This window comes from Pinus tabuliformis, chromosome 9, assembly GCF_031772625.1.
Source record: "Pinus tabuliformis cultivar Carrire ecotype Pingquan chromosome 9, CPIR1, whole genome shotgun sequence".
NCBI classification, from domain to species: domain Eukaryota; kingdom Viridiplantae; phylum Streptophyta; class Pinopsida; order Pinales; family Pinaceae; genus Pinus; species Pinus tabuliformis.
The window spans coordinates 787,089,323-787,233,501 of record NC_142307.1 but is presented as its reverse complement, the minus strand read 5'-3'; the positions used below and the strand labels follow the sequence as shown (position 1 = coordinate 787,233,501).

General features: G+C 39.2%; 1 protein-coding gene across 2 annotated transcripts; it reads right to left on the bottom strand.

Annotated features, from left to right (window-relative positions):
- Positions 1 to 29,294: 29,294 nt before the first annotated feature.
- LOC149151094 (uncharacterized) lies at positions 29,295 to 105,168 on the bottom strand. 2 transcript variants are annotated; one of them, XM_089439309.1, is made up of 3 exons: positions 104,530 to 105,168; positions 103,687 to 104,433; positions 29,295 to 29,998 (listed from the first exon to the last, which is right to left on the bottom strand). In XM_089439309.1, the coding sequence occupies exons 1-3, from the start codon at positions 104,917 to 104,919 to the stop codon at positions 29,828 to 29,830; spliced, it is 1,308 nt and encodes a 435-aa protein (XP_089295435.1). In that variant the 5' UTR covers positions 104,920 to 105,168; the 3' UTR covers positions 29,295 to 29,827. The 2 variants fall into 2 exon arrangements, with proteins under 2 accessions (XP_089295435.1, XP_089295436.1); XM_089439310.1 differs by having other exon boundaries at positions 103,687 to 104,423; positions 104,530 to 104,784.
- Between the last annotated feature and the right edge of the window lie 39,011 nt (positions 105,169 to 144,179).

The following is a 144,179-nucleotide window of genomic DNA, read 5'->3' as shown; positions in this document are numbered from 1 at the left end:
GAAGATTCAGGTCTCCCAAAAGAATGTGGTTGTGAATCAGATTCAAAGACAGGATCGCTTCCAGGTAGTGGTGGAAATACCTTCCTCACTAACAGGTAGTGTTGAAATTTGGTAGCTCGGAAGGTATTTCCAAGTGAAAAAGCCTTGGGGGCTTTGTGGTTTTGAACTTGGGGTTTTAGACCCAAAGGAGTGAGCTTGAAACCCAAGAAAAAGAATCTAATAAATTTAATTTAATTTTGAGTCATGTAGGCTTAGGTCGACTAGCAAGGCCAAGGGACATGACCTTTGGGGTTTCACACCCCTTGGACTATTGATTTTCAGGATCTTGTAGTCTGATAATTACTTTCCAATCATTCCTTAGTTAATCCATCTTATCATTAAGCAACTATACCTAGAAAATCTCAACAGTAAATAATAATGACAGTACAATCATGAAGAGACAACCAAACACAAGAGACACAATTTTACCCAGGGAAAAACCCAACAACCTTTTCTTAGGAGAAATTGTTCAATTCAACAACAGATACAATCTAATTTTCTAGTCAAATTAGGTCAAACAAGACCAGCAACTAGCACAGGTCAAACTTGGTCAAATTGTCCAAAAATAGCCTCAATCAACCTGTGGTCAACTGCCCAGACATAGGCCAAATTTCGGCCTCCTACAGCTGCCCAAAAACCTCACCCTGTCACCCAAAAACTCGGCTGCCATAGAAGAATTTCTACCTCATAAAAATTTGGCTTCTTCCTAGACTCCTTTGCCAATGGGAGTTGAAGATTAGATGTTGATGATTCGAATTCCACTTCAAATGAGTTGGTCAAGTGCCAATACATAGTAGTTTAAGGGTGCCCCAAAAGGTGTGTCTCTTGGGCTAGGCTAACTTCAATAGTAGGAACTGACATGAATTTTGGAGGCAATTTCAAAATTCAAAAATTTAAATTTTCCCCTGTTCATTTTGAAGCCAACTTGAATCCAAATTTGATTTTTTCCTTCTTTTAATTTTGCGGGCTAATGTAATTGAAGAATTTCTGATTGCAACTACCAAAATTCAACACTCCCTCTTAGCCATGGAGGTATTCACTTTGACTTCTTCAAATGTTCTATGGTTGAAAATTTTCACCATCCCCAAAAAAGGTTGAATGAGCTCTACTATGTTGATGAATCCATCCACTTCATGTTCTATTCTAGAATCACGTGGAAAGCATCATGCAAAGGGATCTAGTCACCCACTAGTTGCATATCCTTTGCAAATGGATCTAGTCACCCTCTAGCCAAAACCCATGGCAATATGGTTAGAACCTTCTGATCGGGGTCAATAAGACTAGTCTGGGGTCACCAGCTCAACAAGTCATCACTTGGAGACATGTAAGGAACCCCCTGACCAATGGTGAAACCCTAGACCCATTTACCACTCCCACAAGTCGTCACACGTTATGGAATGGCAAAACACTTGCCTGATGCTATAAGGCACCCACTCAACCCACTAGCCAAATAGCCATTGGCAATATGATCAGCTAACCCCTGACTAGGGGAGAACTATGGGCCTTGATGCTATATGGGCCAATCTCCCAAGCCACATTACAAGACTCCCAGTCAATACCCTTGACATAGGGAGAATCTTTGCCCCTAGATGCTACATCATCAACACTCCCTTTAACCAACGGAAGCATTCTCAATCACTCCAAGCAAGTCCTTGAAGTATACAAACTTCATCCTGAGACAGAGGCTTTGTGAGAATGTTAGCAACTTGCTCATCTGTAGAAATGCATAGGAACCTCACTGCTCCCTTTGGTACCATGTGCTTCAACATGTCATCATTGTCGTCTCCAACATCTGATCAAGCAATCATGCACGCAGCTTCTGAAGCCACACTGCTTCACAACTCGTCAAACTCGCTGCAATATACTCAACCTTTGCAGTCCTTAGTGCAATAGATCATAGCAGAATCCAAATTGAATCATCATCCCGATGTGCTCTTCATATCTTCAACACTTTGCCCAATCTGAATATGTATATCCTTGTAGTTGTACTTCATCATTTGAGACGTACCATGTCGATACCTCAACACGTGTTGTGTCACATGCCTTGGTTCGACCATAAACTGACTGGCTTCCTTTACTGGATCCATCACCACAGTTGCTTTTCGGTCATCCTAACTAGGCGCTCCTTCTGACACTAAAACAAATCATGTTTTGGCAATCCTAGTTGCTCCCTCTTCCACTTAGCTTCTTCAAATTGGTAACCATGGGAGTAGGCATGGACTTGTTGTCCATCATCCCAAATCTCTAAAGAATTGTAACAATATATTTGTTGAGAAATCAATAGGCAAATAAAAGTGAAGATTTCTTACTTGATAATTACTTGTGAAATTGTTGTTGGCTTAATATTATTACATTTGTGTTCTTCCCTTCATCTAGAAATTACCAAAATGCAAAAATATGAAGAACACAAAGAACAAGAGACACATGATATAGGCTCCAAGCCAAGGCAAAAACCCCACAACGGGGAAAAACCAAAAGATCTCCTATTCTTATAGAATCAGATCAAAAATGAGATATACAATACCCAAGGTTGATACAAGAACCCAATTATTTTAGATCATCATGATAGAAGCCATCAATTTCAATCACAAGAGACAGCATCAATCTCAGCCACATCAATCTCAGTTCATATGTCACACATAACTTGTATTACTTTCAGATCATCATCCACAGAGAGTTCACATTATCACAAATTATCTCCCACAGAAAATCGCATTATCTTAGATTATCTTTTACAGAAAATCTTACATTATCTCAAATATATAGTCCAGGAAACTCGCATTCGTTCGCAGAAATATAGCCTCATAAAACTCACATTTCGTCACAAGAATATATCCTTTGAACTTCGCTTCTCACTTGCCTCAAAACGCATAACAAAAATTCACCGAAATTTGCTTGCCAAAGTGGAGGAGGATGTATGCCAATATATAGTTATTCTCATGTGTGAAAAGATACGTCTATTGAGTGAGTTGACTTGTCATCTAGGAGGGTCGACTTGCCTTCTTGAGGTGAATTGACCCAAAATTATATTTTGAAAATTCCTTTTCCTCCATCTTTACAAGAAGTCCAAATAGGACATTGACTCAATTACAAGACTTTGACTCAACAAATCAAAGAAGCATGAAGAACATGCTTGACTATGAAAAATAATAATAATATAAATTTTCTTTTTCTTCTTTTTGCTTTTACATAAAATACAAATTGATAGAACTACAAAGATAATTATGAAGATTGAACCTAGTTACACTTTTCAACACTCCCTCTTAACTAGGGAGCTATTCATAATCACACGAGGCACAAAGATACTCTCAAATTGAAATATTCTCATAAGAAGAGTTTGGATTGATAAGCCATCATCAAGCATCAACATCATAACCATCATTGTCAAATAGCAATATAGCAAGGTCTTGACTAACAAGCTCTAACTCCACTAGATTAGAGCGCAATGTTGGGAGGCATATATTTGGACACCACCACAACCGCCTCTCAAGGCACATACCCCATCTGGATGTTCACCAGGTATGTCCTTATAGGACTATTCTTATCTTGGATTCCCAATCCTCAAAGAATATCGACCCTCTTCGAATACTCTTTTCATGGATACCCAGCTCTATCCTCAAAGAGTATCGGTCCTCAGGACTACTCCTATCTTGGATTCTCAATCCTCAAGGAGTATTCTCCCTACCAGTGCTTTCACTAGACTAACAGTTGTTACTCCTTGACTAGTGCATGACAAATGGAGAATACGATGTCCACCATCACTCCCTCTCAACCAGGAAGGAGATCCTTACTCCCTCTCAACCAAGGAGACATAACCATAGGCTTTAAATTGTCTCATTTATTAGCTACTTGTTCTTCCACATAGTAGCTTGTAGGGCTTCTCGGCGCCCAATAGCATCACATCATATCGAACTTCGAGCTTCCTGGACCTTGACAATCTTCATGCAAGATTGTCATCAATTGGTTCATCTATCATCTTCAAGGAGCCAAACTTCTTCATAGTTGCTAGCACATGCCTTCTTCCTTACATGGCAGAATTTTTCCATTGTGCCTTTCCAAGTCATCATTAGTGTTGTCCACTCAATCCATGTGCTCCCAAATTGAACAGTTGTTGGTACAATATCATCGAACAAGCTATCTTAACTGTTATTTTTCCATCCTCTTCACATACTTTTGCAATATGTCCTTCCAAGGAGCCAAACCATATTCCATCATTATCATAGTTGCCAAATCACAATAGCCTCTAATCAAGGTGCGAGATTCCTCATGTCAAATTTTACTACTTGATCCCTCTGATGTCAATATTCCTTTGTATCGTCTATCTTCATATTGCAACAAAGTTTTCCTTCATGTTCTGCAGCTTTCAATCATCAATCAATATGTTCCTGGAACAAACTAATCAGTTGCAAGCTACATTTGATATCGTATTCATCAAGGTCTTTACAGCTCCCTCTTTCCATCTGAGGTAAGTGAACTTCTTATCCTTTAATTGACTTCCTTGATGTAAGCTTCAAACTGTTCTCTTCTTCTTCATGCTTTGCCACGTTCTTCCACTTCTTCTTTTTGCTAGTCAAGCTTTAGAAAGAACTTATCTTGACTTGCAACCTTTGTTAGAAGATCGTGAAAGAACAAAAAGGACAAGGCATAAAGATAACAAACAAGGAGATATAGAGTACTTATCTTTTGAGAAGGATTAGCTCCCTCTTAATCTAGGACCTATTCACCAACCTTGTCTCCATAACATCATGATGTCATTCCTGTCAAACTCAAGAGTTAGGTTCTTTTTACAGCAAAATAATTAGGGTTTCTGGTTCTAGGGTTTTCTAATCCAAATCTCAGCTAGGATTTACGAACCCTAGATCCTCCATAGTCACCAGGACTTGTAAGACTTCTACAAGTATGTTGCAAAATCCTAATGATAATATCGTCATGCCTTTAATCTATTTCTTGCTTACAAGACCTAGCCTTCATATCTGAAGAACTCCTATTCGCAATATATGTGTGTGTGTGTGTGTGTAAACCCCTTTTTCTATTTTAGGTGATCATTACCATGAACTAATGAACAATATAGGTCATAAATGCATACAAAAATTATACATACCTTTACCACCTTACCTGATCTCCACTATTGCCTTTGCTTCAAGGGATCATGCCTTTATTATACTGCTGCAACTAGATCCTCATATGGTCTTTCAGGAGTTTGAACAATGAACTCAAATCTTCGTCCTCCAAGCACAGAGGTGTTCTTCATTTTTAAGCTTCAGTATCAAATGGATCGGCTTCACGGATGTGGTTAGTCCTTACGTATAGGCAACAAGTTATGGGTAGTACAAATGCTTCATACATCTCTAATAAGTTTGCTCTTCATACTTATGCTTCTGAGATACGTTTTATAATTTCAGTGTCTTCCAAATGTTACAGGTCTATTCTTCAAGAGATTAGTCAAATTTTGTTGCATGGTTGACAAGCTTTTATTTTGTCCTTCTCTCATCAATTTTTATACGATCCTTGCTGCATCATAGTTCACAAAGTCTCGGTCCATTTGTGCCTCAGAGATGTGCTTCAAGTATTTCAGATTCTAGTGAGAGTTTTGGTTCCTTAAGCAAGTTGGTTTCATGGTGAAAAACGAAGTCTCATGGTTATTATACATACTTGTCACAATTGTCATGAGAACACTTCACAAACCATCAATAACAGCATATATAATTGCCATAGGTTACTGTCACATTTTTTTATATAAATCATTGTCTCACTATTTCATTGTCTTTGCAACATAGGAATCACTAACAGCAGTTCGAAGAGATATAGAATGTGAGCCATGTAGGGAAAGCGTGTCGCAAATGCAAGCCATAAAAAATTGTACGAGTCAGCCATAGAGACACGAGCCACATGTGAGCCACTGTTATAAGGTTCCACATACAAGTCACTGTGATGTGCCATAGAGATCACTATATTGTATCGATGTCATTTCTACATGTCATAGAGATTACTATATTGCGATGTCACATATAGTGATGATGACATGTATAGATGAGAGCCACTGTAAAATGCAAGTTACGAGCAAATGCGATCCTCAGAGATAAGCGAGCCACAAATCATGAGCATGTCTTCAATGTCTGATTTATAAGGAAGATCTACAAACCCTAGAACAAATCACCAATAATAAAATACGAGTCACAAATATTATAAGCACGAGCCTCAAAAAGTAGTGATGCCATAGTATATACACAATGCTACTATGATATGAATGATGCCACTGCTTTTGATATATTGTAGAGCGAGTCATAGAATCATATGAGCCACTATGTTGACGCAATCATTGATCCAAGCCACTATGATGAGTTGCGATCTCAGAGTATGAGCTCAGAGAGATATATACATATAGTGTGTCACAGAGAGGTGCAAGCCACCATAGAGAAGAGAGTATGCCACTGTATAAAACCACATACAATTTGAACCACTATGAATACAAGTTCCTATTAGAGATGTGAGACTCAAAGATGCAGGTCACTATGCGAATCTTAGAGTTGAATATGAGCCATAGGTAGGATGCGAGTTACAAGAATGATGTGAGTCATAAGAATTGTAATGTGAGCCATAGTAAGTCCTTTTAATTGAAGTGCAAACCTCAGACAATTAGTCTTCTTCAAAAATGCCAAAAAAATGTGATCATCAAACTACCATTGATTAACCTTAGCTCTGATACCATGTTCAGAAATAAATAGGCAGATAAAAGTGAAGATTTCTCTTAATTGATAATTACTTATGAAATTATTGTTGGCTTAATATTATTACATTTGTGTTCTTCCTTTCATCAAGCAATTACCAAAATGCAAAAATATGAAGATTACAGAGAACAAAAGACACAAGATATAGGCTCCACGCCAGGACAAAAACCCCACGAGGGCGAAAACCCAGAAAATCTCCTCTTCTTATAGAATCTGATAAAAAATGAGATATCCAAAACCCAAGACTAATACAAGAACCCAACCTTCAAGAAGCCAAGTCAAGCCCTCCAAATATTTCAAATCATCATGATAGAAGCCATCAGTGTCAGTGATAGGAGATAGCATCAATCTCAACCATATCAATCTTAGTTCATATGTCACACAAAACTTGTATTAATTTTAGATCATCACCCACAGAGAGCTCACATTATCACAAATTATCTCCCACAGAAAATTGCATCATCTCAAATTATCTTTTACAAGAAAGCTCACATTATCTCAAATATATAGTCCAAGAAACTCGCATGCTTTTGCAGACATATGGCCTCAAAAAACTCGCATTTCTTCCCAACAATATATCCTCTGAAATTCGCATCTCTCTTACCTCAAAATGCATCATAGAAAATCACCGAAATTTGCTTGCCAAAGTGGAAGAGAATGTATGCCAATATATAGTTATTCTCATGTGCAAAAAGACATGTCTATTGAGTGATTCGACTTGTCATCTAGGGGGGGCTAGGGGGGCCAACTTGGCTTCTTAAGGTGAATTGACCCAAAATTATATTTTGAAATTTTTTGTCCTCCATTACAAGAATTCCAAATAGGACTTTGACTCAATTACAAGACTTTGACTCAACGAATCCTAGAAGCATGAAGAACATGCTTGCCTTAGAAAAATAATAATAATATATTTTATTTTTCTTCTTTTCACTTTTACATAAAATACAAATTGATACAAGTACAAAGATAATTATGAAAATCGAACCTAGTTACACTTTTCAACATTATTTCCTTTGATCAAGGAAGATCTCACCTAGCTTCTGCTACACTTCTAGTTCCAAAAAGCAATGCATCAAATCTAGATCCTTCATCTCAAACTCAGAGGTCAACTCCCTCTGACACTGAAGCAAGGCTTCCTGTGGTAATCTCGACTTCTCCCTCTATCACAAAAGCAAATCCTCCTGCCACAGTCGCTTCCTTTGTCAAGTGACTCCTTCTACTCCCGTTAGAAGCAAGTCATAATAACAAGATCAACCAAGATTCATCAAATCTCCATCAATCCGAGAATACCATGCCCGAGGTTCGTACAAAGCTTTCTTTAGTCAGCAGACATGAGATTCCCTTTCATGTACCTCAAAACCCTAAGGTAGCTCTATGTACACTTCTTCCTCAATTACTACATCGAGGAAAGCGGTCTTTGCATCCATCTAATGTAACCTCCAACAAAAGCAGTAGAAATAATAGTTCTATCAGAGTGTATCTGACATCTGGAGCAAACGTCTTGTCATAGTCTTCCCCTCTTTCTAAGAGAACCGTCTTGCCATGAATCTCGCTTTGTACTTTTCTATGATGCCATTTGTTGCATACTTGATCTTGTAAAACATATTGAAAGTCATTATTTGACTTCTCCTCAGTCTCAACACAATTTCCTCCATCATGGCATCCTTCAAAATTGTTGGCCTGCTTGCTCCCTTGGAACTAGGAGCTCTTCCGATCATCTGGAATGGTTCTAGATGTCGGTACAATTTCTCCCTCTTGAACATAAATGACTCTAGCTGAGTTTATGCTCAATCCTGGGAGAGTTCTCTTACCACAGACTTTGCTTTGTTCTTCACAATGCTTCCATCTGCTGCCAGAGCCTTGGTAGCCTTCACCATGTACTTGCAAACCTCATTAGGAGGTAATGGAAGAACATATTATAACCAAGCAAAAGATACAAAGACAAGAGGTTGACCAAAAATAATGATAATCAAGAAATAAATATTTGAAGTACTTATCTTGGACATGATCTAGGGTTTTATCCAGAAACCCTAGGGCTTTCAAAAATACAACCTTCAAGATTTTTCTTAGGGTTTACAAACCCTAAGTCTACTAGCTCTTCCAAGAAGGGCTCGTATTTTAGCACAAGTGATATGACTTTTCTTGTTTTATATGGGAGAGCCTTCCACAACTCCCTCTGGCTCTAGAGTAACTTTCAATGTATTATGGCAAGACCTTAGCAACATATATCAGTCAATGCAAGTTTCAACAGCACATACAAGGCATCTCTTCACATACATGAGCAACAGATTTCAACTTGTTCTTAAAGTTGTCGAACTAGGCCAAAACACTTTTCCATTGTCTAAGAATAATCTTAGCCTTGTTACTCTATTTTCTAGAGTTTTGTTCAGCCCTATTACATCATGTTTCAATCATCATGTTCCAATTCGGTCAAACCACCCATATCAATCCAAGAAAATATATCTAGATTAATGATCCAATGAAGTCTCTGTAAGGCTTGTACTCTAACACTGTAAGGAAACAATGCTCTCCAACTACCATGTCAACAATGACATGAAAGTATGCTTCATGAAAGAAAAATTTCCTCATCAAAGAGGGAATATGGCCTTCCAATGTCTTCCATAAGAGAACTCGCTCCATAAATCAATCCTTAATAGATGTGTGAACAACAACCTAAAAGATTCTCTTTGCAAGTTTTCGAATCTTGAGAAGATTGTTTTACACCCTCCAATGGATATTTTCACAGTTTGGAAGAAAATTTTAAGAGTTATGTAGATGAGCAAGTGTCTCCATAAAATCCAAGTAGTCGTTACTTATCTTCAACAACAAAATTTATAATGATAGCTAGCTCGTTAGCAAAGATATAAATTACCAACAACAACAAAAAATCCCAGACCTAATGTTCCTAAAGTGCCAAGCTAGATGTTTTATAGCATGCTAACAATAACTCTATTCAACATTTCTAGATGATCTAGGTTCCTTCCTTTTCCTTGCAGGGTTCTCATGCTCCCTTTCTTGGATATGTCTACCTGTGTTGGGCAAAGGAATTTCATGTCTGACAATGGAAACAAAACTTTAACGAGCTCATGAAATCACATTCTCAATTCCCAAATTTGTATCCTGGCATAGGCATAGTGTAAAGGATTGGTGAATCCCAAAGTTGGGATGCATGATAATTTGGCAGTCATTGATACAAACCTTCCTTAACCTTGAGGATTCACAAACCAATTTGAATAGCCTCTTCAAACCAGACTTTTCTTTTCAAAGACATCATTTGCATTTTTTGTTCACCATTGCTATCCTTTTAAGGCAACTTGATCCTGTATTGCTAAGTGTTTGAGGCCTTTAGGTCTACGACCTAGTATGCCCAGCTTCCAAGGTCATTCGGCCTTGTTCAACCAGCACTGAGGTCAATCCTTAGGCCTCTCTATCCCCTATTGGCATTATGACACAGGTTTGGCTCGATTACATAAGTGTTGTCCTTGATAGCAACTCACTCAAATAGCAGATCATAGTTCAGGCTCTCAGGATGGTAGAAAATGGGATACCCGCAGGTTCCTTTTCACAAAGCCGCGGATATACGCAAGTGTACCAAACAAAAAGTGCGTACGTAAAGTACACGCACTTTCATGCAGAGAAAAGTGCGCACACGTGGGAAATCTTATGGTTGGTCCATCGTATTTAGTCCGACATTTTTGAACCTATGGCTTTAGTCCGTGGTTTTGTATCTAAAGTATTGAACCCGGGTATTGGGTCCCTAGTATTGGATCTCTATGGTTTTGGACCATGGTTTGAGTAAGGCTTAGACTATAAAAAGGAAAGGAGATCATTTGGCTTGGGGGGACTAATGCGTTTCTGAAATACTGGTGATCGGTTGATGAGTTATAGCTAGATCTGAATCAAGGAGGAACTTGAGCATTACAAGATGGTTAATATCTACTGATAGGTCGAGATCTCTTTGGCGCATGATTAGATCTATAAATCTGATAATCTAGGTCTGATTAAGAAAAGGGATAAATTATCTATACCCGCAGATCCGACACAGTGGAGGTTCATATACCCGTAGGTTCGACACAGCGGAGGCGCGGATATACGCGGGTGTGACACAGCACAGGCGCGTATTCCGCAGGATCGACAGAGCAGAGGCACGAATACCAGCAGGTTTGACATAGCGCATGTGTGTAGTCCGCAGGATCGACACAGCAGAGGCGCGGATACCCGCAGGTTCGACACAGTGGAGGCGCGGATACCCGCAGGTTTGACACAGCGGAGGCGAGGATACCCGCAGGTTAAGGAAGTGAATACTGCATATGTACGCAGATAGCGGACTTTTCTTAAAATATGTTTTAGCTGCTTTTGTTTATTACTGCAGTGTTCAGGGTTCTGAATTAGTGTCTGGTTACTGGTATTTTGTTCCGAGAAGTTATTGATTCAGTATTTGTACAAGGAAGTTGGTTGATTGCAGATCTATTTGATGTTTGATTGATATTCATGGATCCAGTCTGAAAATTTATGAAACGTGGTCCCTCGAAGACGAGAGAAGGTTGAAGCCTTTTGTAGGTCAGCACCTACGTATTAGTACCTCAGCTAGTACAAGAGCTAAGGGGGTGGTAGCTCCCTTCCAGTAGCAGTTGGAAAACGAGTGAAGGTTGGAGCATTCAGTAGGACGACACCTACGTACTAGTAAATGGATCGGCTAGTACAAGAGCTAAGGGGTTGTAGCTCCCTTCCAGGAGAGTCTGGAGAACGAGAGAAGGTTGTAGCCTTCTGCAAGTAGCAGCCTGTGTACTGGTATAAGACTGCACCAGTACAGAACTATTGTAAAAAGAAGTTTCTTATTAAAAGAAGATTGAGACGACTTGCAGCAGGTGGTTTTCACCCACATTGGGTTTCCACCTTACATCATGGTGTTCATGTGTGCTTCTTTTGTGTGATGATCTGTTCTATTTTACTGCTCCTGGTTACTATTCATATGGTTAGTAATGTTCTGATGCACTCATTAAGGATCAACTAACTGAATCATAAGTTTACTGGATATACGCTTGTTGCTTTACACACAGTTGCATATACATGCAGTTTGCCTTAACTGAAGTAGCGTATATGAATCTTAATATGGAAATTTAAAAGTTATATTGATTTGATAATACTGATTCACCCCCCCCCCCCCCCTCTCAGTATTATTTCCAACAATTGGTAGCAGAGCAGGTCCTTTGATAGTAGCTTGATCGCTTGAAGGAGATCCGTAGATCAATGGGAAAGAAGCTTAAGAAGAAAGTGCCTAAGAAGAAGAAGACATCTCAGAAGAGCTATGATAGTGGAAGAATCGATTGGGGAATATGTGGAAGAAGCACTTCAGATTCAGAATCACTTCAGAATGAAGATGAACAAGCAAAAGAACTATCAGGTATGCATTTGTTATTCTCTGGTGATACATTTATCCATCCATTTGAAGATGATGAAAGTGATAGCGAAACAACTGAATTTGCTCTTATGGGTGAGCAAGAAAGATATCAAATAAAGGCAGAATTTAAAAGGCTTACAGACAAAATTAGAGATCAACAAGATCTATTGAACAAAATGGAATGTGCCTTCAAAGAAGAAGCTACCAAACTAAAAGCTCAACTAGAGGAAGGAAACAAGGTAAGGAAGTTATTCAAGGATAAGGAAGATCAATGTCAAAAATTCCAGGATGAAGTGACATCATTAAGAAATGAAGTCAATGAAAGGAACACAACAATCAAGAAACTCAGAGATAGATCCAGTTACTATGAAAGTCTTGAAGCTACGATCCTCTCGCTGAAAGAAGATCTTGAAGAATCAAATAAGCAGAATAAAGAACTACTCCAAGCTCTTGAAAAGCAAGAAAACGAAGTTCTTGAACTAAGACATCAGTTGGAAGAAGGAAGAAAAGCTAGAGAAAACATGAAGAAGCAGTATCGTGAAAAGGAAGAGCAACATGAGGTTGAGGTAAATATTCTAAAAGACAACTTAGAAGAAAAGGATAAGCTCTTACGATTTCAAGATAGTACTAAGATCTTGGATGATATTCTTAGTAGTCAAAGGTCCTGTGCTATCAGAACTGGTCTTGGTTTTCATGAATATGTTGAAGATGAATCTAGTTCACAAAAGAAGACAAGGAACTCTAATGCACAATGTGAAATACTCAACAAGGAGATGAGAGGTCAATCCCATCAACAACCAAGGAAAGAAATTCTTCAAAGAAAATCTTTTACTCCTCCAATGAATAATGTTGAATGTTATGTATGTCATAATCTTGGACATGTTGCAGCCAGATGCAAAAGAAGAATGTTTCAAGACCATCACACAGAAAGATCACGTTCCAGGTACTTTAAGGGATATTGCTTTGCTTGCAATATGTTTGGTCATAGAGCTGTTGATTGCTATAGAAGGAACATGAAACATGTAAGATGTTATGCATGTAACAAGCTTGGACATACAGCAAAGGAATGCAGGAACAAAATACGGACACCATACCAAAAGGAGAAAACATCATCACACTTGAAGATATGGAAGAAGAAGGAAGTACAGTCATAAAGATGTGGCACAGCACAATATACAGACATAACAGACTCAGAGGGAGCTGAAAGTGTAAAACTTCAATGTCCTAAATCTCATATGCAAGTTTCATAAAGGGAAGTCGCGTATATACGCGAGTTAGTTACTGCACAGTTGCGTATATGTTAGTTTGAGGAAAAGCAGTAGGGTCAGGGTCTGATATGATTCAGTCCATTATTTGCTCTGTTTGATAATGGTTACAATCTGTTGATGATGTGTGGAAATATCTTGACACTTGTTTAAAAGTGTTTTGATCCTAAATTAATGATGATGATGCCTTAATACTTCTTGCTGATATATGCATGATCAGATCTGACAGTGAACAGATGGCACAGGTTCAGGGGGAGCATATGCCTTTAATAATGCATTGTTGGCATTATGGTTAGTAGTCCTTGGTAATGATGCTTATATGGCTAAATGATATATCTTGCTATGATCTCATATGATTCTTGGGGATACATAGTTGATGTTCAGATCAGATTTGTGGTTGATTCTCTGATGATGCATATATGGTGCTTACATGGTGATCTTCATAAGGATAAGGAGAAGTACAAAGCTTGAATACACATCTTCATTACTTGATGATGAGTCACTCATATGCTGCTATCGTCATATGCATAAAAATCATATAATACAGTTATGATGCAGAATTCCTATAGTTCTTGGCGCTCATGTGGATGTGGATTGTTGCTGTTGATGATATCAAGAAGTCTTGACAAATGATCTTGAGCTCAAGATACATATTGTCGGATACATGGATGATTACTCAAAGTTGCATTGTTGGAGACATGATGATGATGAGTTCTTACCTATATGATGATAGATTGATACTTACATATGTTGATTGATGCAGATGCTCCCAAGTGATGATACTTGGATCATGCAGATCTTGATGTTGATGAGATGGCTATGGTGTTTTTCACATATGATATAATGTGAATGATTCTATGCAGAATTCTGTTCAAAAGGATGAGTTGATGCAGACATACCCTGTTGATGACTTATACATTAATGATCATATACAGGTTGCAGTTCTAGATGCTGTTGTCAGATGATTATGGAGTAGATCATACATTGTGTATGATAGTTGCTGATGACTATCATGGTCTTATTTAGATGTTTGGTCTCTATTATAAATGTCATGTAAAGGTCATATCAAGACTCATGATGTAATAGTTTGTCTCTATCTATTGTAGTCATTTGATGAATCCCTTTTGGTCATATGATGTAATTTGTACCCCCACTATGCATGGGAAAGATGATGTAATATTTCAGTCATGTATAAACAATTGGTATCTGGTGTATCCCCACTTGGTTGGGTGGATGAGTCAATATTGGTATATCCCCACTTGGTTGGGAGATGGATGTATGTATGAGTCTTTTGTGATAGGAAGGTCATTTATGATAGAGTCATGTTCTTCTTGTAGAACATCTTTTTGCAGACCTTGCTTACAGTCAAGGGGAGCATGAACAACACGTTTCAGCAGAGCAGAGATTTCAACATGTACTCAGAGGGAGCATGGACAGATTGGTACAACTTGGCATATACAAAGGAGGAGCTCAATCAGAGATTTTAGCAGGTACTCAGGGGGAGTATGGATAGCGGAATGTTTATCAAGGAAAGAAAATATCTTGGTCCGCCCTTTGCCCTTGATGTCAAAGGGGGAGAGTGATTTGGTGTTGTTGCCATCAAGTCCAAAGGGGGAGATTGTTGGCATTATGATGCATGTGTTGTACTTGATGGCAACCCACTCGTAGAAGAACAACTCTCTTATATATAACTAGATGAATCTACAGAAGAGATATCAGATGTGACAGAATACATGAGATGCAGGACAGCTCAAGGAATCAGATGACAATTCTCAGTACGACAAGTTAGCTTTGCCATCAAGTCCAAAGGGGGAGATTGTTGGCATTATGACACAAGTTTGGCTCGATGACATAAGTGTTGTCCTTGATGGCAACTCACTCAAATAGCAGATCATAGTTCAGGCTCTCAGGATGGTAGAAAATGAGATACCCGCAGGTTCCTTTTCACAAAGCCGCGGATATACGCAGGTGTACCGAACAAAAAGTGCGTACGTAAAGTACACGCACTTTCATGCAGAGAAAAGCGCGCACACGTGGGAAATCTTATGGTTGGTCCATGGTATTTAGTCTGACATTTTTGAACCTATGGTTTTGGTCCGTGGTTTTGTATCTAAAGTATTGAACCCAGGTATTGGGTCCCTAATATTGGATCTCTATGGTTTTGGACCATGGTTTGAGTAAGGCTTAGACTATAAAAAGGAAAGGAGATCATTTGGCTTGGGGGGACTAATGCGTTGAATATCTTGAGAAGAGCAAAATCTGAAATACTGGTGATCGGTTGGTGAGTTATCGCTGGATCTGAATCAAGGAAGAACCTGAGCATTACAAGATGGTTAATATCTACGGATAGGTCGAGATCTCTTTGGCGCATGATTAGATCTATAAATATGATAATCTAGGTCTGATTAAGAAAAGGGATAAATTATCTATACCCGCAGATCCGATACAATGGAGGCGCGTATACCCGCAGGTTCGACACAGCGGAGGCGCGGATATACGCGGGTGTGACACAACGCAGGCGCGTATTCCGCAGGATCGACAGAGCAGAGGCGCGAATACCCGCAGGTTTGACACAGCGCATGTGCGTAGTCCGCAGGATCGACACAGTAGAGGCGCGGATACCCGTAGGTTCGACACAGTGGAGGCGCGGATACCCGCAGGTTCGACACAGCGGAGGCGCGGATACCCGCAGGTTAAGGAAGTGAATACTGCGTATGTACGCAGATTTCTATTGGTGAAGTAGCGGACTTTTCTTGAAATATGTTTTAGCTGCTTTTGTTTATTACTGCAGTGTTCAGGGTTCTGAATTGGTGTCTGGTTACTGGTACTGTGTTCTGAGAAGTTATTGATTCAGTATTTGTACAAGGAAGTTGGTTGATTGCAGATCTATTTGATGTTTGATTGATATTCATGGATCCAGTCTGAAAATTTATGAAATGTAGTCCCTGGAAGACGAGAGAAGGTTGAAGCCTTTTGTAGGTCAGCACCTACGTACTAGTACCTCAGCTAGTACAAGAGCTAAGGGGGTGGTAGCTCCCTTCCAGTAGCAGCTGGAAAACGAGTGAAGGTTGGAGCATTCAGTAGGCCGGCACCTACGTACTAGTAAATGGATCGGCTAGTACAAGAGCTAAGGGGGTTGTAGCTCCCTTCCAGGAGAGTCTGGAGAACGAGAGAAGGTTGTAGCCTTCTGCAGGTAGCAGCCTGTGTATTGGTATAAGACTGCACCAGTACAGAACTATTGTAAAAAGAAGTTTCTTATTAAAAGAAGATTGAGACGACTTGCAGCAGGTGGTTTTCACCCACATTGGGTTTCCACCTTACATCATGGTGTTCATATGTGCTTCTTGTGTGTGATGATCTATTCTATTTTACTACTCCTGGTTACTGTTCATATGGTTAGTAATGTTCTGATGCACTCATTAAGGATCAACTAACTGAATCATAAGTTCACTGGATATACGCTTGTTGCTTTACACACAGTTGCGTATACACGTGGTTTGCCTTAACTGAAGTAGCGTATATGAATCTTAATATGGAAATTGAAAAGTTATATTGATTTGATAATACTGATTCACCCCCCCCCCTCTCAGTGTTATTTCCAACATCCCCTTGTAGTCAAACTAAGACCTTCTTGGCCTTCTGTCACAGTCTTCAAAAATTCCATCCTTATTCGGCCTCTCTTTGTTTACCCACTGAGGCCTTTCGTTCCTCCTAAAGTTATCCCTAAGGTTGCCTAAGAAATTCTGCAGATGGCCTTACCAGGTCTCGTTGAGCCTTTGTGCCACTTTTCTTGGTCGCGGGTAAGGGCTACAAGCCTACCACAGACCTCATCCTATTCCTCTCCTCTACTGCAACAGAGTTGTGGCACAACCAGCCCTTCATTCACTACGGCCTGCATTTCTTCTTGGATATAGGCCTCTGAAACAAACTCGGTCATATTTCAAACTTGAATTCTTCAAGGCTGCTCTTTAACCTAGGCTCTAACGCCATGTTAATTTTTTAGGATCTTCTAGTCTAATAATTACTTTCCAACGATTTCTTAATTAATCCATCTTATCATTAAGCAATTATGCATAGCAAATATCAACAGTAAAACAATAATGACAGTAGGATCATGAAGAGAAAGCCAAACAAAAGAGAGACAAAATTTTACCTTGGGAAAACCCCAATTAGGGAAAAAACCAACAACCTTTTCTTAGGAGAAATTGTTCAATTCAACAAGAGATACACTCTAATTTTCCAGTCAAATTAGGTCAAACACGACTAGCAATTAGCACACGTCAAACTTGGTCAAATTATCCAAAAATAGCCTCAATCACCCTGCAATCAACTACCGAAACACAGGTCGAATTTCAGCCTCCTATTGCTACTTAAAAACCCTAGTCTGCTACCCAAAAACTTGACTGCCACAAAAGAATTTCTTCCTTAGAAAAACTCATCTTCTTCCTAGACTCCTTCGTACGTGTGAGCAAAAGATTAGATGATAATGATTCGAATTCCACTTCAAATGAGGAGGTCGAGTGCTAATATATAGTAGTTTAGGGGTGCCCCAAAAGGTGTTTCTCTTGGGTTGGGCCGACTTGACTTTTGGAGGCAATTTCAAAATTCAAAATTTAAATTTTCCCTCTTTTATTTTGAAGTCGGCATGAATCTAAATTTGAATTTTTACTTTTTTTAATTTTGTGGGCTAATGTATTGAAGAATACCGACCGCAGGTACCAAAATTCAATATGGACAAGTATAAATAGAATCCAGGAGAGGCTAAATCACATCAAGGCTGAAGGACATCACTAAGTGTGGAGAGCTAACGGAGGAGCCACAATCAGCTGGAAGAGAAGGTCAGTGGCTAGTAATTTTGTGGAGCAAATTCGTGGAAGGTTAAGTTTGTAGCAGTGAAGGTCGTGGGTCTGAGGTGGAGGGCCATAGGCTGGCCACAGGAGGTTCACAGGTTAGTTGTAGGGGTCGTGGGCAGCCAAAGGAGGGTCGCAGAGACTGCAGAAGTGTCACAAGCTTGTTACAAGTTGGTTGAATGCAATCAGAATGGGTCGAGCTCTATACTAAGTTTGCAGCAGTGGAACCAAGAATTGTTAGATGCCCAAGAGAGTAGGCAGCAAAATCTAAGTGCTACTGCAGCAAGGGAAAGGGTGTTGACTACATATGTTGATGGAGGCAAAGATCTAAGAGAGCAAAGCTAGTGCAAAAGAAGATTGCTAATGGTTCTTGCAAGCAAGAAAAACTAACAGCAAGGTAAAGAAGTTGACCTCAAAGGACAGCAGGTAAGCAAACTGATTTGTTAAGCGAAGAATTGTCTTAATATGTTTTTGTTCGGGCAGATGAGAGCATAAAGCAATTAGCCTCAGCTCTAGAATTTGGTCAAAGACTAACCTTGTATATTAAGCATTGTATTAGGGTTTGTAAAGGGCCATGATCCCTGGTACGAGAGCCCTATGGTTTTCTTATTAAAGAACTTATAAGGAACATGTTTTGGCAATAAATATTGTGTGATATAATGATTTCATTGTTGTTATATTCCATTGTGCGAAGTTGTTTAAAGTTGTTGGGTACTCCTAGTGTGTTTATATTCCTAGATAAGGCATAGACTAGAACTCGAGTGCGTGGATTTCGAACATATCACGGAGGTGAACTAAGTGATATTTGTACCACGGTTGGAAAAGAATCCCCTTTTAAACTAGAACTCGAGTGTGTGGATTTCGAACATATCATGGAGGCGAACTAAGTGATGTTTATGACACGGTTGGAAAAGAATCCCCTTTTAGTTTCGGCCATGGAGGACAGAGGACTAGAGGTTCGCTTCATAGGAGGTGAAGTAGTTGTTAGGCCAAAAGGAGTTGATCCCAGCAAGAGGTGAGTAATTGGGAGCAAGGAGAACAACCTATATCTGTTGAGAGGATAGTCAGTGAAGGGTTTTGTACATGAGAGTGATAGCCAAAGTGAGATTTGGCATAGGAGGATGGGACACCTAAACTACAGAACTCTTCCCATGTTACAAAGGATGGTCAAAGGTTTTCCGAAGATCAAGTTGGAGAAGGAGGGAGCGTGCAAAGGTTGTGCACTTAGCAAGCATGCCAAGGCGGTGTTTCCTCGGAGTGAGACTAGGTCCAAGGGGATATTGGACTTGACACATTCAGATAAGTGGTCCTATATCGGTGGAATCAATCATAGGGTCTAGCTACTTTGTGGCATTCATAGATCACTATTCCAGGAAGACTTGGATCTACTTCATGAAGACCAAGGGTGAGGTCTTCTGTTGAAATTAGCGAGAAAAGTGATTCCCTGATTTGTATTACCAAAGTCAAGTTCCTTTTTGTGCAAGGTCAAGTTCCTAAAATTTAAGAGTTTCCCTAAAAATTAGGAATGCATGAGGTAGTTAACTGATTTGTTGAAATTAAAAGTCAAGTTCTTGATTTTCTAATGTGAGTTAGTTTGGAAACTGAAAGAACAAGTGCAGTTAGCTTCGTATATTTTAGGAGGAACTAGTTAACAAGTTGTGTTAACTGTTGTTAACTAGAAAAGCAACAGTTCGACTTTCCAAACATAGAACTCACTAATTTTAACCATTCAAATTGCCTTTAAAAGGAGGAACAAAGGCACAAGTTTAATCATTGTTTTGGTGAGCATGAGTTGGTGAGACCAAACAATAGGAAGCACAGGGTTGTGCATGGAGTTTGTGACAGAAGGTGAACAAGCCTAGGAAAGGCTTGTTGGAATTGAAGAAGGACAAATCCCTTGGGTAAGGAAGCAGCAATCAGAATTCTTCCATAGGTTTCAAGCTTAGATTAAGCAAGAAAGATAAGTGTGTCTTTCAAATTGAAACAATTGTATTGTAAGAGATCCAATGTATTTTTATGAAAGCAGTTCACAAAAAGATAGAAAAGATAGATCAACGACTTAAAAATCATCCTCTTCGAGGGGGCAACCTCCTTTACATTACACAAATGAACAATTCTTAGATAATACAAATGACAAGACCTCCTTTCTATATATAGGAGTCTAAGGGGTCCCAATACAATCAGAGCCTACATAACAATAATATTGTAGGGGCACAACAATAACAATAATGGGCTTCTGTGGAGCATAATAATAACAACATGGGGACTATATGGGCACAATAATACAATAAGGGGTTACACTAGTAGTATAGGGACCTAACAGAAAAGTGATTCCTTGATTTGTGTTGTCAAAGTCAAGTTCCTTTTTGTGCAAGGTCGAGTTCCTAAAATTTAGGAGTTTCTCTAAAAATTAGGAGTGCATGAGGCAGTTAACTGATCTGTTGAAATTGAAAGTCAAGTTCTTGATTTTCTAGTGCGAGTTAGTTTGAAAACTGAAAGAACAAGTAGAGTTAGCTACCTGAATTTTAAGAGGAACTAGTTAACAAATTCCCAAAACAACAGTTCGACTTTCCAAACATAGAACTCACTAATTTTAACCATTCAAATTGCCTTTCAAAGGAGGAACGAAGGCACAAGTTTAATCATTGTTTTGGTGGGCACGAGTTGGTGAGACCAAACAATAGGAAACACAAGGTTATGCGTGGAGCTTGTGAGAGAAGGTGAACAAGCCGAGGAAAGGCTTGTTGGAATTGGATTAGGACGAATCCCTTGGGTTAGAAAGCGGCGATCAGAATTTTTGCATAGGTTTCAAGCTTAGATTAAGCAAGAAAGACCAGTGTGTCTTTCAGATTGAAACAATTGCATTGTAAGGGATCCAATGCTCAATTTTCTTCAATAAATTCTCAATAATCAAGCAGAGGGTTTTCCCAGTTGGGTTCCCTAGAAAAACAGTGTGTTTAATTGTGTGTGAATGTCTTTAATTATGTTCTATTCCACTGCAAATTTGAAGTAGAGAAATTTTGTGTTTTAGTGAAAAGAAACTAGTTTTCAGTTTTCAGATTGTTCACTATAACAGTGGCAGAATTTCAAGGAAATTCTACATGGTATCAGAGCTTGGATCAGAGTAAATTAGCACATCCTAACTGCAAAACACATCAAGGAAGATCTCTGAAGTGGCTGCAGACTTGAAGGACTCCAGCAAAGGTGAAAAGGAGCAAGGTTTGTGCCTTTTCTAGACTGTTTGGAGGGCTGAGTTGCATGGGCAGAAGGTTGAGACTATAGGAGGGTGATCTGGGTTGTTTTTGCACAACAACAGGAAGTGTTTTATCTTCTGTTTAGGTTGCAGAAATTTTGCGTAATTGCAGAGGTGAGGTAGCTCTTAGTTGGAGGGCCAAGAGGCCTAGAGAGGGTCTACACACTAGGCCGCATTCACAGAAAGTACAACGCAGGTGAACAGAGGGTGGTCTTCTCTTTGGTAACAGGTCTAAAACATCTGCTATGCCCTAGTTGCAGAACCATAGGCCTGTAGGTGTCTTTTGGAGGACCCAAAAAGGCTAAACAGGTGTTGGAAGTGATAGAAGGGTCAACAAGTTAGGGAGGACAGTTGGGAAAGAGAACTGCAGTCCTTTGGAGCAAATTTAGGGTTGTTGTTGTGCCTTAACCAGAGATCAAAAAAAAGTGCACTGTTGCCAAGGACAAAGGGAGTCAAAAAAAAGTGCAGTCTCCTTTTGTTGATGTGGTTCTGCTAGAGGATAGAGTCCAGGTTGGACAGAGATTTGCTTGGCATCTTAAGAGCAGTGAGGAGGGCTGCTAATAGGTGTCAAAAGGAGGCCTAAGTGCAGATCAAAGAAGGGCATTTGGTTTGCCAGGAGAGGCAGTTTTAGAGGCCCTAAGTACAGCTCTTGTGAAGGACTACAAGACTATTAGTGGGCAAGTTTTTAGAGAGCTCTCAAGGGAAGCGGTATGGCTTACTAGGGGTTGAGAGCAGATAACTATCTAGAGGGCACATCGAACTTCATAGCTTGGATAGTGTTGGAAGATAATGGGGTGGAAGAGTACATCAAGTAGGCGATAGCACCACCTCAAGACCCCGGGCCCCGGCAATTGGCCCAGCATAATAAGGACGATATCAAGGCAAAGAGGATCAGTCTAGAAGGGGTCAAAGATCATATAGTGCCTCACATCCATGAGAAGACAGCATATAAGATGCACAATACAATCCTGAAGTTGTATCAGAGTATTAGTGATACCAGGAAGCTTTCTCTTGAGGAGAAGTCGACGAGTATCTGGATGAGCAAGGATGAGCCCATTGTCCCATATTTGACAAGGTTCACTCAGGTACGAGATAAACTAGGCGGGGTAAGTGTGGTTGTATCTGATCATGATCTTGTGAGTTTTTCCTTACTTGGACTTCACAAGTCGTGGAAAGGGTTCCAAGAAGTTGTTAGTGGGAGAGAGAACTTCCCAAAGTGGAAAAGGTTTAAGACTGAATGCATACAGAAAGAGATCTGAAGAGGAACCATAGAAGGGAGATCAATTATGACAGAGGACAAGGAGAACTGTGCCCTGGCAGGCAAGGGTAGCAAGGCTAAGGGCAAGAAGGGCCAAGGAGAGGTTGGGTCCAATGAGAAGGGCAAGAAGAAGGATCTAAGTAAGATCAAGTGCTTCCATTGCCATGAGTTTGGACACTATGCTTCTAAGTGTCCTGGTAAGAAGAAGGGGGTCGAGAAGGATCATGTTGCTGCATCAGCGGAGGTAGATGACTTTTCTGCCCAGTTCAAGAAGGATTTCTCTTTGATGGCAAGCTCAACAGATAGCAATATGTGGTATATTGATTCAGGAGCTTCCTTCCACATGACCGAGAACAGGAAGAGTTTCAGCCACCTGAAGGAGGACATGCAGGTTCAGATTGAGCTAGGAGATGATGGTCAGTATGTAGCTAGAGGAGTTGGTACTGTCAACTTTCAAAGGGAGTCAGGTAATTCCCTTCATCTCAGAGATGTTCTTTATGTTCCAAGATTGAGGCAGAATCTTGTTTCGGTAGCCACCCTTGAGGACAAGGGATATGAATTATCTTCAACAAAGGTAAGGCTCACCTCCAACACTTAGCTTCTGGATGTAAGAAGCAGATAGGTGTGAGGGTGAAGAATCTCTACAAGTTGCAAGTAGAGACAAGGGCAGCCTTGAGCAGCAAGGCAAGTAGTGCACAGAGTAGAGAAGTGATGGTTGAGTGAAATCAGGATAGACCTTTCAAGATTGATCGTCGGCCAGTATCTCAGTTTTAAGTTAAGCTAGTTGGCAGTTGGGCTGACCAGCAGGATGAGGAGGAGGAGCAGAGCTCGCAAAGTATGGTGGGAAAGAACAGGTCTTCAAAGTAGGTTCCGCAAAAGAAAGAAAGGAAGCCTTCTAGTTCAGAGGGAGAAGTTGTAGCAACAGAGAACATGGTAGGGTTAGGGACAGATCAAGGTAGACGAGGTTCTTCCAGGAACACCTTCCTCATTAAGAGGGAGTGTTAAAATTAGCGAGAAAAGTGATTCCTTGATTTGTGCCTTAATTCAAGGAGTCAAAGTCAAGTTCCTTTTTGTGCATGGTCGAGTTCCTAAAATTCAGGGGCTTCCCTAAAAATTAGGAGTGCATGAGGCAGTTAACTAATGTGTTGAAATTGAAAGTCAAGTTCTTGATTTTCTAGTGTGAGTTAGTTTGGAAACTAAAAGAACAAGTGGAGTTAGCCTCCTAAATTTTAGGAGGAACTAGTTAACAAGTTGTGTTAACTGTTGTTAACTAGAAAAGCACCAGTTCGACTTTCCAAACATATAACTCACTAATTTTAATCATTCGAATTGCCTTTAAAAGGAGGAACGAAGGAAAAATTTTAATCATTGTTCTGGTGAGCACGAGTTGGTGGAAACCAAACAATAGGAAGCACAAGGTTGTGTGTGGGGCTTGTGAGAGAAGGTGAATAGGCCTAGGAAAGGCTTGTTGGAATTGGAGAAGGATGAATTCCTTGGGTAAGGAAGCAGAGATCAGAATTATTGCATAGGTTTCAAGCTTAGATTAAGCAGGAAAGACAAGTGTGTCTTTCAAATTGAAACAGTTGTATTGTAAGAGATCTAATGCTAAATTTTCTTCAATAAATTCTCAATAAGCAAGTAGAGGATTTTCCAGTTGGGTTCCCTAGAAAAAGAGTGTGTTTAATTGTGTGTGAATGTGCCTTTAATTCTGTTCTATTCCGTTGCAAATTTGTAGAGAAATTATGTGTTTTAGTGAAAAGAAACTAGTTTTCAGTTTTCAGATTGTTCACTATAACAATTGCAGAATGTCAAGGAAATTCTACATCTTCGGTTTGTTTCAAGAGTTCAAAGCTCTTGTGGAAAACTAGAACGGGAAGAAGATTAAGGTACTAAGATCTGATAATGGAGGCAAGTATACCTACAATGAGTTTTAGGATTTATGCAAGGAGGCAGGGATCAAGAAGGAATTCACAATGCCTTACAACCCTCGACAAAATGGAGTTGCCAAAAGGAAGAACAAGAGCATAGTGGGAGCAACGAAGGCAATGATCTATGGTCAAGACTTGCCTATGTTTTGTCAGAAAAAGCCTGCAATACAATTGTTAATTTGCCAAATAGAAGTCCTCACAAAATTGGAGGACAAGACTCATGAGGAGATGTTTGTGGGAGTGAGATCGAAGATGAGTCATCTGCACATCTTCAACAATCTGATTTATTTCCACATTCCTACAAGGAAGAGGACTAAGCTAGAGCCTACATCAGAAAAGGGCATTTTTGTTGGTTATAGTGAGGTCTCAAAGGCCTATAGGGTCTACATTCCAAGACAGAGGAGAGTCATCATTAATTGGGATGTCAAATTCAAGGAGGGTGGGACCTCTACAAGGTCTCATGATATTGAGCCAACAGGAGTAGAGGCTCAGGAGCAAGGGGCTCTCAAGGTTGAGCAGGGACCAGCAGCACCAGCAACAGGGATACAACCTATATATCTAGAGGAGGAGGGAGATGTTCCTTTGATCTCTACTAGGAGGAGGACGAGATGGGCCGAACAGACCTTGAGAGATGTTGAGGAGCATGTGGAGGCACCTAGCAACACTTTCAAGTAGAGTAGAGCACCAGGGAGATTTTCTGGTTATTTGGCCTTATCGAACAACATCAATGAGTTCAAGCCTTCCACTTTTGAGGAGGTTGTAGATGAGCAGGTCTAGAGAGATGCCATGGTGGAGGAGTATAGCTCCATCATTAAGAATGATGTGTGGGGCATAGTGCCAAGACCATAGGGAAAGTTTGTGGTCACTTCTCGATGACTTCAAGATCAAGCATGCAGTTGATGGCAATGTCAAGAAGTACAAAGTGAGGTTCATGGTGAGAGGGTCTCCTAGAAGGAGGGAATGGACTATCAAGAGACATTTGCTCCTGTCGCCAGATATGCATCTATTAGGGCAGTCATATCTATTACTTCAGAGATGAAGTGGAGGATACATTAGATGGATGTGAAGACTTCCTTCCTCAATGGGGTGATTGAGGAAAAGGTGTATATTGAGCACCCTCAAGGCTTTGAGGTGGATGGGAGAGTCTCATGTATGCAGGTTGGAGAAGGCGATGTCAAGAAGTGCGCAATGTCAAGAAGCGCACAACTCATGCATGGTTTGCCAGGATTGATGGATATCTTCTTAGTTTGGGCTTCAACAAGAGTGAAGCAGACTCCAATTTGTATTATGTACTTGTTGAGGGTGAACCGCTTATCTTGGTCCTCTTGTGGACAATCTCTTCTTGATGGGATCAGAGAAGCTTATAAGGATGTGCAAGGAGCACTTTGCTTCATAGTTTGAGATGGACATTGGCTTGATGCATTACTTTTTGTTATTGGAGGTATGGCAGCAACCAAGAGAGATTTTCCTAGGGCAGGGCAAGTATGCAGTTGAGATCCTGAAGAGATTTCAGATGGAGGATTGCAGGTCGATGTCTACACCTATGACCACCAACTTGAATAAGTTAAGTGCTTCTTAGGAAGAGTTGGTGGATCCTACATTATATAGGTAGTTGATTTGGTCCCTGATGTATTTGATTAACACTAGGTTGGATATTTGTTTTCCTATGAACACACTCAACCAATTCATGGTGGAGCTGAGACAAGTTCATTGGGGGCAGTGAAGCATGTGTTGAGATACTTGTGAGGTACAATGGACTTTGGATTGAAATATGTTGGAGTTGGTGGAGTAGAATTGCAAGGGTACACAGATTCTAATTGGGTTGGGAGTATTGTGGATAGAAAATTTGCATCTAAATGTTGTTTCCTCTTGGGATCATCCATGATCTCGTGGTGTAGCAGGACGTAGCAACCAATGGCACTTAGCTCAACATAGGCAAAGTACATGGCAGCGAGTCAGATGCATTCTGAAACCATATGGCTTCACAATATGGTCATAGGTTTATTTAGTCTTGATTTGGATCCCACTACAATTCATTGTGCTAATCAGAGTTGCACTAAGCTCTCTAAAAATCCTATGTTTCATGATATGTCCTAACATGTAGAATCAAATGTCACTTGCAGTATTGTGATATTGCGGTACATTTCCACAGAGGAATAGGTAGCATATATTATCACCAAGCCTCTAGTGAAAGGGAAGTTCATGTTTTACAGGGACAAGCTTGGGTTGGTGAAGAATCCCTTCCTTGCTAGGGGGAGTGTTGAACTTCATGGTAGCTTCAAACAACCTTCTACATGAGCTTGGTGTCTTAACATGTAGGAGATGGTTGATTGCCTCTTTAGCTACTTGCTTGGTGAAGTAAGTAATTTATGACTTCTTTCCTAAGTCTAACTTCGACAAAGTACAATAATTAAAGTCAATTAATTATTGTGGACTATTAAGCCAAAGTGTTAAGGCTAAATAATAAATTTATTCAAGTGATTAAGATATGATCTCAACCATTGATCTCCCGTGAAGCGAGATCTAATCTTGACCATCAATCACTTTACGGTTAGGGATTAGGCTTAATGAAGTTATAAAATAAGGCTAAGGGAGAGGTGAGGACACAACAAGTGGAAGAAACGATTTTCTCCAGAGTGAGAGGCTCAACTAGACTAAAGAGAATGAAGGAAGAGTGTAGGGAATTTCAGGAGTATTTCCAGGAGGCCGAGTTCCAAAAATCGAGAGGCAGAGTAGCTAAAGCACAGAGGAGGCCGAGTTCTGGAGAGGCTGATTTATCCAGTGGGCCAATTTTTCTTGAGTGCATAGGGGTCGTACAATGAGGAAAGGAGGGCCGATTTGCTAGTGGTGGAAGCTAAATTTCTCCAGCGCCGAATTCTTCTGGAGGCTGATTTTTCAGTGGGAAGAATTCCTTGGGCCCAGTTTTCCAATGGGGGCTAAGTTACAGGTTCTAGCAGTGCATTTTTCTGTGTAGTTTTCTTTGTGGGTCTAGGCCCATGTTCTCAAAGGATTTTAACAAAGGAAAATTGTTATGGGTGTATACTTACTGTTGTGATGTGATTGATCTATCTGATTTTTATTTTTCCGCTGCAAATATTTAATTTTAGAAGTTAAATATCAGTGATTTTATTTTCATTGCAATTCAGAATTTAATTTAATAATTTTCTGGGAATAAAAATTGTCGAGGTATAAATAAATCTGGACTGGTATTGGAAATTTAACATAATGCTGAATAGATTCAATAGCAAGTGACAGTGGGGGGTGAAAATCTATGATTGGGTCTTGAGTGAGGTGTACCCATCTGTGCTGACAAGTTTACTATGGATGCCATTCATGAATGTCAAGAAGTGTTCTTGGGTTTCCTCAAGGCGTTGTTTCCTTCAAAAAAAAAATTTAAAAAAAAAGGTCAAAATTAATATAAAATAAGAAATAGATATGTCCCACCATGCTGTTCTAGGGAAAGAAGATATTTTACTCTTAATTCTTGCAGAGTTTGGAAATTAAAATCAAGATAATTTTTGTATAAACAATTGTCTATTGTTTAAGAAATTTTGTCAAATATTGAAAGATAATTCTTAAGTATCCATATCTTATATGGGGAAACATAGCCCATCCATTTAACAGGCAAAAAAATTATTTAAATACCCACAAAAGGACAAAAAACTATTAAATTCTCACAAGCTCCATAGTGAAACAGGGTGTTGCACGATGCCTAAAATGCTGTGGGATGAAAGAATTTGTCATCTTTGTGATACTAAAAAGGTGGAGGATGAAATGCATTTTCTCTTAAAATATAATGTGTATGCCCATGTTATATTTCAATTTCAAAATATTTGTAACACTGTCAACCTTCCTAATGTTAACTAATCAAAACTATGGAGGAAAAAACTTCTCTCCAATCCTTTTGAGCATAAAAATAAGTTGCTAAAACAAACCAATTACTTCCTTGTCATTTTCTTGAGGTCCAATAGACCGAAGTTGATCATCATCAGCATCAGCAAAATTATCAATCTTATGAATGCCACTAGAAATTTTCAGTTTTTATTTAACTGCTGAACTGGCATGTTTGTCTACAACCATATAACCAGTTCACTACTCTGTAATATAAAAAATCGCCTTCCGCTTATTGAGTTCAAAATCATTTTTTTACTGTTCTTCAAGAAGTCCCACATAAGGCACAGGCATTCTGTCATAAAAAGCTACTAATGTAACAATCTTATTGTGCTTCCCCTAAGGGCAAATATTTAAACTACATCTCAATAAAGGATGTGAAGATAAAAGATATTAGAAAAACAACAACCATCGGGAAGTATAAACTCTCAAACTGAGGGTATTCAGAAAGAGATAAGTTTCTAACAATGAAAACGAAGACCAGACTATAGATATAGGAGATGAAGTAAAACAAAACAAAAAAAATAAAAGAGAGTTGTTTTATGAAAAAAGTAAAATGGACAGATGAACAAGATCAATAATCTTGGAGATGACAGATATTTATTTCCAAACATGTGAAAACTCTATTGTTTTTCATATAAAGAGTATCTTTGTGAAATAACTTCATATTTACATATTCCCTTCAGTTCAAATCTATATTTATTTTCAACAGAAAGAAAATGAAATATGGACATCGATGAAGATGAGCCAAACTGTAAAGCATACAATACATAGTGAATAAAATCTGCCATGTATGAACAAGGAGGTTCTAAAGTACAACACATGAAAATAGACTGTAACGCCATAGCCACTAGCTAAATTGGATATTTGTACAAAAACTCCTTCAGCCATACAGTTCCCAATATTCTCCTTACTCGACTCTAGACTAATTTGAACCTTTACTATGGTGGTGAATTTTTTTAATAGGTAGCTGATAATAACCATGAATAGACGGAGCCATCCAGTTTCAGCCAAAATTTTCCAATAACTACCCATAAAAACTCTGTAAGTGAAAACAGCAACCACCTTTCTAAATGAGCTATAGCATGAAAATTTAGTATTTAAAGTCGCTTCCAGGTGATACATTATACAAGTACAGATAATTCCAGTTCTTGAATAGAAAAGAAACTTATCTTGCAAAAGAAACTTATCTTGCTTATGTCCTGTTTATCTACCTATTCATCCTTTAGGCCCAAACTCCAGATCAGTTTAGATAATGCTTTGCGACCCCAATCAAAGTCATTTTGAAGAACAGAAATATCCGACTTACCATTACCAGAATTCAAGAGTTCTTCCTCATTACAGTTTAGTTCAGAGGAGGCAGCATGGTCTCCATTTTCAATTAACTGGGACAAATGCACAAAGATTTCAGAGTCACCTTAGTATCATTCTACCAGATCAACAAACATTCAAAGTTCAAACTAAGTTTCACCATCACACAATCCAGCTTTAAAAACAGTACATGTAGAATCTAATAACCAACTTGTTTTATACAGCAGAAAGAAAATGCCACGAGTCATATTATATAAAATTTCCTCATTTCTTAATGGGTGAACTATTTATATGCCAATTTAATATTGCTGATTTCATCATTAACCACTCCTCGTCAAACCTTTCAAGAGGTTTTTCAAATGTTAATACTCCACACAACCAAACCATTATGAAATAGATTTGAAGTAGGATATCATTCATCTAGCCACAACCATTTCAAAGTCGTGTCCTCAAGGCAATAATTCGTATCTTTAGAAACCATCTATTCAGTTTTTAACAAAATGGAGTATAAGCAAGACTTTCCCAGAAACCATGTTTAGAATAATCTTGTGATAGTGCTTTGATTTGGATTTGCAATAACTATGAACTCAACAATCCTTCAAATGCATTTCTAACTTTTTTTAATCAAATGCAATCTTAAAGTGCTGTAGAAGGCTAAAGACATAGTGAAAGGCAAGATGGCGAAACACCAACCACTATAAAATACTTTTGTGTCAAAATTTACCAAATCAGGTTTGTTGCTCTTTCCTAGTCATAGTTGCGGGGGAGCGCCCCCCCCCCCCCCGAACCCGCTCCCGAATCGCGCTCCGGGCGAGAGCGGCTCCGGAGCGCGCTCCCTAAAAAAAATTTGTGCTCCCTGCCCTGTTCGGGAGCGTTTCAGGGAGCGATCGCTCCGTCGCTCCAGGAGCGATTTTTAACGCCCGGGAGCAATTGGGGAGCGATCGCTCCCGGGCGTTAAAAATCGCTCCGGGAGCGTTTCGACGGGCACTGGGAGCGATCCAGCGGAAAAAATTTCCGCGGACGCCAAAAAAATAGCATTTTAAAAAAAAAAATTGGTTTTAAAAGGCCAATGGGCCTAAAAAAATTTCATTGTTACTTCATTGAGCAAGAGTTTGGAGCAAGAGCAAGAACAAAGGAGCGAGGAGCGGGAGCAAGCCTGCAGAGGTAAGTAGCTTAGTAATTTAGTTAGTTTAGTTAGTTAGGTAGTAATTTAGTTAGTTTAATTTAGTTTATTGAGTTTAAAAATCATGAATTTAAATTAAATTAATAAATTAAATTAATTAATCCCAATAAATTAAATTAATTTGCAGATTCTTGAATCAAAACCCTACAGACATCAAACACCATGGACCTAGCTATATTTCTGGGCATTTTCCTCTTCTTGGTCCCTTTTATGGTTATTATGGTGCTGGAGAGTAGGAAACGGAGGGGCCAAACTGAAGAGGGGGATGAAGAAGCTGGAGAAAGTCAAATTGGTGAAACCCCCGGTGAGGAGGAGCTGGAGGAGGGTGAACATGACCCTCAAAAAACTAAACAAGACCAAACTCCATTGTGGAAATATGTTAACAGGGTTGAAACAGGGAGAGGGGGTGGAACCACTAAATTTCATTGCCCCCATTGCAACACTGATTACACAGGTTCATACACCTGTGCTAGAAGACACCTCTGCGGGAAAAGGCCATGGGATGGAGACAAACAAATAGGAATCAAAACTTGTACAGCGGTGTCAGCAGCGGATAGAGCCAAATACATAAGGGAAGAGGAGGAAGCCCAATACAGATCAAAAAAATCAAGGGGTTTCTTTGAACCAAGCTCACAATCACAAAGAACTCCTTCAGCATCCTCCCAAGGCAGTGGATATGGAGGCACAAGGTCATCATCTTTAAGGCGTAGAACCATATCAGATTTCCTTGATGAGGGGTGTAGGAATGATGTGGATTCAAAGGTTTACAGGTTTCTCTATGCATGTGGGATACCATTCAATGTTCTTCGCTCACCTTATTGGCACGAAATGGTTTCTGCCATAAATGATGCCCCTAAAGGATACAAGAGCCCTGGGTATGACAAGGCAAGAACCGTTGGCCTTGATCATGAAAAAGCAAAAATATCACATTCTTTGAATAGAATGACAAGTTCTTGGACTGACCATGGGGTGTCCATTGTATCTGATGGATGGACAAATGTAAAAGGCGGGCCATTGATAAGTGTTCTTGCTGTGTCTGTTAGTGGTCCCATCTTTCTAGCTGCACATGATTACTCAGACAAGTTCAAGATCGCCATCAACATTGCAGAAGCATTACTTGAAACAATTGAGCATATTGGCCCATACAATGTCATCCAAGTCATCACTGATAATGCTCCTAATTGTAAGGCAGCAGGAGATATTATTGAGGATAAATACCCCAACATATTTTGGTCTGGATGTTTGGTTCACACATTGAACCTTCTGTTGCATGATATTGTCAAAAACAAAAATGAACAAAACCAATGGATTGGTGATTTGTACAAGAAAGGCAAACAAATGATAAAATTTATTACAAATCATAGCAATACCCATGGCCTTTTCCGCAGTCACTCGAGATTGGAGTTGTTGAAGATTGCGAAGACCAGATTTGGTAGCTATTACCTCACCTTCAAGCGCCTTTTGAAGGTAAGAGAGGCATTAGCTAGCATGGTATCAAGTCCACATTGGCAGGTATTAAAGGAAAGGGCTACAAATGTAGCTGACATGGCAGGTTTTGAAATGGTGGAGGAGGCCCCTCTTGATGGGCAGTTTTGGACAAGTGTGAGGCATGTATTGGATTTCACCAAGCCAATTTATCACATGATTCGGTTTGCAAATACAGACAAACCAGTGATTGGCGAGGTGTATGGGCAAATGGATACCATGTTGGGGGAAATTAAAGACATTGTTCATAATAGAGATCCCAACTTGTACAAACTGATTCATGATTGTGTGTGTGAACGGTGGAATAGGCTTAATCTTCCACTACATTGCTTGGCGTATATCCTTACGCCAAATACTACTCTACATCTTGGTTGGGCCAACCTGCAGCAGGGGATGGGGTTAGGACCAAACCCCATTTAGATCCAGAGGTAACTAAAGGATATTTGGAAGCATTAGAAAAGTTGGTACCTAACAGGGAGGAATGTGCCGTTGTGCGCTTTGAAATAGGCAGATAGTTCAGTGGCACTGGTTTGTATGGTAACTTCCATGCAATGGAGGATAGAGATAGATTTGATACTCTCACATGGTGGGAAACATATGGCGGGCATGGACTTTTGCCAAAATTGGCAAAAAAAGTTCTTTCACAGGTTGTAAATACTTCTTCTGCAGAGAGGTGTTGGAGCACCTACAGCTACATACATAATGTGAAAAGAAACAGACTCAATGAAAACTGAGCAGAAAGCTTGGTTTATGTGCACTACAACTTGAGGTTGTTGAGTCATTACTGTGATCGGGCTTATGAGGATCCCACATATAAAATTTGGGACAATCACCCAGAGGATGACAATTTGGAGGATGGCATTGTACATATTGAAGAACTGGAAGAGGAACTTGTAAGGGATGAAGATGAAGCAGCTGCAGCAGCCATGCCACCTCCACCTCCACCTCCACCATCCAGTAGCAGTGCTCGAGGTCCGAGTCTTGTTCCTTTGTTGTCGCCACCTCCATCTACACCCTCACGTGGAGGTTCTAGTTCTGGTCGTCGGTCTGTGCGGGAAACTCCTAGAAGACCACCACGACCTGCTTATACTCCTGGAGACTCTCGTGGCAAGGGCCACATGTAGATTCTGATTTACAGTTTACTTGTCTTTTTTAGTTTCTATTAGACTTTAGTTTTCATAACTATTGAGTTTTGAGTCCTTGACTCTTGACTTTTGACTCTTTCATATCATAATGATATTTTTTGTAAACAATATATCACTGTGACAATGAAAATTTGAAGTTTGAAGTTGGGCCTTGGCAATTATAACTCATTGGTAATGATGTGAATTATGAATATGATGCTTCGTGAAAGACTAAAGTTGTTTCATTTCATTTCATTATTCATGTTTCATTTTATAAATTTATAACATTTCATATCATGTTAACAGTTAGAAGTTAGGATTTAGAAATATCTTAGAATCTTAGATATTACTTCTTGTAATGGTTAAACTTAGCTTACAAGTACAACTTTGGTGATCAATGATGATAAATGTTATTGAATTTTCAATTTTGAAAGCTTGAAGTTGAAACTTTAAGATTGAATTTGATGAATCATGATTCATGAGACTCAATATGTTGCAGTTGTAATATGTATTTTACTAACTTGTGGACATGGTTGATGACGATTATAATTTCTAGATGATTGATGTGATATGGTTCAATGATCAATCTATGTTTTTTTATGTTTTTTATGTCTAATTCATCATTCTACATGTTTTTGTTGACATATATGTATCAAAAACTAAAAAATATAAAAAATATATATATATTTTTAAAAAATCGCTCCCGGATTCGCTCCCAAACCGGGAGCTTCTGAAAATGGTCACTCCCGCTCCCGTTTTCGCTCCCGCTCCCCGCTCCCGCTCCCGCTCCCAAGCAACATTGTTCCCAGTAGTTGCCATTTGACAATAGTTTCCTATTTCAGTTTCAACTTCTGAGCGAATCCCTAAGCTCATAGAGGACTTCTTCATCCAAGGCTTTTGGATGGCCAGTAAGTTCCATATTCTAGTAGCATTTTGTCACTTGTGTTGGTCATATAACTGATTACAGATTGTCAAAATTCCAGGGTAACCAGGCCCATTTCGATTTCCGAATATTTGCATTGTGGTTGTCTAATCATGTTATATATGAAGACATAGTGTATCAGTAGATGTAGAATGTTAATTGTGCTGATTGAGGGATACTCACACCAAATGGGAAGAACTCTTGTTCTTAACTTTTTAAGTAATGCATAACGGTACTCTCTGCTGTTGCATAGGAGGTTATTTCCTTTGTGCTATCCTTTTGGTAACAAATCTAAGGATCTTGAATAATCTCTGCTCATTGTTCTGTTTCCACAATATTGTAGTGCCAGAACCTGGAAAGAATGAGTAAGAAAGGGAAGGTAACAGGAAACAGTCCAATGCATATCGTAGTGCCAGAACCTTAACCTTTTAAGTAATGCATATCAGTATATCCGCTGCTGTTGCATAGGAAGTTATTTCCCCTGTGCTATCCTTTTGGTAAAAAATCTAAGGGTCTCAAATAATGCCTGCTCATTGTACTGTATCCACAATATCGTAGTGCCAGAAGCTGGAAAGAATGAATAAGAAAGGGAAGGTAACAGGAATCATCAATTTGGGTTGGAATGTTACTTTTCAATTTTATTGAAGTTGTGTTATGAAATGACAAGAGGAGCCCTATTGAAGTGGACAAAGAAACAAGTTGTTGATTACCAGATCCAATACAAAGAAAATCATGCTGAAAGGAGGATCCGAGTAAATTGTCATGCTCACAATGAGCATTTTAGATAAACGTGTGTACTAATTGTAGAATAAAACAAACATGTTTGACTATTCAAAGAGTTCAAAGCATCTGTCAGAAGGTGAACTGGTCGACACATCAAGGTTCTACAAAATAACAATAATGAAGAATTTACTTCAAAAGAGTTTGTTGCAGTTTTCAAACAGTTCAATATACCCAAGCAAGGACTACTCCATACACTCTTCAATAAAATGGGATGACAGAAAAATAACAGCATTGGTCAAGTGTGCAAGGTGCATGACTCACATCAAGTATTACAATAGCCAGTTGCAACAACCATTTATGCTGGAAACTCAGTACCAAATAAGGTATTGCACAATGTTACGCTAGAAGATGTATAGACTGGAAAGAACCCTTTTGTGATCCCTTCAAGGGTATGCACTATGCACCTATGAAGAATGTGCTGAAAATGAAGGAGATCAATGCTTGATGTGAAAGGTGGGAAATATATCTTTCTAGGATATAATGAAGGCGCTAAATAATTCAGGTTGTAGGATCCTGAAACAAAATCTAAAGTTTACTGAAGAGATGCAGAATTTCCTGAAGGCCTAGAGAAGAAGTGTCAAAGGAGTTATCTAATACAATAGAAAGATCAACATTGTCTAGTCCCTAGATACCAACAATGAAAGGAAAATAATTTGGTGTATTCAAAATCAGAGAATCTTCCAATGTTATTGATAGAAGACAAGATAATTTTATTAATGTCTGCCAATGACCAAGGAAAAAAGTGAACAGGATAACTGAGTACCATCAATGATCACTAGACTATGGGAGTGTCTAGAACACTTCTAGATGCTGAAATGTATTGTCAACAAAGAAAAGATACACATGATGATAAAAGAGAAAGAGCAAACGAAGTTTGATTTCTGTAGCTGCAGAAGGTCTTCTAGACTTGTGTCTTAATTAGGACCTTGTTTTGCCTCTTTAGAAGCTTGCATGTGGCATGCGAGTTGCATGCGACATGCGGAGTTTGCATGTTGATTCTATGTGACATGTGAAATTTGCTAGTGGATTGCAAGCTAAATGCGGAGTTGCATGCACGCAGATGAGTTACATGTGGCATTCATGAGATATGCATGTAATGCAAGCTAAATTTATGACTGATACTTGAGTTAAAATAAAGAAAGCTAAGATAAGTAATTTATCTTCAGTTAGCTTGACGAGTTAATTTTTGTTGTCGATCTTAGCTTAGAAAAGTTATAAATTGATCCTAAAGAGGGACGCGAAGACACAATTGATGAGAACGAGTTGGAGATTCATTGATAGCAAGTATATGGGTAGAGAAAGCGAGTTGTGAGGTCAAGCTAGCTATAGTGAGACCAAGAGCAAGTTCATCAGCAAGAGAGGGCCGAGTTTACTTGAGCATTAGGCTGAGTCATCTAGAGACTAAGTTTTCTCTTGTGCGCTGAAGTAAATCGGCTAGGACGAATGTGTGGATCGAGCGGGCCAAGTGCGGGTTTTACGAGAGGGTTGAGAGAGGATTTTGAAGCTCAAATTATCGTTATGTAATTGCTGTTGCAAATTTGTGTAAGTGTTGTAAGAAATCTTGCTCCTGAAGTTGAATAAAAGAGCCCAACATTTGCAGGTTTTCCCTACATTGGGCTTTCCAGGTTTATCTGTATTATTTTGTTGATGTGATTCTTTTCATGTGAATTTGCTTCCATTGTTTATTGTTGTTAATTAACCCAAATATTGGCAGTTATAAATCTTATTTGATTCTATTCTATGAAAATTTGTTGTGCAAATAATTTGTAACTAGGTTATAAAAATTTAACATGGTATTAGAGCTCTAAACTTTGAAAACAAAGTCAAGGATATTTAAAATAGCTTTCAGAACAATAAATCAAACTTCAATTTTCAATCTCTTAGAGGGTTTTATTCTACAATGGCAACCAATGTTCGATATGAGGATAGAATTGAGGGCGCTTCAAACTGCTTGCAATGGAAGGTTTGAATCACTCATGTTCTCAAAGAGAACAGGTTGTGGGCCTATGCAAGTATAGAAGTGGTTCCACCAACGAATGATGCCACTAGCCTAGATTTGCACGAGGTTAGAGAGGCCAAAGCACAGAGGATTACCCTTGATGGGGTTAAATAACATTTGATACCCCATCTGTCGAAGAAAGAAAATACAAAGAAGATGTGGGATGCGCTTATGAAGCGACTATCAGAGTCGAAAAGATGATGCTCAAGGATAAGTTGCATGGCACAAGAATGTCCAAGGGCGAGAACATGACATCTTACTTGTGCAGGCTAACAAGTCAGGGACGAGTTAGTTGTTGTTGGAGAAACGATTGTTAAGGAGGAGCTAGTGCATATAGTCTTGAATGGCTTTATGAAGCACTCGAAGGTCTTTGTGAAGTGTATTATGGGTCGAGTTCACCTACCTGACTAGGCGAGGCTTTGGGATGATTTCATTGAACTTAAAGCATTGAACTTTGGACATGTCTTTCTTCTTGGACTTTCCAAACTTTCCATTTTTCAACTTCTTGACTCGGGCTAGAAAGGCTTGAGACTACACATCAGATCCAATGTCATATTTTACCTTGATTCTTGATTCTTCCATAATGCATTGAGCCCATAACTCATCAAAGGGAGTTGAATCCTTCTTGGAGTAGATGCTTGTTGCAAAGCTACTCCATTCTGGTGGCAATGCATTCAGTACACAAATGGTTATTTTTGAATCAGAAATTGGTTCCCCAAGTCTTTGCAAATGGTCTCTTAGCTGAAGGACTTTCATGAGAAAGGATGTCATGTCCTCATCCTTTGATTTCTTCATTCTATATAACTTACTCTGCAAAGACATGTTTTGTCCTTATGCACTTACAAAGTATAAGTTCACTAGCTTGTTGTACATAGCCTTGGAAATTTTCAAGTTTGCAACAAATGGAAAAATAGAATCTTTAATGTATTCTACTATGATCCTTTATGCCCTTACTTCCCCTTTCTTTTACTTTGCTAGTTCTTGTGTCTTATCTTTGCTAGGTTCAGTAATTTCCCTAGTAACATTCTCCATTACTTCTTGTTTTGTAAGTATCAGGGCAATCCTTTTCTTCCATTTTAGATAATTTGATGCTCCAATGAGCTTATCGCTCTCCTTGCAAAAAGAACCCACATGACCTGTAGATTTAGACATTGAGATACTTACTTGATAACCAAGATTCTCCTTAGCTTGACAATATCTTCAACCTTCCTTGATGTCCTCAAGATCTTTGAATAAACTTCAATAATATTCTTGAAAGATATTCCCTAGAATTTCTCCAACAATAGCTTCCAAGAGTGATTAATGATACCAAGATCCTTAGATGATTCCTTTAATGAGGTCTACCAAAGAGACAACCTTCTTGTAGTCTTCTTCTTCAAGCTTTCTTCTGATGAGATATTTCTTCTAGATCAATACATCTCCTTTTTCCATCCCCTTGACAAGCAAACCCTTCTCTGTGTCCCTAAGATGATCCTTCCAGCTGCCTTCTTGTTCACCTTAGCTCTGATACCATGTTGGAAAATGCAAAGTGGCAGCTTATTACTTCAAATGTCTTTAACGCTAATATTTGTTTATGAACTTAGTTAATCTTCTTGTGTTCTATTAGTTAAATCTTTTCATCAAACAAATATCAGGAACAAAATAGTGACAATAAAGGACAAAGATATTAGGTTCTCAGCCAGGGCAAAACCCCTCCAAGGGGAAAACCTTAGGCAAATGTATCAATCTCCTCTGGTCATGACTTAGCCGAGTCCTTTTGTCATCCAAGTTCTTCTAGCTTCTTAGGAGAGAATTTGCCTTAGAACCATTCACCTTTCAGGTTGAAGTCCTTTACGACTTAGCCAACTCCTTCTGGATTTAAAGGTGAACTACATCTATTTCCTTCGGTCGACATAACCAAGTCCTTTTGGCAGCCAAGTCCTTTCGACAGCCAAGGCCTTTCGGCTTCTAAGGAGAAGATTCATCCAATCCTATAATTTCACCAAGACATTCACATTTGGTCAACCAGCCAAGTCCTAGCTTCAGAGGTGAATGTATCCTATAATTGCCCCTGTAATTGCCTTGGGCCATTCACCTTTCTGGTCAAAGTCCCTTATGACATAGCCAAGTCCTTTTGGCAGCCAAGTCCTTCTAGCTTCAAAGGTGAATGTATCCATCTCCATTGAAATTCCTTTATGATGTAGCCAAAGTCCTTTATCACTTCATGAGATGGTTAGCCCAATCCTACAAAGACCTCATCATTCACTTCCAATGAGGGAGACATTCAACATCATACTAAGTTCAGCTTTGAAGTATGTCCACAATCTGCTCATCTGTGGATATGTACTAGAGCTTTCTTGCTTCTCTCTGTATCATGTTTCAGATGAAGTGGCCTGGCCATGTCCTTCTGACTTCTGAAGTAGGTCTTCATGTGGTAGTCTTGGTTGTTCCCTCTGTCACGGAAGCAAATTTTCCTACCATTGTTGCTCCCTTTGTCACATGAGCAAGTCCTTTTTCCATTGCTACTTGCTCTGTCATGTGAGCAAGTCCTTCTGCCACTATTGCTCCCTCTATCACATGAGCAAGTCCTTTTGCCACTGCAGCTCCCTCTGTCACGTGAGCAAGTCCTTCTGCCACTGTTGCTCCCTATTACTAGAAGAACCCTCTTGTCATAAGTCTTGCTTTGTTTTTCCCAATGTTGTCGTCTGCTACCAAAATCTTGGCAGCCTTCATGATGTACCTACAAACCTCATTTAGGAGACCATGGAAGAAACAATTATAACCAAGCAAATAGAAAAGAAAAGAGGCTAATTGAGGAATAAAAATAATAATAATCAAGGGAGAAAAATATGAAGTACTTATCTCCTGATTAAGAGGGAAATCATTGTGTTGTAGAACAGTGTCAGTTCCCTCTTGATTCTTGCCTCCTTGCAGAAATATTTGAAATCCATCTGCAATGCTCATCCTTGTCCTCAACATCAATTGTTAATGCATGCAGTTTTCTTCTTCCATGACTTGTAAGGGCTAGGGTTTCTTCATCCTTTGGATCTCTCATGTGCATTCAACACTCCAAGTCTTGCTCAAGGGTCTACAAGTCTTCCAAATCTTGTGCCAAGTTGTCATTTGCCTTGTAATCAGTGTGCATTAATGATCCTTGCTATGTTAATACTATGATAGGGAGAATGATACTTGATCCAATAAATGGTCATAGTTCTTGTAACTGGATATAATAGCACACATAACCAACAGATTGTAATCATAATAGCTTCCATGACCTTAGGCAAATGTATATCCATGTTGGTTAGTGTTTGCAAGTGGTTCTACTCACTATCCATTCATTTATTTTTCAATTGTGTAATCTCAGAAATATTAGAGCTATACAAGCTCTATCTAGAATGAGAATCAGCTCATAACCATTGCATCAGCAATCAGCGGGTTAGAGAAATGTACTTAGACAAAAGAATGACACTCATATCTTGATGACACCTAAATCAAATCAAATCATTATGTCATGCACAGGACTATGTAGTCCACACAAAACTCCACATTGTTGTATCACGAACCAGAACTTCATATACATGTATAGTTGGATGTTGCCATCAAGAGTTAGACCATACCAGAAGAATTTGAATTCGTTTAACAAACCTTTGCGACCCTACAATAACCAAAGTTACAATCAAGCTTTTACGGAAACCATCAACCTATTGCGTTCAAATTCATTCATAACAATGGTCCAAGGAACTTCGTAATTGCAAAAGATATATATATATATGACAAAACTGAGAACCCGAACTTCAAAAGTGTATAAGTGCATTAGCTCGAAGATAACTACATAGAGGTATTAATGCGCACCATTTTCCTATTTTAGGTCCTCCAAGCCTCATAGGGAATGGATCCTTTTAGTGCCTTGTACAAACAACTGCTCACAATGCAACAATTCCTTCTTCTCACTATACTTTACACTAGCATAAATCTTGTTGTTGAGTCCTTCCTCCAACAAACTTCACAAATAGCTCAGCAAGTCATCTTCAATGAACATCAACCTCCTCATTATCTGTATTGGTCCTTCCACGAGTCTGAGGTACTTTGGACCCCTATTCACACCAACCGAGGCTCTCGGCCTCCTCCTAGGACAACGTCCTAGCCACAGAATAGGTCTACATCCCTCCTTAACCTCCTCGAGATTTTTTGTTTACCACATTGATACCCTTTCAGACCCCCTGTTCACTGCCTGAGGCCTTTCGGCCCTTTTGTGACAAACCTAAGGCCTCTTAACCCTTTTGTGACAGACCTAAGGCTCTTCAGCCCTTCTGTGACAGACCTGAGGCCTCTCGGCCTCCTCCTAAGGCATTCACCCTCCTTGGTGTATAACAGACTCAGCCAGGTAGAACAAAACCCTCGGCCTTCTTTAAGGCAAGCTCGGCCTAGTCACTGGGGCAAAGATATTCCTTCCAACACAAATCAGACCTTTCACTTCGTTCTCTTCTAACTGTAGCCCAAAATTCATCATACTTGTCTTCTTCAATGGTTGCTCTTATCAACAAGCCTCTAATACCATGTTGATTTTTCTACAATAAACACAATAGAAACCAATTTCCTAATCTGATAATTACTTCTAATGATCTTCAAAATAATTCTTCTTTTGCCATTGATATCATTAAGAAATTATACATAGAAAATCTCAATAGTGATGCACCGAAAACAGTAGAAACAAATAAGATCATAAAAAGACATCCATGCACAATAGAGACAACAAATTTACCCTGGGAAACCCAAACTTGGGAGAAAACCCAACAACTCTTCTTCTAGGAGAAATTCTTCTTCAAAAGGTTTATAATAAAAAGACTAGAAATTTGTGCCAAAAACCAAGTCCAAACTTCCTTTCTCTACCCCCAAGAGTGTTTTATATATAAGAGAGATGATGAGTGAGTGAGAAAAATGAAGTGTCACACCATGTGTATATATACAAGTCGAATGAGTGCATTTACCCCAAGGGACACACCCTTTCATGGTGGAGCCGACTTGTCCCCTTTGAGCCTACATGAAAGCCAAAAAACAAAATTTATTTTATTTTGATTTCCATAATTTTTCTAGGCTGACTTAGGAGGTCTTTTGGCATGCAAGAATACCTCTCGATGCTACACAAAAATCAACAAGATGATGGGGCACCTATATCACAAAGAGAGGTAAAGAGTAAGCAGAGGGTGCATGCTTGTTAAGCAAGCCAAGGCTTCTTTCCCGAGCTGTGAGCAGAGATCTAAGGAGTTTCTAGACCTAGTGCATTGAGATGTTTGTGGAGCAATGTCAGTAGCATCAATCTTATAAAGCATGTATTATGATTCCTTTACTTGACTTCTCTCACTAATCTCAGATCTACTTCTTAAAGATGAAGGATCAAGTTTTTAGTAGGTTTCAAGAGTTCAAGTCGCTAACTGAAAACCAAAAAGGGAAAAAGATCAATGTCTTAAGAACAAGCAATGAGGGTGAGTATACCTAGTCCATAATAGTGACAACTTGTGCATGTTGTGGCACAAAAGGACGAGGGACCTATATCACAAGGCATAACCTATTCTAAAAGGAATAGCCACAAGTCTTCCAGAGTTCAATGATGAGCAGTGGAAAGTAAGCAGAGGGTGCATGCTTGGTAAGCATGCCAAGTTCGCTTTCCCAAGTTGTGAGCATAGGTCTAAGGAGTTTCTAGACATAGTGCATTGAGATGTTTGTGGAGCAATGTTAGTAGTGGCAATATTATGAAGCATGTATTATGATTCCTTTATTTGTGACTTCTCTCACTTTAATTGAATCTACTTCTTAAAGACCAAGGTTGATGTCTTTACTAGGTTTCAAGAGTTCAAATATCTAATTGAAAACCAAGAAAGAGAAAAAGATCAAAGTCTAGAGATTGAGCAATGAGGATGAGTGTACCTCCAAGGAGTTTGACGACTTCCACAAAAGGCAAGGATCAAGAGGGAGCTAACTATGATACAACCACAATAGAATGAGGTTTGTAGAAATGAAGAATCAATCCATCATAGGGGCGGCTAAAGCCATGATTCATGACTAAGACTTATCGATTTTTTTTTGGTAGAGGTATGCAGCACAATAGTCAATATCTATTCAAAATAGGTGTCTATTGCCGCAAAATATATAAAGACTAGTGCAAAGCCCCGCTAGGCAGACCTAGACCTTACGGCAACAAAGAAAGAATTGTCATTGTCACCTTTGCAACCTTTCTCCTATTCTTTAGTGGTATTTGACCATAAGGGAGGCTTCCCTAAATCACTTAAAAGGATACACAATTACTATGGCTCCAGGTGATAGATATGAGATCTATAAAGTGGGAAAAAGTATAGGCGAAGCATAGAAGGCCTAGATGTTCTACGCCAAAGTTCAAGTGCTCTATTCCTAGATCCAATAGATGGTTGTTAAAGTTAGAGTTTTGTTGATTTGCAATGATAGGGTACACGATGTCATATAATAGCCAAAGAAAGGGCCTTTTAACAAATAATCAACAAAAGGAAACAAGGCCTTAAAATTGACACCAAGGATTAGGGTTTATTAATCGAATCTTATGGTTGAAAACATGCATAAGTAGCGAATCAAAGATGATGTCAGCCCTAAAGAGGAAGGTTTCACCATGCAACAATACTAGATTTTGCTTTTTATGTTATATATTGACGTAATTCCTCCTTAATGCAACTATGAACCAAACAACAACTTACTTTATGCAATTTTCCACATAAAACGCTAGCCGCTAACCCTAGACATCTAGGAAAAAGGTAAAGAAGGAGAGATTTAATTAATTTAGAGGATGATCAACACAATTTATAATTAGTTCCTTATTATAAATGGGCATAATGGAGTCTTCTAGGGATAAATTCAATGAGAATGGTTTTGATGGAGTAAGGGGGGGATGACTAGGGCATCTACTTTTAAAACACTAACAATTTTCATTGTGAGGGGAGAATTTAAGTATAACTAATGCACATTTAGAGTTTCCTCATAGATTTCAAAGAGAACAATTTCACATGCTATAATGGAGCAAGAATTCAACATAGGTTTAGCATTTAATCATAACACAAAATAGAAACCCTACTTCACAAATACAATATGCAAAATATAGAAGAAAATGCATGAAACTTACAAAGTTCTCCAAAGAAACACTTCATTCAATACCAAGAAAACATCTCCACACAAAATACCATCTCTAAGAGAATTTGCATCATAGAAGAGCCGCATCTCAGCCCAAGCAGCGAAAAAGGATTAATTCACTCTTTTACAAAGGAATAGTGAAAATGTGTGATTATCAAAATCAAATAAGTGGAGCCTCTAATTATATGAGGCTTAACAACCCTTATTTCCAAAAATTTACAATTAAAAGTCCTAATACAAGTTTGCTTAAGTGTTAAACAAGTGAGAGCTTACAAGCCAACCTCATAATAGCTCAAAAACATAACAAATAATGCCAAAATAGCCCACATGTGTGAAAATGGGCTCCTCCACCATGACATCATCCTCCTACATATCTCAAAATGCCACAAGCAACTGACAACTAGGTCATGAGTTCTACATAATCCAAGAAGTAGCTCAAGGTCCATGAGTATACCTCCAAAACCATGATGACATCATCAAGGTGCCCTACGTCACCCTTCTAAGGGCAAAGGAAGTGACATTGCATAATATGCTCAAGTGTTGGGGTCCATCAATGATGTGCAAGACCTCCCCTACCATCTCAAAGATAATCATCATCATTCGGGCCCTTGAATAAGCAATGCCCATCATGTTGAAATGTAACTAGTGTTGGTCTTCATAATTATGATGTCATGACTTGATCTAATCATTATAATTGTTAAAAGAAAGAAAAGGAAAATATTTATTTTTGTAAAAAGAAAAATTATTTATACATGGGTTTCTTGCCCATGTTTTGGTCTTAGGTTGTGCACCCATTGTGTGCTCTAGAGAGTCAAAGTCAAAGTCATAATATAAAATCGCTAGAAGGGCTCTTATATGAATGTAAATAAAATATTTCATGTCATGAAAAAGTCTAGAATTTGTCCAAGAGATCAAATCGGCTAGCCCTAAAGGTCGACCTAGAAGAGGCTTAAGGACCCACTCAAATGACTATATATTGGAGAGGAATTCGTCCTCCAAAGACACACTTGTGTAGGATTGATCTAAAGATCATCCGATTCCGATAAGTATTCATGGAGATATGAATTTATTTGTGTTATGGGACAATTCGTCAAGGTCGACCAGCAACCAAATAAACCCCACTTGTGCTCAACGTTTTAGTATAAATAGAGGTGGTCTTCAAGTCATTTCAACACACTTGGGATCTCTTCCTCTCTACTTGTCTTTGGGTTTTAGTAGGAGGAGAGATCCTAAGGGATAACGCTGCCCTAATCCAAAAGACAGAAGCCGGAACTGTCGGAACTGCCGAGAAAAGCCGGAACTGTCCGAACTGCCGGAACTGTCGGGAACTGCCAGAACTGCCGAAACTAGTCGGAACTACCGGGAACTGCCGAAAACTGCCGAGATCTGCCGGAACTGTCGGAACTGCCGGGAACTGCCGAAACTGTCGGGAAAAACCGGAACTGCTGGGAAAAACCGAAACTGTCGGAATTACCGAGAACTGCCAAAACTGCTGGGAAAAAGCTGGAACTGCCGGGAAAAGCCGGAACTGCTGGGAATTGTCGAAATTGTCGGAACTGCCGAGAACTGCCGGAACTACCGGGAACAACTGGAACTGTCGGGAAAGTTGACGCAAAGGACAGAAGTCGGAATTGCCGGGAACTGCCGAACTAGCATGCTAGGGACAACAAGCAAGCAAGATGCAGCCAGCGCATAGGTCAGTATGGCAACATGGTGCAACAATGGCACATAATGCAGTACAGTGATGGGTACAGTCATGATTAATGAAGCATGATGAGATGCAGCATAGTGATGATGGGTGCAGCATGGTGCAGCACGATGAGGTGCAACATGATGACGAAGTGCAGCACAACGATAGGTGGAGTCACCTTGGAGAATCAGTTGAAGCAGCGTGTCTTCAATTGATCTCATGTATCATCTTCTTAGAGATGATCTATGCTCTTATCTAGATAAGTCAAAGTGTTGACTTCCATTGTAAACGTACTATCTCTCTCTCTATTGAACTATTGAAGAACATATAAGAAGAATTGATCAAGGGTTTCCCCACATTGGGGTTTGTCCCTGGCTAACGCCACATCTTGTGTCCTCTTGTCTTGGCTTGTCTTCTGCGATTTATGTTTATGTTCTATCTACAGTTTACTTTAATGCTGATGTGATTGCTAATCTGGAAAAGACATTGAGCTAACTGTGAAAATTGAAATAAATTGCTCTAAGCATAGAACATACCTAAAATTAACAATTCGACTTTCTAAAGAAGATCTGATGCAGAACAGAAGCGCGAAGAGAAGAAAGAAGGACAGAAAATCTAGAAAATTATTTTGGGTATTGGTTTATCTCTGTGTGGAAGGACAGAATACTTCAAATCTGAGTTTGTGAAAGGAACATTAATTTGTTTGGGTGGCTGGCCTAGTCTCTTGGAGGATGGTCTAGAGTCTTGGTCTTGGAAGTCTTCATTGAAAATTCTATAAGAAAGAGTCTGGGTTTTCCCCTTTGGAGGGGTTTTGCCCTGGCTTAGAGCCTACTTCTGGTGTCTTTCTTGTGCTTGCATTGTGATCTTCTATTTGGCAATTGACTTGATGATAAACAGAATTAATTTATGATGTTAAAGAATTAACCTAACTCACAAGAAATTGTCAAAGACATAAGAGAAATCAATTAATAACCACGATATTATGCCCTAGATTTCTCAACATGGTATCAGAGCGAGGTTCACTTGTTTAAGGGAAAGAAGATCATAAAAGGCTTCTAAACATCAAGGAGAAATCTGATCTTTAGGACCAAGCTCCTTGGACGCAGTAACTCAAATTCTAGGCACATATAATAGCCCTAGCCTCTGTGCAAACGCTACAGATCAGAAGAGGAAAGAGTGAAGATCTTGAAGAACATATCATCTTTGTTCTGAAGTATCAAAAGACTAGCTTGATAGGAGTCTGAGTTCATTAATGTGAAGATCGAACCTTTGGGCACATTATCAAGGCCTTATTGCAGAATCTAGGCCGCATATCTCATCAAGATAGCGAATGTACTTAAAAGAGCATTTTTCAAGAGACCAAACTAAAAAGTGATCAACTCTCCCAAGAATGCACTCTCTGGAAAACAAATCGAGATTTTCTGGGCATTACTATTAGCCCTAATCCCTGTCACAAGGCCGCAGAAATTCTTCTCTAGAACGGGGTCATAAAAAGATCATTTATCAAGATCAAGTGCCTTGCCTAGCAGCCTTAAGGAAGTCACATTCTCTGGGATTGGAGCGAAGGTCAAATGTGTCTCCATAAGGTCTACAAAAAATCTCCAATCTTCTGAAGTCATTTTTGGTACGTATGATCTGTCTATTGAAAAATTGTTCCAAGTGTTAAAGGGCATCAAAAGCCTATTTATTGAACTTCTCAATCAACCATAAAGGAAGCAAACCTTCTATCAAAATCGAAGTATCTGTGATATTAAGGTTGCCATCAAAAAGAACCAATTCATCTGAAATTTCTATGGTATAAGAAGCATCAAGATTCTCCTCCTCCTATGCAAATAAACCAAGATCGATTTTGTTGAAGATTTTGAAGATTAAGTCTTAATGTCAAAAATCTTCTCTATACCTAAGTATGACACCTGAATCCCTCTTCATCAAAAATTTGAAGTGGAGTCGAGACTCCTATTACATGATTGCGCATAAGGAAATACCTAGATCAAAGTGTCATCAAGTTGATCATTTCGTTTGATCACCTTGCTCTTAGTTCAATGACATAAGAATTTGTACATTCCGCAGTAATAGGAGTATACACTGACCTGTGGAGATAATATAAGTCTCCATAATTTGTGCCTTACAGTGACGGGGTCAGAATATATATATATATATATATACTCAGTTCTCAGTTAAAGAAGATTTTCCAAAATCTACAGTAGCAATTGTTGAATAAGTGTCTATATTCAAACCCTTGTCTTAGGGGATTTGTTGAAATTTGGTACCGGAGGACAGGTGGTTCCCTTAGGCTTTGATCTTTGGCCTAGGGAAAAGTGTCCAAAAGAATTTAATTTTTCTCCTAAAGTGACTTTATAATTTTATAAAGTTAAATCTAATTTAAAAGTGACTTTAAGTGATAAAGTTATTAAGTCTAATTTTAAAGTGACTTTTATAAAGTCAATGAAAAATTAGAAAGGAAAAGTGACTTTGGAAATAAATGACTAAGTGGGTCTTTATTAAAGTGGGGTGAATTAAAAAATAGAAAGTGAGATTTAAATGAGCATTTAATCTCAACCATTGATCTAAATCTATTTCAGCCATTGGATTTAGAGATCACCCAAAAGCCACTTGGATCACCCAAAAGTCACTTGGAGTTATATTAAAGGAGGAAAAGGAGGAAAAGGTCATTCATTCTTTCATGAGCAGATTGTGAGAAGGAGAGCAAGAGAGCAAGAGAGATTTCTGAGCAGGGAGGAGAAGGAGACAGCAGCTTGGCACACATTCCAAGGCAGCAGTTGAGCAGATTTGTACAGCTGATTCAGCACATAGTGAAAGGCAGATTTTTGCACAAAAATCGAGGAGCAGTTTGCTGATTTTTCTGCACACAAAACGGAGGTCGTACAGCATTTATTGCTGTCCTGTTTGCTGTAATTTCCAGATTGCTGTGAGGCACGAGAAAGGAGATAAGTTGTAAATTTGCTTGCTGATTTTTTGTTGAATAATTCTCACTGTAAAAAAACAATTTTCAGAAATAAAGAAGAGCTCTCAAACTGGTTTTCCCCAAGAGTTGTAGGGGGTTTTTCCAGGGTCAAGTTGACCAAAAATATCAGTGTTTTAATGTGTTTTAATGGCTGTTTTAATTGCTGATTTTTAATTCTGCAATTTCCAGCATTCTGAAAAATTTCCAGAATTTGTGTTTTCAGCAATATTTATTTTTTCAGTCTGTTAAATGTATGGTTATGGGAATGGGCATTTAACTACATGGGAGAAATAAGGAGAAACTGAAAACCGGGGTGGGAAAACAAAAATTTTTACATGGTATCAGAGCTTGAGTGCTGAAGGGCAGTTTGGGACAGCAAAAGGAAAAATTACAGTTGCTGATTTTTCACTCAGAAAATTCCAGCAAGCTGATTTTTTCATAAACAGCTGTTTTATCTTTACTACAGCAGTGCTATTTTTCAGTTTTAGGACAGCAGGATGTCATTGGGATTGAGGGTGGAGGATAGGCTGGATGGGCATACAAATTACAGTGTTTGGAAGGAGAGAATGCAGAGTATCTTTGAGGAGGCAGAAGTCTGGGATATCATGGTGCATACCGCACAGAACCCTGTTGTTGTGCCCACTGATGTTACTCAGTTGGCTGAGTATAAAAAGAAGAACAATAAGGGTAAGAGGCTGATTCTAGACGGAATCAAAGACCATTGCATTCCTCATGTGAGAGGAAAGAGCAATGCCCATGAGATGTGGACAGCATTGTCCAATCTCTACCAGAGTACCAATGAGAACCGGAAGATGGTCCTGAAGGAGAAGCTGAAGAACATTAAGATGGGTAATGATAGTGCAGCTGGATATCTCACAAAGATTACCAATGTGAGAGATGAGTTGGCAGCGATTGGAGAGGCCATTCCACCCACTGAGTTGGTGCGGATTGCAGTGAATGGCCTCCCCCGTTCATGGTTGAACTTTGCTGATGGGGTTTGTGCACGTGAGACCCTTCCCACATGGGAGAGGTTTTGGGATGATTGCATTCAGACAGAGATCAGAAAAGGACAGCTTGGGGCAGCCAAGCCAGTTGAGCAGGATGAGGACGTAGCACTGGTGGCAGGAGGCAAGAAAGGCAAAGGGAAGAAGCAGGCTTCCACAAGCAGTGGTGGGGGCAAAGGCAAAGGTAAAGGTAAACAGGGGAACACATTGAAGGACTATTCCAAGGTGAAGTGTTGGAATTGTCAGAAGATGGGACACTATGCAGTTGTGTGTCCAGAGAAGAAGAAGAAGAAGGGGAAGAACCAGGACGTGGCAGCTTCAGCAGAGATTTAGGACTTTGCAGGTCGTTTTGACCGGGAGTTTGCGTTCACTATGTGTGAGTCCTCTAGTGCAGGATCACCTGCCACACAGGTTCAGAGGGAGCATGCTTTTCCCTCGATTAGCGGAGCATCTTCAGGTATCTGGTATGTGGACAGTGGGGCTTCACGTCATATGACAGGAGTCCGTGAGTACTTCTCAGAGCTTTCAGAGAGTGGCACTGATATTGAGGTAGTACTTGGTGATGACAGAGTTGTTAGAGCAGTCGGGGTGGGGACAGTGACATTTCAGAGGGAGTCCAAACCTCCCTTGAAGGTGTTAGAGGTTCTTTATGTGCCAGGGATGAGGAAGAACCTCATATCCGTCTCAGCTTTGGAGGACAGAGGATATGAGGTACTGTTCAGGGGAGGACAGGTGTTGATGTATCCCAGGGGCACTCCAGCTGATTCAGCTAGAGTGATAGGTGTACGCCATGCAAAGGTGTACAAGTTTGCATTCCAACCCCTTTTGGCATTGAGCAGTAGTACCGACAGCAGAGCTAGCAGTTCTGAGCTGTGTGAGATTTGGCACCGCAGGATGGGACATATGTATCATGGAGCCTTGAGGACATTGCGGGAGATCACTACAGGTGTGCCAGATTTCAGTACTGATCACTTTGATACTTGCAGAGGTTGTGCGATGGGCAAGTTTGCCAAATCCCCTTTTCCCAGCAGTGACAGCAGAGCAACGGGGATACTTGATTTGATTCATTCCGATGTGAGCGGTCGGATGTCTCATGTTTCCTTGAGTGGATATGAATACTATGTTTTATTCATTGATGATCACTCCAGGAGGACCTGGATTTATTTTTTGAAGACCAAGAGTGAGGTCTTCAAGCGGTTTCAGGAGTTCAGAGCTCTTGTGGAGACTCAGACAGGTCGAAAGATCAAGTCCTTGAGGTCGGACAATGGAGGAGAGTACACCCTTGGAGAGTTTGTTGACTATTGTGCGGAGGCAGGCATTAGGAGGGAGTTCACTGTTCCTTACAACCCCCAGCAGAACGGGGTTGCGGAGAGGAAGAACAGATCCATCATAGAGGCTGCCAAAGCCATGATACATGATCAGGGGTTACCATTGTTCTTGTGGGCAGAGGCCTGCAACACAGCTGTTTACTTGCAGAACAGGAGTCCGCATCGTGCTTTGGGGCACATGACTCCGGAGGAGGCTTTCTCTGGGAAGAAGCCTGATATTGGTCATCTTCACATCTTTGGATGCATTACATACTCCTATATACCCAAAGAGAAGAGGACCAAACTAGAGCCCACCGCAGAGAAGGGTATCTTTGTGGGCTACAGTGAGACCTCAAAGGCCTTTCGGATTTACATTCCTGCACAGAGGAGAGTTGTTGTCAGACGGGATGTGAAGTTCGAGGAGGACAAGGCCTTTAGGAGGTCACGGGAGTTAGAGTATCTGGATCAGCCAGACCCTCAGCAGCAGTTGAGTCAGTCGCAAGGATCCAGTGCGCAGGGATCAGGAGGATCCGGAGGTACATCTATGAGGATGTCAGGTCCATCAGTGAGCAGTGGCTCGCCGAGCCAGAGGGGTGGTGCTCCAGGCAGCATGCAGAGCAGTTCACAGAGCAGTTCACTAGGGAGTCCACTGATGGACAGTTCACACGGTACCTCAGCTTCTACAGGTTCAGGTGCAGGCAGGAGGACAGCAGACAGACAGTCAGGAGTTCAGGCTACTGATGGTGATGAGGAGGAGGAGTTTCATTCTCCTATGGGAGAAGCATGCTCAGGGAAGAGGAAGCCCAAGTGGCTTCAGGACACCTTGAGAGATGCCACATCTGTTGCTGAGCCGAAGAGGCCGGTCAGAGAGAGTAGACCACCTGAGAGGTTTTGTAGTTATATGGCGATGGTTACCAGCATCCTTGACTCTGAGCCTTCTAGCTATGAGGAGGCAGCTAGCCAGCAGGTCTGGAGAGAGGCCATGCAAGAGGAGTATTCTTCTATCATGAAGAATGATGTTTGGGAGGTGGTGCCGAGGCCTGAGGGCAAATCCGTGGTTACTTCCAGATGGCTTTACAAGGTAAAGCATGTTGCAGATGGCAGCATTGAGAAATTCAAAGCGAGGTTTGTGGCTAGAGGGTTCTCCCAGGTAGAGGGAGTTGATTATGAGGAGACCTTCGCTCCCGTGGCTCGATATACTTCGATCCGCTCCATTATATCGATAGCAGCAGAGATGGGTTGGAAGATCCACCAGATGGATGTGAAGACCGCATTTCTCAATGGCTTCATACAGGAGGAGGTGTACATTGAGCAGCCACAGGGCTTTGAGGTGCATGGGAAGGAGTCCCATGTGTGCAGATTGAAGAAGGCCCTTTATGGCCTGAAGCAAGCTCCCAGAGCTTGGTACTCCAGGATAGATGCATACTTGCAGGGGATGGGTTTCACAAAGAGTGAGGCAGATCCGAACCTTTACTTTATTGTGATTGGTGAGGAGCCTCTCATTCTGGTGTTGTATGTGGATGACTTGATCATTACAGGTGCAGAGAGACTCATAGAGCACTGCAAGAGAGATCTTGCGGCGGAGTTTGAGATGAAGGACATCGGCTTGATGCATTACTTTTTGGGTTTGGAGGTGTGGCAGGAGGAGGGGCATTTCTTCCTGGGGCAGGGGAAGTATATTGTGGACATCCTTAGCAGATTCCACATGGAGGATTGTAGACCCATGTCGACACCGATGATCACCAACTGGAAGAAGCTTCATGCTTCGGATTCCGAGTTGGTGGATCCCACATTGTACAGGTAGCTGATTGGTTCCTTGATGTATTTGGTCAACACTAGACCAGATATCTGTTTTGCAATCAACACGATGAGTCAGTTTATGTGTGAGCCTAGGAAGGTTCACTGGGTGGCTGCAAAACACATTTTGCGGTACTTGCAGGGGACAGTGGATTATGGTCTGGACTACAGGCAGGGAGATGGAGTGAGATTGGCAGGATACACTGATTCTGATTGGGCAGGTTGTGCTTCTGATAGGAAGAGCACTTCAGGGTGTTGTTTTGGGTTGGGTTCAGCAGTAGTGTCATGGTTCAGCCGGAAGCAGCAGTCAGTAGCACTGAGTTCAGCGAAAGCAGAGTATATGGCAACCAGTCTAGCTAGTTGTGAGGCTATCTGGCTTCGCAAGATGTTGTTTGGCTTATTTGGTCAGCCGTTGAGACCTTCAGTGATTTACTGTGATAATCAGAGTTGCATTAAACTCACGGAGAATCCAGTATTTCATGACAGGTCAAAGCATATCGGGATCAGATATCATTTCATCAGAGACTATGTTCAGAAGGGAGCTGTGAAGCTTGAGTATATTTCCACTGATAAGCAGGTTGCAGATATCCTTACCAAAGCCTTACCACGGGGCAAGCATGTCTACTTCAGAGACAAGATGGGTGTGGTGAGGAACACCTTCCTCGGTAAGAGGGAGTGTTGAAATTTGGTACCGGAGGACAGGTGGTTCCCTTAGGCTTTGATCTTTGGCCTAGGGAAAAGTGTCCAAAAGAATTTAATTTTTCTCCTAAAGTGACTTTATAATTTTATAAAGTTAAATCTAATTTAAAAGTGACTTTAAGTGATAAAGTTATTAAGTCTAATTTTAAAGTGACTTTTATAAAGTCAATGAAAAATTAGAAAGGAAAAGTGACTTTGGAAATAAATGACTAAGTGGGTCTTTATTAAAGTGGGGTGAATTAAAAAATAGAAAGTGAGATTTAAATGAGCATTTAATCTCAACCATTGATCTAAATCTATTTCAGCCATTAGATTTAGAGATCACCCAAAAGTCACTTGGAGTTATATTAAAGGAGGAAAAGGTCATTCATTCTTTCATAAGCAGATTGGGAGAAGGAGAGCAAGAGAGCAAGAGAGATTTCTGAGCAGGGAGGAGAAGGAGACAGCAGCTTGGCACACATTCCAAGGCAGCAGTTGAGCAGATTTGTACAGCTGATTCAGCACATAGTGAAAGGCAGATTTTTGCACAAAAATAGAGGAGCAGTTTGCTGATTTTTCTACACACAAAACGGAGGTCGTACAGCATTTATTGCTGTCCTGTTTGCTGTAATTTCCAGATTGCTGTGAGGCACGGGAAAGGAGATAAGTTGTAAATTTGCTTGCTGATTTTTTGCTGAATAATTCTCACTGTAAAAAGACAATTTTCAGAAATAAAGAAGAGCTCTCAAACTGGTTTTCCCCAAGAGTTGTAGGGGGTTTTTCCAGGGTCAAGTTGACCAAAAATATCAGTGTTTTAATGTGTTTTAATGGCTGTTTTAATTGCTAATTTTTAATTCTACAATTTCCAGCATTCTGAAAAATTTCCAGAATTTGTGTTTTCAGCAATATTTATTTTTTCAGTCTATTAAATGTATGGTTATGGGAATGGGCATTTAACTACATGGGAGAAATAAGGAGAAACTGAAAACCGGGGTGGGAAAACAAAAATTTTTACAGGATTGATATCAATGAATATTTGGTCAAATTGGGATGAGAGGGGAGCTACAAGCAATAAAGGAATACATCAAGGATAAATCTCTATCTGAAGATCTATTAAGAAGTCCTGTAGCCATCAATAATAAAAGTAGCATATTGTCCCTGTCCTAAAATTCTGAAGCAAAAAGGGCAACAGCCTTGTTCTAGATATTTTGAAAGGAACACTTAGAAAAGCAGGTCCTATCGGAGGAACAGTGATGTCCCTATTTGAAGTCTCATTGGTAGGAAGTCCTGAAGATAGCAGTGGATCAATATAGATTGAAATACCTTTGTGAAGATACCATGACATCTGAAATTGCAAGAATGTGACCATAAGGTATGTATGGCATAGTTTGATTGATTGGATAGGGTTTGTTGAAATTAGTGAAACCCTTGTCATACAAAAACACTAATCTTGTTCCCTCATAGTAACCCGAACCCTAGGCCTTTTAGGGTTTATAAGAAATCTAGTACTCATGAGCATGGATAAGGTTGGAACCCCTGGTCTAGGGTTGGCACCTAAAACTCTAGAAGTACAACCTTTAAGTCTCATGGTCACCGTAGATTGTCTGTTAAAATTGTCAACTAGGGCCAAACTCCACCTTGGACAGGTCATATGATGGAGATGATATTTTTATTAGATTCCTCTTTTCAAGAGGTGCTAGATTGATCTAAAGATCATCTTGTTTGGATGAGCAGAAGTGAGATTTTGAATTTAATTCTCACACATGTGCAAATTGTCAAGGTCGGCCAGAAGTCTAATGTAGGCACATGATGACCCAACAGATGTGTCTCCACCCCTCATCGAATTGTATAAATAAGAGAGACATTCTCCTCATTTGGATCATCACTCAACACATCTTTCTCTCTCCTCTCCTCATTGGTTCGTACAGCAAAGGAGCAACTCTTCTCTCTTCTAACATTAACTTGGGTTCACTGAAAATTTCAGGCAGAAATCACAGGACTGTTTTTGGGCTATTTGCAGAGGCGTTGACCAAGGGTCAACTCATCTACTTTGACTGCGGTTTTCAAGCAATTATGCCGATCTTTTGAGGTCACATCTCCTAGCACAAAAACCGAGGCAATTGGAGCAAGTTGACCTGCATTGACCGCAGCATTGACTCTGTGTTGACCGAGATTTTCAGGACTGTTTGGGTTGATATTGACCAACTTTGGAGGCCGAGTTGACTGGGTTTGACTGAGCTCATTTGGAGGAGATTTTCTACTAGTTTGCCCAGCGTTGACTTTCTAGTTAGGGCATCCTGTTGGATGTTGTTTGGCTGGACTGTTTTGACAGTGATTGGGCAAGTAAATTTTGTATGATGTGATGTACTCTCTCTCTCTGTTGAACTTTTGAAGAGTAATAAGAAGATTTGATCAAAGGGTTTTCCCCACATTGGGGTTTTTCCCTGGCATCCACCAAATATTGTATCCTCTTGTTTTGGCTTGTCTTTTTCTTATTGTTTATGTTCTATCTGCATTTACTATCAATGTTAATGTGATTGATAATCTGGAAATTGATATTGGGCTAATAAAAAAAATTGAAGTAAATTGCTCTAAAGCATAGAACATACCTTTGTTATCTAAAACTAACATGGAACCAAAGCTCAGGTGAAGACAAAGCCCAAGCAAGAGTGAGAAAAGTAATCACTAAGATTTGTTGGACAAGGACAAGATTCAATGGCCTCCTCATCTTACTTCAAATCTGATGGCAAGCCCAATGATAAGTTTGATTATCATGCATGGAAGATGTCTCTTGACTTGACTTTGGAAAAGCATGATGTTATGGACTATGTGCAGGGAAAGATTATTGAACCTCCTTCAAAATCATCGGCTGCCACTAAGACAAAGTACAAGAAAGGTGAGGTTAAAGTTAAGAAGATCATCGGGGATTCTATTCACAAGCATTTAGTTGCTTATATCTCCGATCTAGGCACATCTAAGGAGATGTATGACAAGTTGGTTAGCATGTTTAAAGCTATCAATGCAAACCAAGTCCTCTTTCTCAAGAACAAGTTGAAGGACATAAAGAAGGGAAGAGGAGAAGATATCCAATCCTACTTCATGAGGATTACCGAAATCAAAAATGATCTTCTATCCATTGGAGAAGTTATTGCAGACAAGAAGTTCACTCTCATTGCCCTTGGAGGTCTCCCTCGTGAATGGAATGTGTTCAGCACTACTATCCTCAACAATGACAGGATTCTAGGTTTTGATGAATTGTTGACTAGATGTACTCAAGAAGAGACCAGGATGACGGAGAGAGACATGCCTTCAAATACGAATGATCCTACTACATTCTTTGCTCATGCTAAAAAGATGAACAACGTTGGTTCAAAGAAACAAGGTCAAGGAAGACAGGGATTCAAAGTTGGAAGAAAGGGAAGATTCTTCAATTGTAACACGTTTGGCCACTATGCTAGGGAGTGTCCTAATAAAAGGGATACACCTCGGGATGATGATAACAACAATAACCACAACAATTTCAAAGGCAACAACAATCAAAGGAATGGCAGGTTCAACAACAAAGGAAAGAGGAATGCTCCCGCTACTCAATATGGAAATGGTCGGCCTCCCAAAAGATCAAGAAATTCCAGGTATGATGAATCTAATGTTGTAGATAACAAGCAAAAAGAATTTTATCTTATATCTACCCTCTCTATTGCCTCTCCTCCAGATACTTTAGATAATTGGTTGATTGATAGTGGTGCCTCAAGGCACTTCACTGGGTATAAGGAGGCTCTTTCAAATTTGATAGAAAAGGATACAAATTTGGAAATCATTCTTGGAGACAATGCCACCTATCCCGTGAAAGGAACTAGGAATGTTACTCTTCAATTGAATCAAGGTAACACCATTCATCTACAAGAAGTACTATATGTACCCGATCTAAAGAAGAACCCAGTATTTATATCGGCGATGGAGGACAAAGGATTCAAGGTGGCATTCATTGATGGAAAGGTATGTGTCTGGAAAAGATATTCCAAAGAAGCATTCACTCTTGGATTCAGGGTTGACAACCTATATCAAGTTGGAGGAAGTCCACTGGGAGCTATGTCTTGTGACACATCTCTTCAATCCGAATTATGGCACCGAAGGTTTGCTCATCTTCATTATAAGGCTCTACCCGATGCAAGGAAGATGGTGACAGGTATGCCCGAATTTAAAGTAGAACATGAAGGTGTTTGTCAGGGTTGTGCCGAAGGAAAACATACAAGGGGATCATTCCCCTCAAGTGATAGTAAGACTATTGACATTTTGCAGTTGGTTCATTCTGATCTATCTGGTATGTTGTTTGTGACATCTTTGGGAGGATATTTGTATTATGCTATTTTTGTGGATGACTTCTCTCACAAAACTTGGATTTATTTCTTGAAGAAGAAGGACGAAGTGTTCAAATGGTTCCGCTCTTTCAAAGCCTTGGTTGAAAATCAAACATGGAAGAAAATCAAAATATTGAGGATCGATAATGGAACCGAATATGAATCAAATGAGTTCAATGACTATTGTAAAGAAGCTGGCATTAAGAGGGAGACTACTACCGCATATACTCCCGAGAAAAATGGTGTTGCTGAAAGGAAGAATCATTCCATTATAGAAGCCACTCGTGCCATGCTTCATGATCAAGACCTTCCGAAGTTCCTATGGGGAGAAGCTGCCAACACTATTGTGTATGTTCAAAATAAATGCCCTCATCAAGCATTGGACTCCAAAACTCCCGAAGAAGTTTTCATCGGCAAGAAACCTGATGTTTCTCATTTTAGAATTTTTGGTAGACCCGTGTATTTTCATGTGCCGAAAGAAAAGAGAAGCAAATTGGATGCATCTGGTAAGAAATGAACATTTGTGGGCTACAATGAAACTTCAAAGGCATATAGAAACTATGTGTCTGGTCAAAGAGAAGTGGAAATAAGTCATGATGTCACCTTCGAAGAAGATGTTGCCCTTGGGAAGGCTAGAGACCTTCCTATTCCAAGGAAGGACAAAGAAGAAGATACCGGAAAGCAGGAAGAACCGAAGGAGGAGCTAATGCCCAATGTTGAAGGGTCCATGGATCCCATTGATCCACCTCCCCATGAGCCCTCCTCCTCAAAAAGGAGACCCTCATGGCTTAGGGACACTCTAGAAGATGTCAAGAGACATATTGCACCAAGGGGGACATTTCAGGAAAGTAAGCTGAATAGGTACCAAAGGTACTTAGCTGCCATGAGCACCATTGTTCAAACTGAGCCTTGCACATTCAAAGAAGTTGTGAAGTACCAAGTTTGGAAGGATGCTATGAACGAAGAGTATGAGTCGATTATGAAAAATGATGTCCGAGATGTGGTCCTTCGACCTAAGGACAAATCTATTGCCACCTCGAAATGGCTCTACAAGATCAAGCATGGAGCTAATGGAAGTTCTGAAAAGTTCAAAACCAGGTTTGTTGCTCGAGGCTTCTCTCAAAAGGAAGATGTGGACCATGATGAGATATTTGCACTAGTTGCGTGATATACCACCATCCATTCGATCATTGCCCTTGTTGCCTCTCAAGGATAGAATTTACATCAAATGGATGTCAAGACCACCTTCTTGCATGGCTCACTTAAGGAGTAAGTCTATGTGGAGCAACCTGTGGGGTTCGAAGTTCAAGATCAAGAGACACATGTATGCAGGTTGAAGAAATCCCCCTATGGGTTGAAGGAAGCTCCACATGCTTGGTATGAGAGGATTGACAACTATTTGATGAAGCTAGGTTTTACAAGAAGTGAAGCTAATCCAAACCTTTACTTCAAGGTTGAAAATGATAAACCTCTCATCTTGGTACGTTATGTGGACGATCTCTTTCTAACAGATGCAGACCCTCTCATTTATAAATGCAAGAGGGAGTTGGCTTCCGAATTCAAGATGAAGGACCCAGGATTGTTGCAATACTTCCCAGGCTTGGAGGTCTGGCAAAAGCCAGGTGAGATTTTCCTTTCTCAAGGAAAATACATTGTGAAGCTACTTGAAAGATTTGGGATGGTGGATTGTAAGTCTATGACTACTCGGACGGAACTCAACTTCAAGAAGCTATGCGGAAGTGTTGTTGGGCCTGATTTGGGAAATCCTTCTGAGTATCATCAACTCGTGTGGGCTGTGATGTTCTTGGTGAACTCCCGTTCGGACATATGCTTTGCAGTGAATACATGAGTTAATTTATTGTCAAGCCTCATCGCATACATTGGATTGCCGCCAAGAATCTCTTGAGATATCTTCAAGGCACAATCACCTATGGACTGAGTTATACTGTCGAGAATTTGAGGCTCCATGGTTATTCTGATGTTGACTGGGCTGGCAGTGTGGTGGATCGTAAGAGCACATCGGGTTGTTGCTTCTCACTAGGTTCTGCTTCGATATCCTGGATGAGCAGGAAGCAAAAATCGGTTGCTTTGAGCATCGCCAAGGCCGAATACATTGTTGCAAGTATGGCCTCTTGTGAAGTTGTTTTGTTGAAGAAGCTCTTTAGTGAGTTGTTTGAGCATGTGTTGGATACCACCGTGATCTACTGCGACAACCAAAGTGGGATTCTTCTTTCCAAGAATCCCATGTTCCATGGCCGCTCCAAGCATATTGATATTAGGCACCACTTTATCCGGGATATGGTACAACGGGGAGCAATAAGGCTCCATCACATTGGAATTGATGAACAGGTTGCAGATATTCTTACAAAGCTCTTAGGGAAGGTCAAATTCTTAACCTTTTGTGAGAGACTTGGAATCGTGGAAAGACCCTCTTATGAGGGTCCCGTTTCAGTTGGATATTGAGCTCTGGGTGCTCTGGGGGGCTTGGGGTACTTCTTGGAGCTATGAGCGACCATAGGATGAGTGGTTCACCTTCCTCTAGTGGTGCATTGTGTACAAGGTGAGTCGTTCACCTTCCCCTAGAGGTGCGTTGGGTACAGGGTGAGTCGTTCACCTTCCCCTGTGATACCCCATGATGGTTGATATATGCATAGGATGAGTGGTTCACCTTCTCCTACCGATACATCCTACCCATGCAGTTTGGGACTCATGGGAAGTACCTCTCACCTGGCCAATGAGTTGGGAAATGAAGATAGGGACCATAGCACTACCGACGGACGCATCGTGTACTGTCGTACTCCCTATGCTAGGATGTTTTATATTGATCCAAGATCAATTAAGACTGACTTCGGGTCAGTGGCGAGTGGCAAGGTTTTGTGACTCACTCTCGATCATTTCTTCTTCATTATTTCTTCATGGTTCAGCAGAGCAAAGCAAGGATGACAAAGATGGTACAGAGTGACAAATGATTTGGCAGGTGGATTTCTCCCTAGTTGAGAGGGAGTGTTAAAATTGGCAACTAGGGCCAAACTCCACCTTGGAAAACTCATATGATGGAGATGATATTTTTATTGGATTCCTCTTTCCAAGAGGTGCAAGATTGATCTAAATATCATCTTGTTTGGATGAGCAGAAGTGAGATTTTGAATTTAATTCTCACACATGTGCAAATTGTCAAGGTCGGCCAAAAGTCTAATGTAGGCTCATGATGCCCCAATAGATGTGTCTCCACCCCTCATCGAATTGTATAAATAAGAGAGACATTCTCCTCATTTGGATCATCACTCAACACATCTTTCTCTCTCCTCTCCTCATTGGTTCGTACAACAAAGGAGTAGCTCTTCTCTCTTCTCACATTGACTTGGGTTGACCGAAAATTTCAAGCAGAAATCGCAGGACTATTTTTGGGCTATTTGCAGGGGCATTGACCAACGTTGATCGAGGGTCAACTCATCTACTTTGACTGCGGTTTTCAGGTAGTTATTCTGATCTTTTGAGGCTGCATCTCCTAGCACAAAAACCGAGGCAATTGGAGCAAGTTGACCACAACGTTCACATTGTGTTGACCGAGTTTGACCGAGATTTTCAGCACTGTTTTGGGTTGATTTTGACTGACTTTGGAGGCCGAGTTGACTGGGTTTGACCGAGCTCATTTGGAGGAGATTTTCTGCTGGTTTGACCAGCATTGACTTTCTGGTTAGGGCATCTTGTTGACTATTGTTTGGCTGGACTGTTTTGACAGTGATTGGGCAAGTAAATTTTGTATGATGTACTCTCTCTCTCTGTTGAACTTTTGAAGAATAATAAGAAGATTTGATCAAAGGGTTTTCCCCACATTGGGGTTTTTTCGTGGCATCCGCCAAATATTGTGTCCTCTTGTCTTGGCTTGTCTTCTGCTTATTGTTTATGTTCTATTTGTATTTACTGTCAATGTTAATGTGATTGCTAATCTAGAAATTGATATTGGGCTAATAAGAAAAATTGATGTAAATTGCTCTAAAGCATAGAACATACCATTGTTATCTAAAATTAACATTGTCATATAGGTATCAAGCTCTTGTTATTATATAACTTTGCCTGGGGATACTTGTCAGTAAATGTTGCAGGTACAGGACGTGAACGAAGGCGAATGGGTTGATCCTCCATTCTGAGAAGCATGCTGGAAGGAGGGAGCTATATGAACCCTTGGACCCTCGAGCACTATGATAGGTTCATGATATAACTATGGAACTATGGATGCCTGGTACATAGCAAGGAGAAGCAGAAGGTGAAAAGACCTCTACTATAGTTGAAAGATTGCAGTGAAGCATTATAATTATGACAAGATGCATCATACTGTGAAGATGGCATCATACTAGAACCATATTGTTGAAGCAAGAAGCTCATGACACCATTAGAGAAGCTTGAAATAATAGCTTAAGTAGAAGTCTACATGGATATAGTTGTCATCATATAAAGGAAGTAGCTCTTGGTAACCTCATTAAAAGCATATATAGTACATATGGTTGAAAGAAAGTCATCTAGCATGATAGAAGGAATTCATCATACATCATCATCATGAAAGGAGCATTTGCCGGATGAGGATAATCTAGATCCTTTGTTGGAATCTTCATTAGAAGGTTCACCTCTACTTGGAAGAAGCAAGTGTCTCGCTGATCATTCCACCCTATGTGGGATACATTGTTTAGAAGGATGATGGTATGGTGACAAAGGAGTGTAGCAGGTCAAGATGATTGAAGTACTCTCAATCAAGGAAAGGAAGTTGCCAAAGGAAGTCTAGATGACCAAAAGGAGAAAAGAGGTATGTATATATTTGATAGATTAAGTCATGTCATCATATAGTTGCAGACAACATGGGTAAATGCTCTACCTCGTGAGCATGATTAAGGATCTCTTCCTTGGAAAGATGCATGAAGGCATGGTTCACATATTGACAAGATGAAATCAACATAATATGTCCTCATATGAAATATGAGGTAGTTGACAAAAATGAAGGAACTATGAGTTCCTGAGAAGCAATATGTGAAGAAAAAAATGAAAGATCATGAATGCAACTACAGTCACATAAAAAATGGGAAGTCAACATCTGATGACTAGAAGAATTGATCATGACATCTCCATAGAGAAGAAGACCATGATAAGGTTTGTAAAGAAAGGAAACCCTTGACATATGAATTCTTGGAGATGTGTTTATGAATGTGCAGGATGTTGATGTTGCAAACAAGCAAGATGTCATGATGAACGGCCATCACAAAAGGTAACTTTGATTTGATGTTCATTTTTTATTTTTGAACAACATCTAGATGGGTTGATACAAGGCCTACCAAAAACAAGGTTGTAGATATCACCTACAACTAGCACTCATGTGGTTGGATGGAAGATCCTAAAGTAAACATGACTTGGAGGAGGTAGTTGTATAAAGAAAGACCAAATGTGGACGAGAAGATCACTTTCCGATGAAGAGAAGGATGACATGACTGATGAAGCTCATGAAGGAAAGTGATGGATGGTCATGCCCTACGAATGATGAAAGCTCCATTATGAGAAGGATGAACTTCATGACATCGAAAGAAGGAGCCCCACAAACAGATGATAGTACCATGATCTCCACCAAAGAGCAAAAAGTTGTTGGAAGCAAGTCCCTGGATAAGAGGGAGCTTGGACAAGTCCCTAGATAAGAGGGTGCTTGTACAAGTCCCTGAATAAGAGGGAGCCTGGGTACATTCCTTTATAGGAATGGGTATATCCATAGTTTTAAAACTCCGACTCCGACTCCAACTCCGACTCGGCCGAGGATCGACTCCGACTCCGACTCCGAAACGGTAATGACTCGGCCGACTCGATTTCAAATGACTCGGTCGTTGTAAAAAATACATTAAATATTTATTTATTTTTATAAAAAAACATAATTTTAAAGATTTTAAACATAATTTTAAAGATTTTCATTCATGTTTCCAAACACAGCATTATAATATAGATGGAAGACAACATATGATCAAAGTAGTCTCATGAACCAATCCATTATATCAAAATGGTACCCAATGGCAATACATAGTCAACTGTCATACATGATCAAAGACTCAAAGCAAAAAACACATAACCAAGGAGGGTAGAAATGGCCTCTACAACAAAAATAAACTGTGACCAGACTCCAGTACTAGTATTACAGCTACTGGCTAGTAGCTACTGCCAGAGGAGCCAAGATCATGTCGATCAATCTCTGGATCATCATCAGAGTCAGACAGGGGGCCCCATGGCTCCTCATCATCATCATCATCTCCAACTGCAGCTGTAGAAGTGGTACCACTAGCAGGCTGTGCAACTGCAGCGGATGCAAGCTGAGATAGAGTAGATATGCGGCTGCACTTCTGTCGTGGCTGAGCTGAGGAAGCACCTACAACTGGAGTCCTTGCTGGCTGTGAGACTGAGGCTGTGGATTGGGATCTGCATTCAACTGAACAACATGTTCAAGTTCAGCTGATGTCTCGATATCTAAATCTAAATCAAGATCCTCATCAGGATCAAACTCCGCTGGACGACTCTCCACTACCCAATCTGATGTTGGATCAATGTCTTCCAACACAATGGGATCTGAATCAGGTCTTTTGTTCAGCAAATGGTTTCGTCTGAGCCGGAGGTTGTATTGGACATAAACTAGATCATTTAACTGTTTTTTATCCAAACGGTTTCTCTTCTTTGTGTTACTTGGGAGCAGGAGCGAAAACGGGAGCGGGAGTGACATTTTTAGAAGCTCCTGGTTTGGGAGCGAATCCCAGAGGAGTTCGACAACCAATGTCACTAACATCAAGGTACATAGAGGGATTGGTGCTCTTGATTAAATACGAGTTCCATACCCTAATACATGACAAAATTCAATGGAAACATTGCAATCCTCCAATCCTGAAATCCTAAAAAACTGATAAGTCTGCTGGATTTTGAATGAAATCTAAAATTCTACTTTCTCCATATGAAATCCAATGAAGCCGAAACCACTCTCAAACATCCTGAGTCATTTCATGGTAATGTTAAAAATTTAAGTAAAATGATGAAAATGAAGATTAAGGAGAATGTCACTTTTACTTTAAGAATTTAACATTACCATGAAATTTGAATAGCATATCAATAGTAGAGAGCATTTGAGTGTGTTAAATAGGGTTTGGGAGGGGGAAATGGACCCCAAATAATATTTAGCTAATTCATAAAACACCTTGAAGTCCAAACCAATCAGCAAACCCCTTAAAATTTCATTAAAATAATGTTAAATCGTTGTTTTAGTGGGTTACGGGCCATTGTTTGTGACTCGGCCGAGTCAGTACGGGAAACGGCCGCTGACTCGGCCGAGTCAATCATGACTCGGCCAACCGAACCGTTTTTTGTACCAAGTCACTCCGGAGGGCAATGAAACGGACCAACTCGGCCGTTTCCGTTTCGAAACAACCATTTTTTAAAACTATGGGTATATCTTCCCTAGTTGAGAGGGATAGATAAACACATCATTCTTGTCTTCACTTTGTGAAGAAAGAACCAAGGATTGGGTAAGCATCTGGCATCTGATACTCTTTGAGGATGTGGTAGGATATCTAAGATAAGAGTAGTCGAAGAGGACAGATATTCTTTGAGAACTAGGAATCCAAGATAAGAATAGTACTGGAAGGACATACCCTGTGAACACCTGGGTGAGGTATGTGCCTTTGCTGGTGTCTATCAGTGATTGGTCTTGCCAGCGTTGTGCTTGATCTTGTGGAGAGATAGAGTTGTTAGTCACGGCCTTGCTATGTGACAATATCGGTTGGTTTGATGCAAAGAGATGGCTTACCAATCCAACTCTTCTTATGAGAACTTTTCAATGGAAGTATTGTCCTTGCACCTATTTGTCAATTATGAATACCTCCCTAGTTAAGAGGGAGTGTTGAAATGTAACTAGTGTCGGTCTTCATAATTATGATGTCATGACTTGATGTAATCATTGTAATTGTCAAAAGAAAGAAAAGAAATTTATTTATTTTTGTAAAAAGAAAAATTATTTATACATGGGTTTCTTGCCCATGCTTTTTGTCCTAGGTTGTGCACCCATTGTGTGCTTTAGAGAATCAAAGTCAAAGTCATAATATAAAACCCCTAGAAGGGCTCTTATATCAATGTAAAGAAAATATTTCATGTCATGAAAAAGTCTAAAATCTGTCCAAGAGATCGCCTAGCCCTAAAGGTCGGCCTAGAAGAGGCTTAAGGACACACTCAAATGACTATATATTGGAGAGGAATTCGTCCTCCAAAGACACACTTGTGCATGACTTTCTAAAGAATATTTGAGGCAGAACAGAAGTGCGAAGAGGAGAAAGAAGGACAGAAAATCTAGAAAATTGTTTTGGGTATAGGTTTATCTCTCTCTGGCAGCTGAATTCTCTGTGGAAGAACAAAATACTTCAGATCTGAGTTTCTGAAAGGAACAGAATTTGTTTTGGTGTCTGGCCTGGTCTCTTGGAGGATGGTCTAGAGTCTTGGTCTTGGAAGTCTTCATTGAAAATTCTATAAGAAAGAGTTTTGAAGCTAACAAAATTCGTTCTTCAGATTAAATACTCCAGAATACTTGGAATATAAAGATCTCCATTGAGATACAAGAATATATATATTAAAATGTATGAATAGGCATGATAATACAAATGAGAGTGAGGGGTTTGCTTATATACTAGGCAGGTGCCTCTTCATGGAAGGTCATGTCTCATTTAGACATGCCTCGTCAGTATTAATTAGTAGTTAACTAATCATTATTACAATTATTATCATTATTTATATTTATGTTATTTATATACATTTTATTCATAACAAGTTCTCTAGGTTTTCCCCTTTGGAAGGGTTTTGCCCTGGCTTGGAGCCTACTTTCTGATGTCTTTCTTGTGCTTGCATTGTGATCTTCTATTTGGCAATTGTCTTGATGATAAACAGAATTAATCTATGATGCTAAAGAATTAACCTAACTCGCAAGAAATTGTCAAAGACATAAGAGAAATCAATTAATAACCATGATACTATGCCCTAGATTTCTCAACACATCAAACAGTGTCAAGGCCAGCCTAGGGGCATCCTAGCTCCATTTGGGCACATCATCAATAAATCCAACACCAAACCTTAGTGGCTCAATGTCTGTAATGTCCCCAATTTTGGATTACCTTGTGATGTGGTTAGGAAGAATTTCCAGAGCTTGTGTCAGCCCAATCTTAGGGCCAGGATTACTCCATTAGTGAGCCCGGAGGGTTTTGAGGAGTTTTATGGGGTCCAACTGAGATTGCTTACCATATTTTATCATCGGGATCAGTTCTGCATAGTTCAGTCTTGGTTTCATTGCATTCCAATGATTTCTGTAAAACAAAGTTATTATCAGGCATATTTTGATTATTTAAACTTAAGGTGCAATTTTATGTTGATTACTTGGAGGAACACCATAGTGCAATAAACTGTTGGAAACGAGATGGAAATATCTACAAGGTAGGATGATAAAAAGGGGCTTCAGATGGCCGGTGTGATCATGGTGGTGAATGAAGCATTTGTGGGCCAAGTTCCTAGGCTTATTTGGAGCGTCGAATTAACTTTGTTTTGCAGGAGCATGAGGGTCGAGTTACCCATTGTATTTGCTAGTTGTGTTCTGCCATTCATGAGGACCAAGTTTTGACTTACAAAAAGGACGAGTTTATCTTCTCGCTCAGGGTTGCGATTGGTTCCCTTGTTGTAGGCTGAGTTTTGTCACTTCTGGAGGGTCGAGCCATCATCTATTGTGGGTTGAGTTCACTATATTCTTGTGGGTTGATTTCTGTCCTATTGTTGGTCGTGTTTACAGAAGGAACAGTGCTGATGAGAGGAGTTGAGCTGCCAAGAAGGGGTTGAGTTTGTACTTACACAGGTTGTGTTACATAAAGGAAACAAGCTGCTAAACAGTGGTTTAAAACGAGTGTAGAGTCCCTTGCTTGTGGCTGAGTGGACTGTTGTACATGTGGTGGATATTTCCTGAGTGACACCTATTATATTTTGGGCAAAATACATATTGTTGCCACTGCTAAAGAGAATATTGTATTGCTGGTGTATCTCTGGGCTTTCTTATCAGTCATCTACAGCCATACACTCTTCAAAGGTCTGTTGATATTTAACATCTTATTTCTCTTAATATTGTTGGAGTATGTTCTATCAGTGGTATGTATCCTTTAAAAGTTTAATATAAACTAGCATTTTCATGGAGTATGTCTGGTTTTTTCCCTTTATTGAAATAAATCATAAAAAGTGCACCTATAGCCATATGTACACAAACTGTTTGACGAAACATCACAAAGATAAACCCAAACAAAACTCACAAATTTATTGGGGATTTTGAGATATTCCTAAGGGGGTAGCTTATAGTGGTATCAAAGCATGATTTTGGTCAGCTATGGGTCTAAATCAAGGTGATATTGAGAAAAAGAATTCCAAGACCGGAATCGGAAGGCTAAAGGTAACAAGGGAAAATGCTTCCAAGTCAAGAAGAATTGTTTGCCCAAGAATTTGAAGATTATAATAAAACCTTTGCAAACATGATATAGCACATGGAAAGCATGGGTATCATCAAAGGAAGCAAAGGAAAAAAAGGAATAACATATCCAAAGATGAAAAAGTAGATAAGGACCAGGAAGCAAGGATTGAGGGGAGCTCAAAGAAGAATAATAGTTCAAATCAGTGTTATCAAAACCGGACCAGAACCGGTCAGTCTGGTTCTAGGTTTGGAACCAAAAATGGACGGTTCAGTGCCAAACCAGCCGGTTCTGTAATGGAACTGGTAGGTTCAGTACCGAACTGACCAGTTTTGTACAGAACCGGCCATACTGAACCAGCCTGTTCTATACAATTCAACCAAAGATGTTCCAAACACATTTTTTTAAGAAAAACACAGATTTTTAAGTGGGGTAGCCTCATATTCAAGCTTATGGCCCTGGTATTGCTATGCATTTAATGGTAATGTTAAATTCTTAAAGTAAAAGATCCTTTTACTCAAATTTTTAACACTACCATGAAATGACTCAAAATGTTTGAGAGTGGTTTCAACTTCATTGGATTTCATATTAAGAAAGTAGAATTTTAGACCTCGCTCAAAATCTAGTAAACTTAACAGTGTTTCAGGATTTTAGGATTGGGGGGATTACAGAGTTTCCATCAGATTTTGTCATGTATGAGGGTATGGAACAGTGTTTTTAAAACCGAACCGGTGACCGGACCGGTCCACCTAATGAACCGGTTTACCGACCGGAACCAGTCTAACCGAGATTGGTTTGGTCTAAACGAACCGGTTTTAGAAAAATACATTAAATAATTAATTTTGAATGAAACAAAACTATTTTTAAGAATTAAAACCATGATTCCAAGCCAATAGAGACAAAATATGCAAAGTTTGCTCATTTATATACCATGTAAAGGTGAATATATCGAAATGGCACCGAGTGCAATACATACCATCGACAAAATAGCAAAATACATAAGAAATGAGGCTCTAAATGGCCTATAAAGTCCAAAAACAATGTTGCAAGCTATGAGGCCATTGGCCTACTACAAGTCTACAGTGTACACATGATCAATCATAAAGTTCATCACCACTACTAGCCACAGCATCATCATCAGGAGCTACATAGACATCATCTGGTTCAGAATTTGAGGATGCCTCAGCCTGATCTGCAACCTCAGTAGCAATGCCACCAATAACAATAGAAGTGGACCTAATGGAAGCACGAGTTTGTCGGCCTGCACAACTAGTGGCTTCCATTGGTTCTTTGCCTTTCGTTGATGCCGCTACTGATCCTGGTTCTGATGCTGCCACAAAATCTGCTTCATCCCCCGCTAAAGCCATGTCGATATCAAAATCAGCCTCAAACACAGGATCTTCAGTCTCCTCCACCCATTCTGATGTTGGATCAATATTGTCCAACGCAATGGGATCTAGATCAGGTGCTTTGTTCATCATTTGGTTCCTCCTCAGTCGAAGGTTGTATTGCACGAACATTGAAAACAAGATCATTTAACCGTTTTTGTTCCTTAAAGGCTTGGAGAGGGTGTTTTTGGAGGGAAAGCACCCTTAATTTCCCTCTAAAACCCCTGAATTACCTTGGAAAAGCATCACTGTGGGTCCTCGATGGGCATGGCAGGTAATCGACTGGTTTAGGACCGGTTAGGTCAAATTTTTCGCCACACAACCTATTAAACCCGATTTTTTCACCGGTTCCAACCGGTGGGCCTACTAACCGACCGGTTAGACTGGTAACCGATTAGCTAGGCCAGTTTTTACTACTATGGTATGGAACTAGTATTTAATCAAGAGCACCAAACCCTCTATGTACCTTGATGTTAGTGACATTGGTTGTCAAACTCCTCTATCATCACCCTACTAAAAATGTACCCATCACTTAAACAACATCTTGACTTGACATGTTATGTTTTTTCTATATTATTTTAATGCTTAGAGGGTAATATTGATGACGAACATCCGAATATGAGAAATGATTATGATGATAGATAGGTATTTGTTGTAGCATGATTTTTTTGAGATGCTAGAGGCCATATAGAGCCTCTTTGTTGATGTATTTTTGGTTCAGATATGCATTCCACTTGATGTTATTTTGATTATATGCACCCTTACATGCTATATAAATGAGAACTTTTGCTTATTTGTGCATAAATGGTTTGAATTCATATGGATTCACATGAATATATATGTTTTTCTTTAAATTTTGAATATTTTATGTATTTTTGGTTGACCATTTTTTTGGTCCAATTTTTTTACCGGTTCCAATTCAGTTTCGACCAGTTCCCGTTCCACAAGGTTTTCTGATTCAGTCACTGGTTCGGTTTTGATAACAATGGTTCAAATAAAGATAGGAGAAAGGTATTAACTCATATAGAAGAGACGGTTCCTATAGTTGAAGGTGAAGACCATGACCAAACCTCCCAGGACAAATTGGGAAAAGTCATACCCGTTGAAGATGAAGCTAGCACAAATTCACTCCAACCAGTTGGTACAAGGGTTTGGGATGGAGGAGAGTCAGATATTGCTACAAAATGCTTGTCGTCATTTAGCGAGATTGTTGAGTTGGATAATGAGTACAAGGAAAATCATAAGGCCACTTTTATTTTGACAACAGTTGATGATGATTCCTCATCTAGAATCAATGTTTCCGCAGTTCCCCATCAGGAGGTGTGCAAAGATGATAACCCACAGGCAGTGAGTGTGTGAACCCAGACCCATCAACTGAATTGTTTTATGAAGAAAATGTTGTTCATAAGCCTACTTGTGCCCATAATTTGGAAAACCAATTGAAGGTAAGTGCCGACAAGATTATGGCAGCCACGAGGCATTATGATGATACATAGGCATTAGTGGCAAATTATTGTTGGAAAAATGCAGTACCACATGACAGTTTAGGAGGGGAGCCTTCACTTGCAAATTTTCAGACACTCAAAGAGGCATTGGTAGAGATGAAATCTAACTACCTAGAGCTTCTCGAATACAAATCACCTACTCATGCTTGTTGAGATATACCATGATGTGCTAGAAGGCAAGAGGAGGAAGTTGAAAAGCTTACCCATGAGCTTGAGATTACCCAGGAGTCCTTGAAGAGCACTCAGATGGCCCTTCAAGAATCAAAGTTGCAGGTTTAGTAGTTTTATATGGGGTTGAGTTGTAAATGTTCTTCATCCTCCATAGCAAACCGCCAGTTAACTATGGCAACCATCACACAAAAGGATGTTAGGGGCACTCATTATTTGCCTCATGTGATATTTGAGCATGAGGAAAACCCAAATGAACAGGCACTTGCAGAGAAGTATGTCCCAAAGGTTTTTGATTATGCATCCATGGGATGTGGAGACAAGTATGTTTTAGACAAGGATACATCCATTTAGGATTGAGGTGGAGCTTTCCATCACATACCGGAGGTGCAGGATGACTATGCCATTGATGGGGTGGTTGACCCAGTGACCGAGCGCACACATTTCCATCCGAGTTCCAGTTAGTGCTAGTGGAAAATTGGGTTGACAAGGGAGTGTGCAAAACCTTGGAGATGTCCTGGCATGTCATCCGTGAATGGGGTTGCAGGGTGGTCATCATGCCTTAATAGGAATTATTAGAATGGGGTGGAAATGGTATGCCACCAGGCAGGGCATTATATGGATACGATGTTCTTCCACTGAGGTACTGGGCACAGGGGCATTCTATGGAGACGATGTTCTTCCAAGGAGATCACCTCACAAGGACATCAAGCATACCATGGGGTTTGGCTTCCCAGGATCAGTGAGGGGACGGACGAGCATCTAGGAGCATCATGTTCATCAAAGAGTGGCCTTCAATTGAGTTATTAGTAGATCAGAGGCCAAGAGATGGACTTTCACAAAATGACCCTTGGGTATCCATATGGATTCTTGATCATACCCTGGGGGACCCACGCACCTATCACTCTCCAGTATTGCTTGCAATCACAAAGGATTTGGTTGTTGCCCCTTGATGCTCTCATCACAAGCAGTAGAACACAAGAGACTCACTTGAGATAGTTGGATGAGACACAGTGCATTGTGGATGTGAGAGACCTCCCATTCGAGGCATATGGTTGGTGCACGAGTTGACAGATACAGGCTTAGGGATGGCGTGATCTACTATAGAGGTAGCATATGTTCCGCCCTTCAGTTCACATTTAGGGAGATGATCATGAGGAAGTTACATGATACACCTCCGGCCGAGCATTTCCAAGCATTATATGAGCATGAGGCATAATGGACAATATACTCTTTTACGGGAGGGTGCCTAGGCTCCAAGTAATGTCTGGGTACATCATCAAGAGACAAGATAGCAAATATCACTGTGGCATGGCAGGAGCAAGGCAATATAAGTTTTAACATGCAACAGTTTTATTCTTGATGCCTAGTGTCCATCTATTTATTGCATACAGGGATCAGAGTTGAGGCACGGACGGGTTCCAACAGTTAGCAATACTTCATAGTAGCATTCAATAGGGATTGGACGTTGTGAGCCTCTGATTTGGCTATGGGATCTAGGGATCCAATTGATTGATGGATCACTCTGCTTCTTGATAAGCAAGGTTATGTTTCCCCTGTTGCTACTAAGGATCGAGACTAGCCATGGATTGGTAGCCTTTGACATCGTTGAGTTGCCTTGGCAGGATGGGCTCCATGAGCATGGCTTCGGACCTTACCGGTATATAGTCGAGAGTTACAGGAGAGGTATATTCAATATGGACACAGTAGACAGCCAAATATGATCAAGGTAGCACAGTATCTACATGGTGGTTTCTCTTGGAGACTTGTGTAGGACCCTGGGGTTACGGGCCTTGGCAGTTCAACTATTGTTAGGGATGAGTTGGTCTTTACAGGGGAAGATCAGTTAATCTTCCATTGGACCTCAATTTTATAGAGTGTTTCACTTCTTAGTGATTTGCTGATGTTATGGGGTGCCTGACTAGTTCAGCCAGTGTTATTAGAACCGGACCGGAACCGGTGGAACTGGCCAATCCAGTTGTTTTTGGCCCAAAACCAGTCTGAACTGGACCTCTGAACTGGCCTATTTCACCCAATCGGCGAATTCAGGACCGGTTCCGTGCAGTTTGTACCTATGCAAGCCAGCATAAAAAATTTGCCTTCTTTTATTTTTATGATTTTTTCAGTTGGTTGGCCCAATTCTAATTCTCCCCTAGGTCAGCCTAATATTCAAGCCTATGGCCCTCAACCTAATAATCAAGCCTATGGCCCTAGTATTGCTATGCAATTCATGGTAATGTTAAATTCTTAAAGTGGAAGGGTGAAAATGAAAGATAAAGGAGAATGTCAATTTTTAACATTACCATGAAATGACTTAAGGATGTTTAAGAGTAGTTCCAACCTCATTGGATTTCATGTGGAGAAAGTATAATTTTAGATTTCACTCAAAATCCAGCAGACTTAACAATTTTTCAAGATTTCAGGATTGGGGGGATTGCTAGGTTTCAATTGGATTTTGTCATGTACGAGATTATGGAACTAGTATTTAATAAAGAGCACCAAGCCCTCTATGTACTTTGATGTTAGTGGCATTGGTTGTTGAACTCCTCTATCATGACTCTACTAAAAATGTACACATCACTCAAACAAAATATTGGCATGACATGCTACATTTTTTCTATCTTATTTTAATGCCTAAATGGTCATACTGATGACGAAGACCCCAATATAGGCAATGATTTTGATGATATGTAAGCATTTGTTGTAGCATGATTTGTCTTGAAAGCTAGAGGCCATATAGAGCCTATTTGTTGATGTATTTTCGGTTCAAAGATGGATTGCACTCAATGCTATTTTGGTTATGTGCACCCTTACATGCTATGTAAATGAGAATTTTTGCATATTTGTGTATAAATGGTTTGGATTCACATGGATGCACATGAATATATATGTTTTTCTTTAAAATATGAATATTTTATGTGTTTTTGGTAAACCAGAACCTTTTTTTTCCGATTTTTTACCAGTTCTAGTCTGGTTCCGACTGGTTTCCAATCCACAAAGTTTTTCGGTTTGTTCACCGGTTCGGTTCTGATAACATTGAGTTCAGCAACATGATCAGTAGGAGAAGACCATGGTTATCTCATGCAAACGAGGATCTTTTTCTGCAAGGGTTGGATTGTATCTTCAAGAATTCACTCTTGAGGTGCACGAGGTTGGTTCCCCAATATGGCAACTTCTCGAAGAGTTGATCAGAATTATGCATTATCGAGACACTCTACTTATTGGCGATATGCAGAGGGTTTCTGGTGCCTGTACTTTGTTGGACAGTAAGTGGAGAAAGGAATGCTTCGCGTTAATTAGGATGGTTTGGGATCCCGTTATTGGGGGATTCATTCATGATGGGGTAGTACAATGGCATGGAGTGGCTCACTGGTACATTTGGGACCCTATTATTAGTCTCAATTTCGATAAGCTTGTGGAGCAATAGCTGGCAATATGGCATTGCTTAAGGACAAGCAATTTTGGGGAGGGAGAACTGTAATGTCCCCAATTTTGGATTATTGTGATGTGGTTAGGAAGAATTTCCAAAGCTTGTGTCAGCACAGTCATAAGAGCAGGATTACTTCATTGGTGGGCCCAGAGGGTTTTGGAGAAGTATTATGGGGTCTAATTGTGATCGTTTACCATATCTCATCATTAGGATCAATTCCGCATAGTTTGATCTTAGTTCTGTTGCATTCAGACGATTTCCGTAAAACAGAGTTATTATCAGGTATATTTTAATTATTTATGCTTAAGGTGTGATTTTGGGTTGATTACTTGGGGGAACACCTTAGTGTAGTAGCTCGTTGGAAACAAGACAGAAAGATCTACAAGGTAGGATGATAAAAAGGGGCTTCAAATGGTCAATGTGATCATGGTGGTGAATTAATTAGTTGAAACTTATTTTGATTAGTTAATAAATGGTCACCTTATTAAAATAAAAGATAAGAAGGTGGCAAAAGGATCAAGTAAGTTATAAAAAAGGGAAATGAGGAATCTCTCATTCTTGCATTCACTCACTCAAAAAATAGAATTTTGGAGAGCTCATGAGAAAGAGACTAGTGTTTTTGGAAACCCTCATTCTGGTTGTTGGTTTAGGTATTGAAACTATACACCCTAGCTAGTATTGGAGCAAAATCACTCAGATTTCGTCATTGGGCTTCACTGTTTGAGAAGATAAAGGCATTAGCAGAAAGGAGTAAGTTTTTATGATGTTATCAGTTAATTTTATATTCTGCTATTGGATATTCTATAATCTCTTTGCAGACCAACTTCTTAGGTGCATTTGTGGGCCAAGTTTCTAGGCTTATTTGGAGGGTCGAATTACCTTTGTTTTGTGGGAACATAAGGGTCAAGTTACCCATTATATTTGTTGGTTGAGTTATGCCATTTATGAGGACCGAGTTATGATTTACAAAGAGGTCGAGTTTATCTTCTTGTTGAGGGCCGAGACTGGTTCCCTTGTTGTAAGCCAAGTTTTGTCACTTCTGGAGGGTCGAGCCATCATCTATTGTGGGTTGAGTTCACAATATTCTTGTGGGTCGAGTTATGTCCTATTGTTGGTCGAGTTTACACAAGGAACAGAGTTGCTGAGAGGAAGGGTTGAGCTACCATGAAGGGTTTGAATTCGTACTTACACAGGGTAGGTTACATAAGGGGAACGAGTTGTTGAACAGTGGTTTAAAAGGAGGGTCGAGTCTCTTGCTTGTGGTTGAGTGGACTGTTGTATATGTAGGGGATATTTCTTGAGTGACACCTATTATATTTTGGACAAAATACATATTGTTGTCACTGCTAATGAGAATATTGTATTGTTGGTGTATTTCTAGGCTTTCTTATCAATCATCTATGGCCATACACTTCAAAGGTCTGCTGATATTTAACATCTGGTCCTAATGATGAACCACACTTGTTGATTCGAAACGCATCAGCCAAAAATTTCTCTTATGTGATTTCTACTGGAAGACTTTGCTTAATTTAACATCGTATTTCTCTTAATATTGTTGGAGTATGCTCTGTCATTGATATGTACCCTCTCAAAGTTTAATATAAATTATAAGTTTTTGGGTTGAAGCATTTTCATGGTGAATGTGTGATTTTGTGTTTCCCTTTATTGAAATAAACCATAAAAAGTGCACCTACAGCCATACGTACACAAATTGTTTGACAAAACGTCACAAACATAAACTCAAACAAAACTCAAAACTTTAGTGGAGATTTTGAGATATTCCTAAGAAGGTATCTTATAGTGTTTCAACATCTACAGGTACTCAAGAATGTCATGTACCACGTGGAACCATCTCATAGCCCAATGCTCTGCTCTTGGAGGGCAACATTGCATCAACAAGGTCATATCCACTCTCTCGACTGAGTATTCGTAAAACAGCATCTGGAATGTTGAGATGAGGCCACCTGACAAGACCTTACTCAAAATCATATGAAATCATCAATCATTAGAGACAATAACCATAAATGCATCATAGTGCACCATAACCTAATGTTAGGGGCACAATAATACTTCACATAAAGTTCACCTTCACTAACTAAATCAAGTCCTATAAACAAGTTACCTCCTTATGTTAAGGATAGTTAGGTCAATAACCCTATTAGATGTTTCCAACTCCCAAGGGGAAGTAACATATCCCAGGTTAGCCCATCAATCTATAGGTGTGAGTAAAAATGGTAGTTGTTGAGTTAAAATGACTTCAAGGCAAGGTGCCATAGCCATGTGACTAGCTAATGGAAGTCCAACATCCTAAGTGTATAAATTTAAGGAGGGAGAAATTGTGGAGGCGTGAGTTACCCCTTTCCTCGACCCGCTTTCTCCACCCCTATGGTGCCTCTTTTACTTTTTATGATTTATTTTTAATTGGGTGCAAAGCTTAGGAGCCTAAGCTTGCTTTTGAGATTTTTCCATTACCCTTTAGAATGAGTCAATTTATTGCTCATTGGGGTTGGGAAAATACAAGAGTTCCTTTTTATTGTTGAAGCATTAAATTCTTGAGTAACTGGGTAATGGCTAATGAGAGAGGCAAAGCTCATGCTAGACTTTTGCCCACACGCTAAATAATTATCCCAACCATGTTTTGCATTTTTCATTTTTCTTTCATTGTGGCTTTCTTATGCTTTTATTCTTTCTTTTAGCTACATCAACCTCCAGAGCTAAGTTTTTTGGGCCCAAACTCTCAAGGATGAGGATCAAAGGTGCCAATCCCAATGAGCAACGACCACCAGCCCAAAGAATGGAGATGAACAACAGGAAATATGGAAAGTGGTAAGTATGGAATATCTTGAACACGCTACTTCAACCAGAGCCTCCCCAACAATGCCATTCCTAAAACCCTAAGGCCTCAGGAGAGGTCCCACTAGACTAGAGTCAAAGACTAACCTCCCAAGAGAACTAAGGGAACAAGAATACAGTTGATATCGGTCCAATTGTCCATTTTGCTCCTTAATCCATATTAGAATACCATAACATTAAGTGAAAGCACATAATTGCAAAAATGGTTAAAGTTCTTGTCAATGGATGACACACCTTCCTTCAAGAAGGAATGCCAGATGGAAGAGAGAAATCTGACCAGAGCAAGCAGTGGAGGATCCTAGCATCATGTTATGTGCTGACCATATGGGCTCTTGGCTAAATGACTCTCCAAGGAGGAGAAAAAAGTTATCTTATGGGTTGCCCACTTTTTGGTGGGTAACAATGTCCTCATAGGATCTTGGAGGACAATACACTAGAAGATGCATTCACTACTGTGAAGCCAAAGGTGATCAATTTTTGCATCTTTGGATGTCCTATTTATAGCCATGTACCAGTAGTGAAGAGGACTAACTTGGAGCCCTAAGTGTTTATTTGTGGGTTATAAGAAGACTTCAAAAGCCCACACGGTCTATTCTAAAGCATAGAAAGATAGTAGTGAGCAGGAATGTAAAGTTTGAAGAAGACTTTGCATCCGAGAAGTCCCATAAGCCTATTCTAGTGATAGAGGATGAGGAGCAAGAAGCTCCAGAGGTTGACACAAAGGACACGTATATATATATATATATATTAGTGAATTATACATAAAAAAATGAAATATAGACATAAAAGTTCAAATTTTGTTGGAATTTAGACACAAAAACATTTAGATGATGATGATACAAATTCAGTCATACAAGTGTATAACTAGTTACTACTTAGTACTTACTAGAACTACATCAATAATGGTCAAATGACAAACACACAAGAAATTAGAGCCATAAACTACAGTTTTCTCACTAAGACATCATAATCAAAATGTATCACATAAATACTAAATCACTACTACTGTAGGTGGGAATGTATTAGGCAAATACAAAAATATGGTAGATACTAGAACCATATATGGAAGAATCTCATAGATTGTGACAGTCAGTAGTCCTCCTTCGTGTCAAAAACATCAAAATCAACATCACTATCACTGCTCTCTCCTACATCCACCTCCTCTACATCCAATCCAATCGATGCATCTATTGGTGTGGAGGATGACCCCTCAAACGTGACAGGCTCTAGCACTTTTCTCTTGAACTTGCTATCCTGCTACAACAATATTTTTTCAACATTTGCAGCTACACTTGCCCAGCACATGGAATCCCTTAAATGCTGCACTAAAACACTCAATTTCCCTCCAAAACCCCTTGATGCTCCAAACTACTAAGTGAAATGAGTGAAAAAGGATGACAGATTGCATTTTTTAATTCTTTTTCATAAGACATATGTCCTAAACTTGGGACACGTGTAAGGCACATGTCGAACATGAGTTTGGCAGATGTCCTGTTACTAGGACATGCCAAACTCATGTTTAACGTGTGTCATCACAAATCCGTGACTGACACGTGCCATACTCGTGTCTAATGTATGTCATCACAAATATGTGCCCGACATGGGATTCGTGACACAAGACCTGCTAAGGGCATGTTTGGTGACTTACATCCAAACACATAAAATTTGATATCACTTCATACAAGATATGATTCAAAAGGGAATAATGAAGCTCTACTATATTCCCACAAATCAACTAGTTGATATTTTGACCAAGCTCTTAGGGAAAGGGAAGATTGAACCATTCAATGACAAACGTGGATTGATGCAGAATTCCTTCCTCGCTAAGGAGTGTTGAGAAATGTTAGCTCAAGTGGGAACTTCTTGCATAGATTAGTGTGAACATACAAGAAGTGGTTCGAGACATTTCATTAGCAACCACTTCGAAAAAGTGGTCAACAATTCTGTTTTATAATTCACTTATGATAAAATGAAATATCTTATGTTTTTCAGTTAAGTCTAATAAAGTGTGTTTAATGCATCAGTGATATAAACTAGATTCATTCTCAACCATCCATCTCAAGATCAGATTAGAGTTATGGAGATTAGAGTTTTGCAAGATTAGGGTTTCTAAAAAGCATAAATAAGACAAGATAGAGAGGTATTGTTCAGAGATGAATAGTTGTGTTGATAAGCAACCAGAGGAGAGAAAGTACTGGCAGGAAGAACAGGATCGATCAGTAGTCAAGTAGGTTGAAGAAAGGCCATTCAACAGCAATCATATAGTGACATATAGCAAGTTATATAGGTCGTACAGATTTTTCTTGTTTTCTACACACATTGTACCCTCTATGCAAGTCACACGACTCAATTCTTGGGTGATTTGGCCAAGACGTATAGCTGCTAGGTATAAGCAGTCTATGGAGGTTTCCTTGTAAGCTTTGATTATGGAATCAAAGGCTAATTTAGAAGGAGAAATCATCTGAGCATGTGTGTACTAATTTATGCTTTTGTTATTTATTGTTTGCAAGCTATTGTGTAATTGTTGTTGTGTTCAAAAATTATATTTCTACATTAATTAAATTCTGCAATTGATTTAATTGATTGAGAACATAAGGACAACAGTCACATACAACAAAAAATTTACATGTTTCTCATAGTCAACCTTTGGGAGATGGCACAGATGATGGATCCTCTCAAAATGCAGGATGTGGTGGTCCATATCAATCCCTAGATGGTGGGATAAAACCAACAATTCAACAATTAGGATCTTGAGGACATGCGCCTAATGGAGTTGAATGTAGTCATGATGGACAATGAGACCATCTTGCAGCTGCATTAAGTGTTGCTCATAACAAAAGGACATCTTGGTGCCAAGAGCATGGCAAAAGGAGACCCGAATACTATATAGGTGCATCTAATAGAGATCATTCGTGACAACCCTGTTGATATCTCATTTAGTGAGGAGATGACTAAGGGCATCCAAAGAATTATTTTAAGATGGGGGATGCTCCATATAGATCCCTATGGATTGGATAATGAAGTAGCCTCTGAGAACTAGCCCCATCTACACCCACAAATGGCAAGGGGGAAATCTTCTTAGAAGAGCAATGAATGAGATATCAATACCTATCTTATCTAGAAGCAAAGTCCTCCATAATGTGGATCCTATATGTTGATGTTTGTAGCTCAGGCATGTACTACTGCATAGGCCTAAGTGTCTAGGAATGCAAAAGTAGCCCAAGATCTCCATAGAAACTTGCTCTAGTGTGAGTAAGTTGCTTTTGTAGCTTAGCCTAAGTTTTGACTTAGGAAAAGTGCATAATTGTTATGTTGGCTAATTGAGAAAAAGTAAACTTAGGAAAAGTGAAATATTTACTTTAATCATTATGTTTTAATCTCAACCCTTGATCTCAAGTAAGGTGAGATTTAATCTCAGTTGTCAATCACTATGGAGATTAGGGTTAGGGATTTAGTTCAATGTAAAGTTATAAAAGCGAGGCTAAGGAGAGTAAGAAGACACACCATACAATAGCACAAGATAGAGAGAGGCAGCTTAGTGAGAAGTGTGATACTCTAGTGCACCAGGTCCAAGGAAGCGCAGAAAGAGAGCTTGAAGATCCAAATCAACCAAGGAGATAGAGCATGGACCTATGGCCTAATCTGCTGGATTAGATCCAAAGCATTGCAATCTATAATTTTCTTAATTGGGCCATTATTCCAAGATGGAAACTCAAGTCAATTCTAAGTTTTTTAATGAAGAATTGTTGATGGGGCAGAATCTATTTGTGTCAATGTGATTGAGATGGGCTAATGTAGTTTTTTTTTCCACTAATTAAGTTAAGAACCTAGTTATGCTTTCATTCAGCAGATCTGTAATTTGCTAGATCAATTGATTCAAGATGCTCAAGACAGGGTTGGGGCACCTAGCTCTACATTCAGGCGAAGCAAACAACCACAGAGATACACTGGTTTTATGGCATTAAGGAATGAGGCTTAAGACTCAGATCCTTCTAGTTACAAGGAGGCAACCTCTCAACAGGTTTGGCGTGATGCAATGGTGGAGGAGTACTCTTCCATCATGCAGAACAATGTTTAGGAGATGGTGCCAAGGCCAAAGAGAAAATTTGTGATTAGATCCCGGTGGATCTACAAGATTAAACACGAAGCAGATGAGAGCATGGAGAAGTACAAGGCTAGATTCATAGCCAAAGGGTTCTCTCAGGTGGAGGGCATTGACTATGACGAGACTTTTGCACTCGTGGCCTGCTATTCGTCCATTAGGACCATTATAGCACTTGCAGCGCAAATGGGGTGGAAGATCCACCAAATGGACATGAAGACTACCTTCCTTAACAGTGTGGTTGAGGAAGAGATCTACATTAAGCAACCACAGGGGTTTGAGGCACATAGGAGGGAGACGTGTGCAGGCTCAAAAGGGCTCTATATGGGCTCAAGCAAGCCCCGCGAAGGTGGTACTCTCGCGTTGACAGCTACCTTTTTGGATTGGGCTTCATCAAGAGTGAAGCTTGTTGAGAAATCAATAAGGCAGCAATTAGGGTGATTTCTCTTTGCTTTGATAATTGCTTGTGAAGTTATGTTGGCTTCTTATTACTTTATTAGGTTATTTTCATCAAAAAATTACCAAAACCATAAACTATGAAGATCACACAAAGGTGATGAACACAAGATGTAGGCTCCAAGCCAAGGCGAAACCCCTCCAAGGGGAAAACCCAATAAAATTCTTCACTTCTTACACAATTGGATCAAAATGAGTAATCCAATACCCAAACAACAAAAACAAGACCTCCCACAAGACCCAAGTCAGCCCTCCTTTAAAGCTTTTCCAACAAGTCAAAGTCAAGTCAAGTCAAAGCCTTCCAAATATGGTCAAATCTTTGATTTCGGCCCCCCTACAACATATTTTCGAACCTACAGTGACTTCTGAAATTTTCGGCCCCTACAACAGCTACAGAACTTCGCAATTGTGAGAGAATTAGGGCAGAAACTCAACTTTTTGACCTTTGCATTCTCTCTCTTGTCTTCCTTAGATCTTCACTCTTCTTTCTAGGCTTCTTCCCTAGTATTTCCCTCTTTTCTTGGCACAGAAATCGAACTTGCTTGAGATACTCCAAATGAGGTTGAATTGTCCTCTATTTATACACATCCAGGAGGTCGAATGGGTCACTTCCAAGGCCGACTTGGTCTTGTGGGGACAAAATTGACATTTTTGACTCAAATAAAATTATTTTTCCACTTTCTTTTCAAAGTCCAAATGGGACTTGACTCTAGTACAATAATTTGACTCATGACAAATATTCTTTTGACTTAGAAAACCCTAGAAGCATGAAGAACATGCTTGACCTAATTAACAAATTGACTTGAGCATGAAACCCATGCTTGAAAAATAATATTTATTTTTCTTCTTTTGCTTTTTACATGAAATACATAATGATACAAATTATGAAGACCGATCCTAGTTACATTCTCCAATAAAGTTGACCCTAACCTATACTACATTGTGGTTGGGGGGCAGCCTCTCATTCTTGTGTTGTATGTAGATGACCTCATACTAATATGGGATGAGAAGCTCATCCGTGACTGCAAGAAGGATCTTGCCGCAAAGTTTGACATGAAGGATATAGGGCTCATGCACTATTTCCTTAGATTAGAGATTTGGTAGGGAGATGGACGAATTTTCTTAGAACAGGGCAAGTAAGATCTGGAAATTCCCAAAAGGTTTCGTATGCAAAATTGGAGGCCCATGGCCACGCCTTTGGTGACAAATTAGAGGAAGATAGATGCTAGTATAGCAGAGCAAGTTGATGTCACACTATAAATACAGTTGATTGGGTCGTTGATATACCTTGTGAACACATGACATTTTCTATGCAATGAACCAGTTGAGCCAATTCATGGTTGAACCTGTTAGAAAATCAGAAAGGCAGAAAGATTTTCTTATCTTGATAATTACTTGAAATGTATTTATACTTTTATTATCTTCTTCTTTAACTTCTTTTCATCAAGAAACTACCCAAACATAAATGCATGAAGATCAAAACAACAAGAACACAGTATGTAGGCTCTCAGCCAATGCAAAACCCCTCTCTAGGGGAAAACCCAACAAAATTATTCTTCTTCTGTAAGAACCAATTTAAAGTGAGACAACCAAGACAAAAACCTTCCTCCAACCAACAAGTCAGCGTCCAAGAATGACTAGTCAAACTCTAGTCAAGTCCTTCAATAGTCAACATAAGTCAAATACTTCAAAATAGGGTTTCGGCCCTCTTCCTTGCTCTAAAATTCCCGGCCTACAATAGCTTTGACCTGTAACTTCGCACTTTGCCTCAGACCTCTCGCACGTGTGGGAAGAAATGATGAAAATTCTGGTCTTCTTAATTGTTAGGGACTTCTTCCTTCTAAAATCGAGTTTCTTCTCCTCTTCTTCACCTTCTTCACACTTGTTTCTTCATCTAAAATTGCAGATTGAATCTTGTTTAGATAGATGATCACAATAAGTCAAATTCGTCACTAATATATAGGGGTCGAATCACCTTTATGAGGTTGACTTGCAATCTCTTGAGGCCGACTTGGTGGAGGAGTAATACATAACTAATTTACATTAAATATTTTTTCTTTCTTTGACATAATAAGCCCAAGAAGGGTCTAGAACATAATGACAAGGATGATGACTCGTGACTCAACCCTAGAAGCACTCAATGGTTGCTTTGACCTATCAACATAACCAAATGAGCATGAAACCCATGCTTATAAAAATAATTTTCTTTGATCTTTACAATAATTTTTATTTTCTTCTTTTTACAAGTACATAAGAATTACATCATGTTATGAGCCATACAACAATTATGAAGACCGATACTAGTTACATTTTCAACACTCCCTCTTAACTAAGGAGGTATTCATAATTGTTCAACTAGTACAAGGTTGACCTCAATTTGAAATGTTCCAAGAAGAGTACAACAGCATATACAATGCCAGATACCATCTAGGCCAAAATTGCCAACATATTAGTCCATCAAGGTACCATCTATACTTCTTGCCAAGGTACCAACTAAAAGTTCCAAGTGTCAAGACACTAATTCAAGGATCTAAGTGTCCTCTCCAAGACACTAATTCAAGGATCCATGCGTTATCTAGGCTACCTGCCAAGACACTAATACAAGGATCCAAGAATGAGGACACTAACTCATCATCCGGGATCCAAGTATCAATTACCAAGACACTAACTCATCAGGGGCCCCAATGTCATTCTAGACACCTACTTTATCACGGATCCCTTGGTGTCATCTAGGCCAATATATCAATTCAATAGAGGTTTATACATCATCCAGGCCAAGACACCACCACATCAGGGGATCTGGACATCATCAACCACCCTAGAAAGGGATTTTAATATCATCTAGATGTCCTCCCCAATACCATCATATAGGCTCGCAGCCTAAGGTACTCATCTCTCCCTCAAATCAGAGATCTCTATCAATTCAAGCATGCTTATCAAATATTCAAACTTCTCAGGGAGAGATCAACACATTAGCTACTTGTTCATCCAACAGAACATATTGTAGCTCCACGACCCCAACCAATACTGGTACTTATTATCAATATGCTAGCATAAAACATGGGGTCTTCAACCATTATGATGTTGCTTAAGTTATCTCAATATCCAAACAAATCTTGATGGAAGCTTCCTTTTCCAACCTCACAAGCACCAAATTCAGCCTCAACACTACTCAAAACAACTGAGTCTTGTTCTCGACTTATCAAAAATGACCACCATTAGTCTTTTAGCCATTCTTCAATCTTATAATCTCATTCTCTCCTCATGGCCTTCACAAGACATAAGGTTGTTAGTCCTAGCCTAGTGAATGACACATGAAGCAAAGAATCATGTCCTCCCTCTCAACTAGGGAGATTTGTCCAACATCAATTATTTTATTCTTCCAGCCATACAGGTTCTTTTTGCATCATCACATCATCAAAAAATTTTGACCTTCTGGAACATCATTCCTTTCACAAAACGACTTCAGCTTTCAATCATCAATGTAAACTTCAATGTCATCAAGGTTTCTACAGCTCCCTCTTTCCATCATGCTCATCATCATCAAAAAGTCATCATCAAGCACAAGGTAGGCTTACAACTTTACAACTTAGTACCTGCAAATCTCATCAACAAGTACAACACAAAAAACTATACATGTAAAAGAGCATGAAGTTAACTTTATCAATCTAGGGTTATTAAAACTTCAAAATTAAACCTTAAATATCAACATCTAGACCTTGTTAGGGTTTCAATCGTACAAAAGCATTTACAGCTAGGGTTTCACTTTCATGCCTAGGATCTTATATCAACCTCTACTAGGGTTTTGTCATAAACCCTAGATATTATCAAAAAACCCTAAAAAGCTAGGGTTTTATCAAAGTGAATAAATAGAAAAAGATAATACAAGTAGGGTTGTTTTTAATCTAGATATCAAACATCCTAACAATATATGAATCTTCATGATTCTATAGCAAAAACCCTAGAGATGAGAGAGCAATTTTAAAGACAAAATGATCGTACATTTTTATATGATAAGAACCTACTACAAATCTTAAAACATACCTTGAGTTGTTTCTTCTATAAACCTTGAAGGGCTCCCTCTCACCATAACAGTCTTCTTCAACAAAGCATCAACATTCTCATGGTCCATCTCCATATGAGTCTACTTTTATTAGAGTGCCCAAGCATTCAACTTGATTACCAAGTTATCATTCTTTCTATCATGTTCTTCATGGCATAAGATTAGTATATCTTTTCTAATTTTGCCTCCTTCATTATGTACCTGTAGCTTTCACTGACAGGTACCAACAAGCAAAATATACAAATACAAGAGTATGATCATGATTTTAACAATCTAGGGATACATTAGGGAGGGAGAATTCCTAGAGATTTCAGATCCAAACCTTAAGTCTTTTGATATTACTCTTAGAAACATCAACCCTACAGTTTGAATCTCAAATCCAATTCTACCCTCACTAGGGTTTGCCATTTCACCCTAGACTCTTTACAAACCCTGGAGACCAAAAGTTAGGGTTTCTATGAGGGAAGAGAATAGGGTTAGGGTTTTTCTTTAGGGTTTCTATGAGGGAATAGAATAGGGTTAGGCTTTTTCTTTAGGGTTTCCAAATACCAACTAGGGTTTACAAAAACTTAGATGCCAACAACCTCCAACAATATGAAGATTACAAACCCTAAAATAAATCCCAAAATCCTAATCCAAATTAGGTTAGACCTTATATGAAGAAAAAAATTATACGTAACTCAAGAACTACATACTTTAGTCTTCCAAGATTACAAGATGTCTGCTGCAAAGGTTTCTTCAAGATGCCATGATCTTCTTGCTTCTTTCAAGAGTGAAAGCTCCAAAGATGTCAAGGCCAAGGACTGCCTTCAAAGGTACTGCAACTTCATAATCTAACTCAAACTTCTGATGATTATACCATAGGTCACAAGACAACCTTTCAACCAAGCATACTTATTTTGCATTCTATAATCTGAGTGCTAATATATATGTGTCCTTCCCTCTAGTTAGGTCTTCCCATTATCACTTGTGTAGGATTATAGAGCATCCTTATAAATTCTTCAAGTCAACCTAGTTCCCTTACTAGGCTTCTTTTAATTGTTATATATATTTATGCTCTAGTTTCTTCACAAAGGATTCATAAAATGTCTTTCGAATCTCTTTAACATAGATGGATGCCTCTACAATCTATAATCTACTTCAATTTCGATCCTTTGTAATCCACTGGACACTACTGCAATCTCAAGTTTTTTATAATTCACTAAAAACTTCGGACCTCTGTAAAGTTACTATGCATGCAATCTTCATGCTTCAAAGATTTTCGGGTCTCCTGAAATATACCAAACTTCAAACCTCTGTAATTTTCAGGTCTTCTGAACTACCCGCAATTTTCGAGTGTCTGCCTGCAACTTCGGGTGTTTCTGCCTATGGTTAGGTGACTATGACACGAAAACTTAAGGAGCAAACTTCTTTTGTTGTACTTCGGATCCTCCTTCAAAATGATAATGTGGATGATCTTGGAGAAGTGTACAAAGTTTTGATTTCTTTGATGCCACGTTAGATGAGGTCTAGGTCTTCTTGAAACCAAGACTTCTAAATGATCCTTTATCAAGACTTCCTTACCTTCAAGAAGATGATGAGAACCAAAGATCTTCAAGCTGCCTTTTGCCTCTTCTACTTCACCTTTGCTCTGATACCATGCTAGAAAATTAAAAAGGCAAAAAGATTTTCTTATCTTTATAATTACTTGAGATGCATATATACTTTTATTATCTTCTACTTTAACTTCTTTTCATCAAGCAACTACCCAAACATAAATGCATGAAGATCAAAACAACAAGAACACAGTATGTAGGCTCTCAGCCAGGGCAAAACCCCTCTCTAGGGGAAAACCCAACAAAAATTCTTCTTCTTCTTTAAGAACCAATTCAAAGTGAGACAACCAAGACCCTTAGACCAAGACAAAAACCTTCCCCCAACCACCAAGTCAGCCTGCAAGAAAGACTAGTCAAACTCTAGTCAAGTCCTTCAATAGTCAACATAAGTCAAATACTTCAAAATAGGGTTTCGACCCTCTTCCTTGCTCTGAAATTCTCAGTCTATAGTAGTTCGGACCTGCAACTTCGCACTTTACCTCAGACCTCTCGCACGTGTGGGCAAAAATGATTAAAATTTCGGTCTTCTTCATTGTTAGGGACCTCTTCCTTCTAAAATCGAGTTTCTTTCCTCTTCTTCACCTTCTTCGCACTTGTTTCTTCATCTGAAAATGCAAATTGAATCTGCTTAGATAGATGATCACAATAGGTCAAATTCATATACAGGGGTCGAATCTCCTTTATGAGTCCGACTTGCAATCTCTTGAGGCCGATTTGATGGAGGAGTAATATATAACTAATTTACATAAAATAATTTTTCTTTCTTTGACATAATAGCCCAAGAAGGGTCTAGAATGTAATGACAAGGACAATGACTCATGACTCAACCCTAGAAGCACTTAATGGGTGCTTTGACCTATCAATAACCAAATGAGCATGAAACCAACGCTTATAAAAATAATTTTCTTTGATCTTTACAATGATTTTTCTTTATTTCTTTTTACAAGTACATAAGAATTTCATCATGTTATGAGCCATACAACAATTATGAAGACCAATACTAGTTATATTTTCAACAGAACCTACTAGAGTGCACTGGGTTGCTACTAAACATATCCTCAAATACCTCAGAGGCACAGTGGATTATGGATTGTTGTACAGACAGGTGGATGGAGTGAAGCTAGAAGGCTTCATAGATGCAAATTGGGAAGGAGGTTCCATGGACAGGAAGAGTACTTTAGGTTGCACCTTCAGTGTTGGGTCAGCGTTTGTTTCTTGGTTCAACGGGAAGTAGAGATCCATAGCACTAAGCTCAGTCGAGGCTGAATACAAGTCTGTCAGCTTGGCATCCTGTGAGGCTATCTGGTTGAGAAAGTTGCTTGTTGGGCTTTTCAATCAGAGGTTGGAGCCTACAATCATACATTGTGACAATCAAAGCTACATTAAGCTCTTTGACAATCCAGTGTTCCAGAGGGGCAAGATCAAACTTCAATACATTCCTACAACAGAGAAAACAGTAGATATATTGACAAAGGATTTGCCTAGAGGGAGCTTTGTCCATTTCAGGGGCAAACTGGGCGTAGTTCAGAACACCTTCATCTCTAAGAGGGAGTGTTAAATGAAGTTAGAGGAAGGGTTCAGCCAAATTTATCTAGTGCAATAAATTTGGCAAAGGGACCCATAAGTGAAGCTAAGGCACAATCTTACTTTTTTCTTAATTTTGACTCGAGAAATTTTAATTTTCCTACAGTCTCAAAGTAAATCAATCTCAGTCGTCCATTGAGATTTAATCTCAGCCGTTCATGGAGGATGGAAGGCCAAGTCGACTTTATAAGGAGGAAAAGGGTGCAGACTTGGCTCAGTACGCACTAGATACTTGGTGGCAAAAGACAACAAGAAGAGAACACTTTAGGCTAGAGTTTCAGCGAACTAGGGCTTCAGATTAGCGCAAATACAGAGAGAAAGAGAAGTTGTTACCATTTTAGATCATTTTCTAGCCAACACGAACTTCAACCAAGGGCCATATTTAGTGCGCAAAAGGTTGTGCAAGCTTTTACGAGTCCGTACAGTGCACAAATTGACTAGGCCGAGAGGCTGAGAGAATGTGTAATAGCGTCTTGATGAATTTGTAGAGACAAGGGAAGTTTTCCCTTCATTGTGAATTTTTTCTCAACAACATTTTCGCTAAAACAACCTATAATAAAGGCCACCAAGTTTGCAATTTTTCCCCTATTGGGGTTTCTTGGGTAAATTTGTTGTGTGTGGTTTTATGGTGTGTTTGTCTTCATTTGTTCCTTATTTCCGTTGCATGCCAGTTAGTAAAGTCAGTATGTTTGTGGGTTAAAGTTAAAGTTCAGTTTTCAGCTCTTTGCTTAAGTATAATTCATAGATTAGATAGTGAGTTTTATGAAAACTAACACTCATCACCCCTGAAAAATGGATCCCTAATGCCCTTGAAGATGTGCAAAAACTAAGACATGGCATTTGTTCCTCCTGCTGTGTGGACCATTTTGGATATAATGCATTTCCAAAACAATGTAATGCTCCTCTTTTTTTGCTACTTGGAACCTCGAATACCTGTTGACCAACTTTGACCGGTCATATCTTCATAATTCCTTCACAAAATGGAAAAAAATCCACATGGCATGTCATCCTCTCATCGAGCTCTGCAATCTAAGACCACTTTACATTGGGAAATGTGAATTGTGTTGAGAACCATGAGATGTCGTTGATTGTGAGACTACCATGTCTAAGAAACATCTAAGGGATACTACACCAAACCCAAGACCACCTACAAACTCAACAAACTCATAACCACGTGGTAAGACATAAGTTCACCTGACATGAGTTGGACTAGACCCCACACTGGTGATCACTCCTACAAAAGCAAGGCTCCTCTAAAACCATGAGTCCTCATGTAATCCCATCAAAGGTAGTCTAATCCTATTCAAGACGAAAGGGACAAAAATGAACTCAAGAGGATCAGCCATGATCCAACCCAACAAGGTCTAAAATACTTGGTATAAGGCCTCATGTGATTGTTACATGGCTTTAACTTGTGACATTGGACTTACAATGGTGGTAAAATATATTATAAAAATCTATATATACCCCTATTGACATAAGGCGTAATTGGCCTTAACCGAGTTAAAGGAAGAAAAGAGAGTGAAAGACGGGATGAGCTAGGAAAGACAGAGGGTGTAGGCATTTGTGTATTCAGCATTAAAATGAATCATAGTGCGTGATTTATTGAATGCGCAAGGAGGTAAGTTGGGGGGAAGGAAGATGAGAATCTTGTAGGGTGAAATCTAGGAAAGGGCAGGTGAAGATGAAGGCCAAAGGGAAATTAGAAGTCTAGATTTGAGGCATCCTTTACAATAAAAGTTGGCACCACCAAACTATAAAGTCCTAAGCACACGGTGGTAGCTTAAAGCAACTCAGGAAGGCTACCCATTGTCACCTCAATAGCTCTTCCTCTCTCTTTAGGTTGGAACTTCTCCAACATAAGGGGGGTATTCCTAAGTAGGACTACTAAGGCTATGAAGTGGAGAATCTAGGTGATGTTTAAGGAGTAAGCCTTAGCAAAACAAAGGTTGTAGTATAGATGGAAAATGAATGGTGTGAGAACAAAAAGGTAATAGAAAATCCCAAGACTATAGCCTACCAAATCTTAGGCATAATGGAGTCAAAGAAGCATGGATCTAAGAGGGTGAATGCATGAATGTGTAAAGAAAACAGGGCTTGACAAATCACCCTTAGCTTACCGAAAACTAATGCAGAAAATTCACCTTGGAGAGCTAGAAGTGCTACTCTAAAACAACATTATGAAGGTGATGTTATATTATTTCAAGTGTGGTTCATCGTCAAGACTAAGATGGAGAGTCTCATCTTGGCAGGAGAATAAATTCTCACATTACATTATCCAAATGATAGATACTCCATTACAAGGCCTTCAGAACAAGTTACAAGGGTTTTTCTACAATAATAAACAACATGTGAAAGAATTGCAAGCATAAAGCCTCACATAAAGTAGAATCAATACCTCCAATCTTCCATTAAGCTATAAAAAACGATGTACAATGTAGCCCAAGGGAAGAACTCCTCAATCCCCAAGTTTCCAACAACTACAATGGGGAAAAAACTCCTCTTCATAGAGGGAGTTACTTCTCTCTTCTAATATAATCCATTATTTGCCCTCAAACAATCGTTGACAATATCAAATGGTATGTGGACACTAGCCTCTCCAAGAAAGCTCACCCCATCCAAAAATAAAATGTAGTGTGCAAGCTATCCTCAAAAAGAGAAAGACCACCTAAAAAATAAGCCTCCTACCATGTCAAAATGCTAAATAGTAAATTGGTCCACATACAATGAGCCCTCCACTAGCTCAACAATACATAAAATAATCCTTGGCATGGGAGGATGTACTCAAATGTCCACCTAGAAGGGCTCACTAAGTGCACTCTCCAAGATGCATAAGTGATTAAGTAATAAAATACTTCTCCTAAAAGAATGCTCCATAACCAACATCCCAAAAATAGCAAGGGGTCCACAAGATACATGTAAATACAATAAAATAATGCTCTTCAAGTAACCACTTTCATAAGTCAATAAATGATAAAATAATGAAGTAGTTACATCCTCCAACATGCAAGGCTCCATAAAATAATAAAATATACTCCTCCATATGTGCACCCTCCAAGAAGAAGAGTGAGAAAATAATAAAATAATCTCCCTAGGAGAATGCTCCATAACTTCCTCCAAAAATTGTAATGTATACCATAAAGTACATAAAGATGTGTGTAATAAATATCCTCCGTGAAGCACATGTGGGTCTCATGAGAGGCACATCCATAATCACAAATGAACAAGTTGTGCAAGAACCAAGTCAACAAGGAACTTCTTCCCACATGTGGACACAAAGTAGGTCAGTCCCACTAACTCCATAGAAAAGTGTGCAACATGCCAAATAGGTGGAGCACTTCACATGTGTTATAGACCAAAGGTCTTGGGACCTTAAACAACTTCTTAAAAATAGAGAAGTGTTGCCTCCAATGTGCAATAATCTCATTCCATTAAGTTTGACAAAACCAACTCCTCCAAATAATCATAAAATATTCTATGAGGTGGTTACAACTCATAAATTATGCAAGTGGACAAGATAAGGACCCAGCAAATTCTCTCCAATGTGCAACCATCTCAATCCTATTAGGTTTCACCAAATTAACTTCCCAATAAAATATTTCAAGGGGAGTAGAACTCATTAAATAATGTGCAAAGACCATGTGTTGTTTTCAAAAAACCATCAACTGATTTACGAAAACCATGTGCACAAGAAAAGTGGACCCTAGAGAAGTGTGCTATCCTCTCCAAAAATAGTAATCGTATACAAGCATGCCTTGGGATCTATGCCAACGGGAGGAGCACTCCACATAAAAACCTCAACTAACCTCCAAATAAGTGTAAAATGATGCCAAATGAAGTAAGGCACTGCACCTATTGAGTCAACATGTGTGCACAAAAGCTAATGTTCTAATATAAACATAGGTACTTTGAAATAGTCATTGAATAGTTAAATCACCATGAACATATGTGCCAATGAGGGGTGCACTCTATTAAAGTGTTGTAGCATGCAACTAAAAGATGTTCTCCCTAGAAAAACCCCCCAACCATGATACCAACAAACATAAAGCCCAACCTAGGGCACGCCACTGAGGGACTAATACATCATTGTACATCATCTAGCCTTAGAAAAGGCTATATCACCAAAGTATCTGTAGTAACCCCCCTTTCTAACTCAAAATTAGGAAAATGTTCATCAACAAGGGTATTAATCATCATCAACACATTTCCACCTAAGTGGTGCCTAGTAAATGTTACAATGCAAAGTTATATCACCTAGGAAAACCACACAAAGGCAACATGCATCACCCCACCACATCAACATCATAGGAGAGAGAGACAAAAGAAAGTGTTAACCTCATCCAATCAAGTGTGCCCCCCATCACACATCGAAAACATGAGAACCATGTAGAACAACCCCTCTTAGTGACAAACTCACATTATAACATCCACATACCTAGTCACTAGGATGTGCTTCATAAAGAAAAAAGCATCCATGTGTCAAGAGAGTAATCCATCAAGCAAGGCATGCAAGTAGCACCAAAACAAAGACCATCCACCAAGAAGAGAAGTGAAACTCCTCAACCAAAGATTTGCAATGCCAAGAAAAGAAGAAGCTCAACGAAGATATATCTCCCCCAAGGAACCACAAGCAAACTCCATCAAATGTGATGAAAATCAAGATGTGTAACCTCATATTATATGAGGTGTAATAGTATCATAGCTTGCTCTTTGCCATGACATAGTCCAACACACTGGCCCCACCACTATGAAGGAAATAAGTGTACCTATGGAACTCTAAGTAATACAAGAATCCATGAGATGATAAGATCATGTGATTCACCAAGAAGGGGAGGGTGTCTCCCACAGGTCGTAACAAGGTTGGAACCATAGGTGTAAATTCGTTGCACAACAACGATAGTTGGGACTATCTACCCAAAGAGGCAAAGCACATCCTCTACCCAATCATATATTGTCATATGTAAATTCCCATTATGGGCATTGAAATAACCCAAAAGAATGCCATCTCCTTAGGAGGAACACTAAGAGACCTCAGGGTAAAGATCAAGAAAGGGGTCACCAATGGAATGCAGTGAAAACTTGAGGAGACACAGAGGAAGTAGCAAATGGTAATGGAAACATCACAAAGAGATGGGGTTCTGCCCCGCTGAATTGAACTTGTGTGAAACTAGAGTGTGCGTTGGAAACCACTACTATCACTCTAGACTAGAGACTATGATGAATGAGGCAAATCAAACCATTGAATCCCAAATCCTACAAACCTCCATGTACCATGTCTAAAAGTGTATGTCCAATGATATCCCAAAATAGGTGATACGGTCCTCTAGGGGTTGTCATGTGCCTTAGTGAGAAAAAATGTGGTGTCGTGTGGCAAGCACGTCTCAAAAGGTGCTAGGTGAAGGACACTTGGAACCATTGTAATTCCAACATGCAATAGAAATAATCGCCCTGCCCCAAATTCTTAATATGTTGTAATCTTCATTCCACTAGCCACAAAAGTGACCAACCTACAGTTGGGGAATCCCATATAATAGCCCAAACATTACCAAACATGGCCCACTTAATCTCCTTCGTAGTTGCGGCTAACTATGTTCTAGTTGTCCTAAGTTCGTCAACATGCATCCAAATATTGATCTTCATCAAGATAGATCCTACTAGGAAAGAAGGGAGTTGTTTCTTGGTTCTTAAAACACAAAGGCTGTCGCTGTCCTCAAGGAAGCTAAACTAAATAATGAGGATGAAATTGGCAATCAACCTAGCCCCTTCTAGGTCAATATCTTTCAGGTCAAGAATTTCTTGAATGAGAGATTAGCCCACCTACAAAGGATTAAAAGGAGGAATAAGACCCCAAAACATGAGGTTGAGTTCTTTTGAGCGCCTAACCCTCACTTCCTCAAACTTCACTTGGGCATCCAGCTCAACAAAAAGAGGGTTTTCTACCCCTTAACAACCCAAAACCCAAGAACAATTCTCAATATCTTCCTAAACCAATTGTTGGTGCATTGTGATAAGTCTACAAAAACATCGGAAGACACTACGAATAACAAGGTCATGCAAATGATGATCCTATGAAGGTCAATAACAGGCTGACATCCTTCCAACGAGCTATCCTTCTATGCTTTGATATCTAGTAACAAAGAAACCACAGTGGTGCAAGAAGAATTCAGTAACATAGATGTTAAAAATAAAAAGAGGGAATACGATTCATTGATAACATATTAGACATAGTGATTTGACTTCATTACCTGCAAGAAGGTTGTAGAGTGCAAGTGGGTGCTGAAGAAGAAGCACAAAGCAAATAGCTCAACCAAAAGATATATGGTGAGATCAATAGTGAATGAATAATCCAAGGAAGAAGGAATCACTTTCAAAGAAAAATTTTAACTAGTTCCAAAGATGATGTCAATTCAACTTTTATTGTTATTGTCAAGTAATCTTGACTAGAAAGTATATTAGATGGATATGAAAATAGCATTCCTGGATGACAAGTTGAAGGAAGGGATCCTTCAAGGTGAAGGGGAAGGGGCAACGAGTATGGACGTTGCAGAAGCTGTATAGACCAAAACAATGGCTTCAACAATGGTAGAAAAAGTTTAGTTATGCTTCAAACTGGTTTTCCCTGATGTAATATTGATCCTTTCATTCATTGTACCATTAAGGGAGTAGTTGCTATATACACCAAGAGTGCATGGCTCCCACTAATAAGTTTCTACAATCCTTTACTTGACAATAATTCTCTCTTAGCCCATACAATTAGGCTTCTATAAGCCTTAGCCAACTCCACATATCAGCATTATCTTCAAAAACCTTTTAGCTGCAAGTTTGGGCCAGTGAGCAAACCTTCCTGGTAGCACCCATAAACCTTCTCTCTAAAGCACCTGCAAGCCTCTCCTTGCAACACCCTCTTACTCTCGTTTGAAGGTATCTTCAGAGACTGCCAATTCAAGTTGCAGATATTCTCAACATTTGCACCGACAATTTACACACATCAAGCTGCAAGTCTTCCTTGTGAAACTTCAACTAGATGCAACAATAACGTTGCAAATTCCATGAAGACTGCACCACAATAAAGACCACAAGCTTCTGTTGTGGATCTGTAGCATAAGCACGACTGCAACTCCCACCACAGATCTTGAAGACATCTACAACTGTCAATCCAAAGGGATTGTAACAACTTCCCCATAAAGTCTAAAGTTGCAAATCCTGGTTGTGAAACCCCAACAGACTACAATCGCATAATGGACAGAGCAAAGAGAAGCATCATTGCAATAAACAAACAACAATAGCATCGACAACATACAACCAACAATGACATATAATATTAAGACAATCCATTGTGGCACAATGAAAGATGGCCATCATAGTAATCATTATGTAAACAACATAGATGATGAACTGTTGCAGCTTCCAGATGTTATGCAATTGAAGTGCCAATGGTTCCAATTGATGGTTAGAACTTCTTCACCTATGTGTTTATTGTATTGGCATTATTGCATTGTCATTTGAATCCCTTGTGTACAGGCTCTCTCTCTTGCATTCTCAAGCATTGAACACCAGCAAGACTAAACTTACAGCAACTTGACATCGACTGTCAAGCATCTCCACTCTCACAGTCTCACAAGTTCATACTAAATTTTCCAGAACACCCTTCATATGCCTTTCTGCACAAGGTATCTCTAGTCTTATAAGTCATAGAGTTATGATCATAGTCTGTGGCCCAATATTCTCTAAATTCAGTATGACACTCTGAAACTGCACTGTATTGTAATTGATATTGCAATATCAATTGAGCACTATTTGAGATATTTGTCGATATTGTTTATTTAATATTGTCAGTTTCTTGTCCGTTGGGATGTACTAGTTTGCTAACTACAATTTGACAGTTTGACTACGACTTTCATGCTAATTCATATATACCATCTTGAATCCTCAGTTGTCCAATAAGCTTACATATGGGTGCTCAGATCACATGCATAGGGATGTGGATAGGAATGTGCCATCTTGTCCACCTTGCCAGTTTACCAAAGGAAGTTTGAAGAATATAAGACTATATAGCTTTTGCTAGTACCAAATGGACCTTGGGTTGACATCACTATGGAATTGGATCTTGTGCTGGGATTGCCCTGGATATAGCAAGGTAATGGTTTTATTTTCGACATTCTATACAGATTTCTAAAATGGCCCATTTTGTTCCATGTAAAAAGACTAGTGCTGAAACAAAATAGGTGTGCTATTTTTCAAAAAAAATGTTGCATGCTCTGCAAAATTATTACTAATGACAGGGATACTAATTTCTTAATAATTTTTGGAGAACTTTATGCCAAAAACTAGAATATAAAATTCAGTATAGTTCCGCCTATCATCAACAAAGTGAAAGACGAGGAGGAAAACAAAACTGTCAAGATTTTGTCGTGGAGTATAACTCAAAAATAACCGAAACAGTGAGATCTAGCTTTGCCACAAGCCAAGTTTGTTCCAATGTAAACAATTCCATGGATCGGTAAAATGCTTACAAAAGAAACCCAACACAGTTTCTAGATTTAATGCTAAGTTGCATCATGCATGGAAAAGCTTACATATTTGTGGAATTTTTAAGATGTCAGAACTCAGATACAGGGAAACAATCTAAAAAAAAAATTGCAAAAAAAAAAACATGAACCAGAAACATAGAAAATTCAGATTTCTGAATGTATTTTTCTCCAAATCGTGCTTATAAATTCAGAAATGCAAACTCCTATGAGAAAGTTAAATTCTTGTGTTTTAGGATGGGGGAAGGGATATTTTATAGGCAAAAGTTAGGGATTTAGGGCCTTGCAATTTGCCATTTTTCATTTATTGTTTATGATTTTTTATGTGTTTTTAAATCAAATGGCTTTTCTTGGAAGATCTGCCATCTTGATGTTTCCAGCTACCAAAAACAGATTTAAAGCAGATCCTCTGGTGAATCCAAATAGGAAATGTATCTCAAGATCTGCATTGGCACCAAGGGAGGACCAAAGTTTTCACAAGGCCACCAAGGTTTTGACAAACCAAAGAATGCTGTGCCAAGCTCAAGAGACCATGCCAAGCATCGAGGACACCTGCCACGTGGAAAGACTTGAGCAGGAGGAATCATGCGCTCCAATCAGGTATATTGTGCAAGCATCTGAGGAAGTCTCAACACTTGTAATGAATTGCAATCCTGTTTGTACCATTTTTGTAACCGACTTTGGGGTGGTTTAGCGTGGTCCCCATGGGGAACACCTATAAAAAGATGTAAGAAGAGGATGATAATGATGATTGATTGTGAGAAATTAGTAAAGAAGAAGAGTATAGAATCTTTGCGTTGTCTCTGTGGAGCTCACACGTTTTGTAATGAAGAATGTATCTGGGGTTCTGTCATATAAAGATCCTAGTTCTGAGATGAATTAATGAAAGATCTATCTAGCTTTGACTTCTATGAGTCTTCCACGTGATGTTCTTTACAATATTTAGAATATTAACACCATCTTTAAGGGATCTTTAATGAATCTTTATATAAATGTTTAAGATGTGAATGTCTTGCTTCCATGTTAGAGTGCTTCATCCTTTGCACAGAATCATCATCAGATGGTTCTGCAATTCCTGTAAGTGTCGCAGGTGAGACCTTATCCAGCCTCTGGAGATTGAAAATGCCAATTCTTATAGGGTTTTGTTGGCTAGGGAGCTTGAACCCTGGGTCTGATCCCCATGCCAACAACCTGGATCTGCAGAAACGCAGATCCTAGATCCTCAATAGGTGGAACCAGTTACAAAGATATAATAGAATTATAGAGATGCTGACAGATTTTCATAGCACATCCAAGAAATTCAAGTACAGATGAAGCCAAACTTACACTGGACAAATGGAAAAATAAAAGAGACAGGCAAATCATCATAGGAGGGAAAAAAATTCAGGAAGGAGAACTGATGATGGTGTATCTCCAAAAATACTGGTTTCCCTAGGGTACTTATAACAAGTTAAGATAGAAAAGGAATGGGTCATGTAAAATTCTAAAGTGAATAAATGAAAATGCATAGTTAATCGACCTGTGGAAGGGTTCAGCATAAGTCCAATCTTCAATGTTTTCGATATTTATATATATGGATTGGAACAAACAATTGCAAGAGACAAAAGGAGAAGAAATTGAATGAATTATGGCCAACAAGTTGATAACTACACAAATAGGAAATTATAAACTTAATTTAGTCAAGTGGAAAGCATTACCTAGCCCAAGGGGTTAGCTCACCTAGTAATTGCCAGTGTTGCATGGCTTTTGGCTAGATCCATGCTAGCAGGTGCTTGCTTTGAAACCCCCTGGATGAGGAGCGCTAGTCTACACCAACAGGTTTACTAGGGATGGGAACCATGAATGTGGGGAAGCATCCCTTGGGTTTCCCATGAGGTTTTCCTTGGGAAAAAAAGGAAAGTATTACCAGATCCAGACAAGACCTGGATAACTGAGAGAATTATAAAATATAGTGACTGTGAGAGTAATTCCACTGGCACAAAATAAAATAATTCATAATTGTTTCACTGAGTCTGAACCAGAAGGTTCAAAGTTTTCAGATACAGAGAGGATGATATATATACAAAAAATGCATAACTCTTTCTGCTGTTAACCTCATACGTAATGCCCTTTTGTGTCATGTTTTTTTGTAGGAGGCAGCATCTCAATAAGGGTATTATTCTCTGCTGTTGCAAATGGAGTTTTTCCTTTTTGCTCTCCTGGTAATAAATAGGAGTTTAGAGATATCAACCATGTCTGGTATTACTGCTGTGTAATATTCCCTATGGATTAATTGCCCGGGGGGGCAGAGTAGCCTATTCAACCCCATACGCTATAATCATTGATAAAGGGGGAAATCCATTATCCAATGTTTTGGGGCAACATTGGGTAAATTTTGGGGTAGCTGGGGCAAAAAGCCCAAATTGGGGGCTACACTTGTAACCCCTCACATTAGATTAAGGAAGAAAGAGCCCCATGAGGAATCTATAAATAAAGGAGAGATGGAATCATTTTCTCATCATCAAATTGGATTGGATTATCTCTATTTTCTTTAAGCCTGGGGCTCTGAGGGTTTTAAGACCCCTTATTCATTTGTCTAGTTTCGGTGGAGGTGATCCCACCCTAGCTAGTCTCTACTGATTTCAGTGGTGAAAGATTCCACCCTAGTCAGCCATCTCTCTTCATCAATTCTCTGTTATCAATCATCTAGGGCAAACCTTTGACTGTTTATTTGGCACATTAAAAACATTTCCGATCAGCTTGAAGGATTCGGTAACTTTCCATCCAAGGTCTGAGACTATCTAAAGGCAGCAAAGGAACAGTGCAAGTTAACAGAAGTCATAATTGAAGATCACTCCCTTTCCAAAGTCGCTGTTGGGAACAGCGAGGTTGTCCAGGAGAAGTCTGGGTCAGCAGACCAGTAGTCAGCCCTCTAGGGCTGCAGCTACCCACAGGAAAATCAGCCGTACCCTACTACAATAAATTGTTCAAAGACTGCAGCTATCCCAGTAGCACAGTTAATTACAGCGAGGTGGACCAGGCAAGTCTGAGATCAGCGGCCTAGTAACCAGCCCTTCTAGTGCTGCAGCTACCCACAGGAAAAACAGCCAGACCTTATTGCAATCAATTCTTCTAGGGCTGCGTCTATCTTCAGGCAACAACTCGGACCCTATTGCAAATCAAGGACGGATTAGGGCTCTCTGCAACCAGTCAAGTTCGCGGTGAGGTAAGGAGATAGCTGAATACCATGCTTGGAAGCAAACCCAAAAGCAGCCTCCGCTGGACGCATATCGCGGCGTTTCCTTCCAACCATTGGCATTCATCTAGCAACTAGCAACTAAGAGTAAAAGCAGATGCCTTGGCATACTATTTTTTCCTAACATGGGAACTATACCTGCATAGCAGAGACTTTCCAACTAGTGTACAATCTAGGATGTTTGGGGCAGCAATCTTTGGCACAGTCACAGCACCTACAACAGTGAAACAGAGAAATCCGGACAGTAAGAGGAATCTACCAGCCCTTCCTAACAAAGCAGTGAAGTCCAGCAAGCCTTGCACAGGGTAGTTTACAGTCAATCATTAAAGAATAGTAATGTTTACAGATTGGCATCAGGGCAGTAATTTCTCTAGTAATTAATTAGGGCTGTCCTCATTGTGCAACAGCCATAGTAAAACTTGTAAATGGAATATGCTGTTGAGTGGAGTTTACTGTTGTCATCATTGTATCTTATTGTTTAAGTTAAAGGTTATTGTGAATTCTGATTATATGTTTTGAAACCTGAAGGGCAAAAATCCCTAAGAATATTGCATGGTCTCTCTGCCATATACTATTTTTTTCCATTGCCTGTGCAAATCTGGTTTTTCAGAACAAAGTGGTTGTTTGTTGTCGGATGTTACACATGCGAGACAAGGCTAGTTTGTCTATGGCTACACAACAAGGAATTTCCAATCCCAACAGCTGCTGCATCATTTAGAATATTAAAGGGTTTAGTAAGTACCAGATTTATACTGTGTTAGCAATAAGAAGATTTAGAATGTTTAGCTAGCTGTTTTATTCCAATCTATTGTATAAAGGCCAACAGCCTATGTGAATTTTTATAATAAATGGATTTTGAATGCACGGAGGATGTACGCTTCACTGTCTTTTATGTCTTTTTTCTTTCTCCCCCTTCTGCATGCTGTAACTTGATGAATTCCAACATGGTATCAAAAAAAATGTGATCCATGAAGCTTAAGTGAAAGTGAGTCTAGATCAAGAGGCTGAGGCATTGATGGCATTTGTTGGGCCTAGGAGAGTAGTGGAAAGTTCCATTCTTTGCAAATAAAGACAAAATTTCATTTGGTTGAGAAGGGTTTATTGAAGGAAGTTAACAACAAAGAGCTGAAGTCTACTGAAGATTGAGCTTCTGCAGACTGAAGCCAAGCCTTTTCAACTGAGGAATTAATAAAGAAACATGACCGGTATTGAGCCTTGACGATAAGTTTTACCCTAAAATGAACGAATAGAAGTAACTCAGAAAGGAAAAAAGGTTACCTAGAAAAGTCTTTGAAATGACTCCATGTGCAACTATTAGGTATAAGGGAACACAAGTAGCATTCAAAAAAGGTTTTAGTTAAGTGAGTAGGCTGTTGTGTCTAGGCTACAGATTTTGCCTTTGGTGGAGAAAGAGATGGAGATCCTGTCTATGGAGAATCCTGTAATGGGATTTTCTGATAAGTTACATCTAGTTTCAAGAATCAATGATAGGGGAGTAAACTATCGCTTAGTCCTTAATTAGGGAGAGAGACTGGCGTATAGAGTTAAAGTTGTACATCTGGCATAGTCCATAACTAGACTTAAGATGTGGCAGTTTAGCCAGTGCTCAACAGATTTAGAATGTATGGCAGTTTAGGGAGTACAGGATTTATTCTACGTGAAATGCACCTAGATTTAACATGCTAACTGCAAGTAGATTTGGAATGTTTAGCATTTCAATAAGTATTTAATTTAATCTATGTTAATTGCCACCAGATTTTAAATGTTTAGCCAGCTGTTTTATTTCAATCTTCTGTATAAAGCCCGCAACCTATCCGAATTTTCTGAACGATGGGGCTTTGATTGCAAGAAGTATATGAACTTAACTCATATTATCTCGGAGTATTGTAACATGGTAAATTCGAACAGATTATAAAATCAAAAACTGTCACCTTACCTCCGTAGCAATCGATGATTCTTCTTCATTGGCAACAGACATCTCTGCGCTGCTTGAGGTCTCTTCTTCTTCATCAACAAGAGATCTGTGATTGGTAGGCGTATCAACGGCATCATCGACATACGATGAACTATCTTCTTCTTCATCAACAAGAGATATGTGATTGGTAGGCCTATCAACGGCATCTTCGAGATATGATGAATTATCCTCTTCTTCTTCTTCTTCTTCTTCTTTAACAAGAGATTTGTGATTGGTAGGCATATTAATGGCGTCTTCAACATATGATGATTCTTCTTCTTCTTCTTCTTCCTCCTCCTCCTCCTCCTCCTCCTCCTCCTCGGCATTAGGTTCAGGTACCATCACCGATACAAGCGAGTTCCGATCGCTCCCAACATCTTCTTCCACAGAACAATCTGCATGGAATGGCTTTGTCAGACCAGGAACTAGAACAGGAACCCCACTAATAACCTCTCCTCCTCCTTTTTCATCAGTGCCAGGAACAAGAACTTCAGCTGTACCATCTCCAATGGGGTCTAGTGTTTCTATCATTGTTTCAGCAAATTCGCCTTCTGTTGCTTCTTCTGTTATTGTTTGAGGATGAAAGGAATCCCAGTCCTCTGAAACGACAATAGTGGCAGTAGTATCCCAGGTTTCGAATATCCGATCTGGTCCCGGCTGCCATTGGATCTCCCCCAGCTTATTTGTGAGGATGAATTTGAAGTAAATTCTCTTTCCCACTGGAATATCCTACACACAACACAATTACACAAATTATACTGAAATCGATGCTGTGAGTAGGTGAGTTTTTTAAGAATAGAGACTGGTGATATTCTGAGGTATTACAAGAAGAGGAGTTGTCCAGAGATGACCAGAAGACCAAATCATAGGAATCGCAGCCTGAGGATCCCACGATCCCAAACACTCGTTTGTCCCAACCACACTGAATTGCTCGCCAAACATGCATTCCTTCTGCAACAAAATCTTCACTTGCACAAACTTCTTCTCGTCCTTCTTGTCCGCCTCAGCCCTGGCCTTAGCCTTGATCTTGAATCCTTTACTTTTAGAGTAGTGTGAGCACGTCCATTTCCGAATGGCCGATGAAGAATGAGGAGGAGGAGAGACTAATAATTTGGGAATGAAAATTAGCAGCGGATTGAAGGGTTTATATTTGGGCTCTTGCTTGGCAAGTGGAGCAATAGCGTAGAATGTGGTTGCACCTGCAAACGCTTTCATCTTCTTCCTCTTCCAGACTGATAACAAGCGACTCTGTCGTTGCTCATTGCTGCTGTTAACTAATAACTATAAAACTGGTACTTACTTGTTACCCACTAACAGAGAGGTGAGAAGGATGAGCCGATGTCCCTCATCCCTGATTCTTCTTTTTGTAGTATTATGCTCAAAAGCGCGACCGTCATACGTTCCACGTTTATCCAAAAGTGCATATTTCACGAGAGGAGGTTACTCTGAATGCGATTTACCCATTTGTATAAGGGTTTTTCAATGTTCCCATCCTGTTATCAATGCACTTGGAAGGTTTGGTCTTTAGTTATCCGAACCGGTAATAAAAATGGGTTCAATTAGAACCCCTAAAAAGGAAAGGGAGATATAGATTTAATAAACTGGCTTTATTTATAAATGCTAATTTTATTAGCTAGATTAAAAATGGGTTCAATTATAACCCCTAAAAAGGAAGGGGAGATATAGATTTAATAAATTGGCATTTATTTATAAATGCTAATTTTATTAGCTAGATTTTTCAACTATATATCATCTATGAAAATGTATAGAGAAGTTAAGTAAATATAAATTTTGGGTTTGGAGTATGCCTTAAAACTATTTATGTTTGTGGAATGGTTCATCTTTCTCAGATGTAAGGAAATAGGTTAACAGCCAAAAACCTAGAGGCATATGGCAAAAGTGAAAGTTTGCCCTCTTATGGACCACTAGATGGTAATTCCAGGTGGCGTGGTTTTCCTTGAATAACAATGATGAGTCAGCTTGCATTTGCAGATAGTAGCCAGTGATGGTTGTCCCCACTGTTAGTTTGATAACTCACTTATGATGGGTTTTCCCACTATGTTTAAAAAAGTTGTTAAAATTAGTTAACAATGGTATGTTCTATGCTTAGCACAATTACTTCAATGTACTTTAAGCAACCCAGTGACAATTTCCAAATTAGTTTCCAGTAGCAATCACATTGACAATAACTATAGATAGAACATAAAATAAATGCATAAGACAAGCCAAGACAAGAGGACACCAGAATTGCCAGAAGCCAAGGAAAAACCCCAATGTGGGGAAAACCCTTTGATCAATTCTTCTTATTATTATATCAAATGTTCAGTAGAGAGAGAGTCAAATAATACAAAGTCAAAATTGACTTGCCAAATCACTGTCCAAAACAGCACTGCAAAATCTACAACATTTCTCTCAGTCAACAGTAGTCAAATCAACCCTAACCAGGAAGTCAATGATGGTCAACGCAACAGCAAACAGTCCACTTGGAGCTTAGTCAAACCTAGTCAAATTTGGCCTTCCTTGCTGGTCAAATTCAAGCTAAAATAATCAACAAATTTGTAGTCAAAGTCGGTCAACCTAAAGTCCACCTTGCGGTCAACGCAGGTCAAATAGCCCAAAAAATCTCGATTTTTGTGTCAGTCAATGTAGCCTAATCAAACATAAATATTCCTCCAAAAATCGCAGTCAAAATTGATCAAAGACACCTCGGTCACCGCTGGTCAAAATTTAGTTGAAAACATAAAAGTCAATGAAGTCAAAAGAGCCTCCTTAAATCTGCACGTGTGAGAGAAAGTGAGTTGCTTACAATTTTGTATGACCCAATCAGGTGTGGAGAGAGAAATGATGAGTTGTGATGATGCCAAATGAGGTGAGAGGCCACTTGTATTTATACCAGTGGTTGAAAGTGAAGTGACACGTCCATTGGGCTTCATGAGCCTACATGATGTTGTGGTCGATCTGAACAATTTGCACATGTGTGCCCATAAATTCAAAAACACACTTCTGCTTGTCCAAATTAGATGATCTTTATATCAATTTTGGCCTTCTCGAAAAAAGGAATTTAATGCAATTATCATCTCCATCAAATGAGTAGTCCTAAGGTGGAATTTGGCCCTAGTTGCCAATTTTAACACTCCCTCTCAATTAGGGAGAATTCCACCTGCCAATCCATCCATCATCGATCATTATCTCATCCTGTCATCATGAACCATCTTTGTATCCCATCTCATCTCTACTCTACTGAACACTGATATGAATAATGAAGAAGAATCGATCGAGAGTGAGTCACAAGATCTTACCACTCTCCACTCAGAAAAGTCAGTCCAGAGGTAGAACCTCAATCAGAGTTGATCCCAGATCAAGTTGTTGAACACCATGCATCCTAAACATAAGGAGTATGGCAGTACATGATGCGTCCATCGGTAGTGATATGGTCTCTATCCACTGTTCCCAACTCATTGGCCAGATGAGAGGTACTTCCCATGAGTCTCGGACTGCATTGGTAGGATGTATGTTGGGACATTAGCAGGAGAAGGTGAACCACTCATCTTGTTCATATGCCATAGGAGAATGTGAACCACTCATCCTGTGCATATGTCAATCGTAGGGGAAGGTGAACCACTCACCCTACACACGTGTCATCAATCATATGGGAAGGTGAACCGCTCACCCTACACACATGTGAACCATCATGGAGTATCATAGAGGAAGGTGAACTGCTCGCCTTGTACACAGTGCACCAATAGGGGAAGGGGAACCACTCACCCTATGGTTGCTTGTAACTCTAAGAAGTACCAAAAAGTCCCCAAGAACTGCTAGAGCTCAATGTCCAACTCAAGCGAGACCCTCATGGAAGGGTCTTTCCACGACTCCCAGTCTCTCTCGAAAGGTTAAGAATTTGACCTTCCCTAAGGGCTTCGTGAGGATGTTTGTGAGTTGCTCATCCGTCATAATGTGTTGGAACCTTATTACTCCTCGTTGTACCATATCCCAAATAAAGTGGTACCTAATATCAATGTGCTTAGAGTGGTTGTGGAACATGAGATTCTCTGAAAGATGAATCCCACTATGGTTGTCATAGAAGATCACAATGGTATCCAGCATATGCTCAAATAGTTCACTAAAGAGCTTCCTCAACCAAACAGCCTCACAACAGGCCATACTAGATGCAATGTATTCGGCCTCGACGGTGCTTAGAGCAATCGATTTTTACTTCCTACTCATCCAATAAATTGAAGCAGACCCCAATGAGAAACAACATCCAGACGTGCTTTTTTGATCCACCACACCACCAACCCAGTCAACATTAGTATATGCATGTAGTTTCAAATTCCCAACAATGTATCTCAGTCCACAATTAATTGTGCCACAGAGATATCTCAAGCGATTCTTAGCAGCAATCCAATGTATGTGATGAGGCTCGACCATAAATTGACTCAACGTATTCACAACAAAGCATATGTTCAGACGGGAGTTTACCAAGAACATCGGGGACCCCCACAAGTTGCCTATATTCAAAGGGGTTTGCCAATTCAGACCCAACAACACTACCACATAACTTCTTGAAGTTGAGTTCCATCGAGCAACTTCACAATGTATTTTCCTTGAAAAAGGAAAATTTCACATGGCTTTTGCCAGACCTCTAGGCCTAGGAAGCAGTGAATCAATCCTAGGTCCATCATCTCCAACTCGGCAGCCAACTCCCTCTTGCATTGATAAATGGGAGGGTTTGCACACGTCATAATGAGATCATCTACATAAAGGACTAAAATGAGAGGCTTGTCCTTTTCAACCTTGAAGTATAGGTTAGGATCAATATCGCTCCTCGTAAATCCCAACGTTATAAGATAACTATCAATCCTCTCATACCAAGCCCTAGGGGCTTGCTTCAACCCACAAAGGGATTTCTTCAACATGCATACATGTGTCATTCGATCTTGTACTTCAAACCCCTAAGGTTGTTCCAAGTATACTCCTTAAGCGAGCCATGCAAAAAAGCATTCTTAACATCATTTGATGTAGGCTCCATCCTTGAGCTGTAGCAAGAGAAATAACAGATCGAATAGTGGTATATCGGGCACCCGATGCAAATACTCATCATAGTCCACTCCTTCCTTTTGAGAGAAGCCTTGAGCAACAAACTTGGCCTTGTATTTCTCAACACTCCCATCTGCTCCATGTTTGATTTTGTATAGCCATTTTGAGGTGACTACAGACTTGTCCTTCGATGTAGGCACCACATCTCAAACATTATTTATCATAATAGATTCATATTCCTCATTCATCGTATCCTTCCAGGCTTGGTGCTTTATGGCTTCTTCGAACGTACATGGCTCAATTTGAACAATAATACTCATAGCAACTAAGTACCCTTGATACTTATTCTTCTTCTTACTTTTACATAATGTCCCTCTTGGAGCAATATGTCTTTTAGCATCTTTGAGAGCATCTTTAAGCCATAGAGGTATGTTCCTTGAGGTAGAGGGATCACTAGGATGTGGATCAATGGGACCCATCAGGCCTTCAACATCGGGTATATGCTCATCTGTCGGAGGTTCATCATGTTTTTCTGCAGCATCATCATTATCCTTCCTTGGAATGGGGAGATCTATGGCTTTCCCAAGGGCAGTGTTGTTGGCCCTCATTTTTTATCCCATTTTGCTTAATTTAAAGCACTTAATTTCCATGTTCTCCATCCATTTACCATCATATACACACCGTTTTGACCAATTTATGCATATTCAGGTATATAAATTAAGTTTTACAATTTTTAGATGTTTTTATAAAAAAACGGATTTTAAGTGCATTTTTGGATAGGATCGGAAATTCTCGTAAGGGTTTCATTGATGTCATACATGTAGGACACCCAGGCACAAGTTGAGCACATTTCTAGAAAGCTTGGGAACTGAGATTGAACAAATTCCTATTGGTTCAGTCAAACTGAGTTTAAACAAGGCCGATCAAAGCTGGTCAAACAGGACCAGTCATTTAGGAAATCCCTAGGAAATAGGCCAATTTTAGGATTTCATGGGATTTTCCAGATTTTGAGTGATTGGATGGATGAGCTCGACCTGGATAGATAAGATATGGATAGACATAGCTGTTAAAGACATTTTAGATCAGTTTGTTTCATATTTATCTATTTAAGCCAAAAAATTGAAGGCTTATGCATGTAGAATTTGCATAATTTCATATTAAGACTTCTGAATATTTTGAGTTAATTTGAGGAACCTATTCTATCTTCTTTTTGTTATTCAATGTTGTGGATGATTGACTGAGTTTGCAGTAGCTGATAATCTCTTCAAGTGTGCAAGGCAAGGGTGGAACACCCCCACTCCAAGCTATGTACAATTCATGGTTAATTTAGCTTAATTTTCATAAACTAGTTTTGTTTCAGATTTGTTTATTTAATTAGATGTATGATTATTTATTATGTTTTCTAATGAATCTTGGTTTACTTCTAATCTGTATATGAAGGGACAACCCAGTGTTTAAGTTAAACCCTCCTTCTATCTGATCAATGAATAGAAACTAAAATTCATCTTTCTTGCTTTTAAGTGATTTTTTGAATTTCCAATTTTCTAACAATGGCATTAATGATGAATGAATTTGTAATGAAGAACAACAAGGACTTCCTTAGTTAGGAGCCTCTTCTATTATTCTTTTATGCATCATAAGCTATTGTCTATTAGTGGTTTTTTATTTCTGTTCATAAAGTAGTATTGTAGAAGAAGGTCAATCTGGTTCTCCTCAGTTAGGAGCCACTTCTCCTGCTTATTACATATTGAATTAGAGATTACTTAGTTGAATTTTATATTTGTAATATGCACTTCTAATTAGTTTATAATTGCATTTCCTTCAGTTTCCATAACTTGTCTTCTAAAGCAGATTGTAGTTGATATCCATATATTTTGGACATGCTTCTAAGTTCTACAAACCTAGATTGATATTTAAAATACTTGTGTTAATTTACTCAATAAATTGACCCAACATTTTGGCGTTGTTGTCGGGGAAGCATTCATCAACATAGTCAATTAGAGGATAAAAACAAAATATAAAAAATAAAAACACAACAAAAACAACAAAAAATTAGTTTTTCTTTTAGTTATGTTTCTTTATGCCTAGAGATAGAGATCAGAAAGGTAGATTCATTAAGCAAACCCCCCCAAAATTCAACCATCCATAGGGGTAGGACCATCAAAACTAACTACACCGGTTGCTGGTAAACCAACTCTAGAGGAATTAGAAGAGAAACAAAGAACAGGACAAAGATTGACTTTAATTGAACGACAAACCTTGTTAGCCTTGGAAGTAAAAAGAAAACAAACCCCAAAAGGAACACCAACTATCGAAAAACAAAAGGAAACAAGGAAAATTGTTAAACAATTAGATCAACCCATTCTTGAACCAATAGATCAACCTATTTTTGAAAACAAACAACAAGTTGAATCTCAAATTGCTATAGAAATAGTTGAAACTATGACAGAAGAAGGGCAAGGATCCACTATCCTCACTCCAGAACAAAGACTTCAATATGAAAAACAACAGAAAGAATGGAGAAGACAAAGAGAGGAAGAGGCAAAAAGAGAAGCTGAAAGAAAAAGAGAAGAGAGAAAAACAGAGTATGATAACAAAAGACTACATGATAACGAACAAGAAAATAATGATGATCAGGAAGCTACTTTTGGCTTTCCAATATTAGATACAACAACAATATTAGGAGAATAAGTGAAAATGAAAAACATTCCACCTTTTGTGTTGCCTAATTTTTATGGAATGTCAACAGAAGATCCTGACTCATTTATGTTCGAATTTGATATCTTGTGTAGAACTTATGGATACACAGATGACACACACAAGCTTCGTCTCTTTCCTGCTACTTTAAAAGGAGAAACATTAAAATGGTTTATGGGTTTAGAAGAACATACAAACACTTCTTGTGATGACATGAAGAAAATACTTCTTAAAAAGTATCAAGCCTATTGCAGGCCTAGGGACTCGAAAGATGATGTTTTTAAAATGACACAACAAGAAGATAAAAGTTTAGAAGAGTATTTGGAAAGATTTCTCTACAATCTTCAAAAATCTAAACAACACTCTCTGAACCATGATACCATCCGCAAAATCTTTCTTAAAGGTATAAGAGATTAATTTCTTGACATTCTTAATGTAATGGGCAAGGGAGATATTTCAAACTTGTCATTTAATGAAATTTCAGAACTATGTCAAAAATATTCTAGAGGAAGATCAAAACTTGGAAGGTGAGACATTAGTTCAGAAGCTTCAAAGTTAGCAGCAGGAGGAGCAAATAGAGAAGAAATAGGGAGCTTGCTGGAAAACTTTAAAACTGATCTTCTAAGCACTTTAGGGACACAAGTAGATGTTTTGAAAGCTAACAAAAAGAAAGAAGAACAAGATCAAATCTTAGCAATCTTTTGTCCCAAGTGTAGGAAGAAACATCCATTAAGAGAATGTCCTTTGGATAGTATTCAGGTATGTGGTCTTTGCACAGAAAACCATTCAATAGAAAATTGTCTAAAGTTGAAAGAATTGCAAATGAATCCAATGGAAGAAGTACAAGGGGCAGATGGTTTGTATTATGTGGCACCAAGAAGACCTTGGCAGCCAAGGATTCTTCTGCAATTCCCTCAACAAAACTATCAGTATACTCCTCAAAATTCATGGAACACCCCAATGCCATGGCAGGCTTGGCCTCCACAACAATATCAAAACCAACCTGCACAAGGTTTGAGGGGATATAGTTATGGAAACCAGCCACCTCAACAAATGTATCGTCAACAATACCAACAACAATATCAACAACCATATCCATACCAATAGTTCCAACAATATCCACAACCCATGCCATTTCCACAACAAAATCCTGCACCATTACTAACTCAACCTCAGCAGCTTCAGCTGCCTTTGAATCAACCCCACCTAGACCAACTCAACTACCAGCTTAGCCAGTAGCAAATCCGAGTAACAAAATGGACAAACCAACATACAACGTGGAAGAAGCAACATAATTTCCAACATACTCTATTCTTCCCATAAATGATGTTCATTTAAGGTCTAGGAAAGTATTACATAGAAATTATCCCTTGATCATAGAAGAACCAACTGAACAAGAAGAACAACCTGAAACATCTCATTCATAAAATCAAAGTCAAAGGAAAAACTATAATAACTCAAACACCACCCTATCCAGAGAGGTTAGTAGAGCAGAAAATTCAAATGTCTCTTCCTGAATTTGATATTTTGGATGAATTGAAAAATGATTATGTTAAAATTCCTTTGTTACAGGCAATAAAAGATATTACAATTTATGCGAAAACAATAAAGGAGTTATGCATCAAGAAAATTGGCAAAAAGAAAAAGGATCCTACTACAATCCAGGTCATTGGAAAACTAGCTAGCCTCATGTCTACAAAAACAACAGTTGAAAAATATATTGACCCTGATATCCCTATGGTTACTATTTCAATTAGTAATTTTTCAGTTCCAAATACTCTAATAGATTTGGGAGCAACTATAAATGTTATGACTACAGAGACTATGAAACATTTGAACTTAAACAACATTAGATCCACTACTACTATTTTAGAGTTAGCAAATAGATCTAAGGTTGTACCAGAAGGAATATTAGAAGATATCATTGTCTCTCTGGATTCATGGGAGTATCCTGTAGACTTCCTCATTTTGCAGTGAAAAACAAATTTAGGAGACCATCCTCTAATTTAGGAAGACCGTGGTTAGTCACTGCAGATGCCTTCATTGGATGCAGATCGGGAAGTATGATTATTGTACATGGGGATGAAAGGAAACACATCACACTCTATTCTCCAGCACAAGCACCTTCTTTATTATCATGGCTTGGAGGACAAGAACAACATGAAATTAAATCTGTTCTTAGTATTAATCAAGTCTTTGACCTTAGATAGGAAGAAGAGAATGAGGATCTATTAGACATTTTCATCTCAAAACCACATATTTCATAGCAGCTTAGAGTAACTCAGTATGAAGCTGCAAGTAATCTTTTGAATCATTGTTTTTAGGAAAATTGCACAATTCAATCATTGCAAGATTCATTCACAAATATTTTTCCTGTTAACTCAATTACCAATTCAAAAAGTAAAATCATTGAGATTTATCCTCGAAAGAATTTGAATATTGGTAATAACTTACAATCGTCACAAGAACAAGAGGTAATAGCATTGTTATAGAAATACTCAAAAGCTTTTGCCTAGGATTACACAGACATGCAGGGGATTCATCCAAAAACATGTATCCACCACATCTGCACTAATGATCATATCAAACTAGTAAGGCAGCCTCAAAGGAGAATGAATCCCATGATGAAGGAAATAGTGAAAGAAGAATTACAAAAATTGTTACAAGTTGGATTCATCTATCCTATTTCTGACAGTCAATGGGTTTCTCCCTTAGTGGTAGTGCCAAAGAAAAATGGGAAGTGGAGAATATGTGTAGATTACAGGGAATTGAACAAAGCCACATTAAAAGATCATTTCCCACTACCATTTATTGACCAAGTACTAGATTTATTAGCTGGGAAGAAGTTCTTTTCTTTTCTAGATGGATTTAGTGGATATAATCAGATTAGAATAGCATTGGAAGACCAGGACAAAACGACATTTACTTGCACATGGGGAACATATGCATACAATGTTTTTCCTTTTGGGTTATGTAATGCACCTGCTACTTTCCAAAGAGCAGTCCTTGCAATCTTTGTTGATTTAATCCATGAATGTGTACAAGTCTATATGGACGATTTCAATGTATATGGAAACAATTTCGATGATTGTTTGAAAAATCTTAAGAAAGTTTTGAAAAGATGCATAGAGACAAATCTATCCCTAAGCAATGAAAAATGCTACATGATGTTAACAGAAGAGATAGTGTTGGGACACCATATTTCTTCATCAGGAATTAAGGTGAACCCAACAAAAATTCAAGTCATTGTGAATTTAATGCCACCTACAACTCAAAAAGAAGTAAGAAGTTTCTTGGGTTATGCAAGCAACTATAGGAGATTTATTGAAAATTTCAGTAAAATAGCTTTGCCTCTATTCAAGTTACTCGCAAAAGATGTTGAATTCCAATGGACAAATAATTTTCAAAATGCATTTCAATTATTAAAAGAAAAATTGTCAGTTGCCCCCATTCTTCGAGGACCAAATTGGTCTTTGCCATTTTATATCTCCATTGATGCATCTGATACAGCTATAGGTGCATCACTTGGACAGAAAGAAAACCAGTTTAATTATGCCATATATTTCATAAGTAAAAACTTAACACCGACAGAATTGAACTACATGGTTACAGAAAAAGAGATGTTAGATGTAGTACATGCAGTTAATAAATTCAGGCATTACATAACAGGCTATCAAGTATTCATTCACACAGACCATTCAACCATTAGATACTTAATGAATAAAGCAATTACAAATGGCAGAATTACCATATGGCTATTGTTAATGCAAGAATTTAACATTACAATTCACGATCAACTAGGTATAGACAATCAAGTAGCTGACTTTCTTTCAAGGCTTCATACGCCTGGTGATCAGAATCTTGTTTCAGATAATTTCTTAGATGAACATCTATTTACAATAACTGTCAAAACACTATGGTTTGCAGATATAGCAAGCTATTTATCTTTTGAAAAATTACCATCCCACTTCACAAGTAAACAAAAAAAGAAAACTAATTAGAGAAAGTGCTAGATATAGCTAGGTCAATGGTGATCTCTTTTATACTAGTTCTGATCTAATAATAAGAAAATGTGTTAGAGAAGATGAAATCTTTGATATTTTGAAAGCATGTCATGACATGCCATGTGGTGGTCATTTTGCAGACAAGCGGACAACCTACAAGGTGCTGAAACTTGGCTACCATTGGCCAGCAATCTTCAAGGATTCCAAAGCTTATGTCAAAAAGTGTGACAACTACCAAAGAATAGGAAGGCCAATAATATCAAATGAAATGCCACTAAAGCCACAAGTACTCATAAAGCCATTTGAACAATGGGCTCTAAAATTTGTGGGATAAACAAATCCAACTTCAAATGGAAAGAAGGTACATCTTAGTATGTACTAATTATGTTACTAAGTGGGTTGGGGCAAAGACAATAGAAAAAGAAACAAAAGACATAGTGGTCACATTCCTCTTTGAGGAAATCTTTGTCAAATTTGGAGTACCGAGACAGATTGTAACTGACCAAGGCACACAATTCACCTCCAAACTTGTTCGTGATCTTATAGAGAAGTATAACATCAAACATAGAAAATCAACTCCGTACCACCCTCAAGCAAATGGACAAGTGGAGTCAACAAACAAAGTCCTAGAGAATATCATGACGAAAACTATACAAATGAACAGAAAAGACTAGTCAGAGAAATTGAGAGATGCACTATGGGCATATAGGATAACATGGAAGAACATAACTGAGTTCAGTCCATATTAGTTAGTGTATGGAAAAGAAGTCATGTTACCCATAGAATTTCAAATACACACATTCAAACTAGAAGCAAAGTTGGGAATGGAATTATCTGAAGCACAACAACAGCGAGTCGTGGAATTAAATCAACTAGATGAAATAAAACAACAAGCAGTAGAACACACATCTCTTGTGCAGCGTAAAATGGCATGATCGTTTTATCAAGAATAAAACATTCAATAAGGGAGATTGGGCATTATTGTTTGACTCCAAGTTTAAGGAGTTCAAAGCAAAGTTTACAACTCATTGGTCGGGCCCATATGAGATAGAAGAGATCTTTAACAATGGAGCTGTCAAAATAAAAACAATTGATGAAACATCTATTTCATTTGCAGTTAATGGACATAGGCTTAAATTCTACAATAAACTTGTAAATAGAGAGGATTTTATGGAAAGAATTTCAACAGATATTGATATGGAAATAATGGAATTGCATAGCAATATGCCTTCCATAATTCTAGAATAATATATATATATATATATATATATATATATATAAGTTTGCTTTTGGAAGTCCAGGAAACTGGCACAAAACAAATTCGAATTCATATAGGAAAACCAACTAGTTTGGCATGTATGAATTCTTTATCTTGTTTTACTCTTCTGTTTGATTTTGCAGAAATAATCCTCCAACAAATACAAGACTTGAGGACAAGTCTTAACATAAGCAAGGGGGAAGTTGCAATAAAACTATGCAAATAGTTTGAGCAGCTGAATTATGGAAGGAGCTTGAATTACATGTCAGAAGGGACCTGGTACATCATTGAAAATGTTGTGCAGAAGGGATCTGAGATGTCATTATGCAGAAGAAACATATATTATAGGACAGATGCAATATATAAAAATTGTTGAAAAATACATGTAAGAAGGGACCTGAACAACATCAACATTCAAAGATCCTGAATCAATGTTAGATGCGAAAACATGCAGCAGAAATAAGTCTCTACATTTCAATATATCCTGAAAGATCCATCAAAGACATTGTCAACTATCATTTGACGAGAAGACATCATTAACATCAAATATTTTATGGGAGTACAAGTACAATATGTAAAAAAAAATGCTTTTAAAATTTCAATTTAAAAAAATAAAAAATCTAAAAGTTTGCTTAGACTAATTTAGTACTTGATATGCATTATATTCCTACCTTCATTATTATCACCACTACTATCATCACCTATTCATTACCCTTTCCTACATTTTATATCATAAAAAAAACAAACAAAAAACAAAAAACAAAAAAAAACCATTACATTAATCCTACATTCCCTATACCATCATTCCATATCATAGAAAAACCTATCACATTAATCCTAGTCATTTTCTTAAAGCAAATGGATAAAAAATAGAGGGCTCAATATTCAAGCCCTTGATTGATCTACAAAAACATAACAATGGTTAGTGTCATAAAAATTTAATTTTAAACATGACCATTTTAGGGTCATTTTAAAATTAAATTAAAAAAATGAAAAGTGCATAATGTAAAATGATACAAGTCATAACCAAGTTGAAATAATGAATTTTGATGGGGACATAACCAAGCACATAATGAAAAATGATGCAACGAAATGTAAAATTGAAATGATGCAATGAAATGCAAGGTTGAAATAATGCAAAGATATGCAGTGGTATCATGATGCATTTCGAATGGGAATGAAGGTATGTAATGAAGTAATAATGCATTTCGATGGGCACGAAGTTATGCAATGAAGCCATAATGCATTTCGATGGGCATGCAAAGGAATGGAGGTATGGGCATACGAAGACATGAGTAGAACAACAAATATGATTTACGGTGATGAGACAAGTCTGAACACCGTGGAGGAAAGGACGGAAAGGAAACGTTGTCAACAGGGCACAAGGCAACCAGAGATACGCAGTCAGATTATGAGTTGGAATGTAGAAACGGTCAAAATCTTCAAACAACCATACAAATGCCTCAAACAAACATACAAACACTGCAAACTATGCTATTTGCTCACTGTAAACTACTGCTCTGTAATCAAACGTTTTTCTCCCACCATCATAGCCGAATTATGCTCAGGTTGAGGTTCCAAATGTTGTGCATTCATGCACACACATACAACATTCTTGTGGAAGGAGGAATAAGAGGAAAAATGAAAACAAAGAAGGAGAGAGGGTTGCATAAAGCAAGAACCCTGAACTGAGGAAGCAATGCAGAATATATAGGCAGTTGTGGAAGAAAGAAGGCATCGGTTCAAGAAGATAGGAGACCGCGATTTTCTCAACGTTAAGGTTGACTTAGCGCTCCACCAGACTCAAGGAATCCCATAAAGGAAGGTAAGAGATCGACTCCAGATTGTCATAAGCTCTTAGAGGATTTCAAGGAACAAAACTCATATTAAGTATTGCATTGTATCATGTCAAAAACTAGTTAAAACTCCAATTTAGAAACCTGAGCGATTGCCAGTGAGTAGCTTAACTCCTCCATCTATTAAACACATGAGGATTTTGAGTTAATTAAAGGAGATTTTAACGAAAATGATGTTGTAAAAACGTAGGGAAACAAGGCTAAAACTCAGAGAAAATATCGGCATTGATCTGAAGCAGGTAAACAAAATAAAATCTTCCACATTCAACCACGAAATTGTCAAATTTTGTTTGAGAAAACAGAGTGTTGCATAATGAATAAATTTCGAAAGAAACAGTGAGCCATTTGTAAATTGATTTTACAAATAGTGAATCTAAAATCATTGCAGTTTGATGTATAATGAATTTGTCAATATAGAGGAAGAATTCGAAGGGTAGAAGGACATTGTGGCACAATTTTTCTTAAAAAATTTAACACAGTATTCTACACCAAAACAGAGTTTTCGATTTTGATTTTGAAAACAAAATTATTTTCCTATTTTTTTTATATACAATGGACATAATTCATGAATGGTTTGTATGGAAAATTCGTTTCATTCACATCCATAGTGAGAATTGTTGAAACAGAGCAAGGATTTTTTATGAGTTGGGCAAAAACAGAGATTGATTTGTGAATCAAAGAGCAAGAAAAACATGATCAAGATGTTTTTTTAATGATTTTCATATACAGAGAACAATGTTTTGAAGAACAATGAATCATTTTTTTGCAGCAGAACAGAGGTTGAACAAGGTTGATTTCATTGTTTTTTTAAAGAGTATCAGAGAGGAGGTAAGCCCTATTACCATAATGCATGAATGAATCAAGAAGGATCTGTATGTATGCATAATTTTTATTTTCAAAATGAGAATGATGATAGTGGAGGGTTATATAAATTGGTTTTCAGAACATATGGCTACCAGGATAGAACCAAAATAATTCCAGATTGAGCATTGGGAAAAAGAGACAATAGAGAAACTTTATCAGGCTGGGCTTATAGGCTTCCTCCAAAAGTTTAATGGGCATAATGAAAACATCATCAGGGAGTTTATAAACAATTATGCATAAGACCAAACCATGGTGTGAAACCTAGCTATTCCATTGACTTCATAATTCATTTCTCAGGCCTTAGATCTACCATTGTCAGGGGAACACTATCATAAGGGCTTACACTTTAAAGAAAAGGAATGGACTTTCTTTTTTTGAGAAGAATAGGAAGGGAACATTTGATAGAACCAAGGGCATACCTAGGGAATGGTCCAATGAGCCTTGGGGAGAATTGGTTTTAATCATTCAAAAGTTTTTCACATGTGACAGAGGGCATAGTGTGGTGCATCTTTATCATGTCAGATTGCTCCAACATATCAAAGGAGAAGTGAAAATTAATTTGCCATATTTCTTCTCTAAGAATCTGATTAAAATGATAGAGAATGTGAAAAACGAGAGTAAACCCAAAGAAGCCCAAATCTATCACCAAGGACTCATCAAAATTCTTGTAGAATATCAAGTGAAAGCCAAGGGTGTAGTTTGGAAAGAATTTTTAGTTCAAAATCATCTTGAAGAACAGGCCATAGAAGAGAAGTATAAACCAATTCAGGAAATAAGAAGCATAATGAACTCACCTCTCTATCCAAGGACAAGGTTCAAAAAGCAACAAAATATTGTCATGGTTGAGAGAGGAGCATCCTTCATATCCGCTCCCAGGAGGCATAGGAGAAAACGTCTAGCAGAGACAAGTAGTAAAGACCCTGAGGTACATATTGTTGAGACACTTTCTACAGAGAAACAAGTTGATGAAATCATTGAAAGATTGGAAAAGGAAGCATTAGAGAAAGATTCATACTTTAACAATGTTGAAGTCACTTCATTTGCAAAAGACACACAAGAATTAGAGAAAGAGTTGCACCTTAGCAAAATAAAAGAGTTGATAGATCAATTAGAGATAAGCATAATTCTAAAGAGGCATTTGAAGAAGGAGAACAAAACATACAAGAAAAAAATGCAAAATTGGTCAAGGAAAATGAAAATCTAAATGAGGAAGTTGGAAAACTGAAAACAAAGAATGATCTTCTTTGCAGGCAAGCTTTCAAGTGGCTCAAAGACAAAAACTTATGGAAGGACAAGTATGAATAACAAAAGGTCAAGGCTATAATATACAAGGAAGAGCAGTACAAGGGGACTGACTTTCTACTGCAAGCAGCACTACAGGAAGCATCTGGATCAGGTACAGGGTTTACATTAGAGTTCAGAAGGTCCAAGAGAAGGAAGCAAGCATGAGGACATGCGTGTACATCAACAAGGGGGAGATGTTGGCCCTTGTTTTTTATCCCACTTTACTTAATTAAATACACTTAATTTCCATGTTCTCCATCCCTTTACCATAATATACACCCCATTTTGACCAATTTATGCATATTCAAGTATATAAATTAAGTTTTGCAATTTTTAGATGTTTTTATAAAAAATGGATTTTAAGTGCGTTTTTGGACAAGATTAGAAATTCCCGTAATGGCTTCATTGATTTCATACTTGCAAGACACTTGGGCATGAGTTTAGCACATTCTAGAAAGCTTGGGAACTAAGATTCAGCGAATTCCCATTGGTTCGGTCAAACCGAGCTTAAACAGGCCCGGTCAAAGCTGGTTAAACAGGACTAGTGATTCAGGAAATCTCTAGGAAATAGGCCAATTTTAGGATTTCATGTGATTTTCTAGATTTTGAGTGATTGAATGGATGAGCTCGACTTGGATAGATAGGATATGGATAGACATAGCTGTTAGAGACATTTTAGATCAGTTTGTTTCATATTTCTCTATTTAAGCCAAAACATTGAAGGCTTATGTATGTAGAATTTGTATAATTTCATATTGAGATTTATGAATATTTTGAGTTAATTTGAGGAACTTGTTCTATATTCTTTTTGTTGTTCAATGTTGTGGATGATTGACTGAATTTACAGTCGCTTATAATCTCTTCAAGTGTGCAAAGCAAGGGTGGAGGGCCCTCACTCCAAGCTAAGTACACTTCATGGTTAATTTAGCTTAATTTTCATAAACTAGTTTTGCTTCAAATTTGTTTATTTAATTAGATGTATGATGATTTATTATGTTTGCTGATGAATCTTGGTTTACTTCTAATCTGTATATAAAGGAACAACCTAGTGTTTAAGTTAAACCCTCCATCTATCTGATCAATGAATATAAACTAAAATTCATCTTTCTTACTTTCAAGTGATTTTATGAATTTCCAGTTTTCTAACAATGGCATTAATGATGAATGAATTTGTAATGAAGAACAACAAAGACCTCCTTAGTTAAGAGCCTCTTCTAATATTCTTTTATGCATCATAAGCTATTGTCCATTAGTGGTTTTTTATTTCTGTTCATAAAGTAGTATTGTGGAAAAAGGCCAATCTGGTTCTCCTAAGTTAGGAGCCACTTCTCCTGCTTATTACATATTGAATTATAAATTACTTAGTTGAATTTTATATTTGTAATATGCACTTCTAATTAGTTTATAATTGAATTTCCTTCAGTTTCCATAAATTATCTTCTAAAGCTGATTATAGTTGATATCCATATATTATGGACATGTTTTAAAGTTCTACAAACCTGGATTGATATTTAAAATACTTGTGTTAATTTACTCAATAAATTGACCCAACAGTATCTTCATTGAAGGTGACATCATGACTTACTTCCATGTCTCTTTGACAAGACACATAGATTCTATCTGCCTTTGAATTTTCAGTGTAGCCCACAAATATACCTTTCTTCATAGATACTTCCAACTTGTTTCTTTTCTATTTAGGCACATGAAAATATATGGGACAACAAAAAATTATAAAATGAGAAAAATCATGTTTCTTACTAGAGAAGATATCCTCGATAGTCTTGAAATCTAGTGCTTGATGTGGGCTCCTATTTTGAGCATACACAGTGTTGGTAGCTTCTCCCCATAAGAACTTTCGTAGACCTTGATCATGGAGCATGGCATGGATGGCTTCCATAATTGTTCGATTCTTCCTTTTAGCAACTCCATTTTACTCAGGAGTGTATGGAACGGTTTTCTCCCTCTTAATGCCAGCCTCTCTACAAAATTCATTGAACTCATTTGATTCATATTTGGTTCCATTGTTGGTCCACATTATTTTGATCTTCTTCCCTATTTTATATTCCACCAAGGCTTTGAAAGAATGGAACCATTTGAACACTTGATCCTTCTTCTTCAAGAAATAAATCCATGTTTTATGAGAGAATTCATCCACAAAAATTGCATAGTATAAGTATCCTCCCAATGATGTTATGGGAAACATACCGGAGAGGTCAAAATGGACCAATTGAAGAATATCATTAGATTGGATTTCACTCAAAGGGAATGGTCCCCTTGTAAGTTTCCCAGTTGCACAACCCTGACAAACTCCTTCATGATTCATGTTGAAATCAGGCATACATGTGACCATCTTCCTTACCCCAGGTAAGGTTTTGTAATGTAAGTGGGTGAACCTTTGGTACCATAGCTCAACTTGAAGTGAGGCATCGCAAGTCAAGGCTCCCAAAGGACTTCCTCCAACTTGATAGAAACCATCAACCCTAAATCCAAGTGTGAATGCATCTTTAGGGTTTCATTTCTAAATAAGTACCTTTCCATCAATGAATGTTACCTTGAAGCCTTTATCTTTCATCATAGGAAATAGACAACAGGTTCTTCTTCAAATCAAGCACATACAATACTTCTTATAGATTAATGGTTTGACCTTAATTCAAGTGAAGAGTGACAATACCTATCCCTTTCACGGCGTAGGTGGACTAATCTCCAAGTATGATATCCAAATTAGTCTTCTTTTCAATCAAATTTGAGAGCCTCTTTGGACCCAGTGAAGTGCCTTGAGGCTCCAATGATCCAAAGTATCCGGAGGAGAGGCAATAGATAGAGCGGAAATAAGATCAAATTCCTTTTTTTTTTCTACAACATTATTTTCCTCATACCTGGGGTTTCTCAATCTTTTGGGAGGTCGACCATTTGCATATCGAGCAATGAGAGCATTCCTTTTTCCTTTATTGTTGAACTTGTTGTTCCTTTGATTTCCATTGCCTTTGAAATTGTTATTATTGTCATCATCCCTTGGATAATTCTTCTTGTGAGGACACTCTCTAGCATAGTGTTCGAACATGTTACAATTGAAGCACCTTCCTTTTCTTCCTTATTTGAATCCCTGCTTGAACCCTTGAACCTGACTCATTGGACCAACATTGTTTTTCTTCTTTGCATGAGCGGAGAAAGCAGTACATTCATTTCCATCTGAAGGCTTGTCTCTCTCCATCATCCTCGTCTCCTCTTGAATGCATCTAGCTAATAATTCATCGAAATTAGGAATCGTGTCATTGTTGAGAATGGTGGTGTTAAACACATCCCATATTCTTGAAAGACCCCTAAGTGCAATGAGAGTGAGCTCCTTGTCAACAATAACTTCTCCAATAGATAGAAGGTCATTATTGATTTGTGTGATCCTCATGAAGTAGGATTGGATAGATTCCCCTTTATCCATCTTGATGTCCTTCGACTTTTTTGAGAAAGATGATTTGATTTTCATTGTTCACTTTGAACATCCAAACCAGCTTATCATACATCTCCTTAAAAGTTCCCAAATCATAAATATAGGCAACCAAATTCTTTTGAATAGAATCAACCAAAATTTTCTTTGCTTTGACCTCACCTTTTCTATACTTAGTATTAGCAGTAGCCAATGCATTTGAAGGAGGCTCCACCACTTTTCCCTACACATATTCCAATACTCCATGCTCCTCCAAAGTCAAGTCCAAAGTCATCTTCCATGCATCATAGTCAAATTTTTCATTGAGGTTTTCCTCAGTCTTGAAGTAAGATGAAGAAGCTTGTAACAACCCTGGTTAAAAATCCATGTAAAAAAATATATAAGACCAAGGTCATGGGACACGTATTCAAAGTTGAATGGTGGGCAAAACATCTTAGTGGGTGTTCATTTTGGTTATTATGGCTAAAGGAATTTGGTAAGGCAATGGTAAAGTCTTTAGAAAGGAAAAATCACATTTTTGGCAACTTATTTATGAAAATAATGGAAATACGAGAAAAGGAAGGCGAAGAGTCACATGTTGCATGCAAGGAGGAAAATGAAGGAAAACAGAGACCTCATTGATAAAAAGGCTTATGAGGATCAGTTCATAGACTTTTGTCAATTCCATGTTGGAGCTCTCTCTCTATTCTCTCTCTCTCTCACTCTTGGACACTTAGAGTTTTCTTCAAGCACTTAAGCATTAGATCAAGAAAGGAAAAGAAGGCAAATAGGAAGCAAAAGATCAAGCAAGACAAAGCAGGATCAAACAACTACATCAGGTTTACTTGTAGGTATTTCTTTGCATGTGTGATTTCCTTGCTAGATTTGGCATGCATGGTTATGCATGTGTGTTCTTGGTTCTCTTGTTGTCATGGGCATGGGTTTTGCTAGGTGAGATAGTGTTCTTCAGCCTTGCCTTTCCATTTTCTAGATAACCATGGTGTGATTGAGTTCTCGTATTTTGGTTGAGCTGGATTGCCAAATGGATTTGAAGCTGAGTGGGGTGGATCTATGAATAAAAGAACACGTAACCTAGTGATCCCTGAACCAGACTATGGATTGTGGTAAAGCCATTGACCTAGTGACCACTGACTCGAACCGTGGGTTGCAGTAAATCCAGGTATTGTGTGCTCCGGTGGGCCTAAGAATCCTCGATCGATGAATGGTAGGATATACGGTAAATCCTAGATGTGGTTGCCCTGGATCAGGCCTAGGAATCCTTACCAGTGAATCGCGGGATATACGGTAAATCCTAGAGGGTGGTGTCTCAATTATGGCTTAGTGATCCCTGGATCGGACTGTGGATTGCGGTAAAGCCTAAAGACTAGGACACAAGAAAATTCCTCATGGTGTAGGTGGAGAAATCCAGTGGCATCCATTCTTGTTTATGGCCTAGCGATTTGGTGAGGATTGCAATAAAGCCTGGTATTATATGATTATTGTTTAGGTCCTAGTGGTCCGGAGAGGATTGCGGTAAAGCTTGGTTCTATTGATGAGGGTGAGGTGGTGTAGCCTTAGGAAGCTCTGGTTTAGTTTTGGTTATGAGTTCCATATTCATGCTTGGAATATGGCACGGGGGTGATTGGCTAAAAGAAAGATTTGGTTTAGCTAATCTACAATTGGGTAGTTCATGGAAGTCCCAAACTTGGTTACCTTTTTCATTCATTAATAAGAGTTCCTTCTTCTTTGGTGTTTCATGTATAAATGTATTTGTTCTATGTGGTATTTGTGGCTATTGTATCCTTGTTATTTCTATTGGTTATATGCCGATTATGAGCATGTTTTATGATAGTTATGGTGTATGGATCTCATCATGTTTTAGTTGATAAATGAATGGACAATGAATATATGACCTAATAGATGATAATGCAGCTAATGTGATAAGGCATCAATGCTTCCTTACAAATTGCAGATAAGTATGAGACACCTATGTTCAGATCTATTGTTATGACCTGTAGATTTCATATTTGTGATATATTTGACGAAATGACTGTCATGGTTGGGCTTAGTTAGGTCAAGTCCTTGATCAAGTTTTGTGTTAGAGGCTTTGCCTTGGTGTCATTTATTGTCTCGGAAAGTCTCATCAATTTCCGAGCAATGGTTGGAGACTAGCCTTGAAAAATTGGCTTAAATCTCGCAGTCTTTGGCATAAAACTGGCTAAAAAAGACTACAATCTCTCCCTTGCAGGTGTTGTGGGAGCGACTGGAGGGTCCTAGTCACATGAATGCCCATGTCATGGGAGTGACTGCAGGTTTTTTCAGCGAAAAGGAAATTTGACTCAGGGCTTGGGCACCTCGAGGGGTGGTTTAGCTTTTGTGGGTCTTGTAGCTCCTGAGGAAGGTCAATAAGGTTTTCTTGTGTCGATTCCAATTCCTTAAGGTGATCCAGGAGGTTGAATCATGTCATAGTAACTCTTCATCACGTGTTTACCCCAGTGGACCATTTAGCTTGGGTAAACGTGGGAGGAGGGTGTTACAGAGTGGTATTAGAGCATTGGTTAACACTTGGACTGGATGGGCGGTGTGTTTGTCTTGCATGCATGTTAGTTGCATATGTGTTCTTTATGTTTGTGGATTATGTGCTTGTTGTGTATGCATGGTGGTGGTCATTGTTGTCGTCGTGTCGCCATGTGGAAGTTGATGATGTTGTTGTTGGGATGCGTTAGTCATGAATGCATGTCGATTGTATATGCATTTTTTATGCATGCCAGTGTTTATATGTTGCTATGCATGCTTTATTATGGGCATGGTTGTCACGCATGACGTCATTGTAGGCATTTTAGGTCATCATGATGTTGTTGGTATGTTATGATGCTGATGTGTTGGTTGAGATAGAGCAAGAGATGCAGATCATCAAAGTGAAGTTGCAGCACTAGACTTCGGGGTAAGAGCAGATCATCATATAGAATTGTATGTTGGGCATGCAGGTATGTGGTTAAGGATTGCTATATGAATTAGGGTTATAAACATGCTTTTCATTCTATTGTTGTTATGGTTACATGGATGATGGATACTACTTAATCAATGTGGTCATGTGCACGTTCGTCGGATAGTCATGCATGGTAGTAACTTCTTGTTGTTTTATGTTAGTTAACTTGATGATTAGGGTTATTGCATTTAATATCTTGATGTTATATGTGTCGTGTTGATCTAGATTGGTTTGTACAGATGGTCGTTGCAGTTGGGGTCTTGATGTTATTATGTTTTGTGTTAATTTGGATTGACCTATTGTGATGTAGGTAAAGTTCCCTCTGTGGACAGAGGCAACCCCTCTAGCCCTAGAGTGGGTCTAGTCACAGCAAAACAAATGCAACAGCTAATTCCTTAAATAGTCATCATCGAAAGAGCCTACCTTATGCCGGTGTTCGATGCAGCCTTCGTTACGCTACTCCAGCTATCGTTTTCTTCTCCTTGATGAGTGGTTCAATTGAAACAACATAAGAGAACAACAAAACACATAATAGAGCACAACAATGAACTATTCACTTACAGAGTCAAGGAACCATAAGCTATCAAATATATCTCATACATGATATAGGAAACAACCATTGATTGTATTAATATGAGCAAAAGTAAAGCTTACAACCATGCCTTGACATCGCAAGCTTCCTTGAAGGGTCCAGTCAGTATGTCTCCAAAAGCATTCACTCTCAAAGGTCTCCCAGAAAGGCTGATGACTCTCTCTCTCACCCTAAAACACTAGTATAAGGCTAAGGCAATCACAACCAAGCTTCCTTCTTATAAAACCTGTTATCACTCAGGTTGTCCCTTTTGACTCCTAAAGGGATACGGCCGAGGTAACCACAAACCAACTTTGGACTGCAGGCCCTAGCCTGCCTGCAGTCAGAGAGGGCTCTCTCTTTATGATTTAGCTTTGTTGAAGGGGGTGATTTTAGGCTAGCTATGATGCACAGGGGTTTGATTGAGTTTTTGGCGGGAAAACTGACACTTTCAGATAGAGAGGCTGAGTATAGTCTGAATGTTTCAAACCATTGGGCGTGGAGTCGAGGAGGGGAACTGCTGGTGTTTTTCCTTAATAACAGTGAGGGGAAAATGGAGCAAGATAACTGAAGCAGAAGCAACTTTCAGGTTCAAGGGATGGCAAGAATGCTAAAGAAAGAGAGGCAGTTAAGAATCTCTCCAACAGATTAGCAGAGGAAACAACAAGGCGCTACCTAGGAGCAGTTAAGAATCCCTAGATAATTGGCCGGCACAGGCGAACTGGGGTAAACATGAGCCAGAAGGAATTCAATGTTCATAACCAATTCATTCAGAAGAAAACATCAAGAAACAGCAGGAATTGAGCATAGAGAGTATTTAACTAATTCTAGGCTATTCTTTCTTCCTGCTATTTAGATAATGGCAAACACATAAACAAAGATAAGAGGCACTTATTGCTTCAGGCCGCAGCGCAGGAATTCCATCTCCAACTCTTCAACACATTCATCAACAACAGACAGTTCGCTCTCCAAGCTTTAAGCAATCTTTGATTACAGAAAAGTTCAGGTATACACAACGAGTCTCTAGTGAAAATTATCAATTGACCAACCCTTAAAACTATACAGAGGGTGGTATATATAGGGCAAAACTCTCTGCAGAGTTTCCTTTATTACATCTTGACCTAATTAGGTCATAAAAATGACTACTTGACCTAATCCTATCTAGAAATAAATGCAAACAATGTCTCGGGCCGTGCTCACGGCCGATGTGTCAAAACTGAATGAATGATGCTGTCCTCGGTGGCTTGCTGCAGTGCTTTCTGCAATAAATGGGTATGGGTTCATGCTTTCTTGCTGTCCTGGTGCCTTAAATGTTTTGACGGTGATTTGAAGGCAAGGATGGGCTTATGCTTATTGATTTGATTTTCTGGGGGCTTCATCAATGTTCAGGTGCCTCGAGCCCCTAAAAAATCATGATTGATTCTTTCTGGCGTCCTTTCTTCCACTGATACTCTCTGACAAAATCTGGGCTGCTGATCTGCTGTGCTGCGTGTCTAATCACCAGTAAATGGCCGTTGTTCGGCCTCTGTATCATCTGGAATTGTCTTCTGATCATTTTGGTATGTTCTGTGAAGAAAACGGATCATTTCTGCGCCTTTTCGGGCTTCCTGGGGCTGCATGGAGCGAAGATTCCTTAAAGATTCCTTGAAGATTCTCCATTTTGGCCCAAAAAATCCTTCGAGGCGCAAATCGCTCATCAAAAACTGCCTCAGAATTTGATTCCAGGGCTTCGAAGTGCGATTTTCGCGCCTCTGCATCCAAAAAGCGCTGATGACGTCAACATTGTACGACGGGTGACGTCAGCATGGCAACATGGCGGGATGATGTCATCACGTACGGTCGATGACGTGGCAGGTACGGTGGTGGGACATGTGGCAGGAGGCCACGCAGGTGGGTGACTATACAGGGGGGGGGGGGGTGATGGGGCTGTTGACTGTGCAGGGGGTGACGTGGGCTGGTGACGTCACCGGGCGGTAAGCGGTATGTGGCGCACCGCTTATGGAGGACGGCGGTTTCGGGGGGAGGGGCTCCGCCATAGCCCGGCGTCTGACGCGTGGCGGGAGTACGGCGGCAAAACTGCCGAACTCCCGGACGTTAAAGGCCAGGCGCGTCGGAGATAAGGGTGCCCGTCAGCCGTAGATCTGCGGGGCTGTGGATCGGACGGCTGGCGGCGGACGCGACGGGATAGGGGGTTAGTGGGCGGGAATATTCGCAGGAATATTCCAAATTTAATATGCGCGGCGGATGGGTTATAAACTTTAGGAAGATGGGTTTATGGGTTTAAATAAAGGCGCGGGTTAATAATTATGCACAGGAACTTTGGGTTAGGGGCGGAATGTGGGTTTTTACAGCGGTGGGGTGAATTTTTACAAGGGGGAAGGTGAAAATATGGGTTTTTTTTTGGGGTTTTTTTGGGGTTAAGGGAGAGGTTACTAGCTGACCAGATGTCAAACTAGCTCCTTAATGACGCGGATGGGCTAAAAACAGTCCCAGATGGACTGAGATTTCCCGGACTTAGTAGAATTATGGCTATAGTGCCAGGGAGGGGTACTTACATAGGGGGATTTATATACATGATGTTAATAGGGGAAGGGAAAAACTAATAGGGAGTTATATAATAAGGGTGATGAGAAAAAGAGAGATGTTAGTGAACTCCAGCCTGGGTACCTCCAACTGAAAAAACTGCCTCAAACCAAAAATGGATTGCTTTATCAAAATTGGAACACAGCAGTGGCCCTTAGACCAGCCTACTCTTATGGATACTCTTTGGCCATCTGTAGCAAATATGGAGCATTGCAGCATGCATAGCACGACATATTTGGCATGTAAAACTGTCGATCATGAAAGATGATTAACCTGCTGCAACAGGAGGCTAACAAAACCATTTCACACTAACAATCCACAACCAATTGCTAGACTATCAACAATTCACACTGCAAACTATCAATCCAACACCAAGAACTAGCTAATTTGCTTACTACCAAAAAACTAGCTAGTCATAGTCATGGAGGATGCTTTTATAAGAGGAGAAGCCTCCATAAATGAGGGAGAGGAAGGTTTATGTTCATGGGAGGTTACTCAAAATTCGGAACCACCATCTCAAATGAGGAAAGGTGAACTTCCTTGACCTAACAACCAGTTCCAGAACCACCCAGAAGCATTATGTTTGAACTAATTCGCCATATTTGGGTCGTCGCGAGTCAAACACTAAGACACAGAGACGACATTGCGAGGAAACAATGTATTAAGAGCTATCGTCGCAAGTGGGATAGTGATGACTTGCGATGATCCCTAAAATTCGACCGTCGCTGAGAACAAATGTACTCTTGCGACGATGTCACGAGGTTCTTGTTTACTCTAGGTTATCGTCGCAGGTAGAATATTGATGTCTTGCGACGATCTTGAAACATAGGTAAAAAGGGTCAACTTCAGGATTAATGAGCATGGTTAATCTTCTTGAGTGATATGGAAGATGTGGACACATATTTTGATGTATGACACAGAGCAGATGCCATTCAGGGACCAACTTTACCCGGGATCAGGGGATACGGGGTCGGTGACAAAATACTATGTAACAGATGCCCCCTAAAGCATGAAGGCTGAGAGAGTGGGAGGGGTGAAATGCTTTACGAAACCATAACTGAGTCGAAACACCATCGCGGAGAACCTGCAGACGCAAGTACAACTGATATCTCTGATAGTGAAAGAAATACATGTAGTCTAGGTATGGGCGCAGCCATCCAAAAGACAAATAGAATTGGTCTGTGGTATGGATGCAGCCATCTAGTCGATAAGACCATATAAAAACACAGGTATGGTCACAACCATCCAGAAAGACTCAAGTGTGGTCGCAACCATCTAATCAAAGAGTCATGTATGCAATCACAAACCAACCCATGCAACCCGAGCTTATGTAATCTGAGTCTGGGGTCTTGAAGCCAACCGGATCATAGTGCAATTTCTAATACGCGAATAAATGTGTTGAAGTCGAGCATACTAGAAAATCACTTGATTACTGGTCAATGATGTGAACCGTTAACAAGCGCGAGAGAAACCACCAGTGATGTCAATGGTTCTCAAGGTACTGCTAGTACAATCCACAAAGTGTGAAGAATGATCTAGAGTTGAACACTTGTGAAATCACCCGATCGAAGGCCAATGATGCAAGCCTGTCGTCGAATGTGAAGAAATTGCCATTGAGGCATGCAAGCTCCAAGGTACCTGAAAGGAGTCTCTAGAGCAACTTCCTGGATAATGAGCTGATGTCGATAGGAAGTGATCTGTCATAGGAGGGCCATAATGATTCCCACATCAATGATGTGAGACAAAGGAACAAGATGAAGATGGATGAAACAGAGAATCAGAGGAGGATGTAAGGGTGTAAACTGCAGAAGGATGAAGCTCTTGAACATATCGGCGACACGACTCCAAAATGTGGCAGCACTTTGGTACCAAGGGATCGAAGGTCATACGGAGACAACGGGATCGAATGGAACGAGGCAAAATGAAGAACCCAAACCCTGGAAGGCAAATGACAAAGTGAGGATATCCAAAACCCGCGAGAAGCAACAAAGGTGTCGATGTTCAAGAGCGACAAGCTGTTGTAGCTAATCAATGGAATATTCCAAATTTTTCCCCCACCATTGTTGGCGAGTACCCCAATTATTTTTGAAACACAAGCTTGAAGGGGATAGCATATGCTTGTAATATAAGTTTGTCCTTCGGACAAATCCAACCTAATGAAAATTTAACGAGCCCTAGGGAGGAGAAGCTCGAGTCTCATCATGGCAATGAGTCCGATGTCGTCAGGGTTTAACGAGTCCGACATAGGTAAAACTCGGAGTTTTTTCATGTTTAGAGAGTTTGAAAAAGACACAGAAAAGAAAACTCCAAAGGTCCCTTTTCGTAAATTTGTCCCTCGAATCCGAAAAGGTAGAAAACAATACCCAAGGGAACCTATTGACCATGATAGATCAACGTATACCTTTTTCATAAGTAATCTATCCTAGTCCGTAAAAGGGGTAAACTTATACTGGGTAGATGATGCTTCGCAGCCTTTAACAAGTTCAAAGCGACAAGAGCTCGACAATCTTTTCATTTTTAAAAGGGTCAGAAAAGAGCTTGAAAGTGGACCCCCCATTTTATTTCCTTTACGAGTCAAAAGGGAAAAATACTCGACAATATTTTCAGCTTTTATGAGTCAGAAAAGAGCTTAAAGGTGACTCGTCCTAGAGGAACGAGTGGTATAAAGGGTAGCAACTGGTTCCGGTGATGGTGGAACTGCTCAAAACATGTAATGGTCAAGAGGCTGGTAAATAAAACCACTCATCGTTGCGGTCCCTCAGGAAAGGAAAAACAACCAAGTGAAAGCATATGATCGGCCAAAGAGATGGCGATGATGGAATGAAACAACCAAGGCTCATCTAGCAGAAATCAGCTGATTAAAACGACAATCACGAGATGTAAATCAAGTGCGGGTTCATTTTTACACAAGCTTGAACCATGGAGAACTCTGCTTGGATTCGGTTTCATGTTTTATACAAGCTTGAAACGAAAAACTATGCTTGAATAAGTTTCGCATGCCCCCAACATAATGATTCAAATCGAGGTACATGCCCCCAAGCTTCATGTCATTCAACTAGGTGGATGGAATGAAGGTTCACTTTCGAGATCTTGGAAAGACTCGACTGGGATTTTATGAGATCTCAATCAAAGACTCGATTGGGAAAAGGGAGTTGTTTCATTTTTTTAATGAGGTTGACACAGTAAAAGAACTATCCTCAAGACCCTTGTTTCATTTTTTAAGGAGCTTGACACAAGACAAAAACTATGCTCATCACCCCTTGTTTCATTTTTTAACGAGGTTGACACAGGAACAAACTATCCTCGAGACTCCTTGTTTCATTTTTTAATGAGGTCGACACAAGAAAAGAACTATCCTCGGGACATTTGTTTCATTTTTTAACGAGGTTGACACAAGATCAAGAACTCTCCTCAAGACCCTTGTTTCATTTTTTAAGGAACTTGACACAAGACAAAAACTATGCTCATCACCCCTTGTTTCATTTTTTAACGAGGTTGACATAGGAAAAAACTATCCTCGGGACTCCTTGTTTCATTGTTTTAACGAGGTCAACACAAGACAAGAACTATCCTCGAGACATTTGTTTCATTTTTTAACAAGGTTGACACAAGATCAAGAACTCTCCTCAAGACCCTTATTTCATTTTTTAAGGAGCTTGACACAAGACAAAAACTATGCTCATCACCCCTTGTTTCATTTTTTAACGAGGTTGACACAGGAACAAACTATCCTTGGGGAAACTGTTCATGGGCCATACGAGAACATGACTCCCAAGAGGTCTTCACTGGATGGAAGAACCATGCGTTGGGAGGAATACATGTCATGGGGCACCAACAACAAATCGGGTTCCAATGCCCCCAATACATGATGTACGAGACCATCTGCATGTTCATCAAGAGATGCAGAGACGAAACGGGTAGCCACATAATTAGCCTGTGGCAAGGAAGGTACTGCTGGCAAACAAGAGCCAATAGGGGATGATGGTTGCACAGGAGGTACCTGGTGACCAAAGAACGACAATTGATCTATAGTCACAATTCTTCCGTCATGTGGAAAACAAACCACATGGAAAAGTGAAGAAACAAGAGCCCCCATGACATAAATATAGTCGCGGCCAAGGAGAAGACTGAAATCAAATGCACCTTGGACGACCATCACGTCTATATAGACGGTTTTACCTCCCAAAGTAACAGGGAACTTCGGAAGGATCCCTAAGGGTTGACTAGTTCCTCCGTTGAAAGCCAACAGATTCTGGATGACCGACACAAGCTGTGGGGAGCCCAAAGCTTGCCAAGTAGTGGAAGGCATGAGATTAACAGACGCACCTTCATCCAAGAGAGTGCTAGGTACTGCCATATAATAGGCATGTACTGAGATCTGGAAAGGCACATAAGATGGGAAGTGGAAAGCAGTGAAGTGACTCTAATCGAAGGAAATGGCAAAACTACTTGGTGGGGGTATCGTATGATTGCCCCCATGCTCTGCAGGAATCGAAGAAGTAATCTCTTTATCAACTGGGACAAGAGGGTCATTCTCTGATTCAGGAGATTCTGATGAGACGAGAAGAACATGAGTAGTATGATCATGACTCTCTTCTGGAAAAGAGCGAGGAACCGAAGGCGAAGCCAAGTCGACACTCTTTTCGACCAATGGTTGGTTGGGAACAGTCATGAGAGAGTCTCGCTCAGAGAGAGCAGGACAAGCAAGAGATGAATCCAAGTCAATCTCTTTGTCAACCGAGAGAGGGTCAGAAGAAAGCCTCTGATAACCAACCGGAAGTTGGGGTTGAGGAGCTGTAAGATTTTCCAAAACGGTGGAAGCTTTATCCATGAGCGGACAAAGGTGAAGAAGATGTTCGCCTTCACATAACCTACAGGGGAATCTAATCTTCCCTTTCTTCTTACCACTGCTAGTTGAGGGTGAAACATCGACATGATCTTCAGAGGGCAATGAGGATTGACGAGTCAGGTCTTGAGACCATACTTCTAAGATCCTAGGAATACTAGGACAATCACGAAGAAAATGGTCACCCTTGCACAACTTACAAGGAAATTTAACCTTCTGTGGAGGATCAGAAGGTTTTTCTACCGGAGGTGTACTCAGAGCAATAGTTGCATGGTTGGCCTCTCGCTTATCTAACTTCTTCTTCTTCATCTTCCTCTTCTTCTTCTTAGCCTCCTAGTTACTGGATTTGGAACTTTCACTAGGCGAAGTAGAAGAGGAGGGTGAAGAAATAGGGGAAGAAGGCGAAGGGTCAACCCTAGAATCATCGTGACGTGATCCAAATGAAGGAGACGGCGGAGTAGGAGTCGGGATGCTCGGGACCACCGAGGTTGAAAACAACCAAACAGGTAAGCCAATGGTTAACCCAAGTAGGGACAACGTTGCCATATAAGGAGCACCAACATTTCCAAAAGAAGGAAAAGGACCAAGATTCCCATCCGGGGGAAGACCTTGACTGGTAGACTCTGGAATTGTTGCCATTGGAATCGACCTTGAAAGGAACGCTAACTGTAACCAAGAATATTTTGTGGGCAGTTGATTTTATGACACCGGAACAAAACTGTGCCTTTTCATATTTTAAGAGTCGAGAAAAGGACAAAAGATGACTCTATCTCTTTCGAGGTTTAATGAGCTTGAAAGGACAAGTGCTCAGATGATCCTTTTACTTTTAAAGAGTCGAAAAGGAATGAAAGTGACTGCTCTATAATTCTAAGCAAGAGGTTTACCAGACAAATCGTAAAACTGCATATACACCTTAGTGATCAAATGAAAGAGAAATGACCAAGGACTTTCCGTACGATAGTCAATCTTCTCGAATGCTGTGTTCGGTGCGTTACGATTCGTAAGGCGGCAAACTCAGCTTCCTATGGATAATAGGATGATAACCTAGTGGGGTCTCCCAATATATACTCGACGGTACGGGGAGAAAAAATCCGTACTATCACTTATCGAATCACAAAGGAGGAATCACCCAACCTCAGTGAAAACAATAGGAACTAGGTTTAACGACGCCAGAACACGTCTCTAGCCTAGACCTCTAGATATGTGAGCGTTAGGTTCCAATGCGTTTTTAAGTTCATTCAATAGATTTTAACAGTTAATCTTGAATTAAGTCTCGATTTCAAGGCCCTACCGAATGTATTCCAACAATTTCTAGGATGCAACTACAATGAGTAAAAAACCATTCCTTTCGATGAACGACTACCTAAATGAGGGTAAGGAGTTCATTTCCAAGTGAACGAAAACAATCACAAGCAAATGCAAGAACAACAGTGCATGCAAGCAATCCAATCACTAGGAAACATAACTTATCTCGCAACTACTATGACGGAAAATGAAAGATTTGAACTTTGCTTTTTAATTTCTCAATCATGAAAAATCCACTAATGCAAACATGCTTTCACTTTCGTATGCTATATGAGTGCAATGTTTTTATTTTTTGGACTTAATAACAAACAAGCAAATGCAAGCCTGACTGATCAAAACAAATGTAATCTATGTTTCAATAGTGAATGGAAATCAAATCAACACATCAAACTAGTTCGATGACCAATCACTACAGACCAATCAGAAAGGATAGACAAGCAGCAAGGAAACAACTTCAAACAAGCCAATAAGGTGGTTGTGGATGTAGTTCAGAATCTTGGAAGGAAAAGCAACCCAAAACAATTGACTTCTTGACGAAACCTTAAAAGATTTGGGTCACACAGCCCAAAACACTCAAAACTCAAACAAATGGAACCAAGAAGGATATGCCTTAGCAAACACAGTCAAAAAAAGCTTGATAAGATGTAAGAGACAACAGAGGACAAGTAACACTGGCCTCTTCAGGAGACAAGGCTGTGAAAAAACAACCCTACAGGAATCATCGCAAGGGTTGAACTAGCAACATGAGACGAATGCCAAATCATCGCAAGCACGATGTTAACAACTGAGCGACGTCGTCGCAAGAGTACACCTGTCTTTGGCGATGGTCTAATTTCAGGAATCGTCACAGCTGTATGACGGGATATCCGCGACGTACAGCTTCGTCAGAAAGGACAGGGGTGATTTGTCATAGTTGTTAAGAACTAAACAACGACGATCTTAATTAAGAGGCAAAACAAGGCAAAAACACCTAAAAGACACTAGACTTATCACTCAGATAGTGAGGTGGACTACCAGATCGACTCAAGTGATCTAAAACATTGATGACTCAGTGCTAAAACAAAGAGACACTATGTAATTCAATAAAAAAAATCAAGAGCGAAACAAGAGACAACACACAAAGGACTCCCCAGCGGAGTCGCCAACTTATGATGTAGGTAAAGTTCCCTCTGCGGACAGAGGCAACCCCTCTAGCCCTAGAGTGGGTCTAGTCATAGCAAAACAAATGCAACAACTAATTCCTTAAATAATCATCGTCGAAAGAGCCTACCTTATGCCGGTGTTTGATGTAGTTTTCATTATGTTGATCCAGCTATCGTTTTCTTCTCCTTGATGAGTGGTTCACCTAAAACAACATAAGAGAACAACGAAACACATAATAGAGCACAAAAATGAACTATTCACTTACAGAGTCAAGGAACCATAAGCTATCAAATATATCTCATACATGATATAGGAAACAACCATTGATTGTATTAATATGAGCAAAAGTAAAGCTTACAACCATGCCTTGACGTTGCTATGTCTCCAAAAGCATTCACTCTCAAAGGTCTCCTAGAAAGGTTGGTGACTCTCTCTCTCACCCAAAAACACTAGTATAAGGCTAAGGCAATCACAACCAAGCTTTCTTCTTATAAAACCATTTCAAACTAACAATCCACAACCAATTGTTAGACTATCATCAATTCACACTGCAAACTATCAATCCAACACTAAGAAATAGCTAATTTTCTTACTACCAAAAAACTAGCCGATCATAGTCATGGAGGATGCTTTTATAAGAGGAGGAGCCTCCATAAATGAGGGACAGGAAGCTTATCTTCATGGGAGGTTACTCAAAAGGTAGAACCACCATCTCAAATGAGGAAAGGCGAACTTCCTTGACCCAAAAACCAGTTCTAGAACCACGCAGAAGCATTCTATTTGAACTAATTCGCCATATATGGGTCGTCGTGAGTCAAACACTAAGACACAAAGACGACATCACGAGGCAACAATGTATTCAGAGCTATCGTCACAAGCAGGATACTGATGAATTGTGATGATACCTAAAATCTGACCGTCGCTGAAAACATATGTACTCTTGCGACGGTGTCGCGAGGTTCTTGTTTACTCTGGGCTATTGTCGCAGGCAGAATATTGATGTCTTGTGACGATCTTGAAACATAGGTAAAAAGGGTCAACTTCAGGATTAATGAGCATGGTTAATCTTCTTGAGTGATATGGAAGATGTGGACACATATTTTGATGTATGACACAGAGCAGATGCCACTCAGGGACCAACTTTACTCCGGATCAGGGGATACAGGGTCAGTGACAAAATACTGTGTAACACCTATGGAGATGATTATGGATATGACATTCAAGTATGAGTAACCTATTTGTGATATTGTGTTGTACTAATATAGATTATCTGTGCATATGTGATTGTTATGCATGAATGATAATTGTTTATGAGCTTATGATGTTAACATGTTAGCTAGCTACTATTATGGATATCATGACCTTATTTATGTTTGAGTTGATGTGTTGTGAAGTTACATTGTGCTAATCTAGATTGATTGTGCAGACAAGATAGCCTCCCCTAAGATACATTAAGGTATGAGTTTGCTTATGTCATCTATTTGGTGTTTGAATGTTTGATTATGTCATCTATCTGGTGTTTGATTTTTTGGTGTCTATTATGTCATCTATCTGTTGTTTGAATGCTTGATTAATTGCATGATATGAGTATGTTTCTGTAAAATTGCATGAAGAAATGATCTTGTTTTAAGATGGTTGTACTAATACATATGTGTTGAGACAAGTTATATGTACTTGAGTGTAAGTAAGTGATAGTTGTAACATTATGTATTATGACTGATGAATGTGAGTTGATTATTGAGTATGACATGATTATTTGACTTGGTAAAGGTTGATTTAAAATTGATAGATATGTTGTCTTGATCTTTGGAACATGTGATCGACATGTGTGAGCAGTTGCAGGGCAACATGCTTGGTATTAGCATGACAAGGTAATAGTTGAATTGTTTATATAAATAATAGTGGGGTGATGTGACAATACATAGTAAGACTTGATTGCAGCAAGGTAAAAGGGTAAAAGAAGGGAATTGGGTGAGGATTCCTTTGGCTATGTTTGGAAACTGCAATTCCAAATGAATGAATACTTTGAATATAAGAAGTCTTCTTAACCTAGATTTTGTCTGACATTATGTGGATATACGTTATATTCCTAAACATGTATTTGACAAATATATTAGTTGGTTTCTATTCATGGATGGATTCATCAAGGAATTGGAGTCCCTTGAGAGATGGGATGGATGCGTTCAGTTGCAAGGCAATGTTCTTGGCATAACAAGGTAAGGTAACTTGTATATTTTATATTTATTTATGCACTCATAGTTATGTGTTTATGGCAATATGATGCAAGGGATTGCATGACAAAGAGACAGCCATGAAATATTGCAGAAGGTTCAGGTTGATTTTTCCCTTGGAAGCACTAGGAACCAAGGGGATTGAGTCATGATGTTTGTTACTAGTCTTGTGCTTTCAGCCTTTTATGATTTGTTTGCACTTGATTTGCATTTTTGTTTATGTATGGTGCAGGGCCTAGCCACTTTGTTTGTGGTGTCGTATTGTATTGGTTTTCATAGTTTCTTCTTGTTTGTCTTTGTTCTCGCCTGTTATGTTTGGTGGGTCTTGGGAATTGGTTGGGAAAGAGAAATTAATGGAGCTCAAGGAGAGCTGAATGAAACCCAACAAGTGATGTAAGGCCCGGATGAAGCTCGGTGCATGTATAAGGGCGATTAAAGGCAAGAATATGGTAGTCAGTTGGACTGGTTGGGTCCATTGTGGTAAATGGACAGTGGCAGTATGAACATGAGAAAAGTAATTAGGAAAGGTAAAGTAAATGGATTTGAGGCAATAGATTCCTTGGATATGTTGGGAATTGTTGTTCTCAAGGTTGTGCATGCTATGAATAGATAAAGAGAGTTCTCTTAACCTTGACATTATGGTATTTGGTAATTATGTTATGATCATGATTGTGCCAATGTCTATATATGTATACATGTATGTATGTATATATGTCATGTTTGATAGGGTCTTCGTAGATCATGATTATTTTTATGATAATGTTTATATGTATATATGTATGTATGCATGTATGTATGTCATTGTACATGATCATATATATATATGATCCTGTACAATGACATACCTATATACATATATAGACATCAATACAATCATGATCACAGCATAATTACCATATACCATAATGTCAAGGTTAAGAGAATTCCCTCTCTCTCTCTCTCTCTCTCTATATATATATATATATATATATATATATTATTGCCTGACAAGGTTGTTAAGGATCATTCTTGTGGAGGAATGAATGCTTATGTAGGTGAATGGCATGAAAGAAGTTCGTAGTCTTATGGGAATCAAGTGGGAAGAGTAGTCCTGACAGTTTTATGAGGTCAATATCATATGGATATGAATTGATATTATATGCTTGTATTATGCCTATATTTATGTTATGTACAGGTAATGTTGAGAGATACATTAGTGGAATGAAAATAACATGATCTGTGGCATGTTAAGATAAACATGGATGGTGGAGAGACACTGGAAGCAAGGTTGCTTGGTAGAGACAGTGTGGTTTTGGGTGTGTAGTGCTACTGTTGTGTATATGTTGTGCATATTGTATATTCACTGATTATACCTAGGGTGTTGAGTGCCTGTTGTACATATGGTGTTGTGTGCATATTATATATGCAACGTTGGGTATAGATGGTGCTATGTGCATATTGGACATGCAGTGCTCGGTACATAGGGTGTTATGTACATGTTGTATATGCAATGCTATGTACATATGGTGTTGTGTGCATGTTGTACATGTGGTTCTATGTACATATGGTGTTGTGTGCATGATTGTACATGTGGTTTTGTGTACATGTTGTACATGTGTTGTTGTGTGCAAGTGGTGTTGTGTACATGTTGTACATGTGTTGTTGTGTGCAAGTGGTGTTGTGTACATGTTGTGCATGTGGTGTTGTGTACATGTGGTGTCGTGCATGTGGTGTTGTATACATGTGGTATTGTGTACACATTGTACATGTGGTGCGGTGTACATGTGGTGTTGTGTACATGTTGTGCAAGTGGTGTCATGTACATGTGATGTTGTGCACTTGTTGTGCAGGTGATGTTATGTACAGGTGGTACTGTGTACATGTGGTACTACTGTACATGTGATATTGTGTGCATGTCGTACATGTTGTGTTGTGCACATGTGGTATGGTGTGCTTGTTGTACATGTTGCATTGTGCACATGTCGTACCGTGTTATGTGTATGATATAATTGTTATATCGTGACTTGTGTATTCATTGTGTTGCACTTTGTGCACATATATGTATTGTGTTGTACACCGAGTGTAGGTGTATGTGTTGTGTTCTACGTCGGGTGTAGGTGTATATGTTGTGATGTACATTGTGTATGTGTACATGATTGAGGAAAAGGAATTGGGTGATGTCGGGTGTGGCAACTGATCTGGTGTGCGTACATAAATGACAAAGGATAAAGTTAGAAGCTAAGGATTGATTAAAGGATAAGTATTAGTATTTTATTTCAGTTTTAATTATGCATGTGATCTATGATTCTGGTTTATGATGGTCACATGTGATCTATGATTTTGATTATAATGGTTGTGTTTTGAGCTAACTAGATGTGATATGTTTATACTTGATGATTTGATCAAATAGCTAGTTTGAATTGTTGTGACAGGAAGTAAACAAGATTGCAGGTGTACCTTATTGACGAGCTACCAATGAGGTATGATTTGAGTTTATTTCAATTTATTTTGAATCTAATGGCAATTATGTGCTTGGTATAGGAAAGCATGGGTGAAATGCATGGTTGGGTGGTTGAACTGAATGCAAGAAAGTTAGCAACAAAAAAAGGAATTGGAACAAGCAACAATATGTTGGTAAAGCACTTTAGGAGCAGGGCCATTGTGGGACACTGGTGCCCAATAGCGTCCATTGATTTCCATGATCATGCTATGACCGATATGATGGTTTTAAGGCAGGTATATGCCTTGGTTATTGACCTTCCAATGCGAGGAAGCCTTGCCAAGTGATGGATAACCCAGGATAGGGGATGTTGGGGAATTTGTAAGGCGAGTGACTGCAGGGAAGGGGGTGACTGAATTGGTCGAGGGATTGTGTAGCAGATAAGGGACAGTCTGGGATGTATTTTTTTGTCATTATAATTGTTAGATGGAATCAAATGCACATTGAGAGTGTGCCTTGGAACAATGAGCGGGTAATTGTTCACTGAGAGGACAACATCGTAGGATTGTAGCATAAGACATTGGATGTAGCTTTGACTTTGGCAGTGGATTCTAGACTTCCTTGGAAGGAGGTGAATCCTGGTACTACTTTTGAGGGTGGAGGTGTAAGCCTTTGGATTCCCTTGTTGTTGATACAACTATCATATCCTTCTATTTGCTGGTTGAGCAAATGTGCATATGTGTATATTATGTTAAATACAATATCGAGTTGGATTTATAAAGCTCCATTGACAATATGGTTATTTGTTGGTTGAAGGAAATGTGGATGAGTATATGTGGTTGTTATTGTAAAATACCGTAATGAATTATGTTGTAAAGATCCAGTAAACGATATGTTTTTCATGTTTTGTCATTGTAAATATTGCAACGAGCTGTGTTATAAAGCTCCATAGGCAGCATGTTTTGCTTTTCAACGGTCTTGTTGGTTGTAGGTGTCATTGAACACCGAAGACAGTGTTCCCCCAAGGGGGAGGGTTATGTAACAACCCTAGTTAAAAATCCATGTAAAAAAAAATACAAGACCAAGGTCATGGGACATGTATTCCAAGCTGAATGGCGGGAAAAACATCCTAGTGGGTGTTCATTTAAGTTATTATGGCTAAAGAAAATTGGAAAGGCAATGACAAAGGCTTTGAAAAGGAAAAATTTCATTTTTGGCAATTTATTTACGAAAATAATGGAAATAGGAGAAAAAGAAGGTGAAGAGTCACAGGTTGCATGTGAGGAGGAAAATGAAGGAAAATAGAGGAAATTGAAGAAAATATAGGCTTCATTGATAAAAAGGCTTCTGAGGATCAGTTCATAGACTTTTGTCAATTCAGTTTTGGAGCTCTCTCTCTGTCACACTATTGGACACTTAGAGTTTTCTTGGAGCCTTCAACATTGGATTAATAAAGGAAAAGAAGGCAAAGAGGAAGCAAAAGATCAAGCAAGACAGAGTAGGATCAGGCAACTACAACGGTTTTACTTGCAGGTATCGATTTGCATGTGTGATTTCCTTGCTAGATTTGGCATGCATGGTTATGCATGTGTGTTCTTGGTTCTCTTGTTGTCATGGGAATGGGTTTTTCCAGGTGGGACACTGTTCTTCTGGCTTGCCTTTCGATTTATGGATACCCATTATGGGATGGGGTTCTCATGTTTTGGTTGAGCTCGATTGTCGAATGATTCGAAGTTGAGTGAGGTGGATCTATGAATGAAAGAACACATGGCCTAGTGATCCCTGAACCATACTGTGGATTACGGTAAAGCCACTGGCCTAGTGACCCCTGAACCAGATTGTGGGTTGCAGTAAATCCAGGTATTGTGTGCCTCGATGGACCTAAGAACCCTCAACCGATGAATGATAGGATATTTGGTAAATCCTAGAGGTGGTTTCCCTTTATCAGGCCTAGGAATCCTTGTCGG

Excerpts from the sequence above, each read along its gene's own strand:
- LOC149151094 (XM_089439309.1), bottom strand. The coding sequence starts at position 104,919 with ATGAAAGCGTTTGCAGGTGCAACCACATTCTACGCTATTGCTCCACTT. Across the intron at positions 104,434-104,529 it reads TCTGGACAACTCCTCTTCTT|GATATTCCAGTGGGAAAGAG; the intron begins GTAATACCTCAG and ends TGTTGTGTGTAG. Across the intron at positions 29,999-103,686 it reads AATCATCGATTGCTACGGAG|TTAATTGAAAATGGAGACCA; the intron begins GTAAGGTGACAG and ends CATTTGTCCCAG.